At 42.7% G+C, this 144,179-nt stretch overlaps 7 protein-coding genes and 1 long non-coding RNA gene across 11 annotated transcripts in view; 5 read left to right on the top strand and 3 right to left on the bottom strand.

Annotated features, from left to right (window-relative positions):
* The first annotated feature begins 19,990 nt into the window (after positions 1-19,990).
* llph (LLP homolog, long-term synaptic facilitation factor) lies at positions 19,991-23,727 on the top strand. 2 transcript variants are annotated; one of them, XM_076296722.1, is made up of 3 exons: positions 19,991-20,085; positions 20,415-20,635; positions 23,120-23,727. In XM_076296722.1, exons 2-3 carry the CDS (start codon positions 20,425-20,427, stop codon positions 23,287-23,289), a joined length of 381 nt encoding a protein of 126 aa, XP_076152837.1. In that variant the 5' UTR covers positions 19,991-20,085; positions 20,415-20,424; the 3' UTR covers positions 23,290-23,727. The 2 variants fall into 2 exon arrangements, with proteins under 2 accessions (XP_076152837.1, XP_076152836.1); XM_076296721.1 differs by having other exon boundaries at positions 20,411-20,635.
* Positions 23,728-23,803: 76 nt separating this feature from the next.
* hcls1 (hematopoietic cell-specific Lyn substrate 1) lies at positions 23,804-33,405 on the bottom strand. Of its 2 annotated transcripts, XM_076296720.1 has the most exons (17): positions 33,295-33,405; positions 32,262-32,345; positions 32,020-32,093; positions 31,192-31,321; positions 30,662-30,772; positions 30,481-30,535; positions 29,114-29,224; positions 28,548-28,658; positions 28,159-28,269; positions 27,907-27,962; positions 27,716-27,785; positions 26,342-26,496; positions 25,378-25,665; positions 24,903-25,035; positions 24,601-24,645; positions 24,388-24,456; positions 23,804-24,202 (listed from the first exon to the last, which is right to left on the bottom strand). In XM_076296720.1, exons 2-17 carry the CDS (start codon positions 32,343-32,345, stop codon positions 24,069-24,071), a joined length of 1,737 nt encoding a protein of 578 aa, XP_076152835.1. In that variant the 5' UTR covers positions 33,295-33,405; the 3' UTR covers positions 23,804-24,068. The 2 variants fall into 2 exon arrangements, with proteins under 2 accessions (XP_076152835.1, XP_076152834.1); XM_076296719.1 differs by having other exon boundaries at positions 30,481-30,772.
* Positions 33,406-33,790: 385 nt separating this feature from the next.
* On the bottom strand, positions 33,791-57,298 carry golgb1 (golgin B1). 2 transcript variants are annotated; one of them, XM_076296717.1, is made up of 20 exons: positions 57,218-57,298; positions 56,325-56,412; positions 55,067-55,255; positions 54,506-54,628; positions 53,696-53,857; positions 52,635-52,757; positions 51,074-51,187; positions 48,919-49,687; positions 48,517-48,596; positions 47,720-47,789; positions 42,164-47,315; positions 41,640-42,063; positions 40,986-41,219; positions 39,563-40,417; positions 39,173-39,357; positions 38,603-38,762; positions 36,576-36,658; positions 36,181-36,252; positions 35,792-35,867; positions 33,791-35,385 (listed from the first exon to the last, which is right to left on the bottom strand). In XM_076296717.1, exons 2-20 carry the CDS (start codon positions 56,403-56,405, stop codon positions 35,248-35,250), a joined length of 9,090 nt encoding a protein of 3,029 aa, XP_076152832.1. In that variant the 5' UTR covers positions 56,406-56,412; positions 57,218-57,298; the 3' UTR covers positions 33,791-35,247. The 2 variants fall into 2 exon arrangements, with proteins under 2 accessions (XP_076152832.1, XP_076152833.1); XM_076296718.1 differs by having other exon boundaries at positions 56,325-56,457; positions 57,218-57,260.
* Positions 57,299-80,965: 23,667 nt separating this feature from the next.
* Positions 80,966-84,748, top strand: guca1aa (guanylate cyclase activator 1Aa). The gene is made up of 4 exons (XM_076297359.1): positions 80,966-81,163; positions 83,730-83,879; positions 84,095-84,188; positions 84,621-84,748. Exons 1-4 carry the CDS (start codon positions 80,966-80,968, stop codon positions 84,746-84,748), a joined length of 570 nt encoding a protein of 189 aa, XP_076153474.1.
* A 4,168-nt stretch (positions 84,749-88,916) lies between these two features.
* Positions 88,917-104,730, bottom strand: orc5 (origin recognition complex, subunit 5). The gene is made up of 15 exons (XM_076297358.1): positions 104,668-104,730; positions 104,261-104,375; positions 103,945-104,037; positions 102,878-103,063; positions 102,485-102,559; positions 101,613-101,724; positions 94,746-94,876; positions 94,421-94,469; positions 94,203-94,293; positions 93,355-93,410; positions 92,395-92,507; positions 91,067-91,114; positions 89,844-89,954; positions 89,350-89,462; positions 88,917-89,204 (listed from the first exon to the last, which is right to left on the bottom strand). The coding sequence occupies exons 2-15, from the start codon at positions 104,372-104,374 to the stop codon at positions 89,159-89,161; spliced, it is 1,338 nt and encodes a 445-aa protein (XP_076153473.1). The 5' UTR covers position 104,375; positions 104,668-104,730; the 3' UTR covers positions 88,917-89,158.
* A 490-nt stretch (positions 104,731-105,220) lies between these two features.
* On the top strand, positions 105,221-108,198 carry LOC143136639 (uncharacterized). The gene is made up of 3 exons (XR_012989366.1): positions 105,221-105,306; positions 105,394-105,495; positions 105,581-108,198. It is a non-coding gene; the product is annotated as an uncharacterized LOC143136639 (long non-coding RNA).
* A 5,512-nt stretch (positions 108,199-113,710) lies between these two features.
* On the top strand, positions 113,711-138,720 carry lhfpl3 (LHFPL tetraspan subfamily member 3). Its single transcript, XM_076297537.1, has 2 exons — positions 113,711-114,137; positions 138,476-138,720. Exons 1-2 carry the CDS (start codon positions 113,711-113,713, stop codon positions 138,718-138,720), a joined length of 672 nt encoding a protein of 223 aa, XP_076153652.1.
* A 4,548-nt stretch (positions 138,721-143,268) lies between these two features.
* The window catches only part of dnah6 (dynein, axonemal, heavy chain 6), a 48,147-nt gene continuing 47,236 nt past the window's right edge, over positions 143,269-144,179 (top strand). Inside the window, exons 1-2 of the mRNA XM_076297536.1 lie at positions 143,269-143,502; positions 143,817-144,011. Of these exons, the coding sequence (XP_076153651.1) occupies positions 143,269-143,502; positions 143,817-144,011 (429 nt within the window). The remainder of the gene's footprint in view (positions 143,503-143,816; positions 144,012-144,179) is intronic.

Below are 144,179 nucleotides of genomic sequence, written 5' to 3'. Positions count from 1 at the left end.
CTATCACGTGACGGTCCGTTGATGCAAAAATAATTGTCTCGTCGGCTAGGCCTATTTGTAGCCTACTTAATAAATGAAACGAAACGTAAAGAAAAAAATACCGAGGACATGACCTCGGTGTCCTCTATGGTAGCTACGGCCATGGACGCGGCGGTGAAACCTGGAAGGCGTAGGACCCGAAAAGCACTTACGGGAGATCTATTTTTGATTTTGGGATAATACCGTGTAAAAAAGGCAACATCGCCCGCGGGACCCATCCTTGCTGGAAGGGAGTCATCCTGTGTCTCGGATACGGTATTACCGTATTGTGGTCACAGGCACCTAGGTGGTGAGTGGGAAGTGATTTTTTTCTACCGCTTTGTAGTTAAAGGGAAACTTGGCAGGATTTCCCCCTCTGCTGGAGAAATTGTGCATTATGCTATTTCAAACTGTGGAAAAAGGTAACTATAAAGCACATGGATTTGTTTACAAGCTAGCAAAAGTTCGGCAGACAATGTGGATGTTACAAGGTAAGAAACACGATTTGAAACGAGTTTCTTGTTTCTCACTTCTTTTTCCAGGACGGTAGTCTCAATGTTGCAAGGTTGGTTTTCCGCCTGGGTACGCTAGGGGCAGCGGGAAAAGTCACCATTTTCACCGGAACAGGTCATTTAACCATCCAAATGATTTCTAAACGGGTTTATTACGTTGAAATAGTTGCCAAGTTCCCCTTTAAAAGTTGGCTTGTGTGCCGGGTGCCACCAAAGCAATCTGCTCTACTTGTAGGAAGGTAGAAAGGTTGGCTTGTGAGCACAGCCGAAGAGCAATCCATAAAGGATCTGCTAAGAGAAGCAATCGGTAGGATTGGCTTAAAGCGCTTGATACGGGGATTGGATTGGTTGAGAGCATTGCTATTGTACTCTGATAGTTTGCTCTGTTTTAGGTGTGTGGTAATTTGGCTAATTAAAATATATTAAAGGGACACTGCTATGGGGACTAGTAATAGTAAAACTGTTAAATTGCCCAAAGGTATACATAATCCTGGATGTTTAAAAGATAAGGGACCGTTCGTTATTTATAAACGGGGTCACCGGAGGGATTTTGATTGCTTCGATCAAAAATTGCATGACCCTCCCCTACCTGCATTATAATTTTTAACGACCCTCCAGCAGCATTTTCAAAAATGACACGACCCTCCCCGGCCAATTGTCGACTTGTTCCACCCACGATCTTACACGCTATGCTATGGTAACACATCAACATATGCTACCGTTCTAATATCAACCTCTGCTTTCTGATTTTACACATCACACTTCACCAAGATGGTGGCCATTTCAGTAGATTTACTCCCTAACATTGTTGTGGAAACACAATAAGCATGGAAACTAAATGCACACTTCCTGCAAATGCATTAGCCTACTTGAAAAGTTACTCCTCTAGTAAGTATTCACATGAAATAAAACAATAAAGCATTGAGACCACTCAACAAAGCACACTGGGTAATAACTAATTCAACACATGAACTTGTTGCTATGGACTCGTCTCTAGGCTTCCTCAGTCATTGTAGAGCTGCCGAAGCTGAACATTATCCAAAACTCAATTTCTCAGACGAGCGTCAATTTGGGAGCTTGCTACACTCCTTCCTTCTCAAATGACTTGAAAAGGCCGTTTGCACAATTTCACAAATAATCACAGGGACCGAAAAATACCTAACATGCCAACTTTTTTCGGGTTTATCATTTTAACGTTTCCCTGCTGTCTTGCCGTTTTAATATTTACCCGTAGAATATCCCATATTACTGTAATACTCATAACATTAGTCCTGCATTTTGGCCTGTCTCTGTGTTGTCCTGTTGCTACCCCTTGCCCTTCCAGTGAAACAGATGTATTCAAATCATCGTTTTGCTTGCTTGAATGCGAACTCAGAGTGATGTTAACCTAGGCCTATTTAGAGTTGCAAAATTCCGGGAATTTTCAAAGTTGGAAACTTTCCATGGGAATTAACGGGAATATATGGGAATTAACAGGAAGAAACGGGAATTAATGGGAATAAACTGGGAATTTTTAATATGGCAAGTTAGTCTATAACAGGGAACTTAAATGTAGTGGACAAAACCCCATCTTGCAGTCTAATATTAGTTACAAACCTGATTTAATGCATTTTCAGTCGAATTTCTACCCTGCACATATGTCAATCACATGCACACAGCAATCGGCATATGCTGCTAGACATAAAGGAAACCTATGGTGCGTTTATATGCATGGGGGAAAAATGTTCCAACCAATCAGATTTTGTTGTTGAGTGGTGTGGTGTATCTTGGACAGTTCAGTGTTGCTAGTTTAGCACGCTAGTAAACCATAGGCAGAGAATGGGATTCCCGCTAGCATGCTAGCTAGCTTTGTATGCTTAGCTTAAGCGAAAATACGAACATAAAAAATCATATTGCTTATTATGAAACAAAATGTTAATGTTTGTATATGAAACAGTTTGTATGAATTACCCAAAATTCCCAGTTAATTCCCGTAAATTCCCATTAATTCCCATAATTTCCTTTAATTCCATGAAAGTTTCCAATTTGGAATATTTCCAAAATTCCCCAGCTTAACTTCCCATGGTAAGTTACCGGAAAGTTTCCGGAAATTTACAGGACATTTTCCGCCCCTTTGCAACCCTAGGCCTATTTACTGTAAGTTAACGACGTGGTTGTCGTGAGAGCAAGATTCATTAGCGCTTGCGGTGTTCGGCCGTAGGCTATGCCTACGTGCGCACCTGCCAGGCTACTCAGCTAGACAAAGAATTCCCCCTGTATATTCACTCAAAGTTGGCCTACCATAACTTACCAACTACACTGTAGACCATAAACTGGCTATTTATATGACCAAATGTATTTGTTCAACTTTATGAAGCAGAATTATGCACTGCTACTTGGAACGTAGGCCTAACATATTTTTGTTGGCAGGAGAGAGGATGACAGCGATTAACAAATTGCACTTGTTGCTGGTTACCAATAAATACTATATAGTTTTTGCAAACAACAAAAACAGAAAGGATGGAGACAGCAAAGCTAGAGATGGGCAGGAACAAGGTCAATTGGTAGAAATGCTTGTCAAAACGTTAGGAGCTGGATGAGTGGATGAATAAAGCACAAGTATGCTTTGTGTTAAGCATGCACACTGTTTAAAGTTAGGCTACACGGTAAACTACAAGTAAACCAAAGTTAAATTTAGCTTTTTTAGGGCTGGATAAAGTTGACCAAATGGATATAGGCGTGAATAAAGTAGGCTACTTTGTTGCTCCAACCCTTCCAACGTTAATTGGGACGAATGTTGACATTTTCCGTATTTTGGGTGAGAAACCCGGGAAATCTCCCTTATTTTCATTGTTCAATGTTGACAGAGCTATGGAACGAAAGAATACGTTATATGGCGACAGAAATCAACAATCAAACAAGCCACTTTGATTTTTTGCTGTTTTCATTAATACAAAAGATGGGTGACCCTCCCTCCTAGACAAAAAAAAGTTAGGTGACCCTCCCCTCAACAAAGAATAAAAAGACATGACCCTCCCCTATTTTCCTCCGGTGACCCCGTTTATAAATAACGAACGGTCCCTAAGAAATATGGACCTGAATGTGTAGATGAATGTTTATTGAATAAGTGGAGTAGATGGTACGTTGAGTTTGGAAAGGTTAACTGAATGTAGGGCTATGATGGAAAGGAAGGCTAGGCCTTTTAAGCATGATTTGTTTAAAAAGTAGGAAAGAAAAGTGAGGGAAAGAGAGGAGAAGAGAAAGCAAGTTATGGAACACAGAAATGTTATGGAACAGAAAGAGCAGGGCCAGAGAGAGAGAGAGAGAAGGTTTGTGCGGAGCTATGGACATTTCAACTGAAGTCTATGTGCAGACGAGTGAACCTGACAATCCAGCCGTTATAGTCTGTAAATCTCCACCACCATTCCCTTCAGCACCCCCTGCACCACAGCTGGCTTTGGCTGTTCCTGCCCCTAAGCCCCTGCAAGTATTCACCTACTGAAGATTGGACTAAAATGGCTATTTCTCAGCTTACAACAGACTGCTAGAGAATTCTTGGGAAGAGTGGCTTCAGCAGTTAACAAACATTGTGGAGGAAGAAGAGCAGCAGGATTTAGGTGGACTGAAAGAGATGGTTGCTGGAATTGTGGAGACGTGGAACACATAGCGAGATATTGTTCGAAGCAGGGTGATTAGAGACAAGACGGGGATAAATTATCACAATGACGCCCTCAGGGTCCGGTCTGGACACAGAATGGAAATTCTGAATAGGACAGGGAGGACTCTGAACAGGGGACTCCGGGACCCCTCACCAACGCTTCTGTATCACCCTATGAACTTTATCCCCAAGTGACTTTGAATGCTGCCGCACAACCTAAGCTAACTCTTTCTCTGAATGGTAATGACGTATCTTTTTTAGTTGATACAGGAGCGGATGTTAGTACACTTGGAAGGAAAGATACAGTAGTTGTAAGTTTTTAACATTAAAAAGCAATAGAGTTATATATGTAACAGGAGCTTCAGGCCAATCAGTCGCAGAACCAGTTTCTACCCCTTTAGTGGTTCAATATGAACATCAGACAGTAGAACATTCTTTTCTCTTGAGCAGTGTTTGCCCTAAAAAAATTTACTAGGCCGAGATCTAATGTGTAAATTAAATCTTACACTTTTTCTTTCTCCTGAAAGAGTAGGTCTAGAAGGGCACATTTATCTGTATTGTCAGAAAGTTAACCCCACATGGATAGGATATGAGTGTAAAGACATTAGTTTAGCATTACAATCTCCGATCTCGGTTCTAGAAAAGACAGAAACCCCTGAGCAATTTCAGTGTACAATCGCATGTTTTCAAGGCTCTCCAGATCAGCTGTATGTGAAAGAGTGGTACCAGATAGGAAATAGTATTGAGACTATTGATGTAGCCGGCGTATTGACCTCTAAAATCTACTCTGCAGTAGTAGTAGACCTGTCTCCAGGTCTGAAATATTTGTTTGCAAACCTAAATTCTTATCCACATGTTGCATTGGTAAGTAGCCCAAGAAAATTGGATTGATTTAGGGCCGTTTGTGAAAGCGTGTGTGAATGCTAAAGATTGGACAGTGGTCCGAGATACCCCAAATTTGTTTTATTCACCATCACAAGATGCGTATTTTTTCCAACAATGGTGTTCTTTGAAAGTTACTCCTGTGCAGAAAGAGCTCTCTGCATGTTTAATACCCTCATTAACCCAACCCAATGAATGGAGGGTTCTCTCTTTAAAAGAGAAAGCAGATCTGTTAGCCGCTGTTCCAGATAATCTCTGGGCAGCTGATAGTTATGACTTTGGGACTCTATCTACTGCTCAACCATTAAAAATATGCACAAAAACATTGCATTACCCGTCGAAAGCCCAATATCCGTTGTCGAAAGAGGCTGAGCAGGGGATAGAGCCCGTATTCAAATCATTATTGGACAGGGGAGCTATTGCATTGCAGTTCCTCCCCAGTTAACACACCAATTTTGCCCGTTAAGAAATCTGATGGCACTTGGAGATTTGTGCAAGATTTAAGACTTGTTAACGACGCTATTCACCCGAGGCATCCTATTGTGCCAAATCCTTGCACAATTATCTCTAGTCTGCCATCCACTGTGAAGTTTTATTCTGCAATTGATATTAAAAATGTGTTTTTTACGATAAGAGTACATCCTGCCTCTCAATTTTGGTTTGCCTTCACCTTTAAAGGTCAAAGGTATACTTGGAGTTGTTTGCCTATGGGATACACAGAATCACCTTCAGTGTTCAATGAGGCATTAGTGGCCTGTCTGACACAATTTACTCCACTGGCAGGAAGTACAGTTATTTCTTATGTTGATGATGTTTTATTAGGAAGTCCATCAAAAGAATCATGCCTGATTGACACAGTGGCATTGCTGAAATACCTGGCCAGGGTGGGACTTAAAGTCTCTAAAGAAAAGTTGCAACTCTGCCAAGAGCAAGTTAAGTAGGCTACTTGGGTCATATACTTACTCCTGGATACAGGGCCCTGGATGCGTCACGCATCACTGCAATTACTGGCTGTCCGAGACCCAGGACAAAGCAGCAATTGTTAAGCTTGTTAGGAATGATTGGTTATTGTCGTGCTTGGATTTTAGACTTCTCGGAGAAGGCACAACCTCTCCGAGCATGCGCAAATGTTTGTAAGAGTTTGACTGACACTGTAACTTGGACTGACGACTGTGAGACTGCTTTTGTGATTTTGAAACAAGCTTTAGCTTCAGCTCCAGCTTTGGGATTGCCTAATTATGATCTTGATTTTCATTTGTTTGTGAAAAAGGAGGTTACATGTCTGGGGTATTATGTCAGTTGCATGGTGGACAGTATAGACCAATAGCCTATTTGTCAAAGAGACTGGATCCGGTAGCAAGAGGCTGGGTGCCTTGTTTGAAGTCTGTTGCAGCTGCTTCAAATGCAGTAATGGCTTGTGCGGATCTATGCATCCTTTGACTGTTCATGTTCCACATGACGTGCATGCATTGCTTTTACAAGCAAAGACATCACATCTGACAACTGCCCACCTCCACTCGTACCAACATGTGTTATTGACTTTAGCACATGTCACACTTACGTTGTACCACCCTCAACCCATCAACATTATTACCTACCGCCGAAGATGGTGAAAGCCATGATTGCTGTGATGTCATTACAATTTGTACTAAACCTCGTCCTGATATATCTGAGGAACCCCTTACTAACCCTGACTTAATTTTTTATGTCGATGGTTCCTCATTACGCTTGGAGAGGTAGGGAGTGGCTACGCTGTGGTGAATCAATTTGAAGTGGTTGAATCTTACTCGCTCCCTCCAACTTTTTCTGCCCAATCTGCCGAGTTGATAGGACTTTTTCGAGCTTGTGTGTTGGCAGCTGGAAAGTCTGTTTGCATATACACTGATAGTCATTATTGCTGGGGAATTGTTCATGACCATGGAGCAATATGGAAAGAAAGAGGCTTTCTTAAGGCTACTGGTAAACCTGTACAACATAAAGAGTTCATTGTATTGTTGCTAGAGGCAATTCAGCTTCCTTCTGCTGTAGCAGTAATTAAGTGTGCAGGGCATACTAGAGGCGCTGATGAGGTCAGCCTTGGTAATGAGAGGGCTGACTCGGCTGCTAAAAGTGCCGCGAAGGGGGGAGTTGAGAGGAGGATACCACCAGAGTTTTTAAGACTTTCGAACAAAATACAATTGTTTTTGAATTTGAATTTGCAAATACCAGATATAGTGACATCAGGTCAAGCTTTAAAAGAAGCACAAAAATCGGCAGATACAAAATAAAAAATAAAATGGAAAAATGGCAAAATCATGTTTTCATATAGTTGCTAAAGTTACTCATGGTTTAGATCATGCGAGTGCAACAGCTATGGTAAAAACAATAGAACAACTTTATTTTGCACCAGGATTCACCACCGCGGCAGCTGCTTACTGTGATAGGTGCATTACCTGTCTTAAACATAACACCGCACCCACAGTAAGAGCCCAAGGAGGGCATCACCCACCACCATCAGGCCCGTTTGAACATATTATGATGGATTTTATTAAATTGACAAAAATGCAAGTTATGAATATTGCCTTGTAATTGTGGATATGTTTTCAAAATGGCCAGAATGTTAATGGAATGTTGAAAGATAAACTGACTAAAATAATGGGATGGAATTGGTTGACTGCTCTACCTTTGGCTCTCCTCTACCTCAGAGGCCGTGCATCAAGATCAAAAGGGTTAAGTCCATTTGAAATTTTGATTGCCCGTCCCATACCAATTCCAGGTTTACCTAATCCTAACCTAATGTAGTTGGTACCTTGTCTGGTTACATGCGAGAACTGATTGCTGCTCTATCTTTTGTTTCTTAACAGGTGGCGTTAGCTTTGCCTCAAAGTTTTCTGGATACATACCCAGTGGAACCAGGCTCTTGGGTGCTTGTTAAGGACTTTCGAAGAAAACGCTGGAATGAAGAACGGTGGCGCGGACCGTTTTAAGTTCTGTTGTCTACATCTTCGTAAGTCGGTATATGGTTAAATGACTCATTACGGGGCGAATGAAGGCTCTCTCGCCCACCCCTACTGCCAGGGTCGGACTGGGAGCAAAATTCGGCCCTGGCAATTTTCTCCTGGACCGGCCCACCACTGGACCGACGACCCCCCCCCCCAAAAAAAAAATCCCCCCCTGATTCCCCCCATAAATAACAAACACACAGTATTATGCTGTATCAACACTTCATAAACTGAACCCAAACATTTAGATTTGGACCTATAGCCTAATCACAATAACAGGTGATTTGAAATGGAGAGGGACAGGATTCAGGGATAGGCTAAAGACCAGTGTTGGTCATCTTACTTTAAAAAAGTAATTAGTTACAGTTACAAATTACTTCTGCCAAAAAGTAATTGAGTTAGTAACTCAGTTACCACACTGTAAAAGTAATTAGTTACTCAGCAAAGTAACTGACGTTAATTTGTATGTTCTATAACGCTATTACGTTCTATAACATCTTTAACGTCAAAGACATATTAACTGATTGAAGAATAAAAACATACAGTATTTCAGAACAGTTGGTATTTATTTGAACTTAGATTGCAGCCTGCCATATGATATGCATAGAAACGTCTGATGAAGGGCTAGAGTTGGCCCGAAACGTCACGGTAAATAAACTTTAACTTGGGAGCATATACTGGTGTTGCGGACTTTTTTCCCCTCTCTCTCATCGTAAGTGTTTTGTCCAGCACCCAGGATTAGATCGGGATGTGCGTGCGTTTTTTCCTCTTTATGCATAGAAATAAAAACATATACAAAATAAATATTGAAAATAAAATTGTGCAAAATTAAGACACACAAATGTAAACTTGGGTAAGAAGAAACAAAGGAAAATCTAGCCATTAATTAGTGCAATTCTGTGTAACTGTATATTAGGCGTACTGCACAATAAACAGAACACTATCTTACTCTTAAATATTCCGTAAGGTAATTGTCAGAACGTGCAGTGAGACAGCGTGAGCATGGCATCCGCCCACCCAGCCAATCATCATCGCATTTGCAACGGCGTCATCATTATGTGCTCTCTCGCCAGGCAGCTGAGCTGATAAAGCCTAAGCTTGACACCTCGCGCTTCATTAAACCAAATTGTAGTAACGCGACGCTTTACATTCTCAGTAACGATAACGGCGTTGTAACTATGAGAAAAGTAATTAATTAGATTACTCCGTTATTGACAAATTAACGCCGTTAGTAACGCCCGTTATACTTAAACGCCGTTACTCCCAACACTGCTAAAGACAGGCTCATATTCTGTCTGTCTCACGTCATGTTACCCCATGCATTAAACCACATGTCACTACTTGACTAAATGAAAAATATAGGCTACTGAACATGGACATCATCATAGTTGACAGAAATTACGTTTTGTGCCAACATGTTGTAGGCTAGAAACACAAACACAGCCTTTTGGTGCAAATCTTCTCCTTTACTTTGGTTATAGTCCGCGATTCACATTAACTGTAGGCTATCACCACAAGTGTAGGCTATACTAAACGTTTTTGCCCTAGTTTGTGTGCCGTCATCACATTTTGCAAAATTAGGCTACCTTCGTTACTAACCTACCAGTTGATATCCTAATTTTTACCTGCATCGACTCGCGATTGATTGTGCATCTAATGTAACACTCGGGGGAGAGACCACTTTCCAAGTTTCACTTTCACTGTCGTTGTGAGCTAAAAGGATAGGCCAAATATGGGAAATACTTTGAAGTTCCTTTTGAGTAGGATCAGCTCCAAAAATGAATGGGTTTTCTTTAACCTGTGCTACACTTTTCCACCAAGTTGTACGAAAATTGTAGGCTACCCGTAGTTTTTTTTATGTTGACAGAACCGCACTACAGTAGCCTATGGTGCAGTAAATGGAAGCTCTTGGTAGCGCGTGCAACTAACGTCTATACAAACAATATAGCCTATTTATGGAATAAAACTAGACCTCTGATTGCTGTTTACGGTTCAACTGCGATAATGTGAACACCAGCCAGCGGAGGGCACTTATAGCCTACAGCCTAGGCCAGTGTTTTTCAACCACTGTGCCGGGGCACACTAGTGTGCCTTGAGAGATCATCAGGTGTGCCGCAGAAAATTACCCAAATGTCACTCACTGGTCCAGAAAAGCAACTGTTGCATCAAAGAATTTATAACCACATGCTCTCATTGATTGTATGATTGCACTATTTGTGGTATGCAGGCATTGTACAACGGGGTCCCCATATCCAGTATTCACAGAATCATCACATATCCAGTTCATAACAACAATTAAATTAGATATAGTCACCTACAAATGAAACAGAGGGCACTTGTTTTATTGAGCAGGTCTTGCATAGAAGCCACAATAAGGCCATATCTGTGAATTATTTGAAATTTTAGGCTATGGTATGTTTATTTTTTCTTCACACAGGATGTTAGTGTGCCGTGGGACATTTTAAGTGTCAAAAGTGTGCCGTGGCACAAAAAAGGTTGAAAAACACTGGCCTAGGCTACCATGCACTTGAACTTGCGGCTGCTTGGACAAATCCACTTGAGGGGTGGGGCAGGGGGGCGCGATCGTAACACACACTGGTTGACCTGTCACCCCCCAAGCCAAATGGATGCAACTGCATTTATAGGCTAGGCCTAGGCCTACATGACGGGCCGCAAATAGGCTAAATAACTTTTTTTTTTTTTAATCCCGGAGCTCACCGGCCCACATGTGGACCGGCCCACCGGGCATTTGCCCGGTTGTACAGATTACCAGTCCGAGCCTGCCTACTGCCTGTAGGAAGAATATCCCACTTGCAAGTTCGGTGTATCCTACCCGCCGACCGAAGCAGGATCAGTTTACAGCACAGAGGCAGGCCAACGAAACGCTAGAGATTGTTGCAAACGTGTGTATAATGGCAGAGCAGACGAAGAAGCAGCGAAAACCCTTGACGGAAGACGCAAAGAAAAGGAAAAGAGCTTCAGACCGAGCGAGGGGGAGTTTAGTAGAGAAAAAGCATCAGGCTTGCCTGGTGTCCCTTTAAAATAGGCCTACATTTATTTCACTCGTCTCGCTGGAGTGAGCGCATATGTGGGCTGTTGCGCAAATAAATTAATTAGGGAGATGATCTGCATCTCCATTTACCAAACGCTATAGTTTTGCTAACATCTCCACTGTTAACGTGAAATATGTCCATGCAAGGTAGTGTCAAGCAGCAGTGAAGTGAAAACCTTATCATGCAGGTAGCCAATGTTAACAGCCAGAATTTCAACATTTTCCGGGGGAGACACCCCCGAAGCCCCCGTAATATGATCAGCACTACCTCTCACAAAATACGATCAACGTCCCTGCTACCGGTCCGTCAGAAATATGACAACTGTTGTCCGGTCCGTTTAATAAAAAGGTTGGGACTGCTGTATACTGTTTGGTTATAATTACATTACATTATAATATGACATAATGTACTACATTTTCATTGTGTGAAACTGCACCAGCCTGCACAGTGACAGCAAAGAGAGACGCGCTGGCTGCACACGCATGTCACGTGCATGCGCAACGTGTGTCACAGTCAGGGGGAGGGGGGGCCTTTTTTGATATTGTGAACAGGGGGCAATATCTGTTTAATCCGTCCCTGCTCTCATGTTTCCGTGAAATGTGTCTTCTTAAATTCCAAAATGAATATTTACTCACTGAAACAGTCACCACATGATTGTTCTTGCTCTACATTGTTCAATCCTCAAATTATTGCCGGGGTTTTTTATTAACTTAGGCTGTGCAAAGCACTTGTATTCGAGGCAGGCCTTTATTTCTTACATTTTATTGTGAGACATGCATTTCATTTGGAGCAGTACTATCAAAAGCAGAAGATTTTCGGTTTGGTTTGGGATTTAATTGACTTTTTGACTGTTTGATTATATTGATGTTGGGACTGATGAGCACTGAAGTCTGGGGGGTATTTGATGGCTCACTATTACTTTCATGTAGTTGAAAGAGTGTCAGGATTTCCACCCGCTGTTTATTGCGTGATAAGGCAGCCGCTGTTCTTTCATTGAACGTGCGCTGTGTTGTAATGAAAACCTAAATTTAGGTATTTTTTAATTATGCATGATTTACTTTTTATTAAATTCGTAGGCTGGAATGTCTCGAGTCATGGCAACAATTGTGTTTAAATGTAGTAGGCTAGGCTATACTGCTTCGGTCTCTGGCAAGCTCAGAAGGGGGCGGCAAGCCTTCTAGTGCTCGACTGATAGCCCTACTGGTAATTATTATCCCCGCATTTTATTTTAAGACTTAAGTGAGTGAGTGGGTGAGTGTGCTGCTTACCCCCTGTATTTGTAGATTTGAAATTAAACTGTGTGGTTGATTTGTTTGTGTGTTATAATAGTCCAACCAATTGCATTTCGACTTGGGGGGACTTTGTTGCATGTCCTTTGTAGGTCAGAGTCCGTGATTTTTCGTGATTGCCCCCCCTCAACGAGGAGATTGCAGAGAAGCTCAAGCCCACGTTAGCCAATCAGAAACCTGAAAATAGCAACAGCAGCAACAAATCACTTCCTCTTTCTCTTTTGAACTGTATTGGCAAATGCAAACAGATGAAAAGAATTTGCACCAACATAAAAGCGACTGCTCATGCATCCATGATCACCATAGCCAAATGAAAATGTAAGCATATGTCAGTCAGGAGGGGTTTATTGTCATAAATGTTGAATTTTGGGGTTTGCAGGTATAAATGTCTGAGTTGTGGGTTGACAATGCTTATTTGGGTACAATGAACAATTTCCTGTGATGGACGTTTTCCTGGTTTCTCATGAGGGTACACTGTGATTGGTGAATGGACTAATTGGACGGGTGTGTGAGGGTTTGTGATTGGGAGAATTGGGAGGTAAATCCTTTTTATAGGGAAAGGGGAGGTTGTAGAGACAGCGGGGAACCCAGGGCTGGCCTGATGACATGACCCTGAAGCAACAGCTGACGCGAGATGGACTGCTGGCTGACTGACTGACTGGCTGACAGATTGATTGAGAGGACGCAAAAGTACCGATCCAGTGAAGGGAAGTAATCACTGCCTATCTGTTGTCTTGCTGTGTGAGTGGGCCATCGGTCGTCTGTCCAAGTTTTAAGAACTGCTTTCTTTCCGAGGGGTGCCGACTTCCTGGAGCTGTGCAGCCTGACTGAAGAGAGGAGACAGCTGATATGCGTGATCGTACGTCTGCTGAAGGAAAGTAAAAACATTACCATTCTGTCTTAGTGTGGATGGGCCAGCTTGAGGGTTACGAAGTATTAAAACATTGTTATTCTCTCCCCGAGGGTGATTGCTGTGTGGGAGATCGCGCCTGCAGACAAGGAAGCCTTACCTGTGCATTTAGGCAAAGTCCTTTTAAGCAAGTCCCTCCACTCGGCGGCCATATTGCAACGCTTTTTGGGCACTTATCGGGCATCTATTTCGGCAGAATTGCGTGTGCGCAAGGCTTCACGACACCAATCTTACTCCAGCACTTTTGGTGCAGGTACAAGTTCTGGCGCATACTGTGACGTTCGCTGCCTAAACCTCCATTTTTGTCAGTTTGCAAATGTGCAACCGAAGTTTTCCAAAATCTCCTCTCTGACCGGAGTTTTTAGAAAGCATCGTTTTCAGAGGCGAATTCTCCGTTTGCGTGTAAACGAAACGAGTTTTTCAAAATAGCCATGTACGTGTAAACGGGGCCTAAGATTAAAATGTTTTAAATGCAAATTAAAGGAAAGCCTATTTTACCTTCCTTCATAGGCTCTGGTAGTCCCATGCTAGTGTATTTACAGAACACCATAGAAGTGTTATTAGGCATAGATAGATAGATAGATAGATAGATAGGTTGATTGGCAGATAGGCCTACCAAAGGAAGGCATCCAATACAACACATGCAAAAAAATAAGAAATAGTAAACAACAGTAATTAAAATGCAACTATGTCAATGAAGAGCTGTTACAATGAGGGAGTAGCTAATGTCCTAGTGAAGAGGCAGTGCCATGATATATTATTATACTAGGCTACCAACCTAATGGAGCGGAGGTAGTGTAGCTAGATTCCACAAATGAAATGTGCAAGAATAAGCAGGTTAGCCTATAGGCTACAATGCAAACAGAAAAAAGATTAGCAATAAAGCCAATAATTATATAAACAAAAATGTGACTGTACACAATAGTCTGTAGAATGGTAAGAAGCAGCAGATCTTATACAGAGGACAGTTAGTCCCTGATGCTCCTTCTTTGAACTGTGGTAATTTCCTTGATTTCTTTGTTAACAAAATTTCTAATATACGTGACCAAGTATCTTCGTTTAATGCACATGTATATCTAGAAACTCCTCCAGTGCTCACGGCCTCCTTACTTAGCTTTGTACCCATTTCCTTGTCACACCTGAAACAAGTTGTATTTAATCTAAAACCCTCCTCTTATCCACTCAACTGTATTCCACCAAGGGTGGTGAAAGAGGCATTTGAGAGTGTGGGTCCCTCCATCCTCTCCATTATTAATTCATCACTTATCTCTGGCCAAGTACCAACTCATTTTAAACATGCAATAGTGCAGCCCCTGCTTAAAAAGCCAGAGCTTGATGACACTGAATTATAGACCCATCTCAAAATTGCCCTTTCTTTCTAAAATCCTAGAAAAGGTTGTCTTTCAACAACTCCAATCCTTTCTATCAGAGAATGAGATGTTAGACATCTTCCAGTCTGGATTCCGACCTAAACACAGCACAGAATCTGCTTTAATTAAAGTCACTAACGACTTGTTACTATCTGTGGATGCAAAGAACTGTGCATTACTTATGCTGCTAGATCTTAGCGCCGCCTTTGACACTGTATTCACTGCATTCTTTTAGAGCGCCTTGAGCACTGGGTTGGAATTTCAGGTACTGCACTGAAATGGTTTGCCTCCTTCTTAGAGGGAAGAACCTTTTCAGTTTCTTTCAATGATACTTCATCTTCACCTGCCCCCTTATCCTAGGGTCTTTTGCCAGATATGTAAAACCTTATTCAAGAAATCTTGGCTTTCTACTTGACCCTGATTTTAAATTTGAGAAACAGATTAATGCTGTTGTCAAGTCATCTTTTTACCACCTTAGAATCTTAAGTAAAGCCAAAACTATGTTTTCTTTCAAAGACTTTGAGATATTGATTCATGCCTTTATTTCATCCCGCCTGGACTACTGTAACTCCCTTTATTTTGGTGTCACTCAGTCCACTCTATCCCGACTTCAGATGGTGCAAAATGCAGCTGCAAGGCTACTCACCAAGTCTAAAAAGACAACAACATATTTCTCCAGTTTTGAAATCTCTTCAATGGTTACCAGTGAAATTTAGAGTAGATTACAAAATTCTTCTTTTTTTCTTGTTTTAATTTTGAAAATGTGCCTGCCTCTCGTAGGCTACTCGTGCATGACTACAACATGACTTTGCTAATTTGGCAACCAAATAGGAGGACGCGCCAGCCCATTATTAATACGCTATTCTAGAATTAATCGTTCAAAACATAAACGTAAATTCCCGTAACTCATTTTTTTTCACAGGTTTTACAGGGTTTTACGGGCTATAGTAATGTTGTCAAATACGCCATTATTTCAATTCATTGTGTTTCCTTACTCTCTGATGACATATGGTGATCATTTTTGGAATGGTTGCAATTTATTTTTCATTATTTCCTACATACTGGTCCTTTAAAGCTTTAAATGGACAAGCTCCCCAATACCTAAGTGAGCTTTCACTGCCCTCCCAGAACTCTGAGGTCATCAGATAAACTACTGCTCTCAGTACCTCAGAGTCGTCTAAAAAATAAAGGTGACCGTGTTTTTCAGTAGCTGGGCCCAAGTTGTGGAACAACCTCCCTTTTCACATTAGATCTACATCTATACCAAGTTAAAAGAACATAGCCTATGCTATTAATGGCTTTTAAATGAATTGTGGAATGTAATTGTAGGCTATATATATATATATATATATATATATATAGGAAGAGCGGTCAACCCCAGAATCTGCTTCTTGCCTTCTATTACTGCTCCTTAGAGAGTGTGCTCACGTATGGTCTGTGTGTTTGGTACGGTAGCTGCACATCCTCAGAGAGGAAGGCGCTTCACAGGGGCGTCAGGCCAGCAGAGAAGACCATAGGCTGCCCCCTCCCCACGCTGGAAGAGATCTACGCCTCCAGATGCCGTAAGAAGGCAATAGACATTTCAAAGGACCCTTCACACCCAGGTCACTGTCACTTTCAGCTCTTGCCATCAGGCAGGAGATACAGAGCAATGAAAACCTGGACACACCGTTTAAAAAATAGCTTCTATCCGAAGGCAATCATGGCCCTTAAAGCAACACCAAAGAACTTTTCCTCTGTCGCACGCACTATTTGTTTATCCAGCACAGACAAGGTAGAATATGTTGCATGATTTTATGAAAGTACGATGTATTGTGACATCAGATGAAAGTCAAATTTGTAGTTTCTTATGTCTCATTACATCGAACTACAGATCCGCTACCCGATCTGGCAAACTTACATAGTGCGGTTATAGCCGACAGAGGGCCGCGAAGCGAATGCAGAAGTGCCGTTCACCCTGTTACGAGTTGATGAACCATTGAAACGATTTTGGAAACATTATTTTAAGGTACAAAAAACTCTTTGGTGTTGCTTTAACTCTTCAAATTTGAAATAGTCTGTTCTTGGCCCCTAACCCACTGTGCAAATTCTATGGTGGAGTAATGTTCTTTTTACCAGTGAAATCTGTACAGAACCATTCCTGTTCATAACCAGTGCAATATATGTTTATATTATTTTTATATTTATATATGTGCATTTTTTAAACTATTTATTATTGTTCTGCATACCTCATGAGTTGACAGCACTTTCAAATCTCTTTGTACCTTTGCAAAAAGTGTCAATGACAATAAATACTATCTATCTATCTATCTATCTATCTATATATATATATATATATTAGGGCTGTCAATCAATTAAAAAAAAAATCTAATTAATTACATACTCTGTGATTAATTAATCTAAATTAATCGTATATATAATTTTTGCTGTGAAAGTATTTTAAATATTTAAATTCAAATGAATAATTGAATAATTAGCATTAGTGACATTAAAGTTCAAAAACTCTTTTATTATTATAACATTCTTTTTATTTCTGTTCAGTTTGGACATTACAATTTGAACAAATCTGAGACATTTTTTAACATTAAATGTAGTAATAATCGACATACAATTACAAAACATACACCACAACAAAAAAATACAATAGACACAAAAAGACAGTGTAAAGTATAATGAAACAGTCTGACAGATAGACAAATAGAGACAAAACAATAATAATAAAAACGAACCCAATAAAAATAAATAAATAAAAAAGGGAGGGGGTGACCACTTATTAAAAGCTGTTATGATTATGACTAGTTGCAACCTTATGCTGTGAAGTATACTTATTCTCTACTTATTCTAAGGTGAGAGTGGTGTGTGTCTTGACATAGTCTAGAAAAGGTCCCCATGTTTTATTGTAGGTTTTTTTTTGCTGATCCTTTCAAAGAATATCTTATTTTTTCAAGTTTTAGGAAGTAAAGAACATCCTTGATCCAATGTGTAAATGTTGGGGGTTTACAGTCTTTCCATTTGATCAAAATCAGCCGCCTGGCCAGGAGCGTTAAGAAAGCAACACTGTTAGATTGTGCCCTAGTTAGACCCAAATGATCAGGTACCACCCCAAATAACCCAACCAAAGGACATGGTGAAATTGGTTGTCCTAGGAAATCTGAAATTGTGTCGAAGATGGATGCCCAATACTGAGCTAGCTTTGTACAAGACCAGAACATGTGTGTATGTGATGCTGGATTGCACTTACAACGATCGCATAATGGGTCTACATCAGGAAACCTTCTAGAAAGTCTGAGTTTAGTCCAGTGGGCGCGGTGCAAAACCTTGAATTGTAAGAACATGTCTGGCACAGATTGATGAACTATGAACTCTACCCAGGGCAGTCTCCCATGATTCTTCAGAAATTGGTTCCCCAAGTTCACCTTCCCACTGAGATTTTAAATCAGAAATGTTGGAGGGTGAAAGTGCCATCAGCATACCATAAGAGGCTGATATAATACCTTTGAATGACAAAGGCTTATATAGTATATGGTCATAGGAAGTACTAGAAGGTTGTCTTGGAAATATTGGAGAGATATTCCTAATGAAGTTACAGATTTGAAGAAAGCGGAAGAAATGAGTTCTAGGGATATTAAAGGTATCACAAAGATATTGGAAAGAGACAAAAGTGCCGTTGAAATATAAATCTTGAAATTGCTTAATGCCTGCATTGTGCCATATAAGGAAAGCTTTATCCATAACAGATGGTTTAAAATAAGGATTGCCATAGACAGGGGATTTAAATGAAATGGACTGCCAACCAAAATGTCTCCTTATCTGAGTCCATATTTTCAGAGACGTTTTCACTAGCAAATTTGTTGTGTGAGCTGTGTACGAAGATGAGAGAGGTGCATATAGAGCTGCCAATGATGATGTTTACATGACTTAGACTCAATAGACTGCCAAGAAAGTGCATCAGCACCAGGGTCCTCATATAGCCAATGCAACATGGGACGGATGTTACATGCCCAATAGTAACATTGGAAATCTGGAAGAGCCATGCCACCAGAACACTTCGGCTGTGTCAACAGACTTTTTCTAGCTCTGGCAGGTTTATGATTCCAAATGAATGATGAGAAAATACTGTCCAGATTACAGAAAAAAGACTTTGGAATAAAAACAGGAATATTTTGAAACAAGTATGTAAATTTTGGGAGTATAGACATTTTAATTGAATTGATTCGTCCTGCTACTGACAGAGGAAGTTGGGTCCAACGTTTTAAGAGCTGTTCAACTTTTGTCATGAGAGAAGGAAAGTTCTCTTTAAAAAGTTTTGAAAATTTGTCTGGCACATTGATTCCAAGGTAAGTAAATTTAGAAGTGACTTTGAAAGGGAAGGCATTGAATGATAGTGAACACGCTGCATCATTTACTGGAAGAAGCTCGCTCTTGGACAGATTAATTTTATACCCTGAGAGCTTACCAAATGTGTCCAATATATGTAAGGCAGATGGTAGGGAATGGGAGGAGTCATAGAGATATAATAGGAGGTCGCAAAAACTCTTTTATTATTATTTTCACTGTTCAAATAATGGCCATAATAATCAATGATATCACCTAATATGCTGAGGAAATAAATTCAAAAGTGCTTTGGGAAGAAGTTTTTTTGTTCACATACAAGGCATTTCAGGCCACAGCTATAACCTAGGGGACACAATGAAAATAAATTAACACTCCCCTCAATGTCAACACTTGCAGACATTGCAAAGGACTTTATTTTCAACACTTTATTTTTATCAACACCATCAGGCCGTTTTTTAAAAGTAAATGTTCCAATCAATAATCTAGGAAGCACGTTTTCTTCTCTCTCCTTCATTTTACAGTCTAATTTTTACTGACTAGAACGGCTCAGGGTCAAAGGTCATACGGAATCGATTAATCTGCACTAATTTTTTTAATCAGTTATTTTTTCTGAAATTAATTAATCGAAATGAATCAGTTATTTTGACAGCCCTAATATATATATATATATATATATATATATATATATATATATATATATATATATATACATATTATTTTAGTTTTATTTTCCTGTTGTGCTTTTTTTTGTGTCTTGATTCATTTTGTCTTATATTATCTATTTATTTATCTGTTTTTATTATTTTAGTTTTTGAGCACTTTGGTCAACCACAGGTTGTTTTAAATTGTGCTATATAAATAAACTTGACTATGATTATGACTATTTTGCGATGAAAATCTGGGAAAATGGAATGCCACCTGGCTGTAATGTGGTTTTGAGAAGCGTTTTGAGTGGTGTCGCCATCTGCCGATCCTGTTATGGAATATCACATGGTCCGACGCAATTTACGGCTGTCGTAATTAACAACACGTGGAAAGCAGTATACACGGGCTCTGGGAGAAGTGCATTGAATTCAGATATCTATTTCACAACAGTGGGTGAGTTGTCTGCAAATTAATATTCGCACGTTTGTGTCCAATAGACTCGTAATGGACTTCACTTGAATCAAGTAACGTTTGGCCCTATGTTAGTAGTTGGTGGCACAATATGACCAGAGAATGTATATGGCTATGTTAGTGCTAGCTAATGTTAGCTATCGATAAGGTCACTATTGTCATCAGTGAGCTTTTGCTAGACCTAACAATACTAGCCCACTTGACAATTTAATAATTTACGTCAAAGGTTCTGAACTGTAATGCTGGTTGTCAATGAAGTTCTAGTTACCTAAATTATATTTTTTGTTGTGGTCATGCTCATGCATAGTTAGGTTTCCAGCAATGGCGAAGAGTTTACGGAGCAAGTGGAAGAGAAAAATGCGTGCTGAAAAAAGAAAGAAGAATGCACCTAAAGAACTGACAAGGCTCAAAGCGGCATTGGGCCACGAAGGGAAGGGTGAAATCACTATGAAAGACATATCGGAGATCTCCACAGTAGTGCCAGCGGAGAAGCTGAAGGCGAAGCCAGGAGATGTAGACATGGAGGGAGAAGGTGAGTTACGGACATCTTTAGTAGCAGTGTTCTCAACCTAATGCAACATCATACATCTTATTTCCATCCAGAGTTGCATTATTTTTTTTCTCGAGATGTTATATGGACGACAGGAAAGTCGAACTACCGCGTAAAATCCCCTACGTAATTTGAGCCAAATAATCCCAACATGATGGTTCTGGATAATTTGTGCCGTAAGGGGAGGTGGGGTAGCCTCGTGAGACCATCCTGATCTCGCGAGCTTCAGGGTTTCACTCGCAGATCAGTCTGGATACTTTCCGTTAAAGAAAATTTGGAGCAGTTCACCAGAGAATGTCTAATAAGGGGAGAACCTTCACTCTCGGAACTCTTCCGGTGTGGTACTGCATCTAGGGGCGCTCACGGGCGAGTCCAGAATGAATGGAGGTCTATGGAGCTGTACCCCTCAAAATCCACTTTTCTCGGGATATAATTTTTTTTCAAGTAATTTGAATATTGTATTCGAAAGGGCAGGCAAAGACAATACACTTGGTTGAGTATTATATTTTTTAAAGTCACTTAATTGTTCTAAAAAGTCTTTCAAACGTGCCAATGACGTCATTCATTAGCATGATCATAGCATAGCATAGCATCAATGCTAGCGTGTTATGGGCAACAATGACCCAACCTGTAAGAAAACGAAAGGACATGACTCCTGGATTATTTCACTTTTGATTGAAAATCCATATCCATTTTGCGAAAAATAAAATAAAATCTGAGGGTTTCAGTTGTTAAATAGGTGAAAACAACAAATGTAGCCATGTAGCTCCATAGGACCCCATGTATTTTGGACTCGCCCGCGATCGCTATCTAGGTGAACTCTGGTGAACTGCAGCCAAATTCGGTTTGTATGGGATTAATAGAGAGTGGGGAGGCTCTCCTTAGAAGGGCTCTGAGTTCACCAAACGAACGTCCAATCAGCGTTGGCTTTGAGGCGGGTTGAGGTGTGACGCAACGAACAACATGACTGCATCCACAGAGATGAGCATAGCTATCGCGCAAGTTTTATTCAAATTAGAAAGTATTCCTGGGTAAACTGTGAAGCTATGAGTCTCAGCCATGCAGCTGGGAGGAATGAACGACACAGACATCCTCCACGGCTGATTCCAGTTCATAATGGAGGAATATACTAACTTCAGAAGTGTAGGGCCTACCGTGAAAACTTGATGGGAATTGTCGTTGACTAGGTTCATAAATGGTAAGTTAAAACATCTTAACGTTTGTCACGTTACCTAACTTAATTGTATGTTAAACGGCATTAGAAGAATACTTTGTTCATCTAATTGGTTGATTTGGCCCGTCGATAACCAACAAAGGTGGTGATAGACAGATGGTTTATCCAATCAGCTAACCAGTATGTCCGCCCCTTCCCAAAAGTTTTTCAATGAAAAGTTCCCAGATGGATATGCGGAGCAAATCCATCTGGCGGAGTCAGGTTAAGGGGGGGGGGGGGATTGATATTGATCATTCAGTACATTCAGGTTGTCATCTGGTTTCATTTGATGGCCAGTGGCCACATGAAGTGGCTGAGCCTCGACGACCAAGTGAGGCAGATCCCATACAGATGTTTGCACAGTGGGAACTATCCATGATGGGTGTATCCCTTGATGCTAGTTCTTTAAAATTCTGACCTGTCACCATTGCAAGTCTAATCTTAAAGCCTTCATTATTAGCCTAACCAGAAAGTGGGCCTCGTTTGGCCACATAGCTGTTTAGTTCCAATCTTATGAGTTCTTATGAGTAAATCAGGAATAACGAATTACCATAACGGATACGTAATCATCCCACCTCTTGTAACTTTCAGCTCAAGTGCTTAACACCATGTCTTATTCTCTACACCCGACTATCATATGCATTTGTCATGTATACAGACCTTACTGTCATGTACTGACCCTGGGCAGATGGGTCAGGCCCTTGAGTCGTGGATCTGCTCGAGGTTTCTTCCTATATATATCTCCAATTCTAGGGAGTTTTTCCTCGCCCCTGTTACCCATGGGCCTCTCTCTTGCTTTTCTTTTCTTCCTTTCTTTCCTTCTTTCTCTGATTGCCTACATTCTGTAAAGCGCCATGATACATGTGTTATGTTTTGGCGCTCTATAAGCACAATAAATTGAATTGAAATTGTGTGTGCGTGTGTGGAATTGCACCCATCCATAGTGCCCACTGTACAAGCCTCTGTAGGCAGTGATATGATCGGGTTTTGCTTCAGTCTATCCTTACCTGATGGCACCTGGCATATCCCATAATGGTGTCAGACTGTGAGGTGTGGTTCAGGGAGGATAAGGAATCATTTTCACACAGGAATTGGCCACCAGAGTCTAGACCTTAACCCCATTGGACGTTTTTGGGATGTACTTCTGAAGCAGAGACTTTACTAAAAACTAATATTTCAGTATGTACATTTCATGATCACCGAGCAGGTTCTTTTGTAGTTTGTTTTCATTCACATTACTGATTTACCTTCAGGTGGCGCAGGTCAAATGGACCTGGATGGCAAGCTCAACAAGAAAACCCTGCTCAATGAACACGGACAGTACCCGACATGGATGAGTCAACGACAGATGAAAAAACAGAAGGCCAAACGAAATCCCAAGAAACCAGGAAACTCCAAGAAGCACAAGAAGTTGGCGTGGTAGAGACTGTCTTGCATCATAGGCCCATAGACTCAATGAGAATGAGAGTCTGTGAGTGCTCTGGGAAACGGAGACGGTTTGTTTCAGCTTAACTCAAGTTGATGGAAATGTCAATTGTTCCCTCTGTGTGCCCTCTTAATGTAAAATATTTTGTAAGGATTTACATTGAATTTATTGTGATGTGAGAAATATATTAGTCTGAACATTCTATTCCATTATGTTCTCTGAATCGAAGAGAACTGTCTATCTGCTTGAGATTGTCCACTTGCGACAGTCACTTATTTCAAGATGTATTTTTGCGTTGGTAACACTTCTGTAATGAGATCATTGTACACACACAGCCTCATTACAACACTTGATGCGGTTATCACTGATTGTGATAACACTTTTTTTGGACCTTAAAATTCATTATGTCTGCATCATTAAACAGTTGAAAATGTATGTTTATGAAATTGTATCTATAGTTGAAAGTAACAATTGCAAACAAAGTGTAATTCTTATTTACAAAAAAAAATAATTTTAAATTGAGTTATACCTTCATCTGAGGACCAATATATTGAAAGTACACAGAGATAATGTAACATTGGGTAGACTGCAAAAACATAAACATCTTGACAATAGGAACTGTTTTGGTCCTCACAAGTCCTCAATTTACCTGACCTCTGCAGCGTAAAACATTAATGGCCCATTTTGGCTTTTATTCGTGCACTCTAGTATCTAGTAAGGTAAATGCATTAATCATTAGTAATGATGTTATTCTGAAGGCGCAGGCAGGGTAGAGTTCATTTTTGCTGCACATAGGAGGCTGGGAAGAGGCCAGTGCGCCCATGGCAGGTGCCTTTCCACCATGATTCATCCACCATCTCAATGTTTGTGATGATGTCATCTGGATCAAATGAAATCTCATCGTCGTCCTCTGCAGGAGGAGAGATTGAGATTAAATCATTTGGATTTAAATCGGTTCCACTGGTGAACCACCATTTCAATACACTTTTCTGACTGCCTCTGAAGTAAGATACCATACTCATCATTAGGCTGTCTGAGCTAACTCAAATATTTTTGTGATTGGGACTATAAATAGATTTCTGGAGAAATACTCACGGCCTTCATAGTCATAAAGGGCAACGGCTGTTGTTCCAGCAGGCAGTTCTTCATATTCATTATCATCAGCTGTAAGACGGATATAAAGTCACAAATGAGTACTGTCTAAGGTTTATAAATCACTTGATCAAGATGTGATGTGCAAAACAAAAACTATAATAGCCAAACTACTGTCAAACTAAAGTAACTGGTTCAATCTTGTTAAGAGCTGACCTGGGGCCGCGGGAACCCCGATGTCCTCATACTCGTCCTCCGGTTCTGGATATAAAATCACAAATGAGTACTGTCTTAGGTTTATAAATCACTTGATCAAGATGTGAATATTGGGAGGATCATTGAGTACAAATCCCTACTGGTGCACAATATCTCATATAGATGTGGTGACTAGCACCTAGAGAGTAGGACCTTACAGTGAAATCAGATCACTTACTGAGTTAAGCAAAACAAAAACTATAATAGCCAAACTACTGTAATGTCAAACTAAAGTAACTGGTTCAATCTTGTTAAGAGCTGACCTGGGGCCTCGGGAACCCCGATGTCCTCATACTCGTCCTCTGGTTCCGGTTCCGGTTCCGGTTCCACGTCCTCTAGCAGGTCCATCGAACGAGGGGGCAGACATGGAGGCTCCTCATACTCCGGATCGTCTTCCTGTGAGGTTTAGGTTTAGTCAGAGCCCCCAAAAAAGACCCAAGTTGCTTTTCACTTATTCTGTTAAATATTGGTGTGACATTTATATTTCTGATGAGACAGTGATGCTCATAAGAAAAGTGTGACATTGTGTAAAAGAAGGAGTTGGGGCAGGGGTTGCATTTTTCCGTGTGCAAACACATATGTTGTGATTCACTTGTTACATATTTACTCATATTTATTATTTACTAATAATTACAATTAATACATATATTATAGTTTTTCCACCCCATTGTTGTTACATCTTTTGACTCATAATATTAAGTATATATTAAGTAGATAGTAATATTTGGGATCCATTACTTGTTCCACTGGTTCAGGCTCATCTCTGGGGGTTTCAGGCAAAGCCCTGGTCACCTGAGGTGGTGCAGGCAGATCCCTGGTAACCTGAGGTGGTGCAGGCAGATCCCTGGTAACCTGAGGTGGTGCAGGTAGATCCCTCTTAACCTGAGGGGGTGCAGGTAGATCCCTCTTAACCTGAGGGGGTGCAGGCAGATCCCTGGTCACCTGAGGGGGCTTCCTGCCCTCAGGGAGGGATGGGGGCCTCTGTTCCTCTGGTTCTGGCTCTATCTCTTCCCTACTCATCTGTTCCTGGTTGGCAAAAGAAATAAGGGATCGAGTGGTCATAGTTATCATCTGGTCCAACTTACAGTATACGACATAACTATGAGGTTTGTTTACAAGCACTTGCTAGTGAAACCTATTTGTTATGCACAGAGGTTGTTTTGTTGGTGGTTTTGCATTGTCCGGTTGGGCTCGTTGTTGTAATTTATTGGTAGAGTGTGAAGGGGAGTCTGGGACACCAGATACCACTGTTGAGCTGTCTGGAGGTGTTGTGGGCCTAATTCAATGAAACGCCTATGAATCAAGGTGCCTGCTTGATAACCCAAGTAAAATGCTCTTGAAGGCTGTTCTGTTGTTTTGTTTGTTGTTAGTGATTTGTGATTTTGGTTTTGACAGTAAATAGGCTTGGTTGTAGATTGGCCGCTGTGTGAAATCCCCTACCTATGGCACGAGGAATTAAACAGCTCTCCTGTGTATAATTGAAATTCCTTGTGCTTATGTGCCCTTTGTCATGTCTATGTTGTTGGTGTTGTATGTCTATGTTCTTGGGTCAAGCTTTGTGAAGTCCAAGTCAAATTGTCCCATATTAAAGTTTATATCTACAGTATCTTATACGTAAAAAATATATGTACCTTCAAAATACTATCAAATAGCGATGGTCTATCTCACACAGGATTATGTCTGTAGGTGTTATGTACTGCACCTGTTGTCTGCGTTTGGCCTCCTCCTGCTCCCTCTTCTCTCTAGCCTGTCTCCTGGCCCTCTCCTCCTCGGCCTTCTTACGGTTCTCCTCGTCCGACGCGCGTGCCATGTTCTCAAAACGGGCCTTCAAGTTCCCTGCTCCAGCACTGGATGTGGCTAGAAAACATCAAAAGCACACCTAGAATGACCACCTCATTCTCTGCAGTGCAGAAAGCATAGGGGTAATAATGTAGGCTACACAACACAAAATATCTTAAGGAATCTAGCAAGATGCACTAGACTCAAATAACGTATGTAGTAGTTAATATAGATTAGGGATGTAACGGTATGAAAATTATCCTCACGGTTATAGTGACCAAAATGATCATGGTTTTCGGTATTATCACGGTATTTCTAAAAGTCTGTTCAATATGTTCAGAAAGCACTGCTGAAATAGTTTCAAAAAGTGTCCCTTCATGTTTATTGGCTATGTGCTCATAGCTTAACTTACCCTACCATAACTTGGAGTAGCTATTTCTGTTATTTGGATCCAATGAGTGAGACCAAAGTAAGCGTTTGAAATAAAACTTTAGGCTACTGTATTCTCCTGATAACGTGAGTGGAATGGATTTAATGTGGACGCGAACATAAAAAGACGCAGAGTGGCTACATGATAAAGTGCACGTATTGTGGTGAAAATGTTCCGCCTTTTAAAATCAGGTGTAGCCTGATCTGAATCGTAGTTAAAACCATCAATTAGACAACAGAATCAGTAGGGTACCAGTTTTGTTTCATTGTACCAGGCCTACTGTATGTCAAAAGCAGGCTCGGATGAAGTTGGGAAGGATTAAAAACACGGTTTCCATACCGCGTTAATCAACCGTGATAATTGAAAAGAAAATGGTAATTGTTATCGTCAACATTTTTATCGCGGTTTATCATTATACCGGTAATCGTTACATCCCTAATATAGATCCCTAGTTTTAATATATTGGCCCCACAAATCTACTCCCCTAACTGCCTAAACAGTGGACAGATCCTGTTAATTAATAGAACCTGGCATAGAGGTGGTTAAATCCCAGTATACAATAACTGTAAACAGATTTGGAGGAAAGCATCCTCTAAATGTAAATACATTCATATTACATGTGAGAAACTAGTATTCAGTGGTCCTCCAAATCATGATAATGGTAACATTTGTGCATTGTTAAAGGTTGTCAAGATATATTTAACTTCATTGTACAATAACATTGTAATAGTCTACTTAATATTTTCTGGCATATCTGGTTAGGAACACATCAGGTACAGTCAATCACAGAGCAAACTTTTAAAGTGCCAGAGCTTGCTTTGCACTATTCCTCCTCATGATGGCAGCATTTAGCAATATGGGACTTACAGGCTTCCAGAGGCTGTGTCTTCTCATAGGCCGAAGTTGGAGATTCCATTTCAGTGAAAGTGGATGCGCTCTGCAGCAAATATTGATCATGGAAATGCATTAATTATAAACTGTACAGCAGTAAGAGGCCAGTGTAAAATATGGGGGTTATCATGTTTATCAGTCACCAAGCCACTCTGGTTGTGCACTACCTTATCCATGCGATCTGTTTCCACACCGTAACGGCCTCCAAAGCCTTTGGAGCCATCTGAGTGTGATATAAGAGTCAAGCATTTTAACAATCATACAATATATTATCAATATCATTATATTGATACTTGTACTATTAATTGTACTATGGTACTGGAAGGTTTTATGCATTAACATGTAGTCAAAAATGTTTTTGGTCGTATCTTCAGAAAAGGGGAAAATGCAAATATGCTTTTGGATTTTTTCCCCATTACCTTTCTGAGACTGGTGCATTTCTGTCTGTGCCTTGTAGTCGTAACCCAAAGCTGCTTTGTCGACCTTCTCCTTCTCCACTCCATACTTGCCACCAAATCCTTTCGAGTAATCTACGCATGATAAAAAGGCAAAGGAAAGTAATCACTTGTATTCACTGTATTTTATATATATTTTTTTTATTTATGATGATTAAAGGTCTCCATATTTAAAAGTAAAACTTTCCACTCTATATTTATATTAGAACAAATGGAGTCTTCTCAGTTTCTTCCCACAAAACTCAAACTGTTACTAAAATTCACATAGCTGGCATGTGTGAACTTGGTGGACATGATGCATGATCAGACATATCCATTCAGCAAGTAAATGGAGCCTTCAAAGAGTATCGCACCTTTCTGAGACTGGTGTTTCTCTGTCTCTCCTTTGTAATCATAACCCAAAGCAGCTTTGTCCACTTTCTCTTTCTCCACGCCATACTTCCCCCCAAAGCCCTTGGAGTAATCTAAGAGAAGCAAACAACAAAAATGTAAGGTAGTAAGGCAAGGTTTTAAAAATCACAGTTCATTCAGGGCGCAATTGTTGTCTTGGGATAACCCATCTACTAAACCTTAAGTGTTGGTTTACCGCACATGGATTAAAGAGGTGGTAGCTCCTCCGTGCACATTTGTTGGGATGCACACGACACCGCCCACAGGGCCGCGTTGATGACGCAATTCTTATCACGCGCCGTGTGCACGGGACACAGAAGCAGGAGTATACCAGGGCTCTAAGCCTAGTCCTAGACTAAAAGCTTTTTTCAATGTTGTTGTTCATTGAAGTTCTCTTTTACTCCTAGACTAGTCCTAGGTTTAATCCATTTACTAGAAACCAAACCCATCTGTTTTAAAACCCAGTCCTCCACTGTACTTCACACGGGGAATGTAAACAGGCTGCTTAAGGCACAGACTATGAGGTCACCTTTCTGGGACTGGTGTTTCTCTGTCTCTCCTTTATATTCGTAACCCATTGCAGCTCTGTCCATCTTCTCTTTCTCAACACCGTACTTTCCTCCAAAGCCCTTGGCATAGTCTGAGTGGAGCAAAAACATGTAAAAAACATCACATAGTTAAATGTATCCAATGCAGTTTCACAGTTTTTTGGGGGGTTTTTTGCTATTGGGCTACTCCTACAGATGCGGGTCATGGTTTGCACCTTTCCTCCTGGACACAGTACATGTGGATTTGTTTACAAACTGGCATATATAATGACCGAAGAGCCATGTCCACTGACAAGGTAATATTGCACCAAACAGTAGGCTAGTGCACGATTGCTGTAAAGCAGTTTGTGATTCTCAGGGTCGCAGTGGTGTAGTCTAGTTAGCTGTAGTGGATGTACTGTGATGTAATAGTTAGCTGTAGTGCGTATACTGTGATCAACCCCATGTTAATACATTTTTAAGCCTATTTTAAGTGGGTATACTGAGATGGTGATGCTTTCTAAGTGGGTATACTACGTAGTCCTGCATATCACGTAGACTACACCAGTGCAGGGTCGGGGTAGAGCAAAGTTGCAAGGCTGGTCCTCTGTAGGGTAGGGTTCAGCTGGTAGGGCACACCATCCTCCAGTCAGTTTACAATCAAAAAGACTTCAAGGCTTTTATATATAAACTATAAAAACTAACAAAGGATGCCTTTAAAACATGTAACATCCAGGGATGGTAAAACTATATCACGATAATTTCATGATATTTATGGCAATAACAATATAAATGGCAATGTGAAAATAGTACTATAAACCACTTTTTTTTTCAACCACAAGTCAGCCGTGCAAAGTAACTTGGCCCTTTGCACAGCTGGGACTCATTTCTCAACTCATGTTTCTCATCTACAGTTCAGTCATCTTTGTTCTCATTCTACATGTGAGCTGACCATCTTGCCATCACCTGTATCATTAATATTGCAATATGACAAATTCTTATCATAGGGAGGAATTCTACCAGTAGGCTAGGCCTATATGAATGACCATAGGACTAATATCACGGGCAAAGAGCCTAATGACTTTTTCACTTGCAGATTGTGAAGGCACAATACCCAAAGTCATCTTGAAATTGAGTCTGTGAAGTTAAATGCATCAATTTCCTTGATTGTTTGTTACATTTGGTTCCCTAAAAACACTGACGTGTTTTTCTTTAATTGGTGTGAAAGCCAACCAAATGTAACAATTCTCATGACCAATTAGGAAATTCAGTGGGTTCACTTGGGTAACTACAAATATAGCTGTACATTATATATGTTTATTATAGCTGTATAATAAATGAAATGAAATGAAAAGAAAATTAAAAATACCTTTTTGTGACGCATGTTCCTTCACCTCTGCTTTGTAGTCATAACCCATGGCTGACTGAAAACAACAGAGACGGATAATGAACATTTCACTCCATAACCCATTGCAGGTATCCCTGACAACATGACCCATCTTATTGGCCACACTGTAGTAGATGAACAGAGACAATGAGAAGAGGGTCACCTTATCCACCCGCTCCTTCTGCACTCCAAACTTCCCGCCAAAGCCTCGCGCTGCGTCGGTCTGGGAAGAGTGCTGCTCCACCTCTGCCACATAGCTGTGCCCCATTGCCACCTGGGTAATGACACAGTTGGAACAACTCTTGACTCACCGGAGCAGACGCGCTCTCCTCCAAAAATAAATGAGTCTTTCTTTGAGTGCGAGTTAGAAAAAGGACTTTAAAATAAACTAGAAAAATCACACTCTCAAGCGTTTGCTCCTCATACAGTACGTCATTATTGGACCATGCCTCAACAAAGAAATGCATTTCGGCCCTAGGCCATCATCAGTGGCCATCACGCTGATAATGGCCTTGGTCCGAAATGCGTTTCTTTATTGAGACAAAGACTTACTAATAGCAAACGCTTGAGAGTGCGGTTTTCTACTTTAACAACTCTGGACTCACCACTCTAAAGGTTCTCAGAAAATGAAAGAGGAACCAACTAATCATTCGCAGAGACAAAGCGATCTCTTGTTGAGTGTGGGAGTCTGACCTTGTCCATGCGGTCGTTCTCCACTCCAAATTTGCCACCATAGCCGTACGAGGCTTTCGGACCCTGTTCCAGTTCCTTCTTCTTCACTACCTCATGCTCCCGAGACACGTTCTGTCTCAGCTCTGCCACACTACAGACAAAAACATCAAGGGATCCACTGAGTAAACCTGCAAGGCAAAAGCCATCTGAGGCATATCAGTAGAGTTTTAGAGTGGAAACGGTGTTGTTATGGCTGTTAGACTGGATCTGGAATCTCATAAATGAATACAAGATATAGCTAACTCGAAACCCTGTGCAGAAATACTAAAATATGGATCACTGTTGTTATAAGTTATGTCTGCCCCTAGACTAGTTGTCCATATAACATGCAACCAAGGCTCTACTGTACAAATCTGGTGTTCATGTCTTAAAAATGTTCCATATTGATATTTTTAAAGTAGCAACAGTATGAGAAAATATCCCATGGTCAGTTCTTGTAAGTTTATTAACTGTACATGTTCAAAAAACTCAAATAAAACTCAAAACCTTTAGCGGTTGTGTGCCTGTTCCATCTCTACCAGCTGAAATGAGTAAAGAACTTACACAGCAACATTCAGCCTGACACAGCCACTGATACTTTCAGTGCTCCATATTTGGTAATACAACTAGAGATGTGAGTGATATTTCAACTTCCCTTTCCTGTTTCTGCTGTGACGTTGCCCCCGCAGTGGTTTGATTTCAACACTTCATTTATACCAGTTGTTGTCATCCCAAACAAGTGTATTATATAACAAACTGCATAACTGTGGAATAAACATTCTTTATGTTGGGATAAACTATAATCGGTACCTGATGTGTTCTTTCCGACCAGAGCCTTCTATGCTCTTGGCCCCCCATCTCTGCTCCTGCTCAGATACATCATTCTGACACACACACACACACACACATACACACACACACACACCTCGTCAAATTTGATATGGGAATGAATGGTGAGCCTTTGACTTACTCACTAAAAATAACATCTCTACAGTGCTACATGGGTGAGAGAAGGTAAGAGTGCATTGCAAACACGCTTCTGCTCTGCATACCTCAAAATCCGGATCCGTCTCCCAGTCATCTCCCTCCGATGCCACCTTCATGGACACATTATGTCCCACTACTGATTTCCACATCTGTGTACAAATCAACATTCAAACAATGCCACATTTTAGTTTCTCACACACACCTTGCTCAATTTACATACATAGGCCTACAACATAGGTCTACTGATGGACCAAGGTTCTTATTTTATTTTTTGTGTAATGTGCTTCATACTTTTTGCGGAAAATTGCATAAGTGGTTGCAGCAGTAAAATTCTTACAACTTAACAGTAACTCAAGAAATAATATGGCCATAACGTCTCTTCCCTTTTCTGAAGTGCGGCCCAGCTATTTTTGGATACTGAAACAACGAGGCCGCATCAAACTCTCTCATCTTATCGTCAGGTCAGACAAAGGAAATAGAGTGCTATATGTGTCACGCATGCATATTTGCAAATATTACATAGGCTTATCTATGTATCTATAAAACGACACGCTACAATATGACGAAAATATCCTGTAATGCTACCTCGTTGTTTTGCTTCTTAAGTGAGCTATTCCGCACGCCTCTCTGTGTGGAGATGATACATTACATCAATTACAACTAGGCTACATATGTCAAAAATAACTATTATTGTCAACAACACAATGAGCCGCTCTGCAGTCAGTGTCACAGTCTGCTTAGTTTTCTTTCGCGAGAACAATTTAGCATTGTATGAGGCTTACTGACAGGTTACTTCCTCAATAAACATTTTATAGCCTATTGAAACTTTCAAGATCTGCCAATCCTACTCCATTCGCAATTTACTGTCTGAAAGAAAGATAGGCCTACTGAAAATAATCCAAATAGTTTAAATACCAAAAAGTGCGTTTTTGTTATTAGCCTAATACTAATAATCAGAATAACGGTAGCCTGCAACTTCCTGAACAGTTGGCAAGTGCCAAGTTGAGAGAATCTTTACTCAGATTGATGGGCTAATCAATGCAAATCCAAACATGATCACCTAGTAACTTTTCGATCTTCATTGACGATCATTCCTACCTTTTTAAGATGTATGTTTTGATGTCCGGTCTTTAATCCAAGCGCAGTTCCACCTGCTCGGACACAGAGGCGCAAACTTCAGGGGCGGATGCGCGTTCTCAGAGAAGAGCTGCGCGTTCTTGGTAACATGAATATCTTTGTCACTAATTGAAGCGGCTGAAGCCATAAATAACTCAACAGAGGCGTCTATCTCGGACTAATCAGTTCACTTTACAATTTTGCAAATGGTTATTTATTGTTGCTATTACGACTTTGCTTTTATCATTGCCATTATTATTTATTTGTCAATTATTATGATGTTAATGTAATGTTTATTGTTATTTTTTGTTGGAAGCCGCTATGGATAAAGGCGACTGCTTAACAACAACAAAAAATCCATTCAACAAAATGAAAATTGGTTGAAAAAATACAACAAAAAGCCCATTCAACGTTTGGAGTTCTAGAAGGCAGAATTAAATAGTATCACAATAAGTGAATCACAATTTAAATATTCCCATAAATATTTTTATTTGAAAAATAGCCCTAAAGACAGAAGAATAAAATGGAAATATAAGCAGAAGTGTATTTTACATATCAGATAGAGATAAAATAATTAACCCACTTTGGGCTGTGGGTAACAACATACTGTAACCATCCGAACAACAGTCTACATTTATACAGCCAAACAGGTCTATAACAGTATACAGCAGTACGGGGACACTTGAATGAGACATGAGGAGTCAGTCTATTAGCGAAGAAACAAATCATGGAATAAATTATTTTTAAAGTCATGAATAACAGTACAGTTTTTGTAATAGTAGCCTATTACAGGTAGTAGCTATACCAGCTTCTTAAATTTGATTGGTAAGAAAATCAGAAGTTGATTTTGTGATGAGTTAAAGTAAAAGGGCACAACCCAGGAACAAATCTATAGCAAGTTAATGGAAGTATTGCACAAGTTTGGCAAAGTAGTTCAACATGAATAATGACACTGTTGTACAAATACTGGGTACATACAGCAGCCCCCTTTACCACTCTCTCTCTCTTTCTCACACACACACACACACACACACACACACACACACACACACACACACACACACACACACACACACACACACACACACACACACACACACACACACACACACACACACACACACACACACACACACACACACACACACACACACACACACACACACACACACACACACACACACACAGTATTCATTCACCTGCATGGGCAAGATGAATGAAACACACCATTGCACATCATTAACTACTCTGTGTGCTCTTTACTACAGGAATAAAGAGCTGAAAACAAAATATAACTTTTTAAAACGTTGCTCATAATAACAGGGAATGTAGTAGAAACAGATCTCTCTTTTATATTTTTCAAATGTGACGGTGTCCTTTAGTGTGACCGGAACGGATGGCTGGTTGTGGACATAGAGAGCAGAGTGGGTAGGAGAGAGATGAACAAACCCTGAAGCTCAGTATCCATCTTTAGTTAAATCCCAAGGCACCCCATACACAATGTGTTCACAGTTTGCACTCAAGCATAGTAGGTGTGCCATTTCACACTGATATCCCTTCATAAAATGGAAGTGCCCAAACACAGGCAAGGAAATAGATTTTGAGGTAGTGCACAGCTGCGCTGCTCATCTTTATTCTTCCATATATGGTATACATTTATGTATGCATCTACAATGGTAATTTGGTGTTAGGATTACACATTAAAACCTGAATTCAGCCATTTTTAAAGTCTCTGAATGTTAGCAGTCCACCCTCCAACTGGTCTGACATCAAATCTATGTAGAGTTGGAATATTATGACCTTTAGGTTTGTACATAACCATCATCACCTTGCTCAATCGGAACAAACAGTATTTGAGTGTGTGTGTGTGTGTTTCTAAAGTCTTGCTGGTGTTTGTTCATCTCTCTGACCCCTAGGTGGCACTCTCTCTCTTTCTCACAGGTAGCCTCCCACACACATGAGCAGCAGTACATGCACCGTCAACAGATACAGAGAGACCAGCAGAGGGGTGCGCTGACGAGAGCAGAGGCTGGCCCTCAGCATCCGAACCAGTCCCGGCCCACCGCTCCGACTCTGAGAGGGGGATAGAGAGAAGGAAGGAGGGTGAGAGAGAGAAATAGAGAGACCGAAAGGGAAGGGGGGGGGGGCGTTGAGGAGGGAGGAGAGAGTGAAAAAGAAAGAGAACCAGAAAGACAGAGAGATGGAGGGATATGAGATGGAACAACAGACAAATAAATTGAGAGAGCAAGAGGGAAATTGAGAGAGGAAGAAGAAATGGCAATAGACAGAAAGAGAAAAGGAAGAGGATGATCAAGAAGAGGAAGACAGCAATAGAAGACAAACATCACAGTCAGAAATTGCAGCAATGCAGAAGTTCATATGCTGACCAACAAAACATGTACAGGAATGACTTATATGATCATAACAATGTCTGCAAAGATAAACAACACAGTATTTGACATTTTAAAAGCATGCTCACCCTTGTAACAGCACCCTCTGGTGGCTCAATAAGGACAGACGTCTCTGATGCAGACTGTAATTCACCCTGTGCATACCTGAACACAGTAGTGAGAAATGAATTATATTGGTACATGTTAACGTGTTTCATGGATATTTTGTTCATATAAAAGAATGCATTCCATTATGTAATGAATTGTAGGATGTAACAGATTATTGTGTTGCAAATAACTATGCTTTGCATGACTCTTTGAGAGAAGAACAAACTCTCTGTCTCATTGGGACTCTATGGTAACACCATACAGGCATGATACAGACATATGATTGACATATGACTACAGAGAAAAAAGTGCCAAAACTAAAGCTGAAACGGTGGCTACTGATTGTCATTGGGCGTCGTTGAGGTCATACCATTTAAGGCGATCTTGGGCAGCCATGAGCTGTTCCTCCACTACGGTCCTCTGTTCCTGCTCCTCATCCAACCTGACAAAGACAGAAGCCCATCATTTCACTCACATCTTTATGCTGCTTCTCCTGCAACTCCTGCTGCTTACGTCTTGTGTTTGTGCACGTCTTTGGCTGTGTGTGTGTGTGCGTGCGCGTGTGTGTGCGTGTGTGTGTGTCCTCTGTACACCTACTCAATCACCTCTTGAGTTTTACCATTCTAATCAGCAGTATATCACACAGACCAGGACATGTGTATGAAAACCAGACCATGTATTATGTGTGTGTTAGGTCCTTTAAACTGCTTCCAACTCACTGGTTTGGACCTCAGAGTAAAAAAATTGTGAGTTCTGATTGGGTACCTGCGCTGAAGATCCAGCACCTCTGCCCTGTAGTTCTCACTTTTCTCCTGAGGGCCTCCGGGGGCGCTGTCTGCCTGGTTCTCCTACAGTGCACAAACACAAAACCATCTCAGTGCCTTTACACTCACAAAACTGGACACTTTCTGAAAAGTCACAAGCACAGTTTTGACAAACTCTAAACTCCAGCCAATTTGAGCATTTTCAAAGGGACACAGGTTTGCTCTATGGCAGGGGTGTCCAAACTTTTTGACTCAAGGGCCACATTGGGTTTTAAAAAAATTGTGTGTGTGTGTGTGTGTGTGTATATATATATATATATATACACACACACACATTATTTTTTTGTTGTGTATATATAATGTTTTGTATCATTATGACAAAGTAATTTTGTAATTTTGTTGTTGTTTTGTAGAAAATTAATTTCTTAAGAAATACTGTTCATTTGATGTTGTTTAATTCATTTATAAATGGTGCACTGTCACTTTAAGACTCTTTTGCCAGCTCCACTAGCCTATGGCTATTCTGTGCCTATGGCTCACAGTTTATAAATGGTCAGTAGTGGGAACTACTGTTGCCATCGCGATTTCCTTTTAAAAGGAATTATAAAATCTTCTTATAAAAAGGAGATATCAATTATCAACAATAACAAGCCAGCTGGAACCTGTCGCACTCTCTCCCTCTCGTGCACGCTCAAATGCGTTCCCAATTAAATGGAGTAGCATAGTTAGATCTGCTGCAATGGAGGTACTATGTATCTTGATGTAACAAGCTGTTTTGACATATGGTTTTGATATGGTAAACGCTCTCTGAGAAGAGTGTAAAGCAGTTTGCAGTAGCCTAAAGTTAATCACAGCGTCGTCTATGCTGGAAAAAATAGCGAGCGGCCTATGATAACCTAATTAATTAAATGCACGGCAGGCCGGATTAAGTGCGTGGTGGGCCAGATCTATGATAAACGAATAAATGCTCGGCGGGCCGGATTAAAGTGCGTGGCGGGCCAGATCTATGATGTAAGGGATAACGGCCGCCGAGGTGTCCTGTTATACGGAATTAATGGACGAAGGCGAGGGGCAAAAACCCCCGACGCGCAGCGGAGGGGAGTTGCCTCCGCCCAAGTCTATTAATTCCGTATAACTGGACACACCTCGAAGGCCGTTATCCCGCTTATCACCTGGTTGCCACTGTAAACACTGGAAACACGCGGTTCTGTTTAAAAAGAAGCTCACTAGTTCAGCTTGTTGTACAACTTTAGCATGGACAGTTAGCTTGTTTACAGTTGATTCCATTGTTGGGAAGCCTGCAACCAAAAGATTCTAGAGCGCTGCAACCGTCGTCCTACTATGGTTGTTATAGTTACCATTCATAAGCATTGATATGGAAAGGTGTCCTGTTATTCAGAATTAAAGGCCACCCGCCAGCCAATCAGAAAAGAGTATTTCTTCTCTCCGGGTGATAAAAACTAATAAATGCTCGGCGGGCCGGATTAAAGTGTGTGGCGGGCCGCAGTTGGCCCACGGGCCATAGTTTGGACACCCCTGCTCTATAGGGAGAACAGGTAAAAAGCCTCCCTTATCTGTGTGGTCCTACTGTTCTTTACATACAGTAAAATGTAAAGCACACAGATAAAAGCACAGTATCATACACAGTGCTCATTCAGTGTGGTGGGTGACTTTGGATAAAACGGTTCTGCAAATGAACAAATGTAATCAATGTGTAGCAGTACTTCTCTAAGACATGAGTGTGTATTTGCCTCCCTTATGACTACTACAGCAATCTTGGGGACATACAAAATATTATAGTAACCTCATAGGAATACTAGAGATATTATAGACATCTTATGGTATTTTGGGACATACTGTAGAACCACTACAAGTCTGTACTATAGGAGCACTAGAGGTTAAGAATATTATTGAGGTGTTACAGACCATCATAGAAGCATTATACACTACCACAGAACTACTATAGAAGTCTTATAGTATTACTATAGTTTTTTTCTGTAAGGGGTGGCTGTGTATGCGCCCCCTCACCTCTCTCTGGTAGTGCTCCCGTGTAACTTTGGGCTGCTGAGCCCGAGCCTCCTCCAGCATGGCGGTGAGCTGGCGCAGCTGCTGGTCGCGGTCGGACAGCGTGACCAGCGTCTGCTGCTTCAGGAGCTCCGTCTGGGCCTGCCAGTCCACCTGCTCCAGTCTGAAGATAAAAATAAGAACAAAGAAATAAGAAATAGATTCAGATACTGTACAGGGGCCAGGGGAGGGAAGGGCAAAAGACAGAAAGCATGGGAAAAGATAAATGTGTAACACATGGTGACGAAGGGAATTGGTCTTCCAAATTCATGTGATTTAAAAGAACAGAGAGACCATAAAAACACACAATCAGAGGTACTAGTAAGGATGATATGATAGACTATAGGAAGAGCAGCTTTTTAAAACTATTTATTGGTTGGCAGGCATGCTGCGAGCCAGTTAAAGTGAGCTGTCGGGGCTTTGCAGGGTGTTTGCTGTGCAGGTAGCCTGGGAAAATTCAGACAAACCTGTTAGCGAATTTGAACCATGCCATGAACCATGGCAGATACAGAAAATACACTATGGTTTACATACCTTAGCACCTCTAGTTCCCGCTTGGCCGTCTCATGCTGGGCGTCCTTCTCCTTCATCTCTATGCCCATCATCTCCACCCTCTCACCAGCCTTCTTCCTCTCCTCGGCCAGCTCCTGGATCACTTTGGCTACATCCCCAGAGCGTAGCAGGCCCAGCTCTGCGTCCTGCTTGTGCAAGTGCTCCAGCTTAGGGACAGGTAAAAGGAGACACAGTTTTCAAAACAAATTTGACAATAAACAATGATTAACATACATAGAAGATATTGTTTTATTAAGCTATTGTTAAGATATTGTTGATACAAAATTCATTTTGAAATGTGTTTTGTTTTTGAATTGCGAGACAGAAAAGCTATACAAAAATGTGCAAAATGCTAATGCTAATAATTCTCACCAGTCTCTCCCTTTCGTTCTGCAGGGCTGAGAGGGCGTTCTTCAGCCCCCATACCTCTCCCTTTGAGCCACCACTAGAGGGAGCCTGTTGTTTCTGCCCTCCCTTTGACATCTCCTCCATCTTGCGCCTCAGCTCCTTGGCCTCGCTGACCGCCCCATCCCTGGCGTCCTGGAGCGAGCTCATGGCACGGCCGAATGACTCGTTCTCTGCCCGCAGCTTGGCTGCCGCCTCCCTCTCTTCCAGAAGCTTCTGCTCGATTACCACCAGGTCGCGGGCAAGCTCGGCCACCCGCTCCGCGGCCGTCTCGGTCTCCGTCCGCATCACGCCTCCCTCCCAGCGCAGGTCATTCAGCTCCTTCGAATTGGCCCCCTGCGCTTCCTGCTCCGCCGCCAGCATCTCCTCCAGCTCCTCCGCCCGGGTCCTGGCCACCTCTAGCTGCTCCCTCAGCTTCTCCACCTCTGCGCCAGGTGCGTCCTGCACCTCCTGCCGCCTCCTCTCAGCACCCGCCCGGCTCAGAGTCTCCCTCTCCACTGCGACCACACCCTCCTCCTCCACTTCACCCCCTGCGAGGTGTCCCCGGCTACCCAGGTCCCGCACCACAGCCTCCAGCTCCTGCTTCTCCCGCTCCAGGGCACTGATCTGCTCCTTCTGGGCGGCCAGCAGCTGCCTGTGCTGGGAGTCCTTCATGCTGAGTACCTGGTTCAGGTCGTCCCGGTAGCTGTGGAGCTGGGCAGCCAGCTTGGCCTTCTCGGCGTGGAGGTCATCGCGCTGGACCAGCAGGGTGCGGATCTCCTCCTTCAAGCTGTTGTTCTCGCCGGCAGCCTCCTGGATGAGCCCGTCCTTCTCCATCATGACCTGTGGAAGTAGAACAGGGTTAGATTAGAGCTGTGGGTGGATACACAGAGGTGCAAATTCAGCAAACAGCGGCAAACATGTTATTAACAGTTCAATTTAAACAAATTAGTGTGAACATTCCATAGTAACCATTTGTCCATCTTCCCTGTATATTTGCTACGTCGTCAAACTGCTTGTGAGAGTTTGCAAGCGTTCACAGAAAACTCACATCAAACAGAAAACAGAGTAATACAGAGACTCTGTACATGGCTCTGAGTTAGATAATGGAGGGAAGGTTTAGGCCGTAAACAAGAGTGCTGCCTGTAAAAAGCCTGTTTTATAATTGACACATTCATCAATGGGCATGTCAATGTCTGTGATAATCCATTAAATATTAGAGAGGCCCCAAGATAATTATCTTCTTAAAAAACAGCATTATATTCTGATGTGTGTTCTGAGTAATGGGGTCTTGGTTTCAATGTTATGCTGCCTGCCTCTGAATCATGAAATATTTAAGGTGTCAAACAAATGGTCTCATGACCAAGGAGACTACTGAAGTGCATGTAGTGCTTTAATAAACCCTCCATACCTGCAGATGGCGCTCCTCCAACTGTTTGTATTGGCTGAGCACACGGTCCCTGTCATCCTGCAGGGAACCCATGGCCTTGGTGAAGGCCTCTAGACGAGCTTTGCTGTGTTTGCCGTCTTCTTCAGTTCTGTGGAGCTTCTCCTCCAGATCTCGCACCTCCTCTCTCCTCACCTCCACCTCCTTCTCTGCTGTCTCTGCTCTCATGTCTGCTTCCCGCCGGGCCTCCTCCACAGCCTGGGGTACAACATGAGTAAAAAAAAATGCTTACCATGATAACCGTTTAAAAAAAAATCAAGCAGGTTCTGTGGAAAGGTAACAAAAAGTATCTTTTTTTAAGTATATTTTTGGGCTTTTTTGCCTTTATTCAGATAGGACAGTGAAGATGGACAGGAAGGAGTGGTGGTATGGGCTGTAGCCACAGCGCCCCCCATAAAAAGTATCTTTTGTTCATCATAAAGTCAGAAAGGATCATACATCCGTTTGACATCAAAATGTATCAGTTCAGTTGTGTACTAGGAAGTATTTTACTTGGCCTTGTATACAGTTGGTCCTTCTAATAACAACTGTGAGCAATCACTAGCCCATTAAACATATTTTCACAATTGTTTAATGTTATGTATGACCACAAATAAAATGTGTCTGTGATTTACTTACCAATGTCACTGCCTGCTCTTTTTCTCCTAAAAGCTCAACTTCTCGCTTCTCCTTCTCACTCAGTTCAGCCTGCAGTGACTCGGTCAGGTTCTTGGAGGACCTTAGATCAGTCTCCAACTGCTCCAGACTCAGGCCCAGCCTCCTCTCCTCTGCCTCTCTTTCCCTCAGCTGTGCCCTGGCCTCGTTGAGTTCTCCCTGCAGCTTCCCCACAGCCTCCTCCAGAGCACTCGTCCTGTGGTGCTGCCCCTCCACCTCAGTTTCCAGGGTGGTCAGCTGGGAGCGTGCCTGGGCCAGGGAGCTTTCAGCCTGGGTAAGGGACTCCTTCAGGTCCCCCCTCTCCTTCTCCAGAGCGGCCACAATGTCACCGTGCTTCTTTTCCACTTCATCCCATCTGGCCTGCCACTCTGCTTCTGCATTCTGCAGTCTAAATGAAACACACAATTCAACATTAAACAAGAAATAATACATTGATTATAGATAGATCAAAATGCTATGCAATTGTGGGTTATCCAGACAATGCTAACCTTTCTAGTGACAGCTGCAGCTCTTCCTTTTGTGAGGTTTCCTTCAGCAGTTGCTCGCTGAGATCATTCACTTTTTTCTCTGCCGTCTGCACTTCTGCCTCCTTCCCCTGGAGGGCGCTGTGGAAGCGGTTCTCCCACTGCCGGGCCTCATCCAGCACTCTATCACGATCATCTTGAAGAGAGGACATGGAACGTGAGAAGGCAGCCAGCCGTGCCAGAGACTCGTCCAGTCTGGCCTTCATTCCCTGGGCCTCTCTCTTGGAGACGTCAGCAACTTGTCGAACCTCCTGTATCACATCTTCGTCCCTTTCTCGCTCGCGGTATGACTCTTCCAGTTGGAGCTCGAGGTGTTTCATCTCCGCTCCCAGGCGGTACCTCACCTCATCGAGAGTTTCCTCAGCTTCAGCTTTGATTTCAGCCTCCCGCTTAAGCGCCGTCTCTTTTAAGGCTGCACTCTCTGCTTGTGCCAGACTAGCTGCTTTCTGAGTCTCCTCCAACTCCCCTTTGTATTCAGACAGCTCCTGCTCTGTCTTGGCCTTCTCCTCGAGTGCCTTTGTGGTCTCCTGGCGAGAAGCATCCAGTTCCGCTTTGATCTCATCTCTGTTCAGCAGCAGAGCTTTGGTCTCCTTGCCAAGCTCGCTGATCCTCTCCTGATACTGTATGCAATCCTTCTGCATCTGGCGAACCTCTAGCTGCTTCTCCCTCAAGAGCTCCTCTAGCTGTTTGGCTCGGCTCTGGCTTCCCTCCTTAACCCTCTGGGCAGACTTCAGCTTCTGCTCTAGCTCCCTTTGTTTCCCTGACTCGGCCTCTGCCTCGGCTCTCTCCCTCTGTGCCTGACGTTTGTCCTCCTCTAACCGGCATGATCGATCTTTCTCACTCTCCGCCAGCGCTTCCAGTTCTGCTCGTTCATGCTCCAGCCTCTCAACCTCTCGCTGGAGGTCTGCTAAGCGGTCCCTACTGTCGGCTGCCTCTTGCTGGTAGCCAGCGATGCTGCCGTTGAGTTGGGCGAGCTGGTTCATCAGGCGCTCTTCCAGGTCATCCTTCTCAGCTTCCAGGGTAGTGTGAAGCTCTTTCAGCTGCTCTTCCCTCTTTGAGATCTCCTCTTTGAGGACATCTTCTTTCCCTTTGGCTTCTACTAATTGCTGTTCTAGAGAGGTTAGCTGAGAAGTAATCTCAGCCTCTCGTTCTGCCCTTGACTGCTTTTCTGCCTCCAGGGCAGCCTCAAGCTCCTTCACTGTATCCTGTGCTGTTTGGAGCGAGGCCTCCAACTCCCTCATACTGTCCTGGGTTTGGTCCTGAGCATCTTCAATCGCCTCAATCTTTGGTGTCTCCTCTGCTGACTCCACTGGTTCTGGTCCAGACTCCATAGATGATTCAGATTGTGGTGGTAACTCCTTCTGATCATCAACATCTGTGGTAGACTGTGGTGGACTATTAGGTACATCCTGGTTCATTTCAGTCAGCACTACACTTGCCTGTGCCACTACCACCTCCTCCACTGGAACGCTTGTGCTTGAGGATGCTATCTCTGACTTCACTGTCTCCTTCTCTTCACTCAACTGCTGCATCAGCGCTACTGTCTGCTGTTCCAAAGAGTCTCGCTGAGTCTTGGTAGAGTCCAACTCAGCTTTGAGTGTTTCCAACTCCTCCTTAACTCTCTGGAGTTCCTTCTTCAACTCCCTGTCGTCCCTTCTAATCCCACCCCTTTCATCTTGTTCCCTGAGCCGTTCATTCTCCTCCTCTAGTTCCAAAATCTTCTGCTGTTTGGTCTTTGCAAACTTCCTCATCTTGTCCTTCACAGCATTTACCTCCTTCTGTGCTTCCTCAGCCATTTTCTCAGCTTCTTGTCGGGCACTTTCATGGGCACGGGCCTTGGCAGCCAACTCCTGCCTCTCCTGACGAGCAGCTTCAAGAACTCGTCTCACTCGCTCTGCCTCATCGCTGACGTTCTCATAGGATTTCAACAGAGTTTCATACTCATCTTTCATGCCTTGCACCTTTTCCTCCCATTCGCGGGATGCTTGTGCAGTTTCCTCTTTAACTAATTCAGCCTGCTGTCTAGAAGCTTCCTTCTCACTCAGCAAGCTATCCATGGCTAGCTTGAGGCTTTCACAGGAAGCTCCCAGGCTCTGGTTCTCAACTAGGCTTCGATCCACTTCCTCGATCAGCCTCTCCCTTTCCGCTCTCAGCTTGCTAAGCTCTGCCTCTCCATTCTCAAGTTTCTTCTGTAGCTCCACCACAGTCTTCTCCGCAGCAGCATGCTCTTCCTTTAGTGTTGAGTTCTCTTTCAAAACTTCCTTTCGAGAAATGAGAGCGGCTTGAAGCTTTCGCTGCAGCTGTTGGAGTTTAGCATTGCTGCCCTTCTCCTCCTCCTGCCTCAAGGGGACCTCGGCCTCGAGCCGCTGACTCTTCTCCTGTTCTGCCGTCAAATTTTCCTTGAGAGAGTTAATGAGCTGGTCCTTCTCAGACACAGTCTCTTGCATCTTCTGAAGTAGACTGTTCTGGTCAGACAACTGCTGGCTTAGATTCATGATCTCATCATTCTTGTCATTTAAGAATTGCTTGAACTCTTCCGCCTCAGCCTGCATCAAGGCCAAGGGAGCAGCTGAGTCGGAGAAGCTCGCCTTGGCCGCCGTCGTGACGTCTTCAACTTCCTTTTTCAGCATTTCTGCATGTGCCTCAGCCTGGACACATTTTTCCTTTAAGACTTCCAATTCATTAGAAAGAATATCTATCTGCTTGTCCTTTTCTTTCAGCGTCTGTAGCTCTTTACCTAGCTCAAGAATCTCAGCCTCTCTGAGTGACAGAGAATTCTGGGTCTCCTTCAAGCAGCCCTCTAGCTCCACACGGGAAGCCTGCTCAGCTTCAATTTCCTCCCTGAGAGCTTTGAAGGTAGCCTCATTTTCACTGCTTTTCACTGCTGGTGTTGGTATTGAAGCTGGTGTTAAAGATGATGTCTGGTCCTCTGCTTCTTTCTGCTGTGCCTCTGTCTCAGGAGCAGCAAAGTCCACCCAGTCTTCCTGGGCCCAATCGCTGGAAACTGATTTCTCTGACTTTTCGACCAGAGGTTCAGCTTGAACTTTCTGCGGTGCTGCCTCCTCATCCACTCTCAGCATCTGCAGGTCCTCCAGCTCCTTCAGTCGATTGAGCAAGTCATCCAACTGTCCACTCTGAGCCTCAAAGCGCTCCAAAAAGGCGCTGTGGTCTTCTCTCTGTTGTTTCAGCTGCTCACGGTGGTGGCGATCTTTCTCTTTAGCTTTGCGGATGGTGTCCTTGCGTGCCTCCTCAGCATCCTGAAGCTTCTTCTGAAGCCTTTCAAGCTCAGATTCTAGGGACCCTATTTTGATTTGCAGATTTGCCTTCTCTTCTTCATCTTGTGGCACTTGGCCCTTGCTTTGGCTCATACTGTTCACCTCCTCGGCCAGTCTCTGATTTTCTGCATTTACAGCAATCAAGGCTTTCTCCTGCTCTGACATTTGATGTTCAAGCTTCTCCAGTGCCTCTTCTTTGCACCTTTTAGTCTCTTTGGCTTCTTCTAGTAACACTTTCATTCTCTGTATCTCCTCCTCTTTCTCTCTGGTCTCATCAGTAGGAGAGCCACAGGTTTTAACCTCTGCAACTTCACCTTGCTGTTTGCTTTTCTCTGCTTGCGCCTCAAAAGCAGCAACTTTCTTCATTAGGTCCTTACGCTGCACCAGAGCTGCCTGAAGTTTCCTTTTAATTAAGTCTCCGTCCTTTTTCATAGTAGACACCTGCTGTAACAAGCCCTCTTTCTCTTTTCGCAAGCCTGCAAGCTCTTCACTGTCATGGGTAACATCCTCCTTGCCTTCTGTTTTCCTCTGCTCAGCAGACATACTCTCCATCTCCAAAATCTGCTGTTTGAGCTTCTTGACCTCACTGGAGACCTGGAACTTCTCCTCGCCAGATTGCTGCAGTTTGGCACTTATGCTGTCATTGAGCTCAATCATCTCCTGTTTCTTCTCAGACAGCTGCATCTGCAGGTCTTCAATCTCTGCCGTTTTTTCACAGAGGGAGGTCTCTGCCAGCTCTTCAGCCTGGGTGACCTCCAACAGTCTTGCCTCCACCTCCTCAAGTTTCCTCTCCAGCTCAGCAGCGCTGAGCTCCTTGTCCTCCAGCTGGGCACTAAGCATCCTAGCCTGGCCCTCTTGCTCAGCAAGCGAACACTGAGCCTGTTCCAAGTCTGCCTGCAGACCAAGGATCTTCTGCTCTTTGGTTTGAGAGTCCGACTCCAAACTGGCCAGCTGCTCTTCCAGGACCTTCACTGCATCCCTCTGCTGAGCCAGCATGTCCATCTCAGCCTTAACAGCCCTCAGTTCCTCCTCATAGCTTAGAACCCTGGTCTCTGCCTCTTCCCTGCTGATAGTGACAGACTGGAGCTGCTCTTCAAGCCCCTGGGCCTTTTCTTCAGTTTGAGAAGCTGAAGCTCTTAGTCTCTCCAGCTCAGCCAGCAGTTCACTGTACTTCTTCTGGAGCTCATCTGCCAAGACTTGAGCAAAAGCTTGGCTAGGACCAGACTCTACATCCACAAGGGAGGCCATCTGCTGGCTTACGTTAACCTGTACTGTCTCTCGGATGACAACTGAGGATGACTCCACCTGCACTATTGAGGAAGTGGACCTATCCTGCTCAGCAGTTTCCTCCCAAGACTGCATATGCAGCTGGCTTAGGTCTTGCATTACAGAAGGCCAGTCCTGACCACCTTCCTGGTTGACAGCCTCCAAGAGGGTCCAGCTGCTGTGGGCCACTTCAGAGTCACTGCTAGTGACCATCTCATCTGAGGAAGCACCTTTGGACTCTCCCGGGGATTCAGTCGGAGGCTGAATGAGTTCAGGACTGCTCTCATTATCAGCAGAGGTGTACATAATGGATGACTCGTCTGCCACAAGAGTTGTTTCTTCCTCTGTTGTGTCGTCTAGGAGGTCTGGCAGGGCTCCAGTGCTGTCTTGCATAAGAGAGGTGGCCTCATTGCTCTGGTCGTTACCAGGCTCTTGGCATTCGATTTTTTGCTGACTTGAGATGGCAAGCTGCTCCTGGAGGAAAACAAGTTCATTCTCTTTCTCTTGCAGCTGCTGCTCCAAGGCCAAGATGTTTGATTGCAGACTGTTTACCTCAACTTGTCCTTCTGCTGTACCTGGGATTAAGAGAGAAAAACAGTGTTAGTTTAATAATTCAGCGGTGACTGTATATTTGAAGGATGTGGAACTTCAAATTAACATGGTACAGATTTTTTATTTTTTTATTTTAATATTTTTGGAATGTGCTAAATTTAGTATGAGGTCTTAATTTTTTAGTTACACAGGACTGGCAAAATCACTGGTCTTTCAGGTTTAAACACATTCACATAGAGGGTGCGTCAACAAAAATTGAATTTACAAATAATTTAATATTAAGCTGAGGCTACAGTTAGGGCTGAGCAAATCGATAAAAAATCAGCAGCAGGTCAAAGCAGCAGCAGGTCAAAGTCCTTTTGCTTTGCTGTGCTCTGCTTAGTATTCTCAGCAACAAAAGCAAACAAAGAACTGTATGATAGGTCACCTGTGTCCGCCCTCGTCAAATCCTCCTGGGACTGGTCAGTCACATGCTCTCTTGCTGACTCACCGGTGACCTGGGAGAGAGAATTCATTCACAAGAGGATTTGTACGTCTAATGGCTGCACAGTGTATAATAAAAAAAAACACACACCATGAAAGTGCCAGTGCAATGCTGAGAGCTTTAATAACTACATTTAGTGAAAGTACTGCTGCTTATTGTGCTAGCTGTCACAATATGTATAAGCTCTAGCATGAAGGTCAATGCTGCACACATGTTGCTGTCAGAGAAGAGTGGATTAAAACTGAAATGACCCAAGGAGGAGCTCTGGTCTGTCTGTGTATTAACTTCGACCTGTGTCTGTCTGACTGTCTCTGTCTGTCTGCTGTTGTTATATAGTCGTTCCCCATCTCACTGACCAAACTGGGTCAGGGCAAGAGATTGCTCCAGTGCCCATGACATGCAGGGCATGCCTCTTGATGGCATACTAGTGAGTCTGCATTTCTTCTGACACCCTTATGGCCAGATCATTTGCAAACCTTTGTCTCTTATGAAACTGTGGGAAATATATTGAATAGCATGCACTACATTAATCCTAAATAACATTGCATATTATATAAACATTATATTATAAAGTAATTCACATTATTACATATTATATACAAGTAAAATTATATAAAGTAATTTACATTATTTACAATTATGCTATTTTTTCATGACTATATCACTATTTTATAAAGCTCCATGGCCCTATTTTAAAATTCACTATGTTTTTGAAAATAAAAGACAAAAACTAAACTAACCTGATTGTTTATTTGTTGTTCCAGTTCCTGTATCCTGGCAATTGCTTCTTCCCTTTCAGTTGTGTTTTTATCCAGTTGTCCTGAAAGACAAAACTCTCCATGAAATAAATGACACTCACTGTTACTGAGAATAAAGTTGTCAGACTAAATGCTCTGTAAAACCATGTAATTTCAGTATGAAATGTATGTTCAAATATGAAACCATGCACACATAAAAATGGATGTTATACATTAAATATAAAAAGCCTATTCGCATTGTACCTTGATCTCTATTATTTTTAAGTCGCTTTGGGACAAAAGCAATAATATGTAAATGTAATGAAAGCCTAGGCCTGTGTAAACTTGGCAAGCTGTTTAGTACAGCCCCTAAAATCCTTGTGTAAGTTTAATCAATAACTGTACCTCTGAGAGAGGCCATGCTGACTGTGACCTGGTCCAGCTGTGCCTCTCTCTCCTCTCGCTCTGATCTCAGACGCTGCATCATGGCCTCCAGAGCCTGAAGGGCAGCCAGACACTCAGCGGGGTCGCTGGGGATGGATGATGCTGCCGCTGCCCCCTCGTCTTCCTCCGCCAGCCCCTCCACAGGCCCCGCGGTCAGAGAGTGCAGCCGCCTCCACAGCTGTCCCAGGGTGTCCTTGAGCTGGACTCCTTCACCCTGCGTCTCCTTCCCCGCCTCCAGGCTCTTTCTGAGGGCAGCCAGCTCCACCTCAAGCCTCTGCACCTCCTCGCCTTCTCTCCTCACCCTTTCCTCCTTCTCCGTCTCCGCCACAGTCAGCCTCTCGCGGAGCATGACCAGCTCCGCATCTCTCGCCTCTGCGTGCTCTTCCATCGTTCTCATCACCTCCTCCCGCTCGCCCAGCGCAAACTCCAAACTGGCTCGCAACGCAACCAGCTCGCCCTTGAAACCGTTGTTATTTTCCCTCTCCGTTCCTGCGGCGGCCAGCTGTGCCCGGAGCTCCTCCATCTCCGCAGCCCGCTGCTGGGCCTCGGTCTCCTGACGCGCCGCGGCCTCCTCCCTCTGCCTCTCGGAGGACTCCAGGCCGGCCCTCAAGGCGCCCAGCTCAACCTGCGTCTGGGCCACATGCTGGGTCCACTGCTGCCTTTCCTCCTCCCTCTGCCTGCACACGTCGGCCAGCTCCTGCTCCATCTGACGGAACTGTGCAGTCAGGATCTGCACACGGTGGACAGGAAAAATAAGAATTTCTTTAAATGCTACAGATGCATAGCACCATACAGAGACTACAGATGCACACCCCACAGGGACTTACACAAATATAGACCCTTTCAAGAGAGTTCCATTATCAGCATCATAGTTGGCCCCACAAGGCTTCCGTTTTAACATTCCATATGTTATCTTAATGCAGAGGAAGTAGATTGGGAACCAAATAAAATGTTCAAGCATTGTTTTTGTTTTTATTGTTGAAAGGGTCTATTGTGCTATGCATCTGTGTGACGTGCCTGTGGTGCTATGTATCAATGTGTCTACACTGTATGTCATTTAATATGTTATCTGTACTGTGAGACGTAATGTATGAAGTTGCGTGTGCAGCGACTGTGAAACTGAAACTGTGAAAATGTCCCCTTTGGGGACAATAAACTAATTTACAGTCGTGGCCAAAAGTTTTGGCGGGGACACAAATTTTGTGTTTCACAAACTTTGCTGCTTCAGTATTTTTGGATTCTTTTCGTCTTGTCTCACATGTATATTGAAGAACAACCAGCTGCACTTTTGTCTTTGGGGGTAACCATTGTTAACACAAGAAAACATGTGATTTCAGCTCACTTGTACTGCATTTGATCACTGCACGATAATCTAGAAACAATGTAAATCGCCACCACACAAACTGAAGCAGCAAAGATTATGAAACACAAAATTTGTTACTGCCAAAACTTTTGGGCAGCTATTATCTAAAGCAACTAGGGCGTAAGGGCGTAAAGCGCAAGGACTTCTGCCCTGCTTCATTTTTTAACTGAGCAAAAGCTGCTGATGAATGTTGGATGCCGTGAATCCTGTGTAGTTTTTTAACTGAGACTTTTTTCATGGTGAATGTATGGTAAGACATTCTGCGCTTTAGGACTTCAATTATCAGGTGTAATTTGGGATTTGGAAAAGCTGCTTTAGGTGGTCTTTGCTGTTGTGTTTAGATGTTGTGTGTGGGTGACGTACTTTTACCATTGCCGACAGCAATAACCTTCCTTCATGAATGCTGAAGTGTCAACACAAAAAGCTTAAAGCTGAACAGCTGCAACTGCCACATTCATAGTTTCAATAAAAGGTAGAAAATAAGGCATTGATAAAGGTTTTACGTTTTACTGATCATTTTATTAATATCCACCTATTCGGCTTAAAATTTAATACAACACTTTTGAGGCATCAGCCCCTGAGTCCTGTTTCCTCCTTTCCACGTATCTACTTCATCTGTTGGACACCAGGCAAAACACCTTCACATACACAGACTTCAACATAAGGCGCAGACGCCAGCCTAAAACCTACTATCCACCTATTCGTACATCTGTGTCCATGTTTGAGTGTTGATGTGAATGGTGGTGTGTGTACCTGTTTCTGTTGATCAGCACTGTTGAGCTCCTGTTGCAGCATCTCCAGAACCTGCTGGCGTGAATGTAGCGACTCCTCCAGCTCCTCCACCCGTCGCTGCGATGAACGCAGTGCCTGTTGAGATATAGTTATAAACTCTGTGTTTGCCTAACTTATAACTTATGGCCAACTTGCACCCAATCTATCTGATAAGGTATATTAACACATACACTACTACGTACAGCCTCACAATGATTTATATGTAGCAAAGGGATATAGCAGTCACATCACCCAGCTTAAAACACGGTATATGTCGTATCAAACCTAGTTACCTACGTACTTGACAATAGTGACAGCGCTCTGTCAAAATGTCCCTTTGGAGCCAGCTATAAACAGGGACGGGCTAATACATGAGAATGCATCTTTTCTTCAATCTTCTTTCTGATTAAAAAACTGATTTGATTCATTCACTGGGCTACTGGGCACTAAGTTTAATACATGGGTGTGGTCAACACAAGGTTTTGTCTTTCTTTTTTAGTTTGCATAAAACACCGTCATGCAGTTTATATTGAGGAAATTACTGTAAAGTCATGTACAGCAGGGATTCCCAAACTGTGGTACGCGAGCTGCCACTAGGGGGCTACGCGAGATGAAAAGGCCAATGGCGGAAAGGAGTTAAAAATGATTAATTAATTAATACTCTAATTAATTCATAAATAATACATAATTTCGAATTGGGTTATAATGATATGGAAACGTGAAATTAAAGGAAATCATTTGTAAACTCTATAATAGGCTATGTTTTCATTAAAAAATAAGCTACACACAATACGTGATTTCCTGCGGGCAGCCAGAATATCTGGCGCGTTAGTTTCGTTGAAGTATAGGCTAGGTAGAAGGCTGCGTAAACATGGAAAACTGGCTAAAAACAGGGACACTGTCCAAAAGGCCTAATTAAAGCGATCGAAGAGGAGAAGCGAGAGAAACAGAGCAGGACAGGGGTAACGATGGAATGGGGTGGGGGACAGACTAATGAAGGTGGAGATGGAGCGCAGGGGGATAAAAGAAAGAACGAGACAGAAAAGACTGCGCAAAGAAAACGAAAGTATGATAAGGCATACAGTATAGCCCTAGGCTTCACGTGGATTGGGAGACAGACTGCCCAAAGCCACAGTGCGTGGTCTGCAGTGAGATGCTACCTAACCATTCTAATGTGGTTCTCCACACTGTTTTTTTTTTACGTGAGAGCTCATAGACCAGTTCCACATTTTGATTATGTTATCATGTAGGGCGGCTAATTAAACAACGATGCCTGGAATGCGTCAATAGAATGTGTTACTTTTTGATGTGTTGGATGGTGGGGGTACGCGAGCCGAGTCAGGATGTAGAAGGTGGTCCGCGGGAAAAAAAGTTTGGGAACCGCTGATGTACAGTGACCGGTATTTTACTTATACCCAAAGCAACACTGACTCGCAATGGTAGGTTTGAAATCAAAACGAGGCCAACCGATTGTCAGGCTGCAATGCTACCAATGCTCCACCACGCCCGCACCATCTTGGGACCCGGAGGAGGCTGGTGTTACCTGCTGCAGCTCCGTATCAGCTGGGGCCTGGGCTGACACTCGGAGCAGCTCCTCCTCGTGTTTCTGGATCTGCTCCTGAAAGCGGACGTCCTTCTCTCCGATCACCGCCTGCAGCCGACACACCTGAGAGAGACAGCAGCACAACGACCCTCAGTAATGCAGATCAAGGGTGGTCAATGTTGATATTGTGGGGGGGCCGCCACAAATAAGCCAATGTATGGGAAACACTGGCGGATCTCGCATGTGATTTCAGCTGTCATTTTTTGACATTGCACACAGAGGTATTCAGCCATTTGGGCCCTCTTGCTGATACAGCCTGCCTTGTGACTGGGAGCGTTTAAAAGATGCAGTCTGCATTTGCGCTCAACAGCCAGCAAGAGTACACCCCTCTATTCTGTGCCGCTGAAGCAACGTGGTAATTGGCTTGAAGTATTTATGGCTCAGTCTGAGCCACTGTGTATGACAACATTTCTTTCTTTTTTTCTTTTTTGAGCACACACACACTGACTGGACAGACAGAGGACTGTGAGGTGCAATGTGATTTTAAAAAAATGGATTAGAATCCCACACAGCACCTTTCAATTTTCAAACGCTATTCACTTCCTGATGGAGAGATTATCTAAAGCCGGCACACAGCACGCATGCACGATCTGTTCCTGTTGCCACGAAGATTCCACTAGTGCACAGAATATTTCCTCAACATTGACCACATGACCAAGTAAACAAATCTTCACCACTGTACTGTGCACTAATTTGAATGACCTTAGAATGTGTCAAATATATATGTCAAAGACTCTTGGGGCAAGGATTCAAGACAAACCCTATGCTAAGAATTCCCACTAAGTCACTACATAGAGCACTATGTAGTGACTAAGTGGATGTTCAGAACACACGGTTAAGACTATGTCTGATCCCAAACTATGCAGTAGGTTTTTTGAAGCACACACATGTCTAGTCATTCATTACAGTAATTGTTTTTATTTATACACACCCTGTTCTGTGTGGGTATGATGACGTGTGTGACAACAACATCTGTGGCAGTGTGTGACAACAAGGCAAACCTGTTCAGCGTGACCCTGTTCCTTTTCATTCAGGAGCTGCTCGGCCGCCCCGAGGCACTCCTGCAGGGCCCTGGAAGCCGACTCCTCCTCCTGGAGTTTGGCTCGAAGCTGTTGGAGCTCTTCCTCCACGCCCGGCGCCACTGTAAACGAGCCCTCCGAGCTCTTCGAACACAAACACAAAGTTGGACGAATTGTGAAGGTCAGCGGACGATAGCTTGATTAAATGAGTGGGGAGGAGCTGTGGAGAGCGTGCTGCATCTCCAGGCATTGACTGTGAATGGTGTTAGTCTGAGCACAGCAGGGACTATCAATAGGGGGGTTTGTCTTCGTTAGACAGAACAGCCAAACAAAAGCCCTGAGATAAAGCATTTCTTCTCACTTCTTGCTAATATGCTTGTCTATCAGTAAAAAAAAAAACTATTACTATTAAGTATTTATATATACATAATGTATGTATAGAAAGAGAGAAAGGGAGAGAGAGAGTGTGTGTGTGTGTGTGTGAGAGAGAGATAGATATAGAGATATAGAGAGATACAGATAGATATAGAGATCAAATACAGCAATTAATTGGCTATGTGCCTGTGCTCCACACAATAGCAATGACGTTGAATCTTATCTAATATTCCATTAATTATTATTACATTGATTATTCACAGTTTAACAAGCCATGGATTATGTTTTGTTTCCTTATCAAGACCTTACTTTCTGGGAAACAACGCATTAATGTAGTAAAAACATGTTTTGCCTACTACAGAGGAATAGAATGGGACTGTAATCTAGAAACACAAGCACTTATAGTTAGAGTTTTACCTGACTGACGTTGAGCCTCTCCTGTCCTTTCAGCTCGCCTATCTGTTTGTTCAGAGCAGCCATCTTGGCTTTGGCCTGAAGCTTGAGCTTCGTGAAACGTGCATCCCCTGCTTCTTTTTCCTCCTGGAAATATGCAGCAATGTACAGAAAACACACACGGACACAGACACACAGACACAGACACACACAGTTAGAATTGCTTTCCTGCTGGCTGTTTGCAAGGATAATTCTGATATGTGTAACTCTGGTACCAACAATAATGCTCACCACTCCTATGAACTACATTCAAATAAAGGCAACAACAACTTTTATTAACAGAGTCTTTCTCCCTCCCTCCCTCCCTGGACCCAAACATGCAACCTGCAGCACCTCTTTACAACACCCATGATAAATCCTGCTAAATTGAGGTCGTACCATGAAGAGAATTACAAGAGAGAGAAAGAGAGAAAGAAAGAAAGAGAGAGAGAGAGAGAGAGAGAGAGGAAGAGAGAGAAAAACTTTGATCTCATCAACAGTCTCTCTGCTCTCCCCTTACCCGCTACAATCCAGCTGCCCTCTCACCTTAAGCCGCCTCTCGGTGCTGGCCAGCTGGTTGTCCTTCTCCCTAATCAGCTCCTTCAGCTGGACCACCAGCTGCTCCGTCTGGGCCAGCCTCTCCAGGGTTTCGTCAGCCGGGGCCCCGAGCTCCCCGAGCGAGGTCGCCTCCTCATCACCACCATCAGGCAGGGGCTGGGGGACCAGGCCGCCCTCCTGGAGGATGGGGAGGAAATAAGATATCAGGGAAAAAACTCCTTATTTCCTCTCTGCTCTAAGTAGGCTATATAGTGCAGACATGGGCCAAAATCCCAGGAGGAGCATACAGTATATTAATAAATTATCACATAAGGCAAGTTTTTCTGACTGAAACCAATGTAATCAATATAAATGATAATTGTAGCGCAGTCACTATCTAATTAGCTACAAGAATGGAATTATGGTGTGCATGGTATGGGCTATTGTGCTGCATGTGATATAGCTTTGTGTATGTAGCATGTGGCGTAGTGTATGCGGCACAGGGGAGGAAATTAACATTTTAAAATGTGAGCATCTAACAGCCAAAGACAAATAAATGGCAGAATTCCCCAGCCACTCAATAGCAAATCATTATTTTCTGTCTGCAATCTACCCGCCACTTTCATATTTTACCAGCCTTTGGCTGGTGGCTGGTGCTAATTTACATTTGTGCCATGTGCTCTCTGAATCCCTATCATTGGTGTAAATGAATAGTTGACATTCAGTAAGCTTGAAAATAACAAGAGCACGAGTAATTTTCCTTTTCCACAAGGTTGGATGCTAAAAGCTTGTCAGTAGATAGTGTAACAAGACATGAACCCTTTACTGGTATTTCATAGACTGACCACAAGAAAAGGCAACACTGTTATTAATTTTCAAAGCAAAACCCTGCCCTTAACATAGTGATGATACAGACACCCAGTCCTGCATATTCCTAGCAGGTGAGCTAATAGTTCCCCTTAACTTCAAGTTATCTTCAATTTGATCAGTTTCCAAATAGGAGCGGACCTTGCAATACACCTGGACTTGGTGTGTGAGGGCCGACAGGCCGATGTTAGGTCAGGTTCAGATCTGTTTAAGTGTCAGTGTACCTATCTGGTTTAGCCAACACTTGCACACTCATGATAGCACAGAGAACCCAACAGCAGGTATTTGTGGGTAGTATAAAGTAGAACTGAACCCATCTTCTTGGCACTGAACCCATCTTCTTGGCATTGATGGCACTGCCGTCTCCCATTGAAATTGTCATTGAAATGGGGCATCTCACCTGAGAGGTCCCGTCTGGAGGTTCCTCTCCAGAGAGCTCCTGCAGGACGGAGTTCACCCCCTGGGCCAGTCGGCTGAGCATGATGACCCTGACAGCAGGAGGAACAACAGCTCAAAGCAAAACCCAAAGCAAACTGTGACAGAAAGGATAAAGACTTTGAATCCTCCACATGTTTAGTCATGTTTAGAATGGTAGTAAATGGTTGTATGTCATTAGGTCCATGATCAGTATACATGAGGTATACAACACAGTCCATTCTCATACACAGGATGAAAAACACATACATGCTTGACATAAATTATTTAGACAAAACTTCTGGCACATTAATTCATACTTGAATACATCTGAAACAAAGTATTACATTCATCCCACACTTCACAATAAATACTGAGTGTTTACGCGGAGTATGTGATTTGCATCTGGCCACCTATCTCATCTTTAATCATAATCATGTAATGACAAAACCACAACATTCGGTAACTCTCGTCCAGTACCGAACACAACCGAAATAGCAGGACGTACGACTGCGACTGCGTCATTTGGTTCGGTCTACAGAACAGTAAAGATTGGCAAGATGGATGTCTTACTTTCTCAACCCAAATATGACAGTGATCACATCGATGCAAGTAAAGGTATGAATTAATCGATAAGACTGTGAATCGCACATGCAAGTTCCAGTGTTATGTGCAGTGTGCGATACGCTCGCTGATGGAACTACGAGCTAGCAAGCAAGCTAGCTCCCTAGAAGTGCACGCAATGTGTTGTCTCGTAAACAGCAGCTAATGAGGATAATTATAACACTATTGTGCTGCAGTGTTTGTGTGTGTGACAGCTATATGTTGCGCCTGGTCAGAGAATGAGAAGTAATTGCTTGTTAATATCGTTACACTTACCTGTGTGAGTTCTCCGTGGACAGGTTGCTTTTTTTATTTCACAAAATCGTCTCCTGAATTTCCAAGCTAAGCCACATCACCAAACATCCCGGAAACAAAACTTACTGAGCAACGATTGGACTACACCGTGCTGCGCAACAGCAAGGGACCGTATGCAAATTCCAATACTCCGACGACACGACAGTGATCCTGAAAGTGTGTGATTCAGTGTTGTGGTAGAGTGGCTTTGCAGCATTGTCCAAGCATGATCTCAATAGATGAATGAAAATTCAAACACTTATGGTCATTCACGCCGTGGTGTTTCAGCATGGTACAACAAAGAGCTAAGGGACTTGACGTCAGGGTCAATCTGATCGTCAACTACGGCAGGCAACTGGGCCGCAGTCTGTTGCTTCTTGCCCACTACACCACACTTTTTGCACAGTTCCTGTCAAGCTCAGTGAGGTGTATGGTAGAGGTTGCAAGGTGGACCTCACTGTTTGCTCGGGGCACAACAACAGTGTTTGGGTCCATTTACAGACAACTGAACAGGTTGGGGAGGAGAACAGTCGAACCCCCAGTGCCACAGCGGTCATCTTCGTCAGTGGCTCGCAGCGTCAGTGATCATGAGGTTGAGAGATGAGGAAAGCAGCGCTCAGTGTTGGTCGTTTCAACTCTATCGACAGTGAATCAGAAAAGCCTTATGGGAATTGTTATATTGGTTTCATTTTTTTTTAATGTGTGTGTGTGTGTTGGGGGGGGGGGGGGGGGGGGGGTATTTTAGGTGCATCAGGTCACCTTTGTACCAAACAATAGTGTTCAAAATGATGGACAAGTAAGGCCAGATATGCACTAGGCTACTAATACGTAGATTGTTGCATCATATCTATATGTTTTATATTTCATATACAATATGTCCATGTATTTTTGTATGTAGGCTAGCCTTCATACTCTAACCACTAAATTCACATTATAAGATAGCAGAGCTATACACCCTTTTATGTCCAGAACCATTAATTATATCATTGGTCAATCCAGAAAGGGGCATTGGAGCTCTCTGTCTTCTACTGTACACAATCCAAGGCAAGTATGACAGGCTACTTATCCAAGGGGTCAAAACATTCGCCTACTTTTGAGCCGTGATTCATGTAGCACTGATTATCATACATGAATGTACGATTGTGATAGAGCCAGTACCATTTGTTAAAAAACAAAGAAGTATTTTCTATATTCAAATATTCAGCACTATGCCACTCACTAATTTGCTCCAGGTTATTATCTATGTAAAGTTTGGTTGTTTTGTTTACTTTTTGTTGGTTTGGTGCTATAGGTTTATGTAAGCGAGTCAGGATTGTTTAAAGTTTAATGAGATCATGGCTACAAGTAATGAAACAACCCAATGTATATGATATGACATTACATTTTGTATTACCATTATTTTTATTCATATAAAAGTTTCATTTATGTAACATGCCAGTATATGTTGAAACAAATGTATGCTACATTGTACTGATCACTAAAAAAGTCAGAAATCTTTTTATCAGATGTATGGGAAGTTTACATTTTCCTATAACTGTTCTAAACTGAATGTTTACTGTAAATACTGTATTTTAGACACCTGTGATATCCACATACAGATATGTTAAAGTAGCTTGAATATATTCCAACATTAAAAAGGCCTCTATTAATTGCAGTGTATGGTTTTGAATTTGACTTGTCAAATAAACTCATCTTAAAAACAGACAGGCCATTTTTAAATGAAATAGGCTTTTGGATGTGTCTATGCACTGGCCTGTACACAGTTGTCTTTACTATATTCCAATATATTTAATTGATCTACAATAGTTAAATAGCGTTCAAATGCAAGAGACTGAGAGATGGCTGCCTACTTTCAATCTCACTTGATGAGAACAATGAATACACATATTAAGTTTAAAGTGTGACACTGTTATTTTTCCATATCACAAGCCTTATGAAGTCCAACATTTGCATTAGAATCATAGACTAATAGACTAAAACAGTTTTATAAGAAAACTGGTTGGTTCTCAAGGTCATGCATACGCTTCAATTAGCTATATGTTTGAAACCTATTGAGTATAAGACCATCACTGTTATGAAACTGTGCAGTGCATACATGAAAAATCAATGGAGAGATTAAGTGACTAGCATTTAAAAAAAAACAGTTTTACAGTTTAGAACTCCCTTAACAAGTCTCAGGTTTTTCAACATAATGGTGGTCATATTTATTATATTGTTCATGCATATGAATGTCTGTATGTATGCTGTAACTATTGTAAATATCCACTGTATGTACACTACCGGTCAAAAGTTTTGGAACAACCCCATTTTTTAATTGAAATTCAAGCAGTTCAAACCCAATGAATAGTTTGAAATAGTACAAAGGTAAGTGCTGAACTGTCAGAGGTTAAAAAAGGTAAGGTTACCCAAAACTGAAAAAGTTTCAGAAGTATGAGTGCAGTTTCCTTCACCATCAAAAGGAATTCAAACACGGGGGAAAACTCTGACAGGAAGAGGTCTGGCGGACCCAAAGCTACAACAAAATCAGAAGACAAGTTTTTCCAGAGTCAACAGTTTGCGTGATAGGCGGCTCACAGGACAACAGCTTAAAGCACAGCTTAATAATGGTAATAATAAGCAAAACTCAGATTCAACTGTGAAGAGAAGACTTCGAGTTGCAGGTTTGACAGGTCGAGTTGCAGCAAAAAAGCCATTGGTAAGACGTCAGAATAAGAAAAAGAGGCTTGCCTGGGCCATGAAACACCACCAATGGACAACTGATGACTGGAAGAAGGTGTTATGTAGGCTACTGATTAATTAAAAGCCGTAGAGTAGGCAAAAGGATGGTTCCTCAGGGCCCGTCCACACGGAGACGCTTTTTAGGTTAAACGCAGAGGTTTTGCTTCGTCTTGGCCGAGCGTCCAAACGAATCCTGTAAACGCACTGCCCGAAACCGCACTTTTCTGAAACCTGGTCCCAGAGTGGAGAAATCTGAAACCGTAGCCCGTTTGAATTCGTTTAGACAGCGAAACCGCACATCCTGCTTGCGTATCGATGATGTCATCGCCCCCACCTCAGCTGCCCTGGACTTGCACTTATAGTATTGCCTAACAATGCTAGTTTTTATACATGACATTACCTACGATTACACTCCGTAAGATAAATATCACAACTGGTGCTGCGCAGCGCCGATAGCTTATGACTTGGTGGACTGAACACGGTTTTCCCCGATGTTTTTTTTTATGCGTTCTAGCTACTGTCAGTGACGCGAGAGAACTTAAGTTATTAGGAAAGTGCGGTGTAAGTTTAGGATACATTAATTTGTGCGTAGTGCCAGTGTCATTCATTTATTTTACATGTCTTACAACATATATACATGCATTCACAGTCGAGTGAAATCAGATGCATACAAAGACACTTAGACGTTAAGCCGATGGTAGCACACTGAATGCAATGCACGATTTGATGCAGGCAAAAGTATTGACTGTTACGGTAACACTTTATTTTAAGGTTCACATGTTAGCCACCAATACATACCTAATTAATACCTGTATTAGTGACTTGTAAGGCATGTGTTAGGCAACATTAACCATTTGTTAGGTGTGTATTCACAAATTTCTTGTTCATGACGAATTAGGCCTTTATTATTGATATAATCTTAATAATGACCTTGTAAGCCTTGATCTCTACATACTAATTAGTAGTAAGTACCAAAATAGAATATGCATAACCTACTTGTATACTGTCTGAATAAATCCCAAATAGTAGGAGAACAGTTGTAGAATAAGCAAGTATATGGCTCAACCTCATTGCTGCATTTCACTGCCTAGGTTGCTGTGTGAAATAGCACTTAAAGGAACCATATGTAAGATTGTGGCCAAAACTGGTACTGCAATCACTTTCAAAATACTGAAGAGCGGTGTATCCCCTCCCCCTCCCCCTCCCCCCTGACTCGAGGTCGCCAACCCTGATGGCGAAACACTACTGACTTCGTGATTAGTAGATAGGTGGAGGGTGGCGCATCAGGCCAAAACACAACATGACATGACAAAACACAACATCAACATCAGTTGAGGGCTGCAACTTCACTTTTTAAATGACAATATCCTGGCCGGACTACTGTTGTCAGTGATATAAGTATTTGAAATTAACATGATTTCTTAATGTTTAGTGACATATCAGGGCCATTTTGATTAATTGAAATATTTTTCTTACATACGGTTCCTTTAATAACTGGGAGATTGGCTCCCATATTCTAAAGTGGAAACTGGTTCCTTGGTAGCAAGCACATTATCATCAGTAATACCTCTGCAGAATGTACTTATTAGTCATGAATTGGTTCCATATTCTAAAGTCAGGCATTATTATTATTAAGAATTATATGATGGGAACAGTCTAGACTATAACTCCTGGTCAATACAGACATTCTTTACCCTTAATACATTGCTAGTGCATACATTGTTCATTCAAAATATGGTCCCTGTTCTAAAGTAGAGGCTGGGAGGGTGTTAACAATAGAAAAGAAGATGAGAAAAGTGACAGCACTGACAATGTTTATTTAACAAGTTCTGTAAACATGTTACATTGTACTCTCAATGAGCTCACAAAGCACAAAAAGACTAGCAAAAGCTAGTTTAACTAGAATTGACAGGATAAAAACACGTCTTTTAAACAAATAAAAAGGGCAAAAGAATTGTCATTCAACACATCTGTGGTGGTCTTCTTTGAAACGGGACCCACCTACCACATACAGTATCAAAAACTTGTACACAGCAGGCCTATTTGCCTGAAAACTGTGGCAGTAAAGAAATAACACAAAAGAACATTTGCTATTTACTTGCCATAGTGTTGCAAATACTTGACTAGTATTTTATCAAAATTGGGAGAAGGTATCCCCTTGCCTTTAGGTCCTCAATGGACTTCTTTATATCTGCTGTAACATGACTGCTGCATCTTTTTGCAAATTTTAACAAGGTTTCCACACTTCCATCAAAAATCAAGGAGCCATATGTTTTCGGGTCAGCCGCATGAAGTTCTGCAATCGGAGCTGTGGCAACAATCGTCCCTCTATCAATATTGTGGCGATGAAATGCCTCGGTCATGGTGCGGACTTTGCGGAACGTTTTTAGGACCTGGTCATAGCGCTCAATGACCTCCTGTGGAGATCGGACTGAAAACAAAACAACACAAAGTCATGTCATGTTGAATAAAGTAACATTTCCTTATGCCAATTATTGAGGTTTGTAGCCATGTGGAGTGATTCAACCCGTAGCCCTGTAGTTTAACCTCGCAAAGAGCTGCCGGTAGGTATGAGAACCACATCATATTGTGCAATGTGGACCAAATAGTGAAACGCTAGCCAACGCTAACTTATGAGGGCATGAAAGTTAATTTTCATATGCCATATCTGTTCGCGTTAGCTGTAAGTTTGCAAAATTCGGTCTACGTTGTATCAAATGCTGCTGTTCAGACAGCACTTGGTGGCCTCAAACCACAGGGATCTGGACTGATTGACTCCTGTGTTTCACTTCAAGGCTAGAACCACCGACTGCAAAACAACTAACTAACTTTTAGATAGAAGATTATATATCTTTTATCTTCGTCTGATCTATTCTTTGGTTGCTGTGATGAATTTATGAATTTCCCTTTGGGGATTGCAGTTTTATCTTATCTAAACTTAGTCACAATGTAGTTACCTCTTGTATGATGAGCTGGGTGGTGAGCAGGGTGGGAATGGTGTACCCGAGATCTATTCTTTCTCTCTGGGGGTTCAGACTCACTAGAACTGATGAAGGGTGAGTCATCCTCGTCATCAGGTAGAGCAGGGGTATTCAATTAATCTTCAGCGAGGTCCAGTTACGGAAAATTTCCTCAAGCAAAGGTCCGGAGCATCATAATGTTTAACGTGCGTGTTTAGGCTATGTATATGTATGTATGTATAATATTAGGATGGATGGATGCAGCCTAGTTGTAGATAGATAGGCCTACTGTAGATAGATAGATAGATAGATAGATAGATAGATACTGTATTGATCCCCAAGGGGAAATTCAAGAAATAGAAGATTGTAGACCTAGGCCTAATGTTTAATGTGAAATAAAATAAGTAGCCTAAAAGGCAACATTCGAAATGAGGAGAAATAAGGCAAGATAAGAGTAGCCTAATTGGGGAGAAAAACTGAGTAGCCTTGGCTATTTTTAAGATCTTAACGTGAACTTAAAATAAAATTTGAGCTGAGACAAGGATGGATATTCCACAGCTGGTTCCTTGAACCCATTAATCAGCAAGTTTAATTTATTTTTTTTATGTTGACCCGAAATCCTGGAAACCCAGGAATATCACGTTGTTGGGCAGTGAATGCATGTAGGCTTAACTAGATTGTGGTGGATCAATCATATTGCCTTCTTAAATCGTAAAATATTCTGTGGTCTCAGTTCACTGTTGAATGGGCCTAGCTATGCTTGCTCAAAATATATGCTTTGTCTAGTAGAGGTGCTTCAAATTAAGCGCTTTCAGATATAACCTCCGGAGTACATGCGGAGGTTTGTCAAACGGAGGTCCTACCCTTCGGATGATTCAGATATGATGCTAACCTGCGGACCTAATACTGACCTTATACGGACGTATGTGTGAACGACATACACGCACATTACAGAATCTCTGTGTGGTTGTCGAGTGAGGGGTGGGGGCTTAGAGTTCACAAGATGCGAGATATATGACGCAGAATATATGCGGCCGCTGCCTGTCACAGCTGCTTTTTGTTAACAAAGTGTAGCCTATGTATTATAGGCTAGAAGAGAAATCTATTGTGCGTAGGCTAATACTTGAAGTAGGATAGTCACGTAAGTGCGCACATACAGTATTTGTATGTGTGCTTCGAGTAAACACATTTATCTGTTTTCAACGTAATGCAGGCGCGCGGGAACATATTTTTGACCATGGGTGCTGAATAACAAAATAATGGATGTCCCACGATTTCTCCCCTAGCATGATATGATTTGAATTTAGACAGCTACGCCATTTCAACGCGGTGTATGAGTAGGCCTAAGAGCGAGAAGTTTTATAATGCCCTTGCCACTCCGACTCATCAATAAAAACTGCGTGCACACACACCAGACCAGCACTTGACTTTACATCATTAAACTATTTCAGTATATTGCTTTTCTGATTGTCAAAACCACACCTAACTTATGGCGTCTCCACTCCACAGCAAAAGTGTCCTAACCACGTTACAGCTGTTTCTATCTGAGCGACTCCAATAGTGAGAGGATTTCAGTGTCATATTTCGGTGGCACTAGCTAAGCTGTCGTGGAACTCGAGATGACATGTCTACTGGTCTCACCAACACGAAATTCTAATTGCAAAAGATGCATCCTACCTCATCTGTTGTACTGTAGTTATTCGAAATTGGGCTTTTCACAATCCAACGATATATCCAAAGTGCGAACTAGTTGGTGATGGTTTATGAAAACTGCCAGTATGCATGCTACACGGAGTTCTGACAGGGCTGTGCATGGCCTAATAAACAGGCAAGATATAACCCACGATCGCCATGGTTTCGTTGTCAATTCGTGTTTGTGGTAATAATGACAGCAACAATAAAACCATCTGTATCTTACGATCTTCATCATTCTTGACAGATCACCAGCCTCCTCTGGATGGTCATATGCATAATTAGCCTATAGCCTACCTTTAGTTTTCATTTAATTTTAAACACGAATATACTGTCTTTACTGCCGGGAGAGAAAAAAATCCTGTATTCTTTTCTGTAGCCTAATTCTGCCTAAGGCTATCAATGAACAGAAAACCGTGTTGGCTAACAATTTATTAAATACTCCTGTTATTGTCGTCAACGACGTCGCTGTAGGCTACTGCCTTTTCAGCGCCTTCTGCTTATGATGATTCAGTCTTTTGAATTCGTTTGGCCTTGCCATGCAGTTGTAGGCTACAACGTGCCATTCCCTTCATGTGTTTTATCAAAATGTTGTATGCCCTCATGGACAGTAGCTCCGTGATGTCTGCATCTTTCCATGTCGGAGATTTTCTGGACAGCACTATGCCACTCCATCATAACACTGGCATTTAAGTCAGATTTAACCACATGGACGCACGAAAGAAACGTCACCAACACGCCCTCTCACTAGGTGTGAATTTTAACCGCATGTTCTACGCCTCGTTCAGACACAGCACATTTACATAATGTCCGGAGGAAATACTAGGTCGGGGGTAGTATAAACACCGGGTGAATTCGGACTTCCATATGACCGGTTATGTCGTTCAGATATACGGCCCCACCGTTTAACATCGGCAGAACCTCCGGTCTTACACGTATGTCTGAAAGCGCTTATTGGCGCTTAAAATCGCCTCTCAGAATATGTTGAAGAGGTCCAGGGCAATTCTGCGCAAAACTGTCACATCCATATTTAGTTGGCGTTACGGACGTGACAGTTTTGCGTGGTATTGCCCCCGTATCGTTATATAAAGCTCTGTTCTCGCTGTCTAGCTGTCTCCTCTTTGAGCAATCGATGATTTGAAAATAACTTACTTATCGTTAACTTAGATATCCATCTGATTGTTTCTCGTCCCGTCTCCTCTCCTCGCTCGTTTCAGGCTATCAGTCTCTTCTCCATAGTACTCACTGACTCGACTTTATCAGAATTCACAGATTTCACTGGCTGAGTAGCAGCAAGCGAAATGATGGTTCCTGAAGCTCCTGAAGTAAATGCTGTTATCCTAACCAACGAAACATTTAGCGCAGCTTTGAAATCTTACGTGAAAATCTAAATTAGGCTATTATGGTCTGGGTCCGAATAGGATCACGTCACAGTCCGGACTCGGACCGCGGTCCGCCATTTGGTGATGGCTGAGGTAGAGTTTCAGCAGCCTTTGTTGGATGCTTCTTAGAGCCTACAAGAAATTGCAGAATAATTTCAGTCAACATGCATACAAACTCAGAATGCCAAAAAGGTTTGTACAGCATTGTTTTGTACGGCACTGTAATTCCCCAACAATTTTGTTTAATGTTATTTGGGGTAACATTAGCATTAACATTAATTAGCATATTAACTAGCATAATAAGCATATTAATTAGCATATTAACATTAATATAATGTTTAAAAACCATGCCCCCCATACAATCACGCTCACTCTGTCCCCCTGCTTCGCGGCCAACTGCTCGTGCATGATGGCATTCACTGAAAATGAAGTGCACATTTATCAGATCTAAAACCTTTGGGTACTAGGTTTGACTGATTTCAGCTACTTAGTTTGCTTAGCATGTCTAGGTTAGCAGATGCATGGCTGCCATGCTGTGGCATGATGTTGATGTAGAGATGGTGGTAGAATAGAAAATATGTAAATGTGGCGAAATTTTCCAGAAAGTAGCCTAGCACCTAGGTAGGCTACTCAACAATATTTTCTGCGAACTCCACTCACCATTTCACTTACAGCCAATATACAAAGCATAAAAGCATCTCATACTAGCGATATAGCTAGTTTACTTACTATAACGTTAAGTTGCTAGCTATGTCTTCCAAGTACCTCAAGGTTCCCCCGACTTTGCTTCATTACGTTAATATCAAACTACACTTTAGATTAAGAATAAAATTTAGAACAAACATTACTTCCAAATTAAATAACGTTAACGTACCATATTGGAGTCTAAAATCCTGTCGTACAACACCTTTCTTTACGAACCAAGTGTGAGTGATTTGAAGCAACTCCGCTCAGGTCAACATCAGCAACGTACGTTAATTCAAATCGTACCTCATTGGTTGATCCTTGCATGAACTTCCTTTGGCGCGTTTTCTTCGTTTCCTGTAGGCTACAGCTCCATCCTACGTTGCTGGAAGAAAATGGATACATTTATCGGAGAAATGTTTCGCAAACCATCATTTAGGAGAAAGGATAAGTTTGTGAGATATCTTATGAAATTAGGGCTCTTGAAAAGATCAATGAGATGTCCATGTTGTCATCACGTCATGAAATACAAGAAGTCTTACGGAGAGAAGGAGCCTAACTGGTAAGGATTGTCCCTCTTATTTGGCCTTTTACATTTGCAATAAAACATTTTTGTTAGATAACTGACTTATTACTATTAGCCTACTGTAGCCTAGCTAGATTATTGTCTTAGCCAGTTCATTTCAATTGAAGCAGACTGTAATTCAATTAAAAACTCTCCTAGTTGGTCTAGAACTGACTATGGATAAAAAAAAAAGGCCTAACCCTGGCCCCACCTTGTATTATGATGAAATTGCATACAGTAGCTGTTAGGCCTATGTCAAATTATCCATGATATCAGATACTTACATTTTGTTCTCAGGTTATGTCGTGACTCTTGCCATAAGAAACCCATCAGCAGGAGGATCCGCAGTGGTTTCATATTTTCCAAGTCCCACGTAAGCTTGCAGACATGGATGCACTTCATTCACAGGTGAGTGACTGGTCACTGACAATTCAGTCCTCATTTAATACTCATAACATTAAACACTCACACACTCAACTCTTTCAACCAGTTTTAAGCATACCGGCATTTCAAAAAGCATTTTCATTTCTTTCTGTCAATCGGAAGGTGAAGGTTGTACTGTAAGCAGCCCTGATCTGAGGTCTAAATTTATTTCATGAGAAGACCAATATGATTTGTGCCTTTTATTTAATTGACTTGAACGTGTTTTTTAGGTTTTCCCAGGGTCTCCGTCTGCGTCAAATTGACATGTTGCAAGAGGGCATTACAGGGAGCTCTGCAACATTGACTAAACTTGCACATCGACTGCGTGGCGTCTGCAAGGCTGCAATGAAAAGAATGAGAAGAATGGGTGACCAGAAACTTGGAGGAGGACATGAAATTGTTTTAATTGACGAAAGCAAATTCGGACACAAACGAAAGGTAGGCTATTGTAAAGTAATTTTTTAATTCTTCAATGATTGATGCCAGCACAGAAGGTTGGGTAACGCTTTAGATTACAGCCTGTAAATTACAAAATTAGTAGCCTGGTAGGTGAGATCTTGCAAACAACATCCGCAACAAAATAGGCAGGGTTGAATGTGTGATGCATTTTACAGCTCGTAGTACATCCAGTGATAGGGTGTAGAATTTGAGAAACACTTTTTCTTTTCACAGTGGCCTCAGTGATAGTAGCCAAGGAGACATTCGGCAGACATTTTTCCCATAGACTTACATTGGGCTGATGACATCACTATAGGGTCGTTAAGCATCAGAATGTTTTGCCAGGTGTTCTGGTCATCTGGACCAACTGTCACTATCTTAGACTGTAAGACAGTCAGCTCTCTTAAGACTACAGTTCCTGTTTCTCATCAACTATGACCTCCTCTCCCCTGTTTCCTCTGTCCACAACTGTTTCAAAACAAGAGTTCTCACTACAGTAATTCACTGTTAACTTAAACTACTCGACTAACTGTTCAACCATTCCAACGGTTCAACATACCATTCCAACGGCTTAGCGACCACCTCAAGTACCCTAGCAACATCCTACCAACCACTTCCACCAAGCAACCAACATAACAACCAACATGATTAACCGAGTAACCGGCATAGCAACCAGTACCCTAGCAACAGCCTAGCAACCACCTCAGGTACCCTAGCAACAGCCTAGCAACTGCTTCCACAGTTGCTCTCTGGCAACCAACATAGCAACCAACTTTGAAGATACAGGCTGTTGGTATGCCTGCTGGGCATTGCTGCCTGACGCACCTCCACCAGTGCACTCTATGCAAGTGTGTTCCCCTATACACCTATGGGCAGGAACGGGTCATCAGCTGGGGACCACCAGTCACTGATGTTTCGCTCCTTTAACCCCAGTACATCTCTTGGTGGCGGAGCGATGGCTGGTATCTCTACCTGCCACCCCCTGCTGATGCCCTAGGTGTTTTGCCCCCACCCTCTATCTCTGCTCCTCAGCCACAGCCAGAAGCTGCCTTTCTCTGCCTCCTCCACCAGTTCCTTGATGGCTTTCCGGCTCCCTGCTCCTGTGCAGCCAATGTCTCGCAGTAGGCGAACTGTTGAGGCGCCCACAAAGCCCCTACACCCCACCTCAACAGGGCGTGTAATGGCTTTCCAGCCAGCCTCCTGACACTCTGCTGCCAGGTCTGCATACTTGGAACGTTTGCGTTCATTGGCAGCCTCCATGCCTTGTTCCCACGGGACAGTGAGTTCCACCATCAGGATGGTCTTGTCTGGAACTGACCACAAGATGAGATCTGGCCGGAGCGATGTTTACACTATCTCCCTTGGAAAATGGAGCTGTCTCCCCAGGTCAACCCTCATGGTCCACTCACCACCGGGTGAGAGGAGTCTTGGTGTTGCTGTCTGGTGGATGGGTTTGGGATCTTCCCCAGCTCTAGCAAAGGAGATGTGCCGTCTCGCTGGGGCAGGGGTTGGCTGTTGGCCTGTTGTCTGCATGCCTCTGCCACCTCTGCCAGCTTTTTCAGCACCAGGTCATGCCGCCACCTGTAGCGGCCTTGTGACAGTGCTGTCTTACATCCAGAGAGGATGTGCTGGAGGCTTGCATTGATGGTGTTGCACAGGGGACAGCTTTCTTCCGCGCCAAACCATAGGTTGAGGTTTCGGGGGCAAGGCAGAGTGTCATAGGTGGACTTGATTAAGAAGCTGAGTCTGGCTTGGGGGGTCTTCCACAGGTCTGCCCATGACATGGGCCTTCCTGTGACGCCTTCCCAAGACATCCAGCCTCCCTGCCGGCTTTGAGACACCGCTTTGACACGTAGCCGGTCTTGTTCCGTCCTTGCCACTTCTGCCACCACCATGGCTCTTCTCTGTTCCTTGGAGGCCTTGGACCAGAAGAGGGGGGTCTCGCCTCTCCCCAACCCTGCTCGACCCTCTTGGACTCTTCCAGTGATCTCCTGGTGTTTTAACCTGCTGATGGCCATGTCAACCTCCTCCTGGGCTTTCCACTTCCTCCCTGTTCTTACTTGGGCGCCAGCTGCTCTCACTAACTGGTGAAAGTAATTGTAGGTGAATAATTACTTAATATTGATCTTAGACTGGCGAACTTCAGGAAAAACTCAGGAATCAGGTTTATTATGTTACAAGCTGAGAGAGAGTACAAAAAAAGGTCTATGGTCTATGTAGGCCTAGCCCAGGCCTGAGGCCTAGGTTGGCCTGTAGCCAACTTATCCTCTCTTCCGCTACATCCTTAGTCCAAGTCTAGAAAATCTGATCTGACAAACATTGCAGTTTAGTTACTTTTAAATGTTTTAAACAAAGAACAAAAAATGGCGCCAAGAACAATCCCACTATTGGTTCTCCAGTTGGTATCAGACACACCTACTCACACCCACTTCACACCTATATGAATAGCATGAGGAGAGATATCTTATATATCAGAAATATCACTTATAGAATGTTCCAAACATTCTCACAATCACATCATTACAATCCTTGTAATGAGACTATCAAAATGATACCAGACATGAATACATTTACATTTCATGATACATGGATACATTATATCAAGGTAGCATCCTTTGTCTTGTGTAAGTGATAGGCCTTAAACCATTACATTAGCATTCCATTGGGGGAGGGGATGGGGTCTTTGTTTAAAACCATGAAGGGTTACATGGCTAACTAAAAGTAGTCTTGAAGTTAAATTATTATCCATTTTAACCATACATTTTTATTGCTATCAATTCCCCCTTTGTAAGTCTGAATGACTTGAAGTTTAAAATAAGATTCCATAACATGAGCCTTCTTGAACAATTGTAGTTTTTTTTTTTTTTTTTTTTTTATAAAGTCCATAATCAGTCCATAATCAATGTAAGTGTGTGCGTGAGCAAGGAAAGCAGCGTTCAGCATACATCCTTTCTTGCGTTTCTCTTCCGTTGAAGAAGGGTCCTCTTATGAAACTTGAATGTGTCTGCATTGTTTCAGTGTAAGTGTATGCGAGTGCAAAGGGTGTGCATGCAGGCCGCGTTCGGCGTGCACCCTTGTGTCAGTCCAAATATGTCCACATGTATTGCGGGCAGTGAACAATGTGCCATGAGTGTCTTTGATGATGCGGGAGTGAAAGGCTGCTTTCGGCACCCCCTTTTGTTGCTTTCAGTCAGTCCAGTTTTGTTGCTTCCAGAGTCATGGCAGTTGGTTCTGCCACAGGTTCCGTTGGACCTGTGGTTCCTGAGTCTCGTCCAGTCTCGTCTCATGACTGGCCTGGCCCCCACCGCTGCTGCTGGCTGTACCTGAGCCCAGGGCAGAGTTGTCTGGTCCATCAATCTCGTCCAGTGGCATGGCCTGGTCTCCACGGCTGCTGCTCTGGCGTGGTAGCTGAGCCTGGTTGGTGGAGCCATTCGCCATCTTGAAAGGATCTTCTGATATGTTTGCTTAGTGGTAGTCGAAGACAAAGGCATGTCACACCTCCCTTTGTCCCTTCTGGCATGAAAGAGATTCTGGAGAGTGGATTCACAACAACTTTGAGAGACATTAGCATGAGTGTAAACAGAGTCAAACAGTGTCTCGTGAATGCAGATTCACAAGTCAACAACAGTATGCTAATGTATTCAGTTTCTCAATTGGAGACAGTCACACCTACAGTATGGGTCTTCTAACATAGCAGGGCTATTTATCTCCAAACAGAGACTACACATTTGCATCTATTGGCAAAAGGCCAATATAAAGAAAATAAATAAACTTTGGTTAAGTTTAGATGTTTAAAAGAAAAATAATCCACAGACTCACGTGGGTAGGGTACCCCTGCATGTCTTTTAAAGAGATTTTGCATTAGAAGTGAGGGTCAGTAAAACAAAACAGTAGGCATTTAAAAAATGACCATTTGAGCAATAAAACCAGTAAACTTAGATGGTATTTCAAGTCAATACCATCTATCTCCCCCTTTTTATAGTTTCTTAACTATAACAGATTGTGATCCCAATATGAATGAAGAAAAGAAAATACACCACTAAAAAAAAACAAAAAACAAATAAAAAGTCATTTCAAACATAAAGAAACTCAAGTTGTGGGTATGAATCCATTCAATTGAACATTTGCCCACATCAAACAAGGCGTAAACATGTAGCAAACATTTCCCATTGGCATACAAGCAAAAATAAAAAATATGTCTTAACATGTTAACCCCAAAAGATGTCCCTCAAATGAAAGAAAGAAAATGGTTGAAATCAACAATGGTTTCCCATTAAAACTCCTCTTAGGTTCATATCTCCCCAGTGAAGTTCCTTTTGTGTCCATGGGGGAGAAGCTGGGGGGTTGGTTATAGAATACAGTGCTGCTAGGAACAAAGGCAGTGAGATAAGATAGCAAAAGGTGTGAAAACTTTTGACCCAAGAAAACAAAGAAGGACTTGAAACAAAAAATGGAAACAAACACATATAAAGAAATAAACAAATTTCACACACACAGGGCCGGCCCACACGCGCATTCATTCATACTGGACACACAGACACACACAGCTCCATGGAGCTGGAGGACAACTTTAAACGGGCTGCAGGAAGAATTTCCTGCTTAAAAGAACAAAAGAAGTTTAGTCAAGCCTTTTCAGTTAGCTCATATTAGCTCACAAAGACATCTAGACGCCCCTAGCGGCAGCTAGTTAGCTCAGGCGTACTTAAAAGAGGCCTAACCATGCTCTCTTGAGCTTAGGCCTATGCTGTTTGAGCTTATGCTGTTTTCACACTTGAAAAAGATTACGACATGAATCCTGGATTCATCATCTGAGTGTAGATGTAGCCTAAAACAAAACACCACATCTACTCAAAAACAAAACAAGACTAGTGTTAGCTTAACACTTTGGATTCTAGCCGCTCATACGCTCTTGGTGATAAAAACAAAAACAGCAGCAGCGCCAAGTTCTGTCTAATATTCTGTTTTGGTAATAAAGGAATAAAATGTTCTGTAAACAAAAAGGGGCATAAACTACGTAGCTTTTTGGGTCCTGGCCAACGTACCCGTTACCCGCGAAAAATAGATTGCACACGAACCACCGTGTTTAATACTGAGCTGCCTAGCACACTCGCTAATCTATTTACTCTTTATATCCAATAAAGAGGCACCATTGGACTTCAATCCAACACATATATCGACGCTTTACAAAATATGGATTAATTCGTCTTGTGCGACGTTTTGCCAAAATCGGGGAAGCACAAATTTATGTCCACTATTAAATTACGGTTTTGCCAAAATATTGCCAAAATCGGGGAAGCACAATTTTGTGTCCACTATTAAGTTACGGTTTTGCCAAAATGTCTACTCACTCAGAATGCCTTTTCCGATATCTTAACGCCCATTCCAAACTGTGGTTAGTAGGAACCGCCCGGATTTACAGATCCACCTTCGTTCATCACCAAAGAAGAAATGCAGATAAAAAGCGTCCTTAACTTGGGAGCTGTCACCAGAGCGATGAGAAAAAGAAAAAAGAAAAAAAAACTGCGGCATCTTAGAATCAGCGACAAAAGTATATTATCTCTGCGGTTGGAACCTCCATGAAAGTAATTGTAGGTGAATAATTACTTAATATTGATCTTAGACTGGCGAACTTCAGGAAAAACTCAGGAATCAGGTTTATTATGTTACAAGCTGAGAGAGAGTACAAAAAAAGGTCTATGGTCTATGTAGGCCTAGCCCAGGCCTGAGGCCTAGGTTGGCCTGTAGCCAACTTATCCTCTCTTCCGCTACATCCTTAGTCCAAGTCTAGAAAATCTGATCTGACAAACATTGCAGTTTAGTTACTTTTAAATGTTTTAAACAAAGAACAAAAAATGGCGCCAAGAACAATCCCACTATTGGTTCTCCAGTTGGTATCAGACACACCTACTCACACCCACTTCACACCTATATGAATAGCATGAGGAGAGATATCTTATATATCAGAAATATCACTTATAGAATGTTCCAAACATTCTCACAATCACATCATTACAATCATTGTAATGAGACTATCAAAATGATACCAGACATGAATACATTTACATTTCATGATACATGGATACATTATATCAAGGTAGCATCCTTTGTCTTGTGTAAGTGATAGGCCTTAAACCATTACATTAGCATTCCATTGGGGGAGGGGATGGGGTCTTTGTTTAAAACCATGAAGGGTTACATGGCTAACTAAAAGTAGTCTTGAAGTTAAATTATTATCCATTTTAACCATACATTTTTATTGCTATCACTGGTCAGTGGAATCCCTCAGCTCAAGCACCATTCGAGCCTTTTCCTGCCTGTATCCCTGGCTGATGGACTGCAATGGCAGTTGGAGCACGTTCCTCCCGAATAGCCCCACATCTGACAGGCATCTTGGCAGTCCCAGCCACTTCTTGATGAACCCGTTTGCTAACCTGTCCATCTTATCTGCCACTGAGGAGGGGACCTCGCACATTTTCAGTGGCCACATCACCCTTGGGTACAGTATGAATTGGTAAGTCCATACTTTGTACTTGCCAGGGAGCTGGCTCTCACTGATCCTTGCCAAGCCTTCTGCAAGCTGCTTCCTCACTGCTTCCCCCATCTGCTTGTCGGAGAGGTCTGCCGTGTAGGTCCGACCGAGGCTACGGACGGCTTGACTAGCCAGCAACGGAATCTCCTCGCCACCTGCGACGAAGATGGTGTGGTCGCTCCTGACCCCTTTCCTAAGGGACAGGCTGCGTGACTTTGCAGGTTTGATTCTCATCCTTGCCCAGGCCACAAGCTCGTCAATCCTCTTCAGCAGTCTCGCTGTGCATGCTGCTGTCTGGAGGATGGTGGTGACGTCATCCATGTAGCCTCTCACTGGTGGCAGCCTTTGTCCAGATGGTAGCTTCACCCCTCCCGCCATCTTCCTTACTCCTATGAGGATGACCTCAAATGCTGCGACGAACAGGATGGGAGAGATTGAACATCCCATGGCAATGCCAACTTCCTGTCGTTGCCAGCTCGTGGTGAAGTCTTGATGTGTGCAGCACATCTGGAGGTCTGCGAAGTAGCTTGACACCAGGGCGCGAATGCAGACAGGGATATGGAAGAAGTCCAGGGCATACTCGATTAGCTGGTGGGGAACTGACCCGTATGCATTGGCGAGGTCTAGCCACACCACATGCACATGCGCTTTTCTCTCTTTTTGCTTGCTGGATCTGCTCCCATATCACTGCAGAGTGTTCCACGCACCCTGGGTAGCCTGGCACCCCGGCCTTCTGGCAGCTGGTGTCGATGTACCCGTTGTTTGTGAGGTAGCTGGTCAACCTCCTGGCTAGGATGGCAAAGAAGATCTTGCCTTCGACGTTCAGGAGCGCAATACTCCTAAACTGACCGATGGTGGTGGAGTTAGCCTCCTTCGGGATGAAGACAGTAGCTGCTCTTTGCCACTCTGTCGGGATGACTTGGTTCTTCCAGGCCACTCTCAAGAGTTTCCATAGATGTTTCAGGACCCCTGGGCAATACTTGTACAGCTTATAGGGTATACCGTTGGGGCCTGGTGCTGAGGCTGCCCTTGCTTTCCGAACAACCTCTGCTGCCTCACTGAGCTTGGGCAGAGCAGTGTCGAATAGGTGAGCTTGCGGAGCTGGGCGAGGAACATACCCAGGTGGTCCTAGTGGGGTTTGTCTTGCTGGGTCGCTGTAGAGCTCCTTGAGGTAGTTCTCCAGCTCTGACTGACTGATCTCCAGCTTCCCGCTCCTCTTATCCTCAAGCAGCCGTCTTGCATGCTGGTAGGGGTTCCTGAAGAAGCTGCTTCTCTCCTTCTCCTTCCGCCTTCTGCGCCTGCGGATGCGCTCCGCCCTCCGTAGGCTGGCGATGCTCTTTTTCACCTCCTCCCACAGTGGCTTCAGGCCCTCCTTCTCCTCTGGACTCCCCTTCCTCCACTGTTTTCGAAGATGACGCCGCCTCTTCACCAGTGCCTCAATCTCCCTCTCCCTCCTCCCCTTCTGCTTTGGGCCGGAGCTCCGCTTTGCTGCCAGTGTCCCAAACCTGCCTCTGCATTCTTCATACAGTATGTCCCCAATGTTGTTCAGCTTGGTCTCCACCTGGCCGCGTAGTGAGTGTTCCAGGACGATGCTGAGGTCCTTGTCCAGCTGCTGCCAAACTGCAGTCTCATTCGCTTTTGGCCATTTCACTGGTTGCCTCCTCCCTGGTTCTTTCCTTTCAGTCCTCGGTCCTGGTTCTTGGGTGTCTGAATGTGAAGGTGTTCTGGGGTCCGTTGGTGTTCTAGTGGTGTTATCAGTGCCACCTTCATAGGAATCAGTGTTCACCAAGGTCCCTCCTGCCTCTGCCACTTGCCTTCCCTCTGCAACGTTGGATCCCTCAGCTCTGTGGTTTGCGACCTGGCTCTGGGTTCCTTTTGTCTGACCTGCAGCTGCAGCTGCAGCGCAATGTTGCTTTCGGGCTCCCTCCTCGCACTTTCTCCTTCCCTGGTGAATCCTTAGCCCCCTGAAGGTGGTCACCTTTTCCCATCCACACCTGCATCTTCCCATAATCCTACAATCATTGCCTTGGTCCGTTCCGGTCGTTGCCATAGAGTCTGTCTGGTTTGGCCCTTCTTCCACCCCGCCTCTCGGAGGGCCTTCGGGTTGTTTTCCTTTGTTCGTCCTCGTAGTTGTTTAGGGTGTCCCTTGAGACTGGTGGGTAAGGTAACTAGCCTGCCACCCCCAGATGCAGACTTTCCTGCGGTCATCCAGTCTTTCCTGGCTGTCCTCCAGTCTTTCCTGGCTGCCAACTGCCCTTTCACAGTAGTCACTGGATGCCTCCAGGTTGAGCTTTGAAGAACATAATTAACTCAGCAACTGGCCCCAGCTGTGGCGCAACTGGCTGGGGCACCTGCACCGTACGCCGGCGACCCGGGTTCGATTCCCGCCCCGTGGTCCTTTCCGGATCCCACCCCTGCTCTCTCTCCCATTCGCTTCCTGTCACTCTCCACTGTCACTATCATTAAAAGCATAAAAAAGGCCAAAAAATAAATAAAAAAAATAAAATTAACTCAGCAACTATCATAGCAACCACCATAACTACCCTAGCAACTGCTTAGTAACCATTTCCACAGTTGCAACCTAGCAACATACATAGCAACTAGCATGATTAAGCTAGCAACCATCATAACTAACCTGGCAACAGCCCAGCAACTAATAACATTATTGTAGCCACAATCATAATCATCCAAGTAACAACCTAGCTAAGAATATCCCAATGTAACTAATGTGCCACTGAGTCCACCTAAAGCAACTGCAGTATGCATTTTCATGCACTCATGATTTTCCTGAAATTACATTCTCTAGTTAGATGTTATTCTCACCTGTCCTGTACTTATTTTGTAATTATGACAATATTACACATTTGTGTTACTTGTTCTTACTGATTCCTTACACAATAACTCACAGGCTTTAATCTAAAGCTTTACAAAAGGTTCTGTCACTGTCATTGTTATAACTTGATGTGTTAATTTTTCTCTTGATGTTTTACAGTACAACAGGGGACGACACTGTCAACGCAGCTCTTGGGTGTTTGGGATGCTAGGTGTCAGAGAAAGGAGGAGAAGACCAGTTATTAGGGTTGTGAGACAGCGCTCAGCACAGAAACTAGTGCCCATTGTGCAGAAGTATGTCAGACCTGGAGCTACTGTTATCTCAGATGGATGGAGGGCCTATCGGTGCCTCAACAGCACTGGCTACAATCATGTGAGTGTCAATCATAAAGAGTTTTTTGTGGACCCAGACACAGGATCACACACTCAAAATATCGAGAGGTTTTGGGGGATATGCAAAACTTCCATATGGAGACTGAGAGGAAATAGAAATGACAATCTGCTGAAAGATCATCTAGATGTCATTGAATGGACTTACTGGCGGGGAATGAGACATAGAGATGGCCCTCTCGGTATGCTTTTACATGACATTAAAAAACAATACCATCTATGAAGCAATTAAATTCGTCAAGCAAACTGTTCTCACAAGCTTCACAAGTTTTTAAAGAAAGAACTCAATCTTGCTACCATACGTATTTGGTGTATGGTACATTCAAAATGTATTCATTTTTACTCTTTTTGTTGTTGATGTAAGCTGTGCTTTGCAAAAAGATGCAGCAGTCATGTTACAGCAGATATTAAGAAGTCCATTGAGGACCTAAAGGCAAGGGGATACCTTCTCCCAATACTGATAAAATACTAGTCCACTCTGGCAAGTAAATAGCAAATGTTCTTTTGTGTGATTTCTTTACTGCTACTGTAGTTTCAGGCAAATAGGCCTGCTGTGTACAACTTTTGGTGGTAGGTGGGTCCCGTTTCAAAGAAGACCACCACAGATGTGTTGAATTACAATTCTTTTGCCCTTTTTATTTGTTTAAAAGACGTGTTTTTATCCTGTCAATTCTAGTTAAAACTAGCTTTTGCTAGTCTTTTTGTGCTTTGTGAGCTCATTGAGAGTACAATGTAACATGTTTACAGAACTTGTTAAATAAACATTGTCAGTGCTATCACTTTTCTCATCTTCTTTTTTATTGTTAACACCCTCCCAGCCTCTACTTTAGAACATGGACCATATTTTGAATGAACAATGTATGCACTAGCAATGTATTAAGGGTAAAGAATGTCTGTATTGACCAGGAGTTATAGTCTAGACTGTTCCCATCATATAATTCTTAATAATAATAATGCCTGACTTGAATATGGAACCAATTCATGACTAATAAGTACATACTGCAGAGGTATTACTGATAATAATGTGCTTGCTGCCAAGGAACCAGTTTCCACTTTAGAATGGGAGCCAATCTCCCAGTTATTAAGTGCTATTTCACACAGCAACCTGGGCAGTGAAATGCAGCAATGAGGTTGAGCCATACACTTGCTTATTCTACAACTGTTCTCCTACTATTTGGGATTTATTCAGACAGTATACAAGTAGGTTATGCATATTCTATTTTGGTACTTACTACTAATTAGTATGTAGAGATCAAGGCTTACAAGGTCATTATTAAGATTATATCAATAATAAAGGCCTAATTCGTCATGAACAAGAAATTTGTGAATACACACCTAACAAATGGTTAATGTTGCCTAACACATGCCTTACAAGTCACTAATACAGGTATTAATTAGGTATGTATTGGTGGCTAACATGTGAACCTTAAAATAAAGTGTTACCACTGTTACTAACGAAGGTTTTATAGCAATATTATAAATGTGGCGACAGAATAGCCTAGAACTTGGGTAAGCCTTGCGTTTAGTAGCCTAATGTGATAGCCAAAACTAATGTGAATCACGGACTATCCTACAACCAAAGAAAGTAAAGGTGATTAGTAGGCCTACCTGCGTTAGCCAAATAAAGGACGGAACTGCACCCTTCACAAACCATAAAATAAAGTTTATTAGTTTTACAGTTGACTACAGTTGACAGTTCACCATCAGTTCACACAAACAATTCTGGTTTCCTTGCACTAGCCATTTCGTTGTAGCCTATTCTGTCTGTTTTTAAAGCGCAAGTTTTGGTCAATTTCTGTAAAGAAACAATGCCACCTATAGGCCTGGGGTATGAAGTAACGTGTTGAGTCGTGTTGAGATGGATCCGTTTGGACGCAAATATTCTTGATACGGTTCCAGGGAAGACGGAGGAAAAAAAGATCGGTTTGGTACGTGTGGACTAGGCCTCAGTGTGTGAATAACTGTGAAACATGGAGGAGGAAGCGTGATGGTCTGGGGCTGTTTTGCTGGATCCAGGGTTAGAGTGATGGGCACCCTGAACAAAAATGGCTACCACAGCATTCTGCAGTGCAATGCAGTACCCTCTGGTATGCCCCTAGTTGGTCAGGGGCTCATCCTACCCAAAACACAAGTCCAAGCTATGAATTAAAAATCAGGGTGTTCTAAAACTTTTGACCGGTAGTGTATGTGTGCATACAGTATGTAGGTACAGTATGATTTTGAGCTTTTGCCGTTATTCAGATAGGGCAGTGAAGATTGACAAGAAGTGAGTTGGAGATAGGGTGAGATCAGGAAATGACTGCGGGTCGGATACGAAGTTGGGTCCTCGTGGGTGACTGGGACCCAAGAGTCACTTGCACCCCAGCTCCTCCACAGCATGAATTTTCTGTTTGTCTTTTGATTCTCTCTGATTCACCTCCCTTCCTGCCTGCCTCCATCCATCCCTTTACTATATCCGTCCCTCAATCAGATAGACCCCAACCAAATGCCCCCTTCCCGCTAGAATGACACTAGATTTTCTGGGGCAATTGGGTGTGAGGAGCATCCTCTGCTTTCATAAGTGGTTTAGTTAAGGGTTTTGGCAAATCTTCTCTTCATTTCCGAAAAAAGGAGGGCCTCTTATATAAGTACGAGTCAACAAACACAATGCACTTGTTCACGCATGAGTAATGGAATTTATCTCCAATCAGTAATGGCCGGGAAGGCAGCCAAAATGTAAGTCAGCATGTCCCTGTTTGAAGCACCAGAGGAGTGAAACAATCCTCTGCTCCCCTCCTCCAGAGGCTCCTTAAGCTGTTTAAAGTGCCACTCATGCTGGATTACTTCCAGCGATTAGGGACGAGCAAACCTAGACAGGGGGCGTGGCGCGTCTTCTTGCCCCCCACTACAAAAACCCGCTCCGTGGCCCCCTGAATCCCGACAGGACCCTGAGTTGTGTGACTGTGAGGCGAGGTTATCCATCTCCCTCCCACAGTAGACCAATCAGGCAATCCAGAAGGCACTAAGGCACGAGCACCAAGACTTAGATTCCACTGTAAGGGTTCTCTTGTTTCGTCTGCTTAGTCAGTCAGCCAGTCACACGTACAGTCGCTACCCACCCTTTTTTGAAAGCTAGACATGGGGAACACCTCTGGATGCACTGTGGATGACCTCCAGGCCGTGGAGATGCACCTCTGGTACAAGAAGTTCATGATCGAGTGTCCTTCAGGTCAGCTCACGATGCACGAGTTCAAGCAGTTCTTCGGGCTCCGGGGCCTAGACCCTGAGGCCACCGCCTACATCGAGCAGATGTTTCGCACTTTTGACATGAACAAGGTAAGCAGGATGTGAGTGACAGTGTCTGATATCATGCAAACGTGGGTGTTCCCCTTAGTGTCCCTGTTGTGGTTAGTCCAAATACGCCTTTCTGATTCTTGCACCCAGGTATTGGCTTGATTTGATTGTCCTTACACTTTACTCTGGTCAACCCAAAGTCTAGTTACATCAGTCATGTTGAGCATGTGCTTAGATATTGTTGTGTATAAACATGCAGTTGGATTCTTTGTTTTACGACAACATTCAAACAATATAAAAATGGAGAATTTACATGCACCTGACAGCAAGGATGCTAAATCCCAAACTCTGTGATGTGGAGCAAAGCAGTGTTTCTCAACTGTTGGTTGGTAAACCTAGAACTGGGTCAAGGGGTCTCAATGGGTTGTAGAGTAAATTTCTATTTAGAAAGTCTAGCTATGTCATGATGAACTTAATGTGCTCTGACTGCAAGAATTAAAGTACCGTTCATGTTAGCAAGGTTATAATGACAATCTGAAGGCCTAGTGCATGTGTTGCTCTTAATACGAATTACATGTGCTTGGTTTTAATTCTATAAAATGTGGGTTGTGACTGAACAGCCATGGGAAATTGAGGGTCCCACTGAACGAATGGATCATGTTACAAAAAAATCCTTCACACAGTAGCCTATTCATCAAAACACCATGAGGTCCTTTTATCTTGAAATAATAGTTTCAGACTCATTTTGATGCTACACTGTCGTAAAATGTGGAGAATGGAGCCTGACATTGCTGATGCGAACCCAGAACACCTGGTATTGTACCATGCAACGTTGTTGTCATGGGCAGGAGTATAACCCTTATCATTGGTTTTAGACAAATTGGGTAGCACTAAATGGATACCCAGTACATTGCAGATTGACAAAATGGGAATTCCTACATTGTGTTATTTTAATGTAAAATAATAATGACAGACCTTGTGTACTATTTACTTCTGGAACAGGCTACATCTTTACTCGAGAAACAATCTGTACGACAGCATGTTGTGTTCTTGCTTTGGAACGAATGTATTAGTCAGATGATCTGTTTATTTACACACAGGTAGTGTATATCTGGCTTTGTCAGGTCCACAGAAAATGATGGCATTATCTCCACTTTGCACATCTATACATGCATGTCTACATTTGCGTATCTATAGTTAGTAACATCCCTGCCAACGTCAGACAATGTGTCATAGTAATAGGCTTGTTATGTGTATTAGGACTAACTGGCTAGGGATTCCTATGCAATGTATTGTGGGATTCCACTGATGACCCTAACATGTCAGCACAGTACAACACGTGCTGTATATCCTTGCTCTGGGGCAGGTTCGGTGACCTTTATCAAAGAGGCCATGGAGACAGACAGCTAAACAAATCCGTCTGGATTATCTTGCTGCAAGACAAATAGCGCAAAAGCGCTCAATTATTATTTAATTCTTCACAAGGGACTCTCTCTACTCAAACTGCGGGTTCATTTTTCTACATTTAAAGCTAACTGGGACTCTATTTTATGTGCATATGAGTGGGTCCTTATTAATCTGACAAACTGATAGAGTTCCCGTTCTCATAACCATTGAGATGGCACGAGACGCAGACCTCATTTAGCTCTGTGTGCCCATCACAAATTGATTGCTTCTCACCTCAAGGTCAGCGGACCCAATAAATTAATCTAATGTAAGACCATTAGAACTTCATAATGAGACCTATACTGGGGGGGAAATCCTATGCACTGCTTGTTTTGTAATATCAAAATCTTCGAAAATAAGGAACTGACCTACTGAGTGGCAATTCAAAGGTTAACTCATGTAGAGATTCAATGCTGGAGGTGAAAACTGTCTGAAATTTGTTTGTCAGTACACTACAGGGCATTAACAAGGCCATTCTTAAACTTGTCATCTGTAGAATTAAGAAAATATGTAGAGGGGACCACTGGGTCAAAACACTGTAAAAAACTGATATCAGAGGATTATTAATGGAAATGTTGAAGGGCAGTAGTGAGACAAACGATTAAGTCAGAGGATGGATTGAAGTTATTAAACCGCTGTAATACCCAGATTAATAATCAGTCAGGGAAGATTTCTGCACCGTCGCCGAACGTGATAGATTACATTAATAAATTTAACCAATAAAGCATTAAGGTCTTGATAATTGCATAGAGGAAAGTAAATGTGATGGTCTTATTTTATCTTGCCCTCTGGTCTCAATATCCAGCTAAATCCACAAGTTTCACCTCCTCTAATAATGTTTTGTGTTTAGTGCCGAGGGGGTCCATTTTGGGAAGGAAATTAATAAGGAATGTTAGTACAGATGCCTTGCTTGTAAGGGGAGGGAGGGGGGTCTGTGCTCATTTGAGAAATTTCTGAAATTATTTCAAACATGTCCTATTGTACTTGCCACAGATTACAATGAAGTAAAAAATGTATCATTAGTGTAAAAAGGATGTAACATGGCTTTAAGACAAATCCATGCATTCAGACTTCTATGTTAACACTTGAAGCGTTGCAGACCAACAATACATAACCTAGTGTAAATAGTCTCTAGGTAACTGTGATGGTTACTCCTTTTCAGGATGGCTACATAGACTTCATGGAGTACGTGGCTGCCCTGAGTCTTGTGATGCGGGGTAAAATGGAGCACAAACTGCGCTGGTACTTCAAGCTCTACGACGTGGATGGCAATGGCTGCATTGACCGACATGAACTTCTCAACATCATAAAGGTGAGACAGAGAGAGAGACAGAGACACCTCATCAAACTCTAACCTGTTACTTTAGTTGACCATGTGCATATCAAGGTAATTTCTCGTAATAGAATGTTATAACAGAATAAAGAATTTTCTGGTGTGTTCCGAAGGGAGGTGATAGGAGTACAAATGTGGATGTCATGGTGCATTTCTAAGCATGTGTGTGATACAGTATATCATTTCTCTCCCAGGCCATTCGTGCAATTAATGGAAACGACACCCAGGAGATCTCGGTCGAGGAATTCACCAACCGTGTGTTTGATAGGATCGATATTAATGGAGATGGTTAGTGTTCCCTGTGCACCTCACATAGAACATTTTAAACAGCAGCTACAACAATGATAGCCTTCATGTTGTCAGAGATTATACTATTTAGAGTGACATTAAAGACACACAACTGTCAATATGTCTTTAAAATCTAATCTAATCTAATCTAATCTTATGATCTGGGTATTATTAATAGTAATCCATCATGTGACTTTATTTATGGATCAACACTTTGCACTTAGCACACCTAACCTGCCCATCCCTCTCTGAATAGATGTGCACTTTTAAGGAAGGCAATGGCCAGTTCAGTGCTATTGTCAAAACAGACATGCACTTTTTAAAGAAAATATGATACTGACCGATGCATCAGGAAAGCAATGCACTTTTTAAAGGTTTGAAGTCCTTTGGTGTTGTCAGATTCTCATACTGTATGTACTTTCTTCATTCTAGGGGAGCTTTCACTGGAAGAGTTTGTGGCGGGCGCTCGAACCGATGATGAGTTCATGGAGGTGATGATGAAGAGTTTAGACCTTGCACACATAGTGGCCATGATCCACAATCGCAGACACAGTGTTTGAGGAGCTTTGCCATCTTTGAAACCTTAAATAATGTTTCCAAAATCGTTTCAGTGGTACATCAACTCATAACAGGGTTAACGGCACTTCTGCATTCGCTTTGCGACCCTATATCGGCTATAACCGTACTATGCAAGTTTGCCAGATCGGGTAGCGGATCTGTAGTTTGATGGAATGAGACATAAGAAACTACAAATTTGACTTGCTTCTGATGTCCCAATACATCATACTTTTATAAAATCATGCAACATACTCTACCTTTGCCATTTCAAAAGCCGGTGCTGGATAAACAAATAGCATGCATGTGACAGAGGAAAAGTGCTTTGGTGTTGCTTTAATACATTGTGGTCTCGATAAACAATCTTACTTTCCCATCAGGGCTGTGACCTTTCAGTTTAAAACATGTGCAAAAAATTGACCAATTTAACCCAGAAGGCTTATAAAGAGGGCCAGGGTTCCAATGAAAATTATCTGATAGAGACAAAAGATCTCTGGCAGCCCCAGGGCCGAGCTAGGGCAGATTTTTATCACTGAAGTGATACTCTCTTTATTGTTTTGTAGATCAATAAAATAAAAGATAATACTTTGACTGGTAAACTGAGGTAAACATGAACCTTGGGCAGATGGAAGGTCACAAAGGATGTTGGGGAAATAATTCTAAAAATCCGACATTATGGATCTCGGTTTATCTTTTTCTTTGGCATACAGACCAAATACGACCTTGATGTTGGTGTTAACACTTATAAGGAAAATGTATTATTGATGGTCTGATAATTTTTAAAGTCACTGTTTGCACTTTTGGCCAAAAAAATGAAGATGCTTGAAAAGCATTCCAGTTGCTTGTAGTATGTCAATTCATGTCACATGAAGGACTACTCAAGTCTACGAAATTCAAAAGGTCAAGACAGTGTTTACTTTCTGTTCAGATAGTCATAAACATCAACAAACTGGCAGGACTGCTGATACAGTGTACCCATGGACAGGTTTATCATTATATTTAATGGTGTTATGTGTGTGTAAATGTGAGACTGTGGCAACTAACTGTAAGAGTCGTTTTGCTTTTACCACTAGTGGGTACAGGCTACCCATTAACATGAATGTTAGCCATGCTGAATGTGTGCCTACTGTAAGATGACTTACAGAATTTATTTTTGTTTGGCTTTTATTTATACAATAAAACCTGATTCTAAAAATCCATGTGTCCCTTACAGACAGTTATCTTCTGTGAAGCTGTTATGCTGAGACTATTAATTTCAAAGCACAAATCTGTCTCAGACACATTAGTCACCCTAAGGGAAACTAAGGGGTGGGAAAATAAGATGAGTCACACTTCAGACGTCCCTTCTGTCCTAACCAGTTTCTATGACAACTGTGATCTATTCCCATAGCAACACATAAATTCAACATCACGACTGGTGACATACAGTAACTGGCACCATTTCCTTTCAAGACGCTGAATCACTGAAATAGAAATTTGAATGGATGCAAAGTAACGGAAACAACAAATGCAGGGTTTATGACGCATGCATACAAGTATACATGCCTAGGTATACATAGGTCTCACAGACATAAAAGGTAAAAACACATTAACTATGAAGTGTCCTATCCTTGAGGTATAACATTACTGCTATAATTTTGGATAACCGCGCCTGCTTATGATATTTCCTCAGCACTACTTGAATAGCCGTCACACCACACGACAGCAGCTACAACGTGGTTGCCTGATTTCTGGGCCACCCTCATCCCCTGCTGACAGCAGAGAAAGCGTGTAAGCTGGATAAAGGCATGACTTTAATCATCCCCCGAGCGTCAGGACAGACATGCACAGACACAGCGTGTGCTTGCAGCAGGGGGATGCAGCAGGCTGAGGCTGGGGCTGCTGCCTGTGGATGGGGAAACTGGTACACAATGACAGGCTGGGAACTTGCATGTGCGCTGGCAATAACGAGAAGAGTAACACACTGCTCATGAAAAATAGATCAATCTGATAAACAACCATTATATATACACAGTTGTTTGCAGAATAATATCAGTGTGTTTTAAAAAATTGAATAAAGCTCAAAATCCTTAGAATAGCTGTTTTAATAATTAAAATTCCAACAATTAAAATTCCATAATATCAATGCATTGGGAACACCGCACATTCAATTTCAAATCAAAACATGACCATAATTGATCAAGTTTGTGTTTTAACTTTACAGAAAGTGAAGAAAAATTAATGTTATGCTGTTAAAAAAAATAGCAGTGTTTCTCTTTACAAACTCAAACATTTACTGTATAAACTGAAAAATGTCTCAAGATTTGCTTTACTTTGAATCACTGCACTAATATCTAGTTGCGTTATCATTATTTCTGAGAATTGCTTCACATCTGTGTTGCATGGAGTCGACCAACTAACTGGCACCTGTGAACAGGTATTCCAGGCAGGACGTTTGAACTACATTCCACAATTTCTCTGCATTTCGGTCTCAAGATTTGCTTTACTTTGAATCACTGCACTAATATCTAGTTGCGTTATCATTATTTCTGAGAATTGCTTCACATCTGTGTTGCATGGAGTCGACCAACTAACTGGCACCTGTGAACAGGTATTCCAGGCAGGACGTTTGAACTACATTCCACAATTTCTCTGCATTTCTGGGGTTTGCCTCAGAAACAGCATTTTTGAGGTCACCCCACAAGTTTTTTTTATAGGATTGAGGTCTGGGGATCGGGCTGGCCACTCCATAACGTCAATCTTGTTAGTCTGGAACCAAGACTTTGCTCGCTTACTGGTGTGTTTTGGGTCATTGTCTTGTTGAAACACCCATTTCAAAGGCATTTCCTCTTCAGCATAAGACAACATGACTTCTTCAAATATGTTGATGTGTTGAAACTGATCAATGATCTCTGGTGTGCGATAAATAGGTCCAACACCACAGTATGAGAAACATCCCCATAACATGAATTGTGCACCACCATGGTTTACTGTCTTCAGTGTACTGTGGCTTGAATTCAGTGCATGTGGGTCGTTGGACAAACTGTCTACAGGTATAACACAAACTTGATCAATTTTGGTCATGTTTTGATTTGAAATGGAATGTAGTGTTCCCAATGCATTGATATTATGGAATTAACAGCTATTCTAAGGATTTTGAGCTTTATTAATTTTTTTAAAACACACTGCTATTATTCAGCACACAACTGTATATACACGCTATGGCTGCTAAAGGCACTAGGGTGGAGACTGATGATGATCATACGTTCACATTAAGAATGTAGACCATATTACAGGTAGGATTGCACGATTTGGGGAAAATATCTAATTGTGATTTTAATGATAGATATTCTGTTTTGATTTGCAATATCATTTTTGTCAAGTTTCAGCTCAATATTCCATATTTCAATTTCATGAGTATGCCTAGTGCATGCGAAGCACAGCACAGTTACTGTAGGTGAGCCCTACTGTCACACAAGGAGGATGACATGTATATAAAAATCATAGATGTGACGAGATTAACCATTGGGACAGAGTTGTGAGCTGCACAATGGATCTTTCCGGTCTGTCAATCATAATAATCTTAAAAACAATCAAATTGTCCAATTTTCCTGAAGCTCCTCTTTTGGTCCCACAAATGGTGGCTCTGGTGGTGCGTGTAGATGTCAGTCGCAGTTGGGCAATAATTAGCTAAGCTAAGGATTAATGAGAACTGAAGTGGCTGTTCTATTGCTGACCTGCGCTGGAAAATCAACTGTTAACACTCAAATAAAGCATTCTCTTAAGGTAAAAAGACTCGGAGGATTCTAGGTAAGGTAACCTTTGCGATTAGCTATTTGCATTAGTTCAAACTGCGATTTTAATAAAAAATTGATTCATTGTGCAGACCTAGCAGAGCATATAGAAAGGTAAGATATATAAAAGCAAGAGAGGTTCACACGTTCGTGCAGACTTCTGATATGCCAATTAATGTGATGACATCACTGCAAGATAGCCGTATTTAGTCAGATTTTTCTGCCGTGTGGCACAATGATTTCCTAATACGGTGACCTGGCTAGTTTCCATGGCAAAGCCATCACCCCAGAAAAGAGTGATGTCATCATGAAGGGGGTGTGTCAACACGTTTGTCGAGCACCACCCACACACTAACGCACAGATGCCTTCCTAAACAAACAATGTATAAGGAGGCTGAGATTTCATACAAATATTTATTACCAAGTTATATTACACAGAAAGTAAACAGACAAACAAATGTGTTCCAGCAAGTTGTGTAGCCGTAATGCATGTGCTCAATCTACCTGATTTCTTCAGTAATCTCAATTCCATGATAGAATGTAACACCAAGTTCCAACCACTTTTCAGTGGGCCTGTCAATCATGCTTTTTCCAAAGTGGAATCCAATCAGCTGCCTGCACGTACATCCATGGGTGGGGGCCTCACAGGAAGTCATACAGGTACCTTACAATATCAAAGCTCACAGTCCTACAGGAGAGAAAACGGATAAAAAAGATATAAAAACGAAGATCTATAATCATGACCGCTGTAAAGAGGACTAATGTGTGAAGTCACTCAGCGACTTGTAATTTTCTCTCTCTGACCATACAACCACACCGAGTGCATGATCTACCTGGAGATGGCTTGAATGAAGTCCAGTGAGATGGCACACTTGTACTTGGGAGCATCTAGCTGATCGTCATGCCCCACTTGGGTGAGAAGCTGCAGGGTCACCAAGGAGGAGATCTGGGCAGAGAGCACATCAGAGAAATGTTACCTACAATGCTGTCACACAATTACTCAATGACAGTTTTATTGTATGGCTTCTACCATGCAGACATTTTTTTTTTTTCATATTTTACCTTTTGACAAAAACACAACTAGAGTCAAGTAAAAAAAAAGGTGGATTCACAATGCTATAAAAAATATATACAACTCGCAAACAGGGACATAGAGATAACTCTGCCATCTAATGGCAGTAACACAAAATTACAGTCCACGTTCTCACACACTGGCAGGGACAGCCCTTATAAATCAACCCTAATTCAAACATGAAAAAACGAATTACGTGATGACCAGCACTGGCCTTGCTCCGAGCGATTCATTACGGGAGTAGAGTCTGGGTACCTGGGAGAAGATGCTGGCCGTTGGAGCCACTCTGCTGTCTACTACGCTGTAGAAGATGGCCAGGAGACGGTCCAATGGGAAGGGCTTGGGCCCCAGCAAGTGATTACTGGTCTTGGATGGGGAGAAGAGCAGGGGTGAAGCAAACATTAACACACATTAACACAGATAAACAAATCCTACCCATTTTCCTCCAAGTAGGTACAGACAAAAATGGTCAAAAAAAGTATGTACAGACACAGATGTAACATGCTTATCGTAGTTGCATGCGAGCAACCAACTGATTGAGTGCTCTCGGTCAACACTGAATTTAAAACAAGCTGTCCCACTGTGTCCTATTTCTCATTCCAAATAGCAGAGCAGGCAATGTAAAGAATGAAAGAGAATAGAAATAGGCCATCAGACAAATTTTCTGCTCAAAATGCCGTGCCGCATCGCGCTGCACACCCTACTGACATTCCAATTGAAAACGAAATTCAGTCAGAGTTTTCAATTTGTCTTGAATTTTCTGATTTTGCCACTAACGCTTGCTCCCATCAAATGCAGTTAGGACACGATGTAACTCGCTTTTAGAGGAATAACTTTGTGAGAGAGCCAAGAAGCCAAGAGCGCTTATTATTGAACTGTAGCTTGGCCTATGAAACTACAGTGAAGGTATCACAGGTTCAAAGGCAGAGCCAATGAAAGCAAACAGACAAAAGTGTATATACAGGCATACAAGGCAAGTGTTGTATGTTCATAAAACGTACAGAAGCTGAATGAAAAGGAGCAGTCACATATCCACTCTCACACACACACACACACACACACACACACACACACACACACACACACACACACACACACACACACACACACACACACACACACACACACACACACACACACACACACACACACACACACACACACACACACACACACACACACACACACACACACACACACACACACACACACACACACACACACACACACACACACACACACCAAGTGGCATTTAGGGAAGGAGAATGTGAGGGGGCTGTGAACAGTGACAGCAAGAGAAATAGTTTCAAGGAAGAGAAGGAAATAATGATAAAAAAAAAAGCACACCAGCAAAAGATTCCAAAACCCCCACACAATGTAAAAAAAAAAAACACTTGAAAACATTTTCATCAAAAAATCCCCCACACATATCACATATTGTTGTGTTAGAAAAGGACACAAACGCCAAGGCTGAATACCTTCTCGTGCTTTTTCAGAAAATTGGTCTTCTTTATTTTTCCATGATGCTGGAGGTGAAAGACAAACATGTATTTGTTAATGGACTGAGGAGCCAATGTACTAAAGGCATTAAAACACCTACATCTGCCATTATTCCATCACTACTTACGCCTCAAAACATGGCACCGTATGTACGAATTTCTAGTGAATTCCATGTAGAATGAAGGAACAGCCAAGGGGCCATTAAGGGACTGTTTAACATACGTACTGAGTCTTCAACCTGACTGTCTACAATCAACTGAGCTGGGGTGTGTTTCCCAAAAGCATAGTTGCTAACCTGTTAGCAACTTAGTTGGTTGGCAATGGGAAATTGCATTGCAACCAACAAAGTTAGTTGTTAACTTAGTTAGCAAGTATGCTTTTGGGAAACGCACCCCTGGGGAATAAAAAATCAGCCACCCATGAAGGAGAACAAAAACCAAATGGGTCTGTACGTATAACAACATATACGATGCATTTCCTGCTCATCACAGGAACAATATTGTTAGCCATTATAGATATAACAACAATATTGAACATATTCATTTCAGTCCCCTGCACCAGAATTAAGTCACTGCCAACCCTAATCTTCAGATATTCTGCATCACACTCATCTGAATCAGTTGCTGGCCATTACACTCACTGTCCCTGCCACACATACTGTATGGATCCACTGGCCATTTTCCACTGCCACCATGGCAGACTCCCTATGTGTGATGCCCACTTGATGATGTTTGCAACCAAGATCCTGTGGTGGGTTTGCACATGATGCTAAGGTCGTGCTGTGCAGATGAATATGACAAATGCCCCTGGTCTGCATCAATGCGAGTGTAAACATCACACAGCATATGCACGCTTCGATAAACGTGTGCTAAGGCTGAGTACAGGGATTAAAGCAAGGATCTTTTCAGAGCCTGAAGTTATATAATGATCTATGCTCAACTCTTAAACAACATGGCCCACACCTGAATGCCTAAGAAGTGTAAGCCCTTGTGAATAAAATAAATAAATGACATAGAAGTCCTTAAAATATGTCCAGTGATGCATGCAAGAGGAGAGGACTATAGCCAACAAAGGGTAGTGCACTAAAAAAGCAACATGCTTTTGAGGACAATTTCTATGAGATGGATGGATGGATGGATGGATGGATGGATGGATGGATGGATGGATGGATGGATGGATGGATGGATGGATGGATGGATGGATGGATGGATGGATGGATGGATGGATGGATGGATGGATGGATGGATGGATGGATGGATGGATGGATGGATGGATGGATGGATGGATGGATGGATGAGGGTGAGACCTTGAGGAAGAATCGCCGGTCTGTGCGGGCAGGGTTGTAGGAGGCCAGGTAGGCGGCAATCAGCAGGAATTTGGAGTAATAGGGCAGCTCCACATGGGCGTAGGCCGACAAACCTGACAGAGGGAGAGAGGGGAGAAAAAGATGGATGGAGGCAGAGAACGAGAGAGAGAGAGAGAGAGATTAAAAGGAAGAGATGAAGGGAGGTAGAGAGGAAGGGAGGTAGAGAGACAAAGAGAGAGAACGAGAGTAAAAGATAGAAGGATGGATGAAGGTAGAGAGAGACAGAGAGAATGAGTGTAAATAGAAGGATGGAGGGTGACAGAGTGAGAGAGACAGAGAAAAAAAAAAGGTGGGGGGTGAGGTTTTATAGGATAAAAAGACAGGTGTGAGTACCGCTACAAAAACACTACCCAGTGTATCAACGTAAGAGGGCAGATGTGTGCTTGTGGTGCATTCTGGGTTGGGCACACTAAAAAGGAGAGTTGTAGAGGTCTGGCACAAGCACGGGCACACAAACACACCCACAATGTGCCCGTAGTAATGTGGGGCTGACTGCCAGAAGAGAGGGCACAAACAGATGGTGTGCAAGCGTGTGTGTGAAAGTGGGAAAATTTGATTGTAAACAGCCCCTGGACCCACACTGTGGCCAAATAGGTGGTCTCTTGGCCAAAGTCTGTTTTGTTTTTTTTGTGTGTGTGTGTGTGTGTGTGTGTGTGTGTAACGGACCAAAGCCATACATGTTTCTGGGCCCATTAGTGTGCTCTGTCTGAGAAAATAAAAACTGTGATCACATTAACAAAACCCAAACTGAATTTTAGGTGAAGTGAAATTGTGATTTAGGCAGAAATGAATTAGTTTACAGCTTGCGATTTAGAAAGAAAGTAATAGATATAGTGTTTTTGGAGAGAAATTTGGACAATAGTGCATGCATCTGTGGTGGTGGTGGTGGTGTGTGGGCACCTTTCAGAGCACCAGCTTCCTTATCCTCCATCTGCTGCTGCTGCTCCCACTGAACACTGCCAAAGAGAAGTCGTCATCAAACAAAATTCAGCTCAAGTCAGAACCAAACACTTGCTCCATAACACATTTGCTGACAGAGAGAATGCAAAGATTTACGGCTCCCACACAGAGTTGCGTGCGTTGCAAAGCTGGAGATGCCATCCCGTTCACTTTACATGGGCTTACGTCATTCGTTGACGAACTGAATTGTGGGTCCATTGAGTCACATTGCTCCCATCGCTCGCGTTGAGAAGTTCAACTTGCTGCAGCGACGGACGGCACCAGCCAATCAAATTACGAACAAGCGAACAACAGACGGCACCAGCCAATCAAATTACGGTTATACCTTAAGTCATTTGCATAGCGTCGGGAACACCCACTGGCATGCGTTGACGGAACACAACTGTGTGTGGAAGCCATAAGAGAGATAGATGGAGTGTCAAAAAGAGAGACAATGACAGATATTGGGGAGGGGGGTGGGCACAAACAGAGCTAAGAGATACAGAGGTAGTACAAAAGGAATTTAAATCTATATAGAAAAAAACAGAATCTTATTTCACATCAGTTATGTTATGTAACAACTTAATGCCATAACCTGGCTACAATTTCCCCCAAGGTGAGGGAACAGACTGCATCAAATTACAAACCACCATCTTTGTCATTGCTATTGCTTTTGCTTTAAGCCTCAAGTGATGAAGGACATTGGGGAAAAAGTGATAAGATTCAGAGATGAAGTGAAAAGATTCACAGGTACACGTATTATACATCACATGCTATATCACATGCTGACAGAGGTGAGTCACACACACCTGGACACCTCTCTCAGATATACAGTCTGCATAGCTTTCTTCAAGTGAGGCTCAATGTTCCTCCAGAGTTTGTGCGTATCACTTTCTTTCACTGGCAAACATAATGAACCACAAGATGGGGAAAAAAGCACAAAGAAAAGTCAATGGCTTGCATACTCTTTTGACAAAACACCCACATAAAGTGAACAAACACTTTTAAAAAAAAAACATTTTGTTACCTTCTTCTCTGTCCAACGGCTCACAGAACTTAGAAAAGTTGAGGGCTGCCTGCAAAGAGAGATTTGGATCAATTCAGATTCACTAGCTGAGCAAACATGGTGTCTGATTCTACGTGTGTGTGTGTGTGTGTGTGTGTGTGTGTGTGTGTGTGTGTGTGTGTCTGTGAGTGAGTGAGAGGGAGAGACAGAAACGAGAAAGAAAGAAAAAAGGAAGAAAGAAAGAAAAAAGAAAGAATGAAAGAATGAAAGAATGAAAGGGACATTAAAGGAGAGCCCGGAGAGTGTATTCCAGAGAGGAAATGATGATGTGAGTGTTTGTTCTCACCAGGTGTCGGAGCTCTCTCAGGTCCCGGCAGACAGAGTAGAACACCCCCAGCAGAATGCTGATGAAGGACCCATACAATTCCGCCGAGTAGTCCGGGTGATAATCCTGCACCAGGATCTGCTGGAGCTCCACTATAGAGGAATACCAGAGGTTAAAAATTTCTGGGGCCCTAATTCAAATGGCGGGCAAAGTGCAAAGTCAAACTTAAACAACAAGTGGGCAAAATCTCTTTTAATTTCATACCATGAGAAAGAACTTAAGACTCCTCTCCGAGTCATGCTTAGCTTTATGCCCAACTACAAATAATTGGAACATACAGCCTCTTGCTGCTTTCTGCTTAAATCAAACACCCACGGCCCAAGACAAGAAAAAAGCACTCCTTACACAACCATCTCTGTTCAGAACTCAGAACGCAGTTTTCAAATAACAAGGTGCTAGTTCTTGCTGTGTGCATCAATCATCCAGTATTACCTCATTATTATCGTATCCTATATTCTGTTCACTGATTAATTTCAAAAACATCTGATTTATGCATTGATATTAATGTTTAACAATATTTCCATGTGGTAGCCTTGGCCTACTGGTTAGAGAATCAGACTTGTGACCGAAGGGATCCCTGACTGGTAGGACAAATACAGGTGAGGAGAATAGAACACCAGTCTTCTATGTCCATTTCCACAGCTGGGGAAGGAAGCAAGGAAGTTGAGGAGGCACCTAAGGCACTAACCACGGATTCAGGGTTTCCTGCAGGAAATGTGTTAGTCAAGGTGGTAGGTCGTCCGACCGGGGGGGACTATACAACAGTATACAAATATTTCAAAATATTTGTGCAATTTTAACAAAGACTATTACAAACTATAGAACAAGTGCAAAAGAAAGTGCAAAACAACAAAATGTGCAAATGTGATCAGCACAAGCCATCCTCCTTGGCTTTAAAAAGAACATTTAAAGGGCCCTTTGGTAATTGCTCTGTTTTACTATTTGACCATTAATGCCTACCTTCATGTAGGCTGTCAGACTGTTCCGCAAGTCTGTCCTGATCTATACACCGAGAGTGAATGAAGTTTAGATTATTTTATAGTTTTGTGTAATATGGATGGAATTTGAGCGTGGAGCACTTTTTAATTTAGAGGCGGAGCGGCCGCTCTGTTCCGCTCTGATACCGCTCACACCACGAGTCTGAGGCTTGCCCAAACCCACCCAGAATTCATGTCTTCCTAATAAAACCAAGACCATTAACTTTCAAAGATATTAGCCATATAGCCTAAGTTTGTTGATGGGGATGGAGTTAGCTAAATAATTTAGAAAGCATACGCGTAGCCACGGGCAGGCCTGGCCGGGCCTAGGCCCGTCTATTTGTCAGTCTTGCCCATCCGATTATAGGACTTTCCTTCGTTTACGCTCACCATCTTAAAAAATATGCGCAAGTCAACACTGCTTCGCTCAAGTGGCTGTTTACTCGGCACTCTTCCGCACAAATTCGCGTCAGGTCACTCCGCTCAATTCCGCTCCCTGCGCCACTTAAAAATCATTCCACTACAGTGAAATCACTCCATGCTCGCTCCAATTTAAAAGAGGGAGAAATAATCTACAAGCCAAATTGTCACCTTAAACAGAAAATTTAAATCCCAAAGAACTAAGAGCAACGGCAATATATTTCACTCAGAACATTTATTTTAAAAGATAGTGCAACACCGATAGACTATAGTGCAACAACAAACATGCTTGGCAACGTTAATACACATAAGCCTAAAACTAAAGGGATCAAAGGGATTAATTGCCTAAAGAATACAGGCTTAGCATCCAAGTTTTACTTTAGCCTTCTACTTGATATGAAGCATTCAAATTGCTCACGTTTTTCTTTGCTCTCCGTAGCACACTGTCATGTTTCAGCGAAATGTGTCCTCTTAGTAAACTGTGTCACCACATAGTTATTCTTGCTCTACATTGTTAGTATCTAGATGTTTTGTAGGAATAGTACACTTGTAGGCTTATCAGTTTCCTTTCTAACAGTACGTAGCCAGAAATGTTCAAATTGGTGGGCACAGAAAAATCGGGTGGGCAAAGCGAATTTGATTGAACATAAGAGAGGCCTAGATTAGATACACCATACAAGCATTAATCATAGGCATGTTATATGTATTACATAAAAGAGCAATGCATTGAACGCATTTGATCACAGCTGACAAATTACGCAGAACCATTTTCAACTGGAGCAAAACAATGCATGAATGTCACATGAAACACAATTAGATTGACCATATTGGACAACTGCCTTATCATAGGCATGTTACATGCATGACATGAAAAGTGGAACTTATAGAACGAAAATGACAAATTACGCAGTCGGCTAAGCATTTTAAACCAGTGTTTTTCAACCACTGTGCCGGGGCACACTAGTGTGCCGTGAGAGATCATCAGGTATGCCGCAGAAAATTACCCAAATGTCACTCACTGGTCCAGAAAAGCAACTGTTGCATCAAAGAATTTATAACCACATGCTCTCATTGATTGTATGATTGCACTATTTGTGGTATGCAGACATTGTACAACGGGGCCCCCATATCCAGTATTCACAGAATCATCACATATCCAGTTCATAACAACAATTAAAGTAGATATAGTCACCTACAAATGAAACAGAGGGCGCTTGTTTTATTGAGCATAAAAGCAAATTTTAGGCTATGGTACAGTACGTTTATTTTTTCTTCACACAGGATGTTAGTGTGCCGTGGGACATTTTAAGTGTCAAAAGTGTGCCGTGGCACTAAAAAGGTTGAAAAACACTGTTTTAAACGACGTGCACAAAACTGATGAACCCAGCATCGGTGCGTCGCATAAATTAAAACACAAATTGAAGCAACAACTTGACCATTGGACAATCCTACCTAAAAAAACCTTTCCATAGGCCTGCAACGGTTATGACATAAAAAGTGGAATATGAACGCATTTCATCACACCTGAAAATTAAACGGAGCTGTGATTTGAGTGATTCTTGAGAGCGAGGAGCGGGATATTTGCACCGCTCAGCTCCATTCACTAGCTCTGATTCGGAGGCATATCATCACATGTAAATATTATAAAAACGGATTATTTTTCGATTAATGGCAAATTTTTTAATGCGATCTGCGGAGAAGGGAGACTGGCATTGGTCACGGTTTGGAATGAAAGGGAGAAAACAGGACAGAGTAACACGGTGGACTACTTTTTTATTTGACGACGTAGTTAAGGCGGCCGCCTTGACTGCAAAGTGCTGCGGGAAACCCTGACGGATTAGTGAAATGGAACGAACGAACGTTGAATGTCCAAACCCGTCCACCCGAACGAACAAACAAACAAACAAACAAACCCGCCCACCCGTCCGTCCATATACTTTTAACTTTTTAAACTTATAAACTTCGTGAGTGCAGACCTGTCAACCCGGAAGAGATATTTTGAGTACACCTTTTTTGCTCATCTTGGTCTACATGTGTGCAGCCAAATATCGGCGCAACATATATTGCTCTGGAAAAAAGAGAAGCACTGCAGCACATTTTTCTGATGTCATCATACAGTTTCTGAGTGACATTCAAATGAGTTGAAGGTATTCAAAATTAAGAGAAAAATGAAAATCTGAAATGTACAGTGGTCTCATTTTTTTTCCAGAGTTGTACATATATTTTGCATAATTGACCAATATATTAATGAGATATCTAAATTTGAGCTGCACATGTAACTTAAAATAAGAACTGAGCCTTGACAGTGGTACATTATAAAATATGTAAATCATTGCCTAGATTGTTGGCAATCATGTTTTTTGACAGACGGCATTACTTGTTGGTTTTCTTGTGTTTGGCCACCTTAACATGGTTTCTACAGAATGATAAGTGTGCATGTGGGTGTTATTAGTACAAACATAATTCTGCAACCTAATGACTTCTAACTAACTGTTCCAGTAAGGTTCAGATGGCAATGCACCATCCTCCCATATTTTTTACTCAAATTTGAATTATCCTTTTATTTTCTTATATATATAATAAAGCATTTTGTATGAAAGATGCTAAATAAATAAACTGGTCTAATATGAGGATAACTACATAATCAAAAGAGTCAAGAGAGACAATGATTCCAAAGATTCCAATGAATGATGCATTTAACTGGTAACCATCTTGCACCAAACTATTCCATTTAGATCACAATGGTGGCTAGGCAACATTATGATGCCATAGAACATAGCACAGGGTAAACTGGAATGTTTGTTCACTTTTGTTTGAGTTTGTGTAGAAGTTGGCTGGTTTCAGATTTTTTGATCATTTTTCTGTGGTTTCTGGCAAACTTATTTTAATGTGGTTCTGCTGGTTCTTAGCCTGCTGCCTGGAAGCACGGCAGGATGAATGCAAAAAAATTAAGAGATGCGTCAAAAAATACGGATTGGTGGAACTAAAAAGAGAACTGGAGGCTTTGGGAGTTAACATTGTTGAGACTAAAAAGAAAACCAAAAAGAAGACCAAAAAGAAACTACAAAAGCTCCTCATAAAGGAGCTGAAGAAGGTGCCCTACTACTGCCCTACTACTGCCCCCTATCTGGACTCCTGGCCCGTACAGCCTAGCGACCCACCACCAGCCTATGACAACTCTGCCTGGATTACTGGCCCGTCTGCCAACCCACCACATGCACCTCGACAACTCCCTTCCCCTGGACAACTCCAACGCTGGACTATTGAACTTTCTGTCACTAAATCAGGAATAATGAATAACCATAACGGATACGTAATCATCCCACCTCTTGTAACTTTCAGCTCAAGTGCTTAACACCATGTCTTATTCTCTACACCCGACTATCATATGCATTTGTCATGTATACAGACCTTACTGTCATGTACTGACCCTAGGCAGATGGGTCAGGCCCTTGAGTCGTGGATCTGCTCGAGGTTTCTTCCTATATATATCTCCAATTCTAGGGAGTTTTTCCTCGCCCCTGTTACCCATGGGCCTCTCTCTTGCTTTTCTTTTCTTCCTTTCTTTCCTTCTTTCTCTGATTGCCTACATTCTGTAAAGCGCCATGATACATGTGTTATGTTTTGGCGCTCTATAAGCACAATAAATTGAATTGAAATTGAAGGTGGAGCACGGCAAAAATGGACTGGACAACAGGGCTTACCAAGACGGGTTCACTATGCCCATGGATATCCCCGAACATGTCCTATCTGCTCTGAATGAACTGGAGGCTTTGAGAGTTAACACTGATGAGGATGTGGATGAAAATAAAAATAAAAACAAAATGAAGAGAAAAATTGAACTGCAAAGGTCCCTAATAAATGAGCTGAAGGAGGTCGAGCACGGCAAAACTGACCTGGACAACAAAGTTTACGAAGAGAAATCACTAATCACTATGCCCATGGATAACCCTGAAGATGTCCTAAATGTCCTGGATGATCTAGACACATTCTTGGATAAAGAGTTGGAAGTATCAGAGAGACATGAACGAGAAGATAATGTAAAAGCTGTGCTCGACAGTCTCTTGTTTAAAGTGGACTCGACTCTGGGTGAGTAGAATACATCTGCTCACATTGGGTGTAAGAAGTACTTGCATCACCAAAACCGACTTGAGCAATAAGTGGGCTTATGTAAAAAGTGAGCTCACATTTAAAACATCAAAATGGTTCGGCAGTTAATTTTAATGAAATGCTCCGCCAATTTTGTTTAGCTTCAGAAGGATAAAAGAAAAGGAAGAGAAAGAGACAATGTTGAGGCCAGAGGCTGGAGACAGGAAGGAGGAGACCGAGCGGGAGGCCTGTTTCTGGAGTGCTACACAGAACCACAAAGACTCCGTCCCCAGGAGGAGGTTTCGGGTGGGAAGACACAGCACCAGATGGCTGACGAGGACAAGGACCATCAAAACCATCAATAAAAATCAATACCAGAAGTCACACTTTTGGTGATCTTCAGTTTTCTCCCTGATTTATTTCTCAAATGTAATTCTGAAACCTAATGAATTGTAGGACCAGTAAGGACCAGATGGGAACGTATGATCCCCTATATTTTCACACTTATTTTCGCGCTAATAATCAAGAAGAAATTATCTACATGCTCGAAAGAAAAACAAATTAAACACTCATTGCTGAGCAGCTCAAAATATTTAGCCATATTGTTTATGGCTACATTTGGCCTTGGAAAGATCTGCACTCCAGGAGAGCCTTTTAGTTATGAAAACTTTAACCATCAGCGACACATGGAAAATATAATGCTAACTGAAATAAGTGGTGAAAAAGTAATAACTTTAAGACATCAAACTGTTATGCTTAGGTGAATTCACAATCGCACTCATTGGATTTTTTTTTAGTTTCACAGAACGGCAGCTGGGGAATGCGAATTTGCGAGTGAACACAAGCTCACCTCATCAAGTTTTAACCCACCATTGGCTGAAGAAAAAAATAGCACAAAGATAGGCCAATAACTATGCTCTGTCTGCCATTCTCACTTGTGTCTTTTGTCTCACGTTCACATGAAATAGATCTGCTGGAGATTCTAATTCACATGCTCCAGGGAGCTTTCCGGAGAAGTTGGATGTTTGCTTGTTTTTGCATAGTTTTAAGTAAAACATCTTAGCGGCGTACTTTGATGTGAAAATGCGTGGTTGCTAAACAAAATGTGTACAGGTTGGCAGGTCTGCGAGTGCCTCAGATTTTCTTTAAAGCGTTTTTTTTAATTATTACAATTGTCTTCCATTATTATTTAGCAAGACTGCTGCAAAAACACACAAAAAAACTTAAGCTTCATCAGCATGCTTTGGAAGGTGCTCACAAGTCAGCCAGAACATCACTAAATGGAGGTCAGATGGCCGTTTGAAACCCTCTGGCTCCAGACGTCTCCTCTGATTGGCCTTACCTTTGCTGTAATCAGGGAAGTGCAGCAATAGCGGCTCGAAGCAGCCAGTGTTCGGCCGGAACTTGTCCCAGACAATCTCACTGAGCAGGATTACCGTCACATTGTCATCAACCTGTCACAATCAGAGGGTGTTTGTGTGTGTAGGAGTGAATAATTGAGTGTGTGTGTGTGTGTGTGTGTGTGTGTAAGGGTCCATGTGAAAGGGAAGATAAAAAATGCCATTAGAATATCAATTGTCCGATCTACTTATTGAAACATCTTGTGCTGCTAGGCCACCCGGCCAAAAGTCATGGACAGAATTCAAATGAACAGCTTGGAATTAAAACATGCACTGGTAAACAAGAGAGGGAAAAAGCCACAGGGACAGTTTGGCTCTACCCATAGCACTGATATTATGTGGCTCTTTAACGCTTCAATGAGGCCATGGCCTGCTTTGACAAACAAACCAAAACTTCCACTACAAGTCAAGATTTTTCTTTTCAAAAAATACCACAATATACTTGGTATTGAAAATATCAGCCTGTCAATCTTTTATATTGACTGACTCTGTCTTAATCTCTTGCTTCTGAGCAATGCTGGTCCCTTTCAGTGAAAGTCACCCTTTTGATGCATTTCCCATACTGGGTCTAAATCATTTAAGTGACCAAAGCCAACAAGTAAACTTATAAGTCAAGCTAAAATAAAATTTACAGTGAGATTCTGTACATAACTGGCATGGCAAGGTACTAATAATACCTTACCTAGACTATGACACTGTAATGACCATGTCCTTATAAAATGAGCTCCTGTTATATCCTGCAAGTTGCTTACGTTAAAACCATCTGCTAAATGAATAAATGTAAGTGTGCACGGTACTGAGCAGATAAGCTTACCAGTTCTTGTAAACGTAAGAGGCCTGGTAGGAGGTTGACCTCCATATCCCTGAGGAGTTCGGCCCGGTCCAGTACCTGCAGATATGCAAAAATACTGTTTATTTATTCTTTACAATCTCTAAAAAAAACACACACAAATAACACACATATCACACAGTCTCATGATTATAACTGGGGTGAAAAATAATGTTCAATATTCTTCATGGCAAAGGTAAAATTTGGTATGCTACATAACAACTCAACAACATTAGCTTATGACTAACGAACTCATTACAAATGAAAATCATAAAACAGAGAGGCCTACATGCATTAATGAAAACAAAGACACAAATCAAACAAACAAAAACCACTCAACATGCATCCAAATTCAGCAAGGTCAAAATTCAGACTTACTATATATCGGGTCTGAGAGGACGGGGTCTGGGTGCAGAGCTGCTTGTAGACGCGCACAAAGTCGGAGAGAGAGGGTGAGCGGGGCAGGAGGGAGGGGGCCTCGGGGCCGAAGAAGGCCAGCAGGGTCTGCTCAAACAGGAGCCCCGCAGACACACACTCCACACAGCTCACTATGGCATGGGGGAGCTGCAGAACCCATGGGAGCATTAGGCAAAAAGGTTCAATTGTTTAAACAATTAGCAACGACTAGACTCTCTGACAAAACTTTCCAACTTTGCTACCAATGCTCAATAATTTGGCAGATGAACATGAAGCTCTTCTTACTGGGCTTTTTTCTGAAAAATGGGGGACATCAAAAAGGTTGTTACTGAAGATTACTAGTTATTTAGAACCCAGAATGGACTATATGCCACGGAGGGCTTTTCAGCCCACACAGGTATTTCCAGTGGAGTGCCAGTGTACCGGCATCTTCTGTTATATTCTGCTCCTTTCGTGTTCGCTGAATATTTATGCCCAACAGGGCAACTCTTTATTTAACTGGCACACACATAAATCCTTCAGCATCTTAACGTGGTCATTCACAAGGTGCAACACCCAACCAGGTCCGTGTAAAAAGGTTCACTAAAACAACAGCCGCTACAGCGCAGGTAACGGTCCACCGGACATGTATGAGCTGGCTGAAAAACCTTTCAAGAAATGCCTGACATATATTCATTGTACATCAATAATGTTGCATGCTCGGCTTCCCTAAGTTGACTTGTAAAGAAGGAACCCTAAAACACCTTACAACTGGTCTTTCATTACATCCTTATTCTACATGCATCTATTTAATTTAAAACAGGGAGGTTCCATTATTTACATAATACCTCCATGAGAAATTGCAATGTTTTCAAACAAGTGTAAGTATGAGAGAGTGGATTGAGGGGGCATAGGCTTCGTGCAGAAAACTTTGGGTGTGGGTCTTGAAATCACACTCAAACAACATATTGGCTATGCAGTTCTGTGTTGCGAAGTTAATTAAGGTTTTTCCAAAACAAGCAAGGTGGTGACATGAAAAATAAACCTACCTCAAGTTCTTGTAATATGGATTCTGTCACGTGACTCTTGCCAGATGCACGGTGTCCATAGATGAAGATTGATGGATAGCTATAGTGTTCTGGCTTTAGGGAAAAAATAACCTGGTCAAGCTCATTCACATTCCATTCAATTCAATTCCATAGTCTATATATTGTGATAAATAACATTCGTCAGCTATGTCAGAATTAGTATAGTATCTGCTGTTTTACTCATTTCAAAAAGTGACACTACATTGACCAAACAACTTTGCAATGACAGGGGAGGGTAAAACAAGGACAATCACAGGGACATGATAGCGTTACCTACCTCACCCAGCAAAGCCAACAATGTACTGGCTTGTGCTTCTCGACAAGGAACTCGCTCCGTCAGTGCACACAACTTCGCCCGCTCATAACCCGGCTGCTCCACAAGCGCAGGCATCCTGATAACACCGCGAAATGAAACAAAATCAAGCGATCGCACGTCTCTTTTGTAATAGACTACATAAGTTACTCCCAATGCATATTGTACAGCCCATGGACGTGTTCATGTGTTAACGTTATGCTATGTAGACAAACACCCTGCTTGGTCGCTGATGTTAGCATGTCATCCTTCTTATTTCCATAGTTCTTTACACTGTACAAAGGTTTTAATAACCCCATGTTCAATATTTTAACGACAGCTGCCTCTGAAATGTGTAAATAGAGTAAATTAGCATGTCAACTATGATTTACCTCTCCTGTTCACCTGTATGGTGCTCCCCGCGTGCTATATTTGTCCTTTGCTAAACTTCGCGCGCTTGTCACTGTCGTCACCGTAAACTTCCTGCCTGTCGACCAATCGGTAAACTGTTTCTTTGCATGTGACTTCTGAGTTAGGCTACTGTAGACAGCAACATTGTGGCACATAGTTTCACAGTGTCGAGTTCAGTCGATACGAGAGGTAGCCTATTGTTGGAAATTATTTAGTTTTTCATTTTTCACATTTGACATCTACATACAGCTGGGTGAAAAGATCGAAAGAAAGGATGTGCTGGGTCAGCAGTAGGCTATAGCCTATATTCCAAACAGTGGGTTTTCGAAAAATAATGATAATTTGTCAGTTTACAGTAGGCAAAGCAATTATATTGGCCTTGCACTATGTAGGGAAAATAGTCTAGTCTAAACAATAGACTAGACACATGTGGGGGTTTCTGGTTTATGTGCCCACCTGCACTGGCAACCAGTGTGGCTTGTGTGACTGCAAGCGTGGTCACATGGGGCAGGTCACATGACTAACTAGGAAGTTATAAAGTTTGGTTTGTTGAGAGCTCACATTCTCTTGCTGCTTCCACCACTTGCTCTTTGTGACTGTTAAGGTCCCCTGTCATGCAGGTAATGAATATGATGTTCCGTGTGTGTGTGTTTGTGTTTGTGTTTGTTTGTAGAACTCACTTCTCATGACTTGTTTTAACTTATCAGGGTGAATGCTAGAACCATGTGTTTCACTCTTCATGGAGGACACTGAGGTGACTGCCTGATTTTAAGATTTATGAGTGCTGGGCTACAGACACTGATGCTCTGGTAATTTGTTTTATATTTATGATCTTAGTTGTTTGTTTACATTGGTAGTTATAAATCAATTAACTATGTTTCTTTAAATCTGTAGCACTGGAATGTTCCTTTCTTCCTGTGTCACTGTGCTGTGGGGAGTAGTGAACGCTCTTGCAAAGTAGGCTTATATTTACTACATATGTCCATTGTGGAATGTACATGGTAACTAATATGTACCATTTCTTTAAAAGGGACCAGGCCAGCCACTGTTTTACTGTTAGTTTTTGGGTTTGTTTGTTTGCTTTCATTTTGTTTGTCTTTTTGTTTGTTTGCATTGTCTCTCTATAACTGCTTGTGCTGGGAGCTGGCTGTTCCTCTTTTGTCCTATCATATAGGCTGTCTTTGTACAAGGCAGGATCCGCAACTCGGTACTGCTCTTTTCAGGTTGGGTGCCACATGGAGGGAGATATTTTCTCGGTGTGTACTGGTAAACAACACAGTGTGGTATTTTGGTATCCTGTAGTGGTATTTACTACTTGTGTTTGCAGTGCTTGCCGTGTTGCATTCTTTTGTGGTGCTGGGTTTGCTGTCTCTCTCTCTCCCTCTCTCACCAGGGCCCCTCTCCAAGACGGGAGCTGTGTGTGTTGACCCGACCTTATTAGCCTGAGGAGTCTCAGCCAGTTATCCCATGCAGTCTTTCTTACTTACATTCTGGATTGTATTTATACTATTTGTAATTAATTTGAGTATTTCGCATATGCCTTTTGTTAACTGTTCCTTTGTGGGGAAGGCCGAGAACCAGCCACGTTAGAGAGCTTATAGGTTTCTCCCGCCTGGGTTTAGGCGGTGGCGTAGTCAGAGTAGGTATTCTGCATGTCAGGTACCACACACACTTTAGACAGTCATTCAGCATTGCAGGGTATTCAGTCAGAATGATAGAAGATAGCTAAAATTTGTTGTCAACTAGGCTACATGTAAGAGTAAGCTATCAATACACACAAATGTTACTGGACTCCGTCATGGCCGGACAGTTTAGGCTAATTTCTGAAAATGGGTGATATAGGCCTCTTCAAAAATGTCTGATGACCTTATTAAGGTAGCCTACAGATTTTTTGTGTCCAAACCAAAATGTCAAAAAGAAAAAAACTCAAATAGATTGCAAACACCGGATACTGTAATGAAAATAGCCATTATGTAATTTATAGAATATTCTTTAAACCCCCCAACCAAAAAGGGGGGAGGGGTGCCCTTTTTTCAGGTAAGAGCAATAGCCCGTCAAAATGTCTGTGCACGTCCCTGCACTGTATCGCTGTGCTGTCTTCCACTTCTTCTTCAGACGCATTCCATGTGTTGTGCACATTTCTCAACTGTGGTTTGAGTCCCATTTGATTTAAGGTATCATTTCAGCTATTTGAAGGATTTTGCGTCAATTGAGTCCCACCAAATTACCATTCCAATGTCAAGCATCAAATTTTACCAAGGACCAAGTCCTTTGTTTTACCAATTTGTTTGAGGATGCACATGTGTATCCTCAGCGTGCTTGGAACACCCACAATCCTGTGCGCACAACACATGTATTTAAATGTAAACATAGTCTTATTGTGTTATTGTCTGTGTAAAGTACCCTAAATTAAATATTTGAGGCTAACAGATTTGGATGCACGTTTCCGTTAACTTTGTGGGCTCAATGGTGTTTTAAGCCCCCAGTGTCGTCTTCCAGGCAGCACTGCCACCAATGACTTAAAGGCACCTGATCCTAACCATGCCTAACCCTAGTGCCTTCCAGGCAGCGCTGCCTTGAAGACAACATTGGGGGTTTAAAACACCAAGAAACATTTTGTGGGGGCTTGGGGCTGTCCATTCCCACTGTGAAATTGTTAAGTCCCTGAAAGCTTGGCATTTAGAACATGTTTGATGATGGTGAATTCATTGTGATTACTTTCTTTGAATTTTGAGTGATTTATTCAACTTGGTCACACTTTTTTTGTTTACGGTGTGCCCATTCTACACACGAATCATACTTTCCACAAGAGAGCTTAGATAAATTATGGGAGCCCAGTGTTTTCTTGAACTAATGTACTTCTCCCCCAATGTGAACCACACTAAACAAATCAATCTTGTGTAAATGTTGTCATGTTGCCACTTGTGTGAAATCTCAACAACGGAGATATGAAACTGCTCCAACTGGTCTCAGAAAAGAAAAAAAAAAAACATATTGTGTAAGAGTGCATGTTAATGAAGTGATGTTAGAGGGAGAGCAGCTTCACAGAAGAGAACTTCTGACTGCAAATTTGAGGAAAAGTTGGTAAACCACCCTTCTTACCTAATTTGAGGGTGCTGATTCTGAATATGGTGTTTACCAAGCTCAATTCTGAGTTCTAAGCCGCATAATCAGCATTTTAACATAAAATAGCGATTTTCTTTGCTTATTTTTCCCTAAATTGGGTTGATTTCTAAAGTAATCACTAAAACGTCATACTATAGTTAACATATTAATGGGAACATGATTACAGTTAACATGTAATAAACTCGGAAATTCTAATCAAAACACAACCATATTTTTATTGCTAACATAGTGAGTCACTCATGTGGTGTTTAATGCATTTCATCAAAATAACAAGTTGCACAGATAACCTTCAAGAATATATCATACAGTACATATGAACTTAGATAGAGGGAATAAGCCTAATGCAGAACTCCATCTACCATCAGCAACAACCGACAAGTAAAAAACACTGGATTTGTTATGTGTGCTTGCTTCCATACTAGAGCTTGATAATGTGCTCTTCTAATATGCCATTGAGCAGCATCACTTGTTGGTGGTAGAGCCTCCGATACTCGACATCTAGAAAACAGAGTGGCTCTGGCATAGTGTTGTCATGATACCAAAATTATGACTTCGATACAATACCTGCCATAAATATCTTGATACTCGATACTGAAACGATATCCAAATCCTAAAATATCTGGAAAAGAAAGGACACAGGCCTCCTCCAAGTGTATTGAGTTATTTGTGTTGAATTTGGTGCATTTTGGTCAATTCTGGGTTTTAAACTTCTAAACTTCCTACACAATTATTATTTTTGTAGTCTGTAAAATAGTAGTTTGTGTGTGATTAAGTCCTTTATTGTTTGTTATAGCTCATTTATATGTTGTGGTGTTTTGGCAATAAATTACCTTTAACAGCACCATGTGTAATGTCCGCCAAAAATCAATTCATACTCCACATTCCATAAAAGATGGGGGCAGTATACCTCCAGAAAGTGAGTTGGTCTACCCTAGAGTAACAACCAAGAAACGTGTATTGCAGTTTGGCTGGCGGTTATGTTGCCCGCATACCGCCTCCCATGGCCGAAACTGGTATTATGACACCTGTCGGGCTGTGGCTAGTAATTTAGCATGCTAATTCAGGTTGATATCTCTGCAGCACTATACCTTGTCATTTTTTTAATGACATCATCACCCTTATTTCTTTGTGTTTAGCTCATTTTTTGGATATTCTTACCTCAATTCTTACACATGGCACCTTCAAATAGCCAAAGTAAGCAAGATCAAGGTCAGTGCATGCAAATCACTAAATGCTATGCCGAAGAGCCTAATCTTTAGGCCATCTGATGTAGGCTATCCTAGGCCATCCCGTGTTTATGGGATTTCTTTGACAGTTGCAAAGGGAAAAAGTGAAGATAGTCTTCTTTGCTCCCAGTGTAATTTAATAAGTACGTTTCAACCACTCAGGTCTTAAACACATAGGCCTGTTGCAATATCTGTGTGCATTCCTACTGTACATTAGGTCTATTTTTGATAGTTAACATAATTTGCTACCACATAACAAATACCAGATAACAATACAAAAGTTTCGGTAACACTTTATTTTAAGGTTCACATGTTAGCCACCAATACATACCTAATTAATACCTGTATTAGTGACTTGTAAGGCATGTGTTAGGCAACATTAACCATTTGTTAGGTGTGTATTCACAAATTTCTTGTTCATGACGAATTAGGCCTTTATTATTGATATAATCTTAATAATGACCTTGTAAGCCTTGATCTCTACATACTAATTAGTAGTAAGTACCAAAATAGAATATGCATAACCTACTTGTATACTGTCTGAATAAATCCCAAATAGTAGGAGAACAGTTGTAGAATAAGCAAGTGTATGGCTCAACCTCATTGCTGCATTTTACTGCCCAGGTTGCTGTGTGAAATAGCACTTAATAACTGGGAGATTGGCTCCCATTCTAAAGTGGAAACTGGTTCCTTGGCAGCAAGCACATTATCATCAGTAATACAAACTTTCCTGCATACTTCTTAAATGTGCTGCAGTCAGATGGGTGTCCTGAAGACATAACTAGATCTTGAGCATCTATTACCAGTGTTGAATGAGCAGTTTTTGCAGTGATCACTACTGGACATTCCACATTGCTAGACAGCACTTGAGTGAGGATAGACTTATTTCCACTTCACAAATAACCATCACTATCTGTAATAGCTACAGTGTAGGGACATTAATCAGTTCATAGCTGAGGATTTGTCCTACAGTAGGTCAACTTCCCTTTCAGCATCATATGCAGTAATGATGTGCTGGAGAATGTTTCTTTTTGTTGCACTATAAATGATATCTTGTCTAATTTTTTTGCAAATAATGCAATCTCCATAGCACTCTTCAGCACTCCTCAAACATGCACTCTTCCATTTTTCTGCATGGCTGAATGATAGAAAAGAGCACCAGTGAGATGTTTTAACTAGGCAAGCACAGTCGCCTAGTTAAGTTACAGTGTAAATCCTCTGTAAAGACTGACAACTGTTCATAATAGTTAGTGACAAAGTACTTTCTACAGAAAAAATGAGCAGTCACCTACTATTCTATCAATTATCAAGGAATCTATTTTGTTTCTAAACTTCATACTGAATTTTAGCTATTATTTCAATTTAGATTTTAATTTTAGCTTATTTTCCTTTGCTACTTGAGGGTCATTGGGGTAATTCCTGTCCTGTCCTACAACATATCTGATACATAAAGAGTTTATTAATGCCTTATTTTTTGCAAGTCCTATGATATCTGATGGCAAAACCAAAAAGTATGTGAATTATGCTAATTAGCAAGCTTAAAACTCAAAATTGAGCTTGGTAAACAAAATATTTGAATTCAGCACCCTAAAATTGTGTGCAATAGCCCCTTTACTGACTTTTCCTTAAATTTGCCAAACAGGACTTTTTCTGAATGTTTGTTAGCTAACTGCTCTCCCTCTATGTGTGGAATGTGGGCATACTGAAACGGAAACAATGGTTTATGGCAGGGGTGGCCAAACTACAGCCAATGGGCCAGATCCGGCCCGCCACACTCATTAATACGGCCCGCCGAGCATTTAATTAGGTTATCATAGGCTGCTCGCTGCTTTTCACTCTTCTTAGAGAACGTTTACAATGTCAATGTCAAGACAGCATGTTACATAGAGATGATCTTTGTAATCTCCATTGCAGCAGATCTAACTTGAACATTATGCTACTCCATTGAATTGGGAACACATTTGAGCACGCATGCAGAGTGGCAGGTTCCAGCTGGCTTATTATTATTGATAATTGATATCTCCTTTTTATAAGAAACTTCAAAAAGGAAATCATCAAGGCAACAGTAGTTCCCCCTACTGACTATTTATTAACTGTGAGAGGGCACAGCCATAGGCACAACACTAGCCATAGGCTATATTTGAATGGAGCTGGCAAAAGACCATTGAGAGCTAAACATGCTCTTAAAGTGACATTGCATTTATAAATGAGTTAAACAGCATTAAATTAGCAGTATTTCTTAAGAAATTAATATTCTACAACAAAATGACTTTGTCATTATTATCATTTAAATGATACAAAAATGTTATTTTTTTTTTTTCTCTTTTCTCTCTCTCTTTTTTTTGGGGGGAGGGGGGGGGGTTGCGGCCTGCCGGCTAAGTCATTGTCAGGATGGATGTCTACATGCTGGATGTTAGGCTAACAGCCACAACAGTCTCCAACCTCTCTTTGGCCTTCTCCTTAGCCTCCTGGTATTTGGTATCAGTCATTGCCCTCAAAGCCTGCAGGATGAAAACAGGAATCATTATTATTCATTCTAATGGCTTAACCATGAACTACTTTACTCTATTCATATACACATTCCACATTTATAAGTGCCTTTCTAGTTGGAAGAACGAATGAGGGAACCATCACATGAGCTCCCTAAACCCCAGGTCATCCATAATAATAAAAAAGGGTTGGGAGTCTTTGATGACCAGGTTCACCAGGGTCTCATCCACTATATTCTTTCTGGAATTTATAATACAGTACAATGCTGTTGTAATGTAGGAGCCTAACACATTATTTAAACAGGGAAAGAAAGATCAAATATTACTTTGGCTGGTCTGTTGGAAGCAGATTGTGCATGCTCATGCATTGCTCAATAATGCACAGCAAGCATTTCACCTTCAACATGCAAATGATACAAATTATGACAGATTATATATATGTTGTTGTATAATGAGGATTAGTCTATAATGAAAATGAAAATAACAGATAACAACTAATACAAACCTTGCCGGACAAGCAGAAAAGCAGAAGGTGGACTGCACCGAATTGGAGGATACACCCTGATTGATGGATTGGTGGAGTACTGAAAAACTGAAAACTGTTGCCAGAGAACTCATCTACATGAAACAGAAAATATTTGCAATAATTGCAGCTAGTCGCAGTCTTTTGTAGGGCGAAAATTCACTGCTCCAACTAGTCTGGGTAAGAAGACTACCAGCGCTGACAGTACACACACCTTAACCTGTTTACCCATGGCAAGAGGTCACCTCCTGGGTTGAAATGCTTTTTGTGCCGGGGGCAAAGGGCATGTCACAGGTTACTGCACCTGGATGTACACGTGACGGATATCCAGGTGCTTAATGTAGCTCCTCTGGTGCTCATCTGAAACTCATAGAACCACGGTTACAGATAACCATTGTTCAAACTTTCAGTTTCAGGAGTCATTGCAAATCCTGACTGGAAACACTGAAATGCACATTCAATCTCCTAATGCACATAGAAATTGAATTTGCTACAAATCAAGCACAATTAACAGAAGCAATTTATCCACATATATTTGCATTTTTTGCATTTCTACCTGTGTGTTTCCGTAAATGTTGCCCTGACGACCTTAGGTTTTGATCCCACAGAACTCCCTAGATTAGTGTCCATTTTTAACTCGCATAGCACAGTAGATGAAAACACGCACATGCGCATATTCTTCAGCTGAATTTCCATGAACGTTCATAATATGCAAATGAGCCTAATAAAGTAAACTCTGAATGTACTGATGTCCACTGAAGATCTCCACTGGCTCTCTTGTAATACCACTTTGTACCACATGTGGCACATTGTTAAATACAATGCAAGTCAATGGAAGAGTGTGGATGTTTTCAAGACGATCGAATCCTACATAATTCCACAGGCAACCTTTAAAATAACGCTTCATATAATTTGGTTTTAAGGCCCTCCATAGCCTATGCAACCCCCAAAGTTCCATCCATAGCAAAGCCATCCATGCCTGCCTCAACCTACCTACACGCGATTTACTCGTAAGAATGCGTGGCACATGATGCGAACGACGTATGCTGCCGTCAGCACTCAACGATCCCATTTAGCCTACCGTAGGCTGCTGCACTTCAATGGACTACCGTCATTCTCAAGTGTGCACATCCTGTGGTAACGACGGTGTTGATCTAACGCTCTTGGTACTATTCATTTTTATTCATCAGGCTCATTTTGAATCTCTGCGCCTCCGACAGCCACGGGAGCTCTTTTACCTGTAGTGTCTTTGTGGAATATCCAATGTTTGGTCACTCAGAAACATAGATCTGTTTATCCATATGAGATAGCAGCAGTAACGGACTGCGTTAGGCAATCGTGGATTCCGTGGGACATTGTGAAATACTAGTCTCTAACAGTGGCTATTAGATTGTGTTCGTGTAAAGTGCTGAGATTTCAACATCGTCCGCGTCACCCGGATTTGGACTAATTTCAGGGCAGATGGTGTAACAGTGTTCTTGAGTTGACGCGCGTATTCGAGTGAAATCGGTAGAGGGAAATGTCTACAGATTCTCCTATAATATGACAGCAGAATAGAACTGACGCTTTTCTCGTTGACCGGTTATCACTTCAGTGGTGGGCACTCATCTATCTCTGGGTCTCCTACACAGCTGCCAAAATACCTTATCAAAACCAAACCATGGTCCCTGGGACTCCGGCAGCGATGCTCCCAGCTTCGGAGGCGGCCAAGATCTATCAGACTAACTACGTTCGGAACTCGCGCGCTATTGGCGTGCTTTGGGCAATTTTCACCATACTGTTTGCTATTGTCAATGTAGTGTGTTTTATTCAGCCCTACTGGATCGGGGATGGCGTGGACACCCCGCAGGGCGGCTACTTCGGCCTCTTCCACTACTGCATAGGTAACGGGCTGTCCCGAGACCTCACGTGCAAGGGCAGCTTCACCGATTTCAGCACCATCCCCTCTGGTGCTTTCAAGGCTGCATCCTTCTTCATCGGGATGTCCATGGTCCTCGTCCTCTCCTGCATCGGCTGCTTCGCATTGTTCTTCTTCTGCAGCACTGCCACAGTCTACAAGATCTGCGGCTGGATACAACTTGCTGCAGGTGAGTGTTTGGCATCTGTTGATATAGAGTTAGTTCTAACACCTCAAAACAAGCTCAGGGAGTGGAAGATTTCCGTTAATCCAATAGAGTTACATCATGATCTATGACCGTTTGTAAACAATCCCCCACCAATAAAACGCAGTAGCCTACAAGGAGATATCCTCTTTATGAATATGTGTAGCCTAGTGCGTGGAAATGAAAGTAAACTTTATGCCCATTAAATTGGGTTCCAGCTATGCAAACAGATTCTTCCATGAAAACATAATATTCATGAGCGACAGCAACGCTTGAAGACGTCTTTACAAGAAGAAATTGTTCCAGGTGCTGTCTTGCTCTCACAGCATGTGCAATGGATGACATGCCACACATTAAGTCTCTCGTTAAGTTAAGAGTCTAAATAATACAAATGTATTATAGCCTAAAAATATGATTATGGTGCGAGGTTAAATGTTTGCCAGTTGGTTTATAAGCTTAAAATGTTTCCCTAAAATATAATTTAAACCACCCTTTGAATAAATGAGATGACACATTTTGATGCTTCTTCATCTCATGACAGTAATAAACAGGTTTAATGAACTTGTTTGGTTGAACATTAATAAGCACACACCCACATTCACTCCTTTTCTTTATTACCATTCACAAGAGAGTGAGATACATTGCACACACATTTCTCATTAAAGCCTGCCTAAAATAGTGTTTTTTCATTAAGTTGTTTGCACCATCTTGCAGATTGAGGCTTAAGAAGTAAACACCACCGCAGAGATAATCTGAAGAAAATCCAGCACACCGCCATGCCATTTACTTTGGGCTGAATTAAAGCATAAATCCTGTCTAATGAGCACAGGGAGGCTGTTTTGCTCCTCCGCTGTGTTTTTCAGGATGGAAGCTTTCATGTATCGGCTGCATCAACTTGTTTATCTTCTGCTGGTGTTGACACCCCTCCGCCCACAACATCATTCTTTGTCAGGGGTGACACACATTGCATCGTCGTTCATTCAGATTTCTCAGGTGACGTGACACCAGCATGCAGTCATTTCTCAAGTGTTTGGGTACTTTGTCAACCTTCCTCTAGTCTCATTCTGACTTGAATTCTCATTCAAGTCTGAGGGGTTGATTCGAACACTCTGAATATGAAAAAACCTAGTTCAAGATTACTGTAAAGCCCAAGGCAGTATACTTGCTGATGCAACTACACACTAATATATATTGGAGGAATTAGGCATTATAGTGAGGCAAATGACCATTTTGCAACACAGTAAAATCAAACAAAATCATTTGTTTTCTTTAGTGTTCTTTGCTGAATCGCTTACTCTGTGTTTCTGTATCTGGAAGTTTTTTTTTTTTCACGTATCACACAACTGAAAGGGGATGGGTCATGTGGACCACATTTCTATTAAATGGAATATAGGGGATATCTCCAGATATTACAAAACTATTTGACTTAATATTAAACTTGAACACGTCTGCTCTCGATGCACTGCTTGGGGACGCTTTATGAATAACTGACTGAGCGCCAGTGATAGTCTTGGGAGCACTGGAGCCACTGCTCTGCGAATGCCCTGCACAGCTTCTCTCTTTATTGATCCAAAGAACATCACAGAGCTTTTGCTTCGGGCGATGACAAGAGACTGTGTTAACTCCTCAGTTCTCTCCCGTTCCCTTCCCTCGTGTTCCAGTCTTTGGGTTGCGTGCACTCTCGTCATCTCTATCCGTGTGTCTTTTTCTCTTCCGAATTATTGCACCTTTCATTTAGGCCTACACTTGCCTCAGTGATGGTAATAGACATGCATAAAAAAAACATTTGCTATGGAGAGTTGTGAACAACCTTCTTTCCTGGATACCAGTCTGGTTAGGTACATTGCCATTCACTTGTGGGGATTTATTTTTTTTTGTCTGTGAAAAGAAAATCTTTTTTGAGAGTGAAACAGCTGCCCTATGTTGTGTTCTGACTACTGTGTGGTGTAACTTCAGTTATGGTTCAGTTCAGGCTTTATCATATCATTGAGTACAGGGGGATAAAGGACAAAGCTGCATGGCATGGGAGTAAGGAAACAGCAGAAAAGACAGATGGAAAGGTACTCTTAGGTTATGGTGATCCTCCTGTCAAATATCCTGAAACATTTGACCTGTTTTCTTGTAATCTTTTTTTGTTAATGAATCTGGTTGGTCATGAGATTGTTGGAGAATTCTAAGAAAAGAGGAACGTGTTCAACTCTGATAAGAGGGTACTTTGAAGTTGGTTAACCAATCATGAGGAGATATTCATGAGGAGTTATACAAGCTATTTCCAAATATTTCTGACCAGTGAGAAAGGAGTAAACAACTTGTTCTCTCTTTTCAGAAGACTTGGGTTTAAAAGGATTGTTGCCTCAAGTCCAAATGCAATTTATTCAACCTGAAATTCCATCACATCCTATTTGATAGTTCCATTCAGTGGAGGTATCACAGACAAAAATGTGTTATTCATTCAAAACTCACCCATTGCAATGTTGGCCAAAGTTTTTCTTAAGAAAGAGGACATCAGGAAGCTTTGAGTATAGTGTGGCACATCTAAAATGTCTCTGTCTGTCGAAATGTTTGTCTCGAAGCAAATCTGAAACATATGCCCCCATCAGCATTGAATCAGCCAGTCGCGTGTCGCAGCTGTATGCTGGTTGACAGGTCCTTTCACTTGCAGTTACACTGATGTGATAGCACTCAGACTTATCACCAAGGTCCCCATCATCTTGTCTCTCTCTCTCTTTCTCTCTCTCTCTCTCTCTCTCTCTCAGTCACAGATGTTTTTCTAAGTGCCCTAATTATTTGATGAGGACAAAGATAGTGACACGCGGGTGAATTATGGTAGCTCTCACAGATCTCAAAGCTTTTCCTTTTTTCTTCTCTCCAGATACACAAACACACACACACAAACACTTGAAAGCCAATGACACACTACTGTAAGTAACACATGTCGGCAGTACACCTCTCAACCTCTCACAAAACACCTCTCGTGTCAACTCCAGCTGTATCCCATGCTCAAGCCCGCCTCAAAGCCCAGACTCAGGCACCACTGCTGCGTCACTGCTAATTTAAGACATCCAGTGGCGCGGGTCGTCTCAGAGGTAAGGCTCAACCCTTGTGCTCTGCCAAGCAGAACGCTGTAAACTAGATAATTTGTTTAATCCCCCCGGCCCGTCTCCACACACACTCACACACACATACACTCACTCTTGCTCTGTCACAGTCCCCTTGCCTGGCCTGGCCTCCGTCTCCTGCTCCTTGTACATTTCTCTAATTAGCTCCCAAACAGCACACACACATGCCCGGCCAGTGGCCTAAATGAGCTGCGGTGCCACCGGTGAGATCAGCGGGTCGAGTTGGCTCAGGGAGCAGCGGGCGCTGTGAAGGCGAACACCACAGGGTGTGTTGTCTTCATGGCAGGATGTGACACGGCCACTGATATGCCACTTTGGCTGCTCGGGGCCCCAGGCTGATGTTGAGGAGAAGGGTGATGCTTGGCCAGCCTGGGTGGACTACAAGCACCATGACTAGCACACAGTCTCTATGTGTGTGTGTGTGTGTGTATGTGTGTGTGTAAGTGAAAGGGAGGGAGAGGCAGCTGAGATACAGGCTGGAGTGACTATGAGCATCATGATTAGCACGTCTCTATGAATGTGTGTGTGTGTGTGTGTGAGTGACAAAGACAGACACAAAAGTAAATCAGCATTGTCTACTTTTGTAAGCCACAGGGGCTTGTATTCCCGCAGACTTCAACTGTTCGAGTAAACAGGAGGATTGGGCCAAGCATTAAGTATCTAATGGAGGTATTTAACGATCGGTTTTCTGGTCGGTCTGAGCACAGAGCTTCCTGTGTAGGTTAAGTGGGCCACACAGACCAGTGGAGCATAGAATGGCCTAGCATCAGCAGGTAACAATAAAAAGGCTCCATTTTATTGCTGCTAGCTTATTGATCCATTTTTTAAATCTTGAAAATCCCCCAAAGCTTAAGTAATACAGTAAAAGAGCAGGACAATTAGAGAACAGAGCTTTCACTGGTCAACATTCATTTCAAAGACAGGCCAGGCTGCTGTTTACAACGGTATGATGGAGTGTTTGTAGAATATATTCGGTTGATTGTTTTACACTCAGATAGACAGTCATGTAGGTGCAGAAGAATAAATTGTTTCTCTGACTCCCGGGCACCAAAATTACCACAATGTCAATTTATGCCTACATCAGGAAACCCTCAAGGAGAAGCATATCCCTCCCTGCTAATTATTTTGTCTGTGTTCCACACTGAAAAGAGGCTTTGTCTTCATTTTGGCAGCATAGTCTGGTGAGATTAGTCCGTACGAATGATAACCTTGCTTACACAATCTTCATCTACTTTTACTCACATACAGTACACAACAACTCCATGAAAGACAGACTCATATTCACTTTTAAATATTGTGGTTAGTTTTAAGGTTAAGAGGAAAGAAGAGAAATTGTGAGTGAACACCTGCTTCGTCCATCCATCCATCCTTTCTGTTTCCCCTCTGTCTCTTTCTCTCCATCTCTCTGTTTTTCATCTGGTTTTCTCTGAGGGTACACCAGAGCGTGTCGAGTCTCTCCAAACACACAGAAAAAAAATGAGCTAAAGGACGCCCACTCATCTGCCTCTTCTTTCTCTCTCTCTCTCTCTCTCTCTCTCTCTCTCTCTCTCTCTCTCTCTCCCTCTCGCGCGCTCACTTAGTCATTTCTCTCGCCCCCGCGCCACTCTCCCCCATTCAGTTCAGACACTGCCACCGGCACCTTGGCTAGCCGAGCGCTAATGGAGCGGCTAACCTTCGGACGGGGGACGCCGCGCTGGCTGGTTTACAGGCACCATTTGGAAAGCAAAACAGCGGTCAGCACGGCGGTGCTACATCATAAAGGCTGCAAGAAAAAAAAGGGAAAATAGGAAAGAGAGGGGAGGGTCATGAGAGAGTGCTCAGGTTTTACTTTGCAGTGTTGCAGTACATATAATAATCAGAAGAAGCCGCCCTCAGTGAAAAAGAAGAAAATAAAGCATATTCAAAATATAATCACGAATTATTACAAGGAATTACTTCTTATTGCAATGCAGCTCACTCACTGCTCAGGTATAGGTTTATATTTCTACCTGTGCGTTTCCTACTTGGAACTTTGTGTGTAGGTGTGTGTGTTTGTATGAATCACAGGGGTGCTATAAGGAAAGGGGGAGCTAGAATGATTCAAAGAGATCTGCACTGTCGGAGGGCCCCCATTGGAACATAATCACCAACATTATTATTATTTGCGGTAGGGAGATTATATTGGAGACCGAAAATGTCTGGCATGGGCATGGTGTGTGTTTGTGTGTGTTGCTTTCCCTTACCTTTGTGGCGGTGAACACCGAGAATGAATGGAGAATGAATATTACCTTGCATGTGTCGCACAGATACACGCCATAAAAAGCAAATAAGACTACAGGGATACATTTTCTCTGCTCATCACGAGTTCACAGAGAAGGGCTCTCTGCATAAAGCCCAACAGATGTGAGAGATGTTCTTCTGACCAAGATAAGCAAATCCCTTGCTGATTGGTATGTCGTTTTAAAGAGCTGTCAGCCTCTGAATAAATAGAGGAGTATGGGACACAAATTCACATGTGCAAACAACAACATCAACACACACACACACACACACACACAGAGAGACACTCCCATGTCCTGAGGTGTTAAGACGTCAGAGCAGGAGGAATTTTGTGAATACTTTTGGTGGAAAAAAATAAATAAAACTGCTTTGAAGAGCTGGCAGCTTCTTTATCCAATGTCACACCTTCACCAAACAGACACACAGAGCTCCCCCAGACCTGCTAACAGCGCTCCTAAAATTGGAACACACATTTTTGCATGCAACAGTTTTCAGCATCTTAATAGTTATTCTTTACTTCTTGTTGTATAATATGTATATGAATGGATGCCATTTGAATGTGTACTCAAGAGGTGTTTGCATGCTTAGTTTGATTGACAGCATTGATTGAGGAGCAGTGGGGCCACTTTGAAGTAAAGTGTGAGTGACACACAAGATTGAGGAGTGGCAAGGCCCTTTTGATCGTAATGATGACTGACAGCCCGTGATGGAAGTTTGTTTAAGAGCCATGGGGAAAGTGAGATAGACAGATGTAGTCAGAGAGAGAGAGAGAGAGAGAGAGAGAGAGAGGGAGGCTCATGGGTTTGTTGGAAGTTGGATGCAGTTAAAAAAAGGGCAGCATCCAGAGAATCTGAGATGACATATCCTCTTTTCGAATGGGATGGAAATGAGAGTTAATTGCGATATAGGCGGTAATTTTGGTTTGCTGGGATAAATAGTGTTCTGGTGAATAATAGCACTCTGCACCACAAACCAATCACCCCAGCACACTTGGGAAATCTTTGCGGCCTTGCAGTAGCACTGTTTTATGAGATTGTCAATAGCGACTAAAGCTACAACTGGATTTTCACATTCTCTTTCCTTTCTCTACACCGGTCGTTTAATGCCGTCTAATTAGGGGTGTAACGGTACACAGAAGTCACGGTTCGGTTCATACCTCGGTTCGGACATCACGGTTCGGTACGAGTTCGGTACAATGGAGGGAAAAGCAAAACAAAAATGCAGAAAGCATTTTTTTTATTGTGCATGTCTCAGGCTGTACCACCTAGTGTCATACAGTCTCTTCCCTGAGCTATCTGCAACAGCCTGAAGTGTGTAAGATATAGGCTAAACAGTACAATAAGTACCCAGACTCCATCTGTAACTTGTAAACAAATTAAGACAATCAGCTATAAAACTGAAAATAGGCCTACAGCATCTCTTATTTATGAAAGTGCAAATTACATAGAAAAATGATTTTTAAAAATCCACTTAAGCAAGACCTTCAACATCTGTGTTTAGTTGTATATGGAAGGGTCTACAATTTGCCTCAATATTTTTCATTGTGTGTAAAGTAATAATCTAGCCTACTAACTGTGAAAATATCACACTATTTTGCCTTTTTTTTAAAAACAAAATTGCTCCTTTCATTTCATAAACAGACTACAACTAGAAGTCACGTGACTTTGCCCTTTGACGTTAACTCACCGTACTAGCATGGTTTGTTTATTAGCCTGGTTAGCGTTGTCACTTTATTTTACTGTCTATGCACTTAACACCAGCTCCTCATGTGAGAAGTTACAAGTTACCCCAACATAAAGGTAATTACCATGCGATTTACATAGCTTTCTGTCATTACGAAATCATTTAATTTAAGCCATAGGTTTTGGCCCTATTTGTATGTGTATCCAAAGGCTGCTGAAGCGCAGGGGAAGTTTTTTTCCCCTCGTTTCAGTGATTGGTAGCCTACATCATCTGGGTGATGGCTTCGAATATGTGTAGCATTTATTCCACTCACATACCCAGTAACTGCTGAACAACGCTGACACACAGTTTCATCTTATCCACCACTCTTTCGCCTGTACTAACGTTAAGTTCTCAAACTTGCGATCTTAAATAGACCAGCGGATCCTCTAACTCTTGTGGGTCTAACCTTAGTGCTGCTAATGACTGACGGACTCGACTGACGACCTGACAAAAAAAAACATAGGCGCCAATCAGAGCTTCAGAGCTAAGGCGAGGCTACAGATTAGCGTTAGGTGTCGCTAAAGAACTCCCGTAACTCTCGCTACTTAACAGTAATTGCGCATGACATTAATTAATCCGCACACGAGTTTTATGTATTTTTATACCGTGTATTCTCCGTGTAAATTCATGCACCGAACCGTGACGCCCGTACCGTTTCGGTTCAATACGAATACATGAACCGTTACACCCCTACGTCTAATGGATGTTGAGAAAAGGCAGTGTTTTAAATGGCGATAATAAATGAGGGTGATTAACGTGAAAGTCCCCCAAATAGCAACTGTGTTTCTCCCCCTTCCAGCTGGGCACAATTGAGGCCTCTTAATTGCGTTGGCAATTTGCTGCATGACAGCGTTGGCCCTCAGTCGGCCCTCTCCCACAAAAAGCAATCATCTGGGGTGCAGGGGTGGTGAACCTAGTCCAAGGCCCATGAAAAGTTGCGTGCTGTGAGGAGACGCAGAACTCGGGGCGGGGGGGCTGCCGTGGCCCACTGGTTAGCACTCTGGACTTGTAACCGGAGGGTTGCCGGTTCGAGCCCCGACCAGTGGGCCGCGGCTGAAGTGCCCTTGAGCAAGGCACCTAACCCCTCACTGCTCCCAGAGCGCCGCCGTTGAAGCAGGCAGCTCACTGCGCCGGGATTAGTGTGTGCTTCACCTCACTGTGTGTTCACTGTTTGTGTTTCACTAATTCACCGATTGGGTTAAATGCAGAGACCAAATTTCCCTCATGGGATCAAAAAAGTATATATACTTATACTTATATACTTATACTTATACTTGTTTTATCTGTATGCCTATATACATTTACATGTATTAATTTAGCAGATGCTTTTGTCCTAAGTGATTTACAAAATGAGGAATAAACTAAATTACTTCAGTTCTACAGCCTGAAGCAATGTTTGGGCATTAATATAATAAAAAGTATTATTCATGGGCAGCCAAACAGTTTTGGAAGACAAAAATGTTCTCAGTATAAGTGAACCATTAAAAGTGATTTTGGCTATATAAGAACTATATGTTATTAATGTTGTACCAATATTTGAGCTTCTACAAGACCCTCAATATCACTAGTTTTGCATTTTGTTCCATATCTAGGTAAAACTAATGGGCATGCAGTATAAACATTTAACGGTCCCAGTCATATGAGAATATGTCTGTTTTCCACCTTACAAAGTTTGGGCAGGCTAGAGATAATACTTTTCAAGACATTAATGCCCAAACATGGCCTCCAAGATTTCTGAGAGTGTAAAAAGTATTTAAAATCAAGGGTCAATAAATGTATGAAAACATTGGAATTTAACACAAATATTGTACAGGTCTTAGTTGTGGGACCTAAATATTATGTAGACAAACTTTGAGCACAATATGAGATGGTGCAGCAACCATTTTCCTGGATTTTGTCTAAATCGACACGGAATTACCCACATGGAATAGTGTGGTTGGTCACTAATGGCACATTCTATCTTAGTTGACTGGCATGACCTTAATCATGCTTTACTATGTGCACTGTGTTAGGTATTGTGTGTTGTTTGTTGTCACTGAGTCTGGAAAGACACTTATCCATTACATTTCACTATGGGGAAGGGTGTGCGACTGTGGTGGAGCCGTCACCGTCTGACAAGCAGTCGACACGGGTTTGATTCCTGAATCTGCCTTTGCGCTTTGGATAAAAGCGTCAGCTGAATACCAGTCAACTTTAACTTAAACTTTTCCTTTTTTGTGATATAATAAGACAGGGTAAATAGGAACTGAGTAGGAAATAGAGGTAGAGAGAATGGGTCAGAGGAGATGACGTCAAGTTGGACTTGAACCTGTGTCCCTGTGGGCACTGAGCCTGCATGTGCTATTGGACACTAACCGCACCACCAGAGCTGTATATAGAGAGAGTTTGACCTATTAGGCAATCGAATGGTCTGAGCTATCCTGTTATGCGATTGGTGGTCATGTGGCTCGTAGATGCCATGTTAGATACCAACATTCATCAGATCCCAAAAATATAATAAATGGTTAAAAAAGAACAATAGCATATTCGCCCCATATTGTAAAGTCATCTGACGTTGGTCTCCAACATGATTTGAGTTGGCCAAACTCTTTCTATATACGGTTCTGCCCACCACTGCACTATGCCCCCCCCCCTGTGCATTATACCCTTATGATCAAATGTCAAATGCTAATCTGGAAAACAATAGGCTGGCTGTGGCTGGTTACGAGTTTAGCATCAGACCCAGGGGAATGGTTTAAAAAGAGAGATACTGACAGTCCCCGAAGGCGCCTCAGTCTCTTAGGACTGCTTGTACTGTCACGGTCCATATCACCCCCCTCCAGCATTTTGGAAATTATGCTAATCATTGATATATTAAGTAACAACTGCCTCGGGATCATTTTAGTAATTCAGCCTTTTATCAACAGTTTGTGGCTCAGTGAAGGCACATTAGAGGGGTATTTGGAATCTGGAAATTGTGTTCCTGACCTTGCCAGTCGACCTTTTCTCTGCTAGATAATGTAAAGTGTAAGGTGCATCTTGAAGATTAACATGTCTTGACATGAGGTTGATGGTAAGAAGAATAGTGAATAGAGTTTGTGTAGCAATATTGTAGCATGAGGAGCTGTTGCTTTTTCAGCATACAGCTTTTTTCTGTAATAATTATCGAATATTGAACTGTTTTGTGGAGAAAATCATCTCAGCATCATTTGAAGTTCGGCTTCGTCAGCAAAGACAGGGATCCCTGACTTGAAGTTATTTTAGATGCACACTATGCATTGAAGAAAGATGATGGACTATTACAGTCCATCAGATCTACTGTCAGTTAGCAAGAAATGCATATCTAGCAATGCTTGTGGGAGCTTTAAAGTGTGTAGGTTTGGCACGATAAATGGGGAGTGTGTTGAAGGTGGGACGCTGCATGGAGCTCAGAGGCTGAAGGGCTTTTTCCCAGTGTGCGGGCACTTTCCACTCCCAGCCCTTAGGGGACGGTCAATAAATGATGCACTGTTTGCCCCCATGCAAATGATCAGTGACAAATCCCCTCAGCCTGCAAAAGAGATCTGTGAGATCTGTTCTCCCAGTGAGTAATGTTCTTATAGTTTTGTGCTTAGTGAAGCTAGGTGGCCTCGTGCCAATTGAGACTTAGTTAAACATCCTTAGTAACCCCCCCCCCCCACACACACACACACACACTAACTGTGCCCACCCAAAATTCCCCTTGCAAACACCCCTGCCCCCCCACCACACACGAGTCACTAGCGAGTCACTAGTGAGGAGGACATTGATCACATTGTTGTCATACTACAAGACGACTCTCTCTCTGCTGGCTCTTACAAACGGTATTAGCTATTTGCATCATGTGACTAAAAATACCCCTGCACCATTAACACGCGCCATCCTTAATCTCCTTCTCCATCAGTGACCAGTACTTAATGCAGTGAGGCCTGTCTTTGCCTCTGATTTGTCACCTACTCCAATGGTTTGAATCAAAGGGTTTTACTAATGTTATTTTCAGTGCGCAGCCACCATTGTTAGGGAATCAGATGCAGGGGTTGATTTAGCTGGAAAAGTTGCTGATAGGTGTTGTTAATAGGACGACCAGGGACAGCCTCATTAGGGATTGATTGCCCTGGCTCTCTGAAGTTAATGTCATTAAGGTAGCAGGGAGAGAGCTGCTGCTGATTGCAGATGAGGGATTACGGGTATAGGCCTACTCGTCTTCGGCCTAATCTCAAGAAGAGGAGTGCAAGACCCCGGTGTCTTTTTGACCTTCCCAGCCCCCCCTGATCCCCTCCAATCAAACTCTCACCTGCACTTGGTATTTAAGAGGTGTACTTTCCATTTTCCACTTTCTAATGTAAAATTATTCAGTGATATAAGCAGGGGCGACCTGCAGCTCAACTCCCCTCTTATCTCAGGAGGCCATAGTTCATTGGCTTTGAGGATATACGCATTGCGCTAACCGCTATACCAGAATTGTTTCCAAAGCCTTTGAATCCGAGTGCAAAGAGGTTTGAGAGATAAGTGTGGCTTCACGATTGCCCCTGAATGCGAGTTAAAATGCTAATTGACAAAAGCACCGGGAGGGCAGTGGTTCTTCTTGAAATAATTATGTACGGCAATTTTCAACAGAATCACCTTTATGTTGTGCAGTTAACGTATCAGGGGCGATGTGTGCAGCTGGGGGGCATAGTAAATAAATTAGAGAGGAGCAGCAGTGCCGGCGCGAAAGCCTTTGAGCTTGTTTGCTGTGAATCCCCTGAGGGAGAGCTGGCTTAAGAGGAAAGTGATAATACCGGTACATCAAGCTTAAAAAACAAATACAAATGCACATACACTCTCACTCTTTCTTCCTCTCTCTGTCTCTCTCTTTCCCTCACACATGCACACACACACACACACACACACACACTGTCTTACTCTGTCTCACTCACACAGACACACACACACACACACACACACACGCCCAGCAGCGTTCTCAGTGCAAAAAGCGGCCTTGTCCTCAAAACAGCACAGAAACATTCAGGTGAACCTTTTTTTTTAATCCAACAAATTGGAAAGTACCAGTTTTCTGGTAGCAGGACAGGCTAATGTGAACCTCTGTGCTGGACACTCCTACATGGGCTCTCCGTTCCTGATTGTCATCATAGATATAGTGATAGCCTACAGTATAGAGACTTTGGTCACATGGAAGCCCCCATTGTGTTAGCTTCTTAATTATGAAACAAAGTAGGGCTAAGTTGAATTGTGTCTAATTAGAGCCTGGAGACTTGAGGCGAACAATCAGTGGCATTGTTCATCTTGATGACAAGGGCGAGGGAAAGTGAGGAGAAGACGAGGCATCACTGCCCATGAGCGCTGTCCTCGTTTGGCCCTAGATAAACCACATGCATAGTGTATGTACACGCGGCCATAAGTGGAAAATAACAGACACATGCACACAAAACACGCACAACTCAACCGCTATACATATGCTAAACTGTTTCATTCAGTTAGTTTTTTTTTTACATTTCTTTACATAACACAATTTAACGCTAAACAGTGTTTAAAGGCGCTTTACAAAGCCTCATGCTAAACCCCAACCACATAGGTGACAACACTCATTCATGCTCACAAAGTCAAAATCAACTGCACAGATCAGGCAAGCACACACACTCAAAGGTACACACACTCAAAGGTACACACACTCAAAGGTACACACACTCAAAGGTACACACACGAATCAGACACAGCGCAAATCCTCCCACGTTTACATACTGTGATTAGTGGGTTCAGGGGAGAAATCTAGTGTATATTTGACAATTGCTCTTTCATGCAGTAACCATATATCTTTTTTTAAATCCCTGCAATAAATGGGCTGCCTTATCTTTGCTCATTTGACAGCCGAAGCCCAGCCAGCCAGCCAGCCATTGTGCATTCGAGAGGAATAACCTGCCTTCGCCGTGCTGTTGCGAATGGGCTTGATTTGATTAAGGCACCAGAACAAAATAGAGTTTTTGCAGCTAAAATGGCAGCCATGGAGACAGAGGGTAGGAAGGGTTTGGGAGTGGGAGGAGGGGTGTGTGTGTGTGCATGGGGAGAGGTGTGAGAGAGTGAGTGTGGGGGATATTCTATGTGTGTGTGTGTGTGTATGTGTGTGTGTGTGTCGGGGGTAGTGGGGGACCTCAGATTGTCGTGCAGGAGAGGTTTGTAAGCGCAGGTATCGGGCACCTGCTGGAGTGTATAGATTTCCCATTTGTGTTTATCTCCAGCATCGGCCGAGTTACTGTCAGGGAGGACCAGCCAGCTGATTTATTCCCTCTCTCCTGAAGAGAGACAAGGGCACGGTGACCTATTAAAGAAGGCAGGGGGATTGCATAGAGAGTGTGTGTGTGTGTGTGTGTGTGTATGCGTGTGAAAGGCAGACTGTGTGAATGTGTGTGCGTATGTGTGTGCGGAGTGTATGTGTGTCTGTGTGTGTGTGCGTGTGTGAGCGAGTGAGCGAGAGATCAAGAGATACTATCTTGGTTCTTCATCTTGTCATTTATCAGGTTGAACTCAGTGGCAGGTTGAGCAGGCTTGGACCCTATTGACCTTGCGGCCCGGGCGAGTGACACGTCCTTGGTCGCCCTGACCGCCTGGCCGCCCCGCCTGCCCGTCTGCGGAGCGCCAGAGTGCAACCCCTGCCACTCGATTTTGCCTGTTTGAAAAAACACCAGACATCAAAGAGGCGAGGACATTGGCCGTGTCGTTTGATCCGGCACCTGTGCGGACACGCACTCTCCTCGTCTCCTCTTGGCTGTGGAGATGGAGCTGTGCGGCTCGTAAGGGCAGTCAGGGATCAAAGGGAGTGGAGTGTCATGCTCTAAAGGTCCTCGATCCCCTCGTCCCTCTCCCCCCTCTCAAAACCCCTAGGGACTGAGGTGTTTCTCTGAGGCGGAAAACAATCCATCATGTTTGCCATTTGAGCTTGATCTGCATCTGAGGACACACACACACACACACACACACACACACACACACACACACACACATGGAAACACATACGTGGGCATACACACACACACACACACACACACACACACACACACACACACATACATAAATGATACATAAAATGACACAATCCTTTGCGTCCATGACACACATGCATGAATGCCTCTTCCTCCTCCCCTCACTTACTTATGGATGTCTCTGTTCCTCCTGCGAGCGAACACGAACACGCCATGCCCTTCAGGTCAGTCAGCAGCCAGATCAATCCATAATAATGGATGCCGTTGGCCTGGGCACAGAGCCGTGCGGACATCAGCAGTCACATCACAGAGGCCCCGGAATAAATCACCCTTCCAGCCGGAGCATGGCTGAGGTCCTGGGAGGAGAGAGAGAATGAATGAGTGGACGAGCCAGCCGGAGATTTAAATGCCTCTTTGACCCCTGAGGGAAGGATAACATGAAATCTGTTGTCTCAGGTCAAGGATCTCTGGACCCACAGGAGTGTCCAGATGAATGGCTGGACTCAGGTTTGGTGTATGGGGAGATGGAGGCTGACTAACTGAAAGGGGTTGAATTAGAAGTATAGGTCCCCCCTCTGTGGTGTGTGTTAGTGTGGTGGGTTGTGTGGTAGTGCGTAGTGTGTGATGGTGTGTGGTAGTGTATGGTGTGTTTGGTAGTGTGTGATGGTGTGTGGTAGTGTATGGTGTATGTGGTAGTGCGTAGTGTGTGATGATGTGTGGTTTGTGATGGTGTGCGTGGTACTTTGTGATGGTGTGTGGTTTGTGATGGTGTGTGTGGTTTGTGATGGTGTGTGTGGTGGTGTGTGAATGTCCCAGGTGTGCAGAGGCATCACAGGGCTTCTCTTTGATAAAGCACAAGCCGGTGACAGGCGTTTGAAGTGATCCGGTGTTTGAGAGCCATGCCGTGATTGTCAGCCGGGAAAATCGACTGTCAACTGCATATGAGCAAGGACTTCTTCAGGACAACTCACCTGTGTGTGTGTGTGGCAGGGGGCATTTCCGTTTGCTAAATTGGGCATAGAGGCCATCGAGTCCTCCAAACAGTGAGATTTGCAGGAGAGGTCAGGTTAACGCCGCTGACAGATTGGAGTAAGGATGTGGGGTGCACAGCGTGTGTCAAACTCACAGCAGGCGTTGAGCTTTCATTCCACTCTCAGTAGATGCAAGATGGGGAGGGGGGGTCTAACTGATCTCTGTGGTGTGTGTGTGTGTGTGTGTGTGTGTGTGTGTGTTACAGCAGGGTTATTATTATTAACAGTGACCTGTTTATTTGGTTTTTCAGATCATTTGGTTGTGTTGCCTAGCAGAGAGAGCAGGTGGGGAGGGGGAGAGAGGTTGCTGTGGCAACAGTGGTCCTCTCACACCCCTGAAACAACCCTCCACCCCCATCTCTTCGGTGTGGACACACACATGTAAACACACGCACACACTGTATCTCAAACAAGCACACATGCACACACACCACATGCACCAGGTGCATTTTTCTCTCACTTTCTGTCTTTGTCACATTGTGTGCGTGTGTGTGTGTAAAAGAGAAAGCGAGAGAGAGAATTGGGGTGGTGGTGGTGGTGGAGTGGGTGCAATCAGCGGGCATGTTGTCAGGGCAATCTCTTCCCATCAGGTGGATGCACCAGCAGATAGAACCCTCACACCCTCAGGTTCATAAGAGTCAGAGGCCTGTCTCCACGGCAACCTGCCAACCCCCACCACCAGGGCATCACACATCATCCTCTCACCTCACCTTGGCACAAGACCCCAGAATAATGACCAGGCTATGCCAAGCATGTTCCCTAGACCCCCTAGCAGCTAGAAATCCTTTCCCCTCTAACATCCCTCTGGTCTGTTTGTGCCCACTGGCCAGGCTATGCCAAGCATGGGGTGGCACCTGATGAGGTGGCACTGTTCCTCCTGTGGCACCTGTTGTTTTTCAGTCACTGATGAGGCCAAGCTGGGGGCACACATCTTCGGCCACACACACACACACACACACACACACACACACACACACACACACACACACACACACGTACACACACACACACACACCATTTCATCACTGATGTCTCCATCAGCCCTGCACAGTCTCAGTCAGCCAACAAAACCCCCTCTGCTTCCAAACAATCATTTAAAAGAATATTCAAATCCACCAGCATTCATAAATGCTGCTGTGTTGAAAGGCTTTGTCCTAATTGACAGCTATCTCACTGATCCTCATCTGTCAGGATGCTTAAATGATTAACCCGGTTATGGATTTAAGTACACAGCATGCTCCCTAGGAATGGCTTGTCCTTAGCAACCCCCCCCCCCTAAAATTCCCTTACACATCTGTCAACTGAGAGTTGTTGTGATCGGTGTGTGTGTGTCTGTGTCAAATGAATATTTGTCTCAAGTCTCTGGGACGTCTCCTTGCCCCAGTCAGTAGTTCTGTGTGTGCCTGCCAAAATAAACAAAACAACAAAAAGCAAAACAGACTCGGTGTCGGCTAAAAAGAGTAGTAGATAATAACGTCTCCCCTTCCCGCATCCCAGATCTGAGGAATATTAAAACAATCCCATCACAGACCACTTCAAAAGTCTCTTCCTTCGCTCCAAGAGGGGGAGAAGAAAAGATGACACCTGTATTACATTCAAAGGGGCTAACTAGTCAGGGGGCTGTCAGCGCACCTGAAGGAGTAGAGGAACCAGATAAAGGGGACTCATCTTGGAATATCAATGAGGTGCACTAATGACACTCCACTGCATTGAGAACACATCACTCTCTCTCAATGTGTTCTTGCATTCAGAGTCTGTAAACAGGACCCCCCGCCCCCCCTCCCATCTCCCCACTCCTTTCTTTATGGCTATTTCTCAGCAAAGATTATTGGAGCCCTACTGGGAAAGAGGAAATTGCTTTCTTATGGTTCTTGCATGTGGTGAACAACGGTACTGGTTGGCGTCCAAAGTGCCCAAGCACGACGGTTTGGACTGTTGTCAGAACAATGGCCCAGATCTCTCTCTCTCTCTCTCTCTCTCTCTCTCTCTCTCTCTCTCTCTCTCTCTCTGGCTCTGAGGATGCGCTCACAGCTCGTACATGTGTTGTGTTGTGTTGTGTTGTCGTAGAGACGTGGAGTCTCCGGCTCTCCTTTGGCAGATGGAGCCATGTGCTCCACAGGGCTGCTGGCCTTGCCTTGTAATTAATAGGGAACACCTGTTCGCCATCACCTCCACTGCCTCTCAATCCACCCGCTTTACTGTGGTGTGTGTGTGTGTGTGTGTGTGGGTGTGTGTGATTGCTGAAAAATGAAAGGGCTTGAAGATGATGTTGGTCAGTTATTGGTGGAGTTCTGGCCTGTTGTGCAGGCGGGCTTAGGAAATTATCTGCCTTTGTGTGTGTGTGTGTGTGTGTGTGCATGTGTGCCTCCAAGCATATCGTGATATTAAGCAACACACAGGCAGGGCACTCTCTTGTTTTTACCGGAGTTAGTACTCCTGCTTCACAGACAGCCCAGCGAGGCAGCTGGTCTTGAAAGCTGGAGTCGGTTGTGCGGCGGTCATTCATAATTCCACCCCTCCGACCAGCTGATGAGAGGAAGGCAGTTGCCATGACGATGCATCTGCCTCCAGCTTGCCACGCACGCCAATCTTCCACAGCTGACTGCTGAGTACATGGTTACTGCTGCACGGTAACCTCGCCATGACAACAGCATCCATCCATCTACAGCAGGCGCCTGTTCTCTCGGCTCATGTTTTTGCCTCTTTTTTTTTTTTTTTTTTTACATCGGGAGCTCTAATGGAAAATAGATTTGCCCTAAAAAAATCATCCAGAGTGATGACGCATCGAAGAGTTAATAAGCATTAAGAGTTCATTTCTCCTTACAGTGCCACTGCTGTGGCTGACAACTGCTCTTAATTAGTGTATCTCTGTCTCTTTACCCAATCTATATGCAGAGATACTGGATGTCACAGACGTAAGTGCAGTGCATTCTACATCCAGCAGAGATGAATGAATTTCCCCTTCTGTATACAGTGGAGGACGCACTGACTGCACATTAATACCCCTCTGTACTGTTCAATCATTTTGCCTATTCAGAGTCATTACGATCTCTTTTGTGGAAGTGTGTGGCAATAAAAGTGATAACAAATGGAAGTACTGGTTACTCAGCAGTCTGTGGTTTTTAGAGGCACTGCTCTGTCGTTTAGTTGCTAACATCACACAGCTGACTGCTGAGGTAAGCACGTGATGAATTTTCTCTCCAGATGGACCGATGGAGGTGGTGGTGGGGGGAGGGGAGGAGGGGGTGTGATGTGGGGGGTGCAGGTTGGGAGACGTGATGAAGTGCTAATAACGTCACAAGTCCCTGATCCAGACTGCAGGCGCTGATAGAGTTGCCACGCCGTCTCTCCCTCCCACTGTGCCGCAAACTCCGCCGGGTTGTAAATCTGATCCTCAGTCAGTTTTATGGAGGCGTTGTCGCACAGGGGCCGTCTCAAAACACCTCTGCAACTCCCAGGACACGGAGGGGCATAGATCTCTCTCTCACACACACACACACACACACACACACACACAGCAGGCATTCACCTTTCATGTCACTGCAGTGTACAAGGATCAGCTTTCAACCATAGCAATGAATTACGTACTACATTTTCAACCACAAAAATTGACTGTTGATTAAACAGGCACAAGGCAGAGATACACTGCCTGCATTTATTGATTTTAATGGTTATTTGCCATTGGTTAGTACTTCACTTAACGCAACACCAAATAACTTTTCCTCTGTTGCATGCCCTATTTGTTTATCCAGCACCAGCTTTGCAAATAACAATGTCCACAGACAAGGTATTTCAATTTTCAATTTCAATTTTATTAAGGATAGCCCCTTGAGATGAATCATCTCGTTTTCAAGGGGGTCCAAAGGTATAATATGTTGCATGATTTTATGAAAGTACGATGTATTGCGACATCGGATGCAAGTCAAATTTGTAGTTTCTCATGTCTCATTCCATCAAACTACAGAACCGCTATCCGATCCGGCAAACTTACATAGTGCGGTTATAGCCGATAGAGGGCCGCGAAGCGAATGCAGAAAGTGCCGTTCACCCTGTTACGAGTTGATGAACCACTGAAACGATTTTGGAAACATTTTAAGGTACAAAAAACTCTTTGGTGTTGCTTTAAATGGAGGGTTTGCATCGGAGCGCCTATTCATTCACTAAAATAGTCTGCAGAGATGCTACTGTTGTGATTGTTGTTATGTGTCTATATGCATTCAGCATTCAATATCCTCAGCTTCATTCTGGCTATTCTACCCTCCTCTCAGTTTATTTTCCTCAGCTCTCCATTTTGTGCTCTCCCAGGAAAACAACAGAAACACACACAAACACCCTCCAACAAAGCCCACCCCGCTAGGCAGTGCTGATCCGTTCGATAATGGCCTCACACCGACAGCCACTCGGCATTCTCAACCACGCTTTCCTCTCCGCTCCCCTCCTCCTCCTCCTCCTCCTCCTCTCCTTCATCCTCCTCCCTCACTTGCTCCCTACTTTCCACCTCCAAACATCTCTGTCTCGCTTGCCTCTTTTTCTTCCTTTTTTCTTCTCTCTCTCTCTCTGACTGCCATTCACGTTCATCTCTCCCAGAAGGATTCTCCCGCGTCTCACAAGATTGACTTCACCCAGAGTATTCTGAGCATAAACAATTGAGACAGGCCTTTCTATTTCTCACCCCCCCCACCCCTCCACTGCCTCTCTCCCCCCTCTCCCGCCTTGCTTACCTGTGAATACCTCCTCTCTCCTTATCTGCCGTGCTATCGTTCAATTCTAATCTGTAAAAAGACATGTAAAATATGTGCCGTTAAACGGGTGGCTGCTGTCTTCAGTGTGCATTATAAAGGCAGCTGGCCCCACACCGGCCAGCATGGACAAAGAGACAGACGGACATGGGGAAAGAAAGGGCTCCTGGTGTCTCAAGGCAACCGGATTCAGCACCACTGGAAAGGAACAGCTCCCAGCCACAGTGGGTTTGGTATGCATGCCCATGGGCTGAATTCAGCACCTCCACGGCTGGACAGCGACTTTCTGTTTTCCAAACCACAAAAACAGAGAGAGAGAGAGAGACCTTTTATTGTGTGGTTTATTTGTAAACTGGGTTTAGGAGAGATACTTGTGTACATTTGCTTTTATGTCTGGAAAATAAATAGACAATAAAATAGTAATAAGTGAAAATCACAAATTAAGCGTTTAAAAGTTAATTAAAGTGAAAGACAAGAAGAGATAGACGATGTAGAAAAAGAGCAAGAAAAATATAAAGAAAAATGATTTTAACGGATCCATCTCTCTCACATACAGTTGTTATTATTATACATACACACAGATTCTATTTTGTAGGCTCATTGAGTTTGTTATATTGCTATTTATTCAGCAGACTATAGGAACCGTAATGTGTGTGGGTGTAATAGAGTGGGTGGTGTTGGGAGGAAAAATTGTCATTGGTGACATAATTAAAGTATAGGGTTAATGCAAGGAAAATGCAAAGGAGCACAGGTGTGTGTGTGTGTGTGTGTGTGTGTGAGAGAGAGAGGCTTTAAAGTTGGTTACTTCTTTTCAAGAGTTCTTATGCCAAGTTAACTCTTGTGCTTGAAGAGATTGGGCCAGTTTTGCTGCTGCCAAAAACAGATTTGGTGTGATCGAGTCTTGTACTCAAATGTGGGGTGTGATGTTGGTCAGATAGACTTCTGTAGTGGAAGAGATTTGGCCAGGTTGACTTCTGTATTGAGAGAGATTTGGTCAGGTACAGGAAAAGATTGGCTGACTTCCATAGTGGGGAGAGATAGGTCCAGTTTGACTCCAGTAGTCTTTGAGATTTGACTCCCATAGTGGAAGGGATTCGTCTGATTTGATCGCCATGCACCTCCCACCTGCTGGGAAGTCTCACAAACAGCTATCAACTGAGAAGCCTCTTATGAAAGCAAGAGGGGGGAGACACAACAGAGGGAGGGAGAGAGATTGCAAAGAGGTCTTTATGTGTGTGTACATGTGTGTGTGAGTGTGTGTCTATTGGTTTCAAATATGCCATTGTTTGTGTTGTATTACCACTTCATGTTCCTAGCCAGGGTCCCAAAAAACACTGATTTATCTGAGAACCAGGACTATGGGCTGAATAAGCTGCCTTTGATCTTGCAGAATTCTACCTCACAGTGCACACACACACACACATACGCATACGCATGAACTAGTTACATAATGATGGTCATGCATGTTTAATGTCTGGATGTTAGGACCCGTAAAATGAAAACTGCAATGCCCTGCAGTAAAAAAAGAAGGGTGTGAAGAATGTGTGATATTTTTATTCATAGAAAATATATAAATACATTTTGAGATGTGTTTATGCTATTTGCATCAGTCTTGTTTCATAAATGAATTTCTTTTAGGGAATATTTTATCTTCTCACCCAAGCACAAAGACGTGCTCCCTGACCAAAAAAATAAAAATTAATTCTCACTCATTTAGCGTTGAAATGCGGGTGGTTTAATCTCAAATATCACCTCTTATGCAATTATCACGATAAAAAAACATTGCTGTGGTCCCAGTTCTTGTGTTACACTAGTGTGTGTGAACATATTGTTTATTTGAGGTGGAAACAATCTCTTGACAGAAAAGGTTGCTGTAGCCAGACGTGTGTGTGTGGGTGTGTGTTTCTGTGTGTGTTTGTGGGTTGGTTGGTGTGTGTGTGTGTGTGTGTGTGCATGTGTGTGTGTGTGTGTGTGTGTGTGTGTGTGTGTATCCAGACTAGAGCCAGGCGTGGCACGCCGCATTATCTAAATCTTTCAATCGTTCAGGCGGTGAGGAAAAAGGCGCTGAGTCCGTTCCACCATCTGACCCTGGATGGTTGCTGTGTGTAGAGGAGACGACAGCACAGAGATTTGACTGAAGTTTCATTATCTCCGTCTTTGGCATCTCCCTCTCTTCCTCTCATTTTCTCTCTCTCTCTATTCTCTCACTCCTTTTTCTATCACAGAGAGAGGAAGTGGAATGATATGCGTTTCATAATTGATGATCAGCACAATGTTTGTGCGTGTGCTGCGAGCACCTCTCTCTTTCTTTCTCTCTCTCTCTCTCTTTCTCTCTCTCTCTCTCTCTCTCTCTCTCTCCTCTAGCTGCTTTTCGGCTTTTGATGCTCAGCTGCAGCCACCACAGAGAAAAGCGGGGGATAGAGTAAAGAGATAAGAGAGCAAGAAAGAGGGGGAAGAGAGAAAACAGCAAGAGAGAAAGAAAGATTGAGCCTGACAGGGTGAGAAAGAAGACAACACTGAGACAATGTGTATTGCTGAGAGACAGCAAGCGAGAGATAGATAGATAGAGAGAGGGGGAGAGTGATGGAGTCACAGAAGAAAAATAGATTGGACTTGTTCCTGTGGCTTTGTGAATAATCATTGCCTTTTGACAAAAGGACTTGTTCCTGTGGCTTTGTGATGTAAATAATCATGGCCTCTTGACAAAAGAGCCTGCATTCACAGAGCTGTGGTGTTGGTCGGTGGGGAGAAGCCATTTGTAAAAGCTTGAGTCTTTTCATGATATCCCTTTGGTATGGTGTTTTCTCTAAGTGCCTGTGTAAGCGGTAAGACGACCCCCCCACCCCCCTGCCCCACACAGGATTAGTAGGGGCAATTGTGTTACTTGCTGCCATGCATATTATGACTGTTATTATCACTCTAATCATGATTAATGATTCTGCCCTGTTGGACTCAAGAAGAAGAGACGGGATCTGAGAAAAAAAACAAGAGAGAGAGTGTAAGAGAGAGAGAGAGAGAGGGAGGGAGAGAGAGAGAGGGAGGGAGAGAGAGAGGGAGAGAGAAAGTGCAGGAACCCAGCAGGGGTCCCCTGAGTCACTGTTGCTCCTACAGTTATTTATTTGCTCTCTCCATTCATCTTCTGTAGTCTATATGTCTTAACCTCCGCCCACTCCTTCCCTCCTTTCATCTCTCTCTCTCTCTCTCTCTTTCTGTCTCTTTCTCTCTCTCTGCTGTTCATCTGCTATCTCTTTGTGACACAGCAATTACCACGTCAAACTGAATGAATAAGAGAGAGAGGGAGAGAGGGAGAGCGCAGGGGTGGTTAGTCTGTCATTTCCTGGGATTATCCTACAGCTAAATCCTCCAGGCAGCTTCCGTCTGTGGGTTGGGCTATCTTACATACCACGTCTGTCCTCTCTCTCTCTCTCTCCCTCCCCCCTTCCTCTGTCTCTCTCTCCCCCTCCCTCTGTTTCTCTGCCTGTCTCTCTCTCCATCTCTCTCTCTTCCTGCCTCATCTCACCCCACGTTGGTTTCTTGCCCAGCTTGGGCGCTCGCCGCCCTTTTTATTGACCCCTGGCTTTGACATCCTCCAACAAATTATCACCTCATTCCTTTGGCTAATAATGTTGCCATTGATTTTCCCAAACAGTAGCCAGCTCTCATTGCTGACAAAACATTTCACATCCATCCACTCAGCTTTTGTATTAAAATGAAATGAACCACTTTAGAATTATTTGAAAGATGAGAAAACAGTAAATGCCCAGCATATTTATCCATTCAACTGTAGCTGAAGATGACAATGTGGTGGCTTTGAACCTTGTTACACTCCCCACTAAATATACACAGTTAATTCAGATGGTAGCCTATTATGTAAGCACATGCATTTCTCTTGCCTGTTGATCTACTTAACCTTGCACCTAAGATCCCTCTCTATCCCAAGAGATGAGCTTCTACTGTTCTTGTGGCAGGTGCTGCTCGCTTGGCAGAGCCAACTCGGTGCAATCCGTAGCACTGGCACGTTGTGCTTGTTGTTGTTTTTGTTTGTGTCGTCTCATCTCATCTCTCTGCTCCCGGGAGCGCGACAGTAGTCACCCCTAAAGGCGAAAGGCGAGTGAAATCAATCTTTCTTAGAGACTACAGTGCCAGGGCCCCAGGGAGGAGAAGGCCACTGGATTGGGGATGGGAAAGGCTCAAGGGGAACTTCATCTCAGCTTAAATCAAATCAAATCAGTCCGCAATGCCGCCTCAGCATGACTAGGCGCAAAAAAAAAGCATCAACATCATGGAACATACACACCCCCCTTGCACTTATTTATTTATATATTTGTTTGTTTGTTTGTGTGTGTCTACGAATCCAGTATGTTTCCGATTGTAAAATATATATTTTCCTTTCCCCGTCTTCTTTGCCCTCTTATCTTCCTCTCTTCTTTTATCTCCCTCTTTTCCCATCTTCCCTCTTTCTCCCCTCTCCCCCAGGGACATGTCTGGTGCTGGGCTGTATGATCTACCCAGATGGCTGGGATTCGGACGAGGTGAAGAGGATGTGTGGTGAGCAGACGGGGAAGTACACCATCGGAGCGTGCTCGGTGCGCTGGGCCTACATCCTGGCCATCATGGGCATCATGGACGCTATGATCCTCTCCTTCCTGGCCTTCGTGCTGGGAAACCGCCAGGACGGCCTCATGGCCGAAGAGCTGCTCAGCGACAGTAAGAATACATGAAATATGTAAACCACTGGGTAAAAGAGGAGTAGGCCTACTTAAAACAGACATTATATAAAGTGTACAGTATATCATTTTCTTGATGTGTACTGAAAGTAAAGGTGACAGTAATAATTACTCATTAAACCTTTATGAAGAGCTTTAAACATACATTACAGTACATGCATACTACTTATTATAATAATATTCTCATAATAAGTACCGGTAGCCTAGTTATTCTACTTATTTAAAGTTATTCTCGTGAAGTGCACTCAAACTGTTTATTGTATGTTGTGTAAGCATACCTTATCTCCCTGAGTGTGTATTGTATGTCAAACAATGTTTGTCCATACACTTGAATGGAAATGAATTCTGTCTGAATCACATTATGCACACTTTCCCTGTTGACTTGGATAGATCCAGATGGGGTTTTGGAGGATAATGGTTTTAATATTCTTCAGCTTCTGGTTATGTGTTAGCAAATACACACATATTAGAATTCAACAGAGCAGGAGTACTCGCGATGGGGAGAGAAAAAGAGAAATGAGGTAGGAAGAGAACACATGGAACTGAGATGAAATCATTTCAGATGATTCCAAAGGGGGAAGGGGAGGGTGGGAGTGAGTGAACAAGAGAGAGAGAGAGAGAGAGAGAGAGTGAGAGAGAGAATGTGTGTGTGTGTGTGTGTGTGTGTGTGTCTGTGTGTGTGTGTGTGTGTGTGTGTGTAGGCATGGGTTAATTGAAGCTCTGGGCTCCTGGACCAAACCATGAATTTCTAATGGATGTGTACACAGCTTGCTGTCAGCCTGTCTAAATTAATCACAGGCAGAATATCAGCAGGGCCTGTTTGTTAGTAGAGGGTTTGGAGAGGCGGACACATTCTGTGTGAAAGGTAGAGAGAGAGAGAGAGAGAGAGAGAGAGAGAGAGAGAGAGAGAGAGAGAGAGAGAGACTGACCATCAGGAGAAAGAAGGTAAGGGATTATTTGGAGTGGAAAGAAGATAGATAGGGTTGTTGTGCGTTGTGATTCTTACAGCTGCAGGAAATATGCTGACTAGGCAAGCCTTACAGATTTTTGAGAACTCAGCCATCAATTAATAAATGTGTATTGATATGTTTAAGCTCCTCATATGCAACTAGATATCTCCTGTGTTGAAATATGTTTCCTCAGACTGCTGCCTCCCTCTGTTATTTGATGGTATTGCACTACATTCATCATTGCCTTCTGTATATTCATGTACTGTGCAGACTACACCTCATCCAGTCCTTTACGCAAGACAGTTGCTTCTCTATCACAATCTAAGTGACTATTACTGTTGTTTTTATTCAAATGCATAAGTGCTTTTTATCTAATGTGTTTTTCTTCCCTTTGCAGAGAGTGCTATTGCATAATTGAAGGACCAATTCAAACAGGTGAGTCAGTGTGTATATGAACTCTAAAAAAAAAAAATTGATGTAAAAGCTTTCATGATAAATTCAGTAAGATGTAAGATGGCATAGCTGACTGAAGGTGATCATCATCCCTGGCCTCAATCAACATCATGGGCACTACAAAGCTCACTGATGCTTCCTATCAGATATTGTGTGCGATTGCAGTTTGAGTAACCTACCATGTAATGTCTAAACAGTATCACCATGGAATGTTCCCTTCATTGCTTATCCATTTATTTAAACTTTAAGAATGTCATTGAGGGCAGCCTTCATTTTCAGTGATGCAGAGTTTACACAACATTCACATCAATTATGTCCAGAGTGTCCACCAATAAATATCAGTTTGATTTTATCTTGTCCTTTACTCTGTTCCCAGATCCCACTGCCCAAAGAGGGAGCAATGCTTATATAATGTCATGTTTCAGCATTTTACCCATAATTCAAGGGTGGAAGGGCTGTCTGTGGAGGTTTGAGAGGACAGAGAGAGACACCAGGAAGAAAGACAGAAGAATGACATGTGTGAACACAGGAACCTCTCACAGGAAGAAAAAAAAACAAAGACCCACAACAACAACAACAATAACATATGAACATGACATGAAGCCCCCTTACCCTCTCCATGTCTCATTGCAACACTGAAGGATTGTCAGCACCACACCCTCATGCAGTCCAGTTAGTGCCTCTGCCAGGAGTGCAGCTACGTCATACGCAGTATACTGCTCTCACATGCAGTGCATTAACTGATGATTTTTCAGCTGATCAAACTGACTTTGGTAAAGTAGTGTCTGTTTGTTATTTTTATTACATTGGGGAATTTGTCTTTTTTTTGTTTCTGAACATGACACACACACACACACACACACGCACACACACACACACACACACACACACACACACACACACACACACGCACACGCACACGCACACGCACACACGCACACACACAAAATAACAATTGCATTTAGCATACTGACCTGCTGCACATTATTAAAAGTCATTTGCACAGCATATAATTAATGTCAATGAACTGTCCCCTCCACACACACACACCACACACAACACACAACACACAACACACACACATACACACACGAAGGACCCTGAGGCCTTGACCTGAGCAGAGGAGATGTTTGACAGAGCGTGATAACAGTGCCATCGGCCCCATTTGGCCCTCTGGGCCACTGTACACCATGTTGTGCTAGTGCTGTGTACTGTGTAGTCAGTCAATGGTTTAGGTCTTTATGGAACCATAGAAGAGAGGACTGTATTCATGAGCACAATAAAGAAAATCCTTACATAATAAGTGTCAAATATGAAGAGGTAACAATTGCCAAGTGTTTAGCAGAGAGTGAAAAAGGCCATTCAGAAGAACAGTATTTAAAGTAGGAGCGTATTTCAGTGTATCAATCATATACTCTGTATACTTGTACATGTTGAGTAATGTTTCTGTAGTTCCGTCTCGACTTTGATATTTGCTAAGTGTACCAAAATGACAAAGACCTTGGTACGGTGTATTCTAATGTGTGCCATATGATTACGCTATGGCTTGGTGTAGTAGAGGGTAAACAAGTGTTTATCTCACTGTGATTCCATTTGAACACTTCTGGACAAGCAAATTGTTTCTCCCTACACTCCTAACCCTAACGACATCTGGTTTGCAGTTAATCCGGATGCAATCTGCATCTTAATCTCTAAATGTGCTTGTGCTGAAGAAACACTTATTTGTGTTGTGTTAACACTCTCTCTCACACACACTGCATATGTTGACTTTGGAGGCCCTGTCTCCTTAATGTTATCTCAGTGTGTAACATTGGGGACATCCAGCGAGGGAATAGCCTGTGATTTAAAGACTGGGATTTTTTTTGTGTGTGCGGCGGGTGTGAGCATATCTTACATACATTCCTTTTCAGGATATGCCCATTTCCCCATATTTGTGCATAGTACAACATTGTAAATATTGAGAGTCATAACAGATGGTAGCAAAAAGTATAATGCTTTATTAAAGAGGATGTGAAAAATAAAATAAAGATCCCTGTAGTAAATGTGTGGCTCTGTCTCTGTATTCTTCAACTAGTTTTCCCCTTATTTTCACCTTAAGTGTTCTTTTTACTAATATAGGAAGGTGACCATAGTCTTGTTTTTGTCTTCTAGTTACTTGCAGGTAAAAGGCATACTCAGAAGACATGCACCTGACAAGAATGCTCATAATTCAAATATTGGCCTTCAACTCTGGATTTGGCTAAGGTTCGGGTCCAGGCAGCCCTTGTCAGGGCACTGACAGCCCAGTCAGAGCTAGGCCTACAAGTGGGATGTCACAGTTGACCACTTCTTGTAGAATTCTCGTTTGTGTACTGCGCATGCTCAGTGGTATACACTCACGTCGACAATATTTTATTTTCCTTAAACTTATAAATCTTGCAAACAAAATCAACATTATACGAAGGTTTAATATTTTGTATGTCCTCCACTGAAGCACCAACAACAACACTGGTAACCTTTCCAAGGCACATGACTTCCGTTGCTAAGAGACCATAAACAAAATACAACGTAGCCGACTGAAGCAAATTTGTACGGGATGTTATTTTGCGTAGCATGTAATGTCATTATTACCTACACACGTTAAGTAAATGTAGTTGTAAGTCAGAATTAATGCTATTTCTAAACGAATCATCTATTTTGTTTTAACTGGAACCAACTTTTCAGCGATGTTCTCCTTTCACACAATGTAAGTTTCACACAATCTGGTTCTTTTGGCAACCAAACATCATCTGGTGTTGAAAGTCTAGAACAATCAGACAGCTAACGTAAACCATGTATAACTTTAGTTAAATACATAGCCTACGACAGGTTTGCTAACTCATGACAGTAACATTATCTAATGTTCTAGCATATTTATCGCTTGCTATCTGCAAAAATGTATCCAGTCAGTCTTTCGAATTCTATTAGCAGTTCAAAGCAATGGTGCTGTAAATTACACTATACCAAGGCGCTAATCTGTATCTCACTGTATACGAAATTACAACTAATCCTAACACATATATGTGGTTTTAATGATCTGAGACTGTATATTCATTGTCTAACAGAATTCATTTAAGAGGCCAAAGCATTTGAGAGCAGGAGCAGAGGAGAGAGCGAGACCATGTCGCTCTCTCATAAGGGCTCTCCGCGACGTCCACTCATCCCTGGTTTAGAGGAAAGTCAGGAGCTGCGGTTGCCTATTGGTCTTGTGGATGCTGAGCGATTGAGGTCGAGGCTTATATCAGTGGCCCCCAGCCAGGCACAGCGCGACCCCAATGTCCTCGTGTTCACCCACAGCACCAAGGCGCAGGAGCGTCGGAAGGCTGCACAAAAAACACAACAGTTAGAGATACTGGTGTGTGCATGAGTAATTGTAATGTTTCATGTCATCAGGGTTTCTCTTAATTTGAGTGATGCTAAGACAACTTTTGCTATATGCAATAGGCACGCTTTTAGTTAGAGCAATAACCCTACTCATGACTGCCTTGCAGTTTGTAGTTTGTCTCAGAGCTGAAACTTTTAGGTATTAAGTGCCTGTAATACAATATTATATTTTGATTTTCCAATAATTGTGTGTGTGTGTGTGAGTGAGTGTGTGTGTGAGTGTGTGTGTGTGTGTGTGTGTGTGTGTGTGTGTGTGTGTGTGTGTGTGTGTGTTTGTTTTTGAAGCCTGTCCTGAAAAGGTATCAGGAACAGAGCCAGCCTAAGCACATCCACAAGAAGAACCGTGAGCGGCTGCTCAGTGCAGGCTGGAGGCCTGCAGCCTCTCCGTCAGTCGTGGCAGACTGGATAAGCACCTCGTTGGAGAGGCAGCCATCAGCAGTGCGCCTTCCAGAGCTGCCTGACCATGTCAAAGAAAAGCAGGTTTGGTTTGGGAGAGAGAGAAAGAGGGTTTTGAATTTCTCTTGTTTCTGTTGTTAGTAATGAAGTTGTTGCCATGTGTTATATAGAATGATGTCTGTCTTGAGGCAAATCAAATAGGATGGGAAACCAATTGTCACTCCGTGCTGCTGCACTGGTGCATGCTGGATG

Source organism: Alosa pseudoharengus, unplaced genomic scaffold, assembly GCF_046254945.1.
Source record: "Alosa pseudoharengus isolate Yale_2024_CS ecotype anadromous, Long Island Sound unplaced genomic scaffold, YU_APseudo_1.1 YU_APseudo_1.1_scf_20, whole genome shotgun sequence".
NCBI lineage: Eukaryota > Metazoa > Chordata > Actinopteri > Clupeiformes > Clupeidae > Alosa > Alosa pseudoharengus.
Note: the sequence above shows the minus strand (reverse complement) of the source record. Positions and strands in the feature narration are given on the sequence as shown.

Bases quoted from the DNA above. Each gene is read 5' to 3' on its own strand.
- llph (XM_076296722.1), top strand. From the start codon at position 20,425: ATGGCGAAGAGTTTACGGAGCAAGTGGAAGAGAAAAATGCGTGCTGAA. The intron at 20,636-23,119 runs GTGAGTTACGGA...ATTTACCTTCAG, and splicing joins TGTAGACATGGAGGGAGAAG to GTGGCGCAGGTCAAATGGAC.
- hcls1 (XM_076296719.1), bottom strand. From the start codon at position 32,345: ATGTGGAAATCAGTAGTGGGACATAATGTGTCCATGAAGGTGGCATCG. The intron at 30,773-31,191 runs GTCAGACTCCCA...GTCATTACCCAG, and splicing joins AGAACGACCGCATGGACAAG to GTGGCAATGGGGCACAGCTA. The intron at 25,666-26,341 runs GTGCAGTACATA...TTTGCCAACCAG, and splicing joins AGGCCAAACGCAGACAACAG to GAACAGATGAGTAGGGAAGA.
- golgb1 (XM_076296717.1), bottom strand. From the start codon at position 56,405: ATGCTCAGCCGACTGGCCCAGGGGGTGAACTCCGTCCTGCAGGAGCTC. The intron at 40,418-40,985 runs GTATGGAGGGTT...CTACTTCCACAG, and splicing joins TGGAGGAGCGCCATCTGCAG to GTCATGATGGAGAAGGACGG. The intron at 35,386-35,791 runs GTGAGCATGCTT...TCCCCCTCTCAG, and splicing joins CAGAGGGTGCTGTTACAAGG to AGTCGGAGCGGTGGGCCGGG.
- guca1aa (XM_076297359.1), top strand. From the start codon at position 80,966: ATGGGGAACACCTCTGGATGCACTGTGGATGACCTCCAGGCCGTGGAG. The intron at 81,164-83,729 runs GTAAGCAGGATG...ACTCCTTTTCAG, and splicing joins GCACTTTTGACATGAACAAG to GATGGCTACATAGACTTCAT. The intron at 83,880-84,094 runs GTGAGACAGAGA...TTTCTCTCCCAG, and splicing joins AACTTCTCAACATCATAAAG to GCCATTCGTGCAATTAATGG.
- orc5 (XM_076297358.1), bottom strand. From the start codon at position 104,374: ATGCCTGCGCTTGTGGAGCAGCCGGGTTATGAGCGGGCGAAGTTGTGT. The intron at 94,470-94,745 runs GTGAGAACAAAC...CTCTCTTTGCAG, and splicing joins TGAGAGAGCTCCGACACCTG to GCAGCCCTCAACTTTTCTAA. The intron at 89,205-89,349 runs GTAGATCATGCA...TCTCTCCTGTAG, and splicing joins TTCATTCAAGCCATCTCCAG to GACTGTGAGCTTTGATATTG.
- lhfpl3 (XM_076297537.1), top strand. From the start codon at position 113,711: ATGGTCCCTGGGACTCCGGCAGCGATGCTCCCAGCTTCGGAGGCGGCC. The intron at 114,138-138,475 runs GTGAGTGTTTGG...CCTCTCCCCCAG, and splicing joins CTGGATACAACTTGCTGCAG to GGACATGTCTGGTGCTGGGC.